The sequence below is a fragment of the Macaca fascicularis genome, chromosome 16 (genome assembly GCF_037993035.2).
Source record: "Macaca fascicularis isolate 582-1 chromosome 16, T2T-MFA8v1.1".
In the NCBI taxonomy this organism is placed as follows: Eukaryota; Metazoa; Chordata; class Mammalia; order Primates; family Cercopithecidae; genus Macaca; species Macaca fascicularis.
Window position 1 is genome coordinate 58,990,264 of NC_088390.1, and position 121,896 is coordinate 59,112,159.

The 121,896-nt window shown below is 49.4% G+C and overlaps 3 protein-coding genes and 2 long non-coding RNA genes across 13 annotated transcripts; 2 read left to right on the forward strand and 3 right to left on the reverse strand.

The window, feature by feature from the left end:
- Positions 1-2,246: 2,246 nt before the first annotated feature.
- On the reverse strand, positions 2,247-16,472 carry TBX21 (T-box transcription factor 21). The gene is made up of 6 exons (XM_005583510.5): positions 15,746-16,472; positions 5,635-5,789; positions 5,207-5,328; positions 4,001-4,159; positions 3,811-3,872; positions 2,247-3,607 (listed from the first exon to the last, which is right to left on the reverse strand). Exons 1-6 carry the CDS (start codon positions 16,234-16,236, stop codon positions 2,989-2,991), a joined length of 1,608 nt encoding a protein of 535 aa, XP_005583567.2. The 5' UTR covers positions 16,237-16,472; the 3' UTR covers positions 2,247-2,988.
- Positions 16,473-37,759: 21,287 nt separating this feature from the next.
- TBKBP1 (TBK1 binding protein 1) lies at positions 37,760-55,859 on the reverse strand. 8 transcript variants are annotated; one of them, XM_074019421.1, is made up of 10 exons: positions 55,728-55,859; positions 53,590-53,848; positions 53,091-53,213; positions 52,730-52,828; positions 51,183-51,363; positions 50,452-50,624; positions 50,250-50,311; positions 41,610-41,728; positions 40,671-41,398; positions 37,760-39,305 (listed from the first exon to the last, which is right to left on the reverse strand). In XM_074019421.1, exons 2-10 carry the CDS (start codon positions 53,812-53,814, stop codon positions 39,177-39,179), a joined length of 1,839 nt encoding a protein of 612 aa, XP_073875522.1. In that variant the 5' UTR covers positions 53,815-53,848; positions 55,728-55,859; the 3' UTR covers positions 37,760-39,176. The 8 variants fall into 8 exon arrangements, with proteins under 8 accessions (XP_073875522.1, XP_065387506.1, XP_065387505.1 ...); XM_065531434.2 differs by having other exon boundaries at positions 50,452-50,627; XM_065531433.2 differs by having other exon boundaries at positions 52,730-52,834.
- LOC135967687 (uncharacterized) lies at positions 49,099-49,591 on the forward strand. Its single transcript, XR_010581857.2, has 2 exons — positions 49,099-49,171; positions 49,483-49,591. It is a non-coding gene; the product is annotated as an uncharacterized lncRNA (long non-coding RNA).
- A 7,718-nt stretch (positions 55,860-63,577) lies between the features above and the next one.
- On the reverse strand, positions 63,578-101,471 carry KPNB1 (karyopherin subunit beta 1). Its single transcript, XM_065531432.2, has 22 exons — positions 101,092-101,471; positions 100,932-100,990; positions 98,508-98,690; positions 93,260-93,460; positions 92,047-92,199; positions 89,422-89,481; positions 86,723-86,812; positions 85,298-85,408; positions 84,401-84,502; positions 81,348-81,572; positions 79,921-80,112; positions 79,026-79,156; positions 76,391-76,538; positions 75,678-75,749; positions 74,465-74,609; positions 72,770-72,852; positions 72,154-72,261; positions 71,049-71,192; positions 70,825-70,930; positions 69,096-69,210; positions 68,561-68,722; positions 63,578-66,673 (listed from the first exon to the last, which is right to left on the reverse strand). Coding segments are annotated over exons 1-22 (2,631 nt in total). The 5' UTR covers positions 101,132-101,471; the 3' UTR covers positions 63,578-66,672.
- Positions 101,472-101,946: 475 nt separating this feature from the next.
- LOC135967686 (uncharacterized) lies at positions 101,947-115,306 on the forward strand. Of its 2 annotated transcripts, none has more exons than XR_012425763.1 (2): positions 101,947-102,906; positions 114,971-115,306. It is a non-coding gene; the product is annotated as an uncharacterized lncRNA (long non-coding RNA). The 2 variants fall into 2 exon arrangements; XR_012425764.1 differs by having other exon boundaries at positions 101,947-101,979.
- Positions 115,307-121,896: the final 6,590 nt, after the last annotated feature.

The window sequence follows — 121,896 nt, forward strand, 5'->3', positions numbered from 1 at the left end:
TTTGGGAGGCCGAGACGGGCGGATCACAAGGTCAGCAGATCGAGACCATCCTGGTTAACACGGTGAAACCCCGTCTCTACTAAAAAATACAAAAAACTAGCCGGGCGAGGTGGCAGGCGCCTGTAGTCCCAGCTACTCGGGAGGCTGAGCCAGGAGAATGGCGTAAACCCGGGAGGCGGAGCTTGCAGTGAGCTGAGATCTGGCCACTGCACTCCAGCCTGGGCGACAGAGCTAGACTCCGACTCAAAAAAAAAAAAAAAAAAATCTCAGTCAGGGGCCGGGTGTGGTGGCTTACACCTGTAATCCCAGCACTTTAGGAGGCTGAGGTGGATCACAAGGTCAGGAGTTCGAGACCAGCCTGACCAACATGGTGAAACCCCATCTCTATTAAAAACACAAAAATTAGTCAGGCATAGTGGTGCGTGCCTGTAGTCCCTGCTATTCGGGAGTCTGAGGCAGGAGAATCGCTTGAGCCCGGGAGGCGGAGGTTGCAGTAAGCTGAGATCACGCTACTGCACTCCAGCCTGGATGACACAGCAAGACTCTATCTCAAAAAAAAAAAAAAAAAAAAAAAAAAAAAAAAAAAAAAAAAAATTCAGTCATGTTGTTATGAAAATTTCCAAGTTATTATATATTGCATATAGAAGGGCAAAGAGCTAGGCATAGTCAAGGCACATCAGAAGAAGAAATTTTAAAAAGAGGGCTTTGCTCTACCAGAAGTAGTATGTGAGACTACTACCATGGGCAAAAGAAAGACTATTCAACAAAAACAAACAGGAAAAATTGGAAAACAAAAACAAAAATGAATCCTTCCCTCACACAATACACTAAAAGGAATTAAATGTCAAATGCAAAACTTCAAATTCTATGGAAAAAAAAATACAGATGAATATCTTTCTAACCTACAAGCAGAAAAAGTTTTCTCAAACGAGACAAGGAAACGCACTAACTATAAAATGTTGGCCAGGTGTGGTGGCTCATGACTGTAACATCAACACTTTGGGAGGTCAAAGCGAGAGGGTTACTTGAGGTCAGGAGTTCAAGATCAGCTTGGGTGATATAGCGAGATCTCATCTCTACAAAAAAAATTTTAAATTAGCCAGGCATGGTGGCACATGCCTGTAGTCCTAACTACTGGGGAGGCTGAGTGGAAGGATCACTTGAGGTCAGGAGTTTGCGGCTGCAGTGAGCTATAATGATACCACTGCACTCTAGCCTGGATGACAGAACAAGACCCTCCCTGTCTCTTAAAACAAACAAACAAAAAAGTGAAATTGTTAAATTTAACTTCATTAAAACTACAAATTTTTGTTCATCAGAAAACCACTTTAAAGAAAATGAAAAGAGGAACAATAATCTAGAGGAAGATAATTGCAATATAAATAACCAAATAATGGTTGATATCAAATCGAGAATGTATAAAGAACCAGAACCAATGAGAAAAAGACAAATACCCTAATAGCAATATGAGCGAAAGACATGAACAAATCATTTTACAAATCTGTGATTAGAAAACATAGGAAGAAAGGCTCAACCTTACTACTGCTGAAACAAAGAAAGAAACTCAACATGTTCTCTTGTACATTATTGGTGAGAGTGTAAATTAGTAATTTGGCATTCTCCTGTTAAATTGTACATTCACATACCATTTGCAGATACAGACTTGACTCGAGAAATTTTAGTACTTGTGTGCCTGAAGACACATTAAAAAATATTTTAAAAACTGTTAATAACAAAAATGTGTAAATTGCCAACAGGAAAATAGATAAGTAAATTATAGCAAACATACACATAATGGAATATCATACAAAAATGGTAATTTCACATGGCTATTTATTTATTTATTTTTTTAATCCTTGAATAACCCTAGAGATAAAGGTGGAGGGCTGCTAGAAATGCAAAGAGAAATTAAGTGCCACCCCCTCACAGCGTCCTGCACCTCCGCTCCCAGTCCAGCCCTTGGCCTTGCCCTCACACCCCTCCTTCCGAGGTCAGGGTGCACACAGGGCAAGGGATGCTTCTCTGTCTGTCCCGAGATGCCTTAAGAGGTAGCATCAACCATCCCCCTGAGTGCTGAAGGTAGGACATGTGGCCTTGCTGTAACTCAGCTGGAGTCATTTCAGGGTTTTAGCAGGTTCCCCATAAATGAAAGCCAACAGAACACCTTGGGTACACCAGCTTGGGTACAACCCCCAATTGAGTCCCCATCCATGTCCCCCCATGCTGGTACTGAGGCAGGCACATTCAACAGTTTTATGTTTATTTTCAGAAAGTGATGAAGACAAAAGAAATATATCCAGACACCACTCTCTGTACAATAAATAGCCTCCCCCATTCAAAAAAAGAAAAAGAAAAAACACACACCCACACACAACCACCACAAACAATATCTTGCTTCTTGAGATATGCGCCATTTCCCCCTTTCCAGTCCCTTTCTCTGATCCCCGCTGTGTTTGAGCAGGGGAAGCCCAGGCCAGCCGCCCAAAGTCAGGTGAGTCCTTTCCCTGACCCTGGCTCGCTGATGGTGATAAAATAAGTGTATTTGTTCTTTTTGGATCAGGGATTAACATACACGCCAACAAAAAGGTTGATAGTTACTGTACAAAGGAAGAAAGTGGAGTCTCCTGCTCCCATGTCCCACACCTGACCCCTCCCACCCCTCTAGATGCAAAAAACTCCTTCATGTCCAAGACGTTCTCGTCGTCTTTTCTCCACCTGGAAACCAAGAGCAAGACACAGCACCAGGTAAACAACTGTAGTTAGGGCAGAGGACGGGGCAAGGGGACACCCCTCTCAGGTTTCATCGTGGACCAGGAAGCATCTGGTGAACCCCAAAATCCTTCTTGAGCCCCACTTCCCCAACCAACTACTAAACAGAGAAGGGCCAGAGGGAGCGGGGGCCTTCTCAGTCCTTCATCTGTTTCCCAAATTAGTTGGCGTCCTCCAGCCTAATAACACTGTTTCTGTTCCTTTCATCGTGTCATCTTCTCAGTTGGGAAAATAGTTATAAAACTGGCCTTCAGCTTCCTTATCAAAGGGAGAAGGGGCCCCAGCAGGGGAGGAGCTGTCACCACTGGAAGGATAGGGGGACACGCGCCTCCTCTTAGAGTCTCCTTCGCCCAGTCCTGAATCACTGGATTCCGGCCGGATGGGGGCGATCTCAGTCCACACCAAGGGGGGACCCTGGTCCTCTGGTCCCCGTCCCTCTGAGCCTCCAGGGCTGGGTTCCATGGGCAGAGTCCGCATGGGGCGGAACCAGCTGGCCGGGCCCATCTTGGGAGGGTACTGGGGGGCCACAGGCCAGCCAGCTCCGGGTGCCAGGACCTCCTGGCCTCGGTAGTAGGACATGGTGGGCCCAGGGGCAGAGGGCAGGAATGCAGGCTTCATGCTGACTGCTCGAAACTCAGCCTCATAGCTGTGGTCCCGGGGGGCCCCCAGCCAGTAAGGCTGGGGAACCACATCCTTCGCCTGGCCAGGAAGGTCAGGGTAGAAGCGGCTGGGAACAGGATACTGGTTGGGTAGGAGAGGAGAGTAGTGATCTCCCCCAAGGAATTGACAGTTGGGTCCAGGTGGGGAGGGGATGCTGTTGTCAACAGATGCGTACATGCTAGAAGAAAATAGAAGGCAAGAAAACGGGTCACAAGCAGAACCAGTCACCTGTGAGCTTACCTGTTTCACACATTCCTTCCCTGCCCCTCCTTCCCTGGCCTGCCCACCTCTAGCACCTGCCCCCACTCTCCTGTTCTCAGGGGCAGGGAGAGGATGTGTCTCAGGAGGGACCAAAGCTGAGTTGAACCCAGTAGCACTTACGACTCAAAGTTCTCCCGGAATCCTTTGGCAAAGGGGTTATTATCAATTTTCAGCTGAGTAATCTAGAGAGAAGGGAAATGGAGTCACCTGAGTCCTGAGTCTGGGGTTCGGGAACTTTCCAAATCCCTCCCAAGGAAGACAGTGGGCCCCACTCTGCCCTCCTTCCCACCGGGGCACAGGCAGCCCTCACCTCGGCATTCTGGTAGGCAGTCACGGCAATGAACTGGGTTTCTTGGAAAGTAAAGATATGCGTGTTGGAAGCATTGCAGGCTGCCTCTGGTTCTCCGTCATTCACCTCAACGATATGCAGCCGGGGCTGGTACTTATGGAGGGACTGGAGCACAATCATCTGTAGACAGAGTGAGACGGTTGTAGGGGTGGGAAGGAGGGACTTCGAGGATCCCATCACCCCCACCAACAGCTGGCCCCACATGAGGCTAGCAAACACCCTGAGGTCATCCTGTCCATTCCCCTGCCCTACCACCATGTAACTTCCCCCAAGCTTTCTGTCCATTCCCCTGCCCTACCACCATGTAACTTCCCCCAAGCTTTCCAACTCCAGTGTCCGGACTCTTTGGGGCACCAATTCTAGTCTCTTGCCCCCTCTTCTACCTCCAGATGTCAATTGAGACCAAGGTGTCAGCACAAACAGGGCTTTTAGGGCAAGGGCACTTTTTTTTCTTTTTTCTTTTTCTTTTTCTTTTTTTTTTGACATGGAGCCTCTTTGTCACCTAGGCTGGAGTGCAGTGGCATGATCTCAGCTCAATGCAACCTCTGCCTCCCAGGTTCAAGCAATTCTCCTGCCTCAGCTTCCTGAGTAGCTGGGATTATAGGCGCCCACCACCACACTTGGCTAAATTTTGTATTTTTAGTAGAGACGGGGTTTTATCATCTTGGCCAGGCTGGTCTTGAACTCCTGACCTCGTGATCCACCCACCTCAGCCTCCCAAAGTGCTGGGATTATGGGCGTGAGCCACCGCACCCAGCCAGCAAGGGCACTTTTAACAGGATTGTTCAACCTAGAGAAACTCGGCATCTATTCCCTGGGACCACAGGGCCAAACTCTGTGCCTTTCATGGTGCCGGAGCAAAATGGCAACCCATGATTTGGTGAAGAAACCCTGAGGCTGGGTTGGCCTGTGTGGTCCGAATATGACCCCTGTCCAAGATTCAGCTTCATCCCATCTCATCTTCCTCCCAAGGTGGGTGAGAAACAGCCAGAGTTTAGGAAGGAAGAAAAATGACCCTTCCTTTAGGACAGAAGAAAACGAACCTTCCTTCCATTAGGAAGGAAGAAAAAATGAACCAAACTGGCCCCACAGGACCCTTGTGGCCTTGGAGGTCTCAGATCCAGGTGGGGAGCAGCACGAGGCTACCTTTTGAAGAGCAAGTCCTACCTGGGTCACATTGTTGGACGCCCCCTTGTTGTTTGTGAGCTTTAGTTTCCCAAATGAAACTTCCTGGCGCATCCAGTGTGCTCCCGTGTTGGGGGAATCTGGGTGGACGTACAGGCGGTTTCCTGTGGACAGTTCACCTCTTTGACATGCAGCCCCCAGAACAGAACCCTGGTGATGTGGGGCTTTGCCTGTCCCGAGAGGGATGTAAGGAAGGACGCAGCAGGAGGACCAGGCAGGGAAGGGTAGAGGACTCAACAGAGGACAGGCTAGAGCAAAGCAGGAAGCCAGAAAGAGGTGGGATGCAGTGGCTTGGGATGGAGTGGGAGGGGGATTAAAGGTCTAGGAATTAGGGGTAGGGGCTTGAGGGGCCCACCAGGGGGCGCCCAGTCCCAGTGAAACAGAGCCCTCCACTCCCAGGGGTCGCGCACCTGGCATGCTGCCCTCGGCCTTTCCACACTGCACCCACTTGCCGCTCTGGTACCGCCAGTGGTGCTGGTCCACCAAGACCACGTCCACAAACATCCTGTAGTGGCTAGTGGGCTCCAGCCCAGCCACCGTAAATGACAGGAATGGGAACATCCGCCTGGAGAGAAGAGAGAAACCCCCCAGCACCCATCAGCTCCAGCTCAACAGCCAGTCCCCCCTGCAACAGTGCCCAGGCATCAGTGGTGTGCTGTAGCCGGCTTCCTCCCACTTACAAGAACCAGCTGGAAGGTGTTTAGGGAGTTTGCCAGCCAGTGGTTAAACACAGCCATAATTAAAAATTAAATTATATAAACTTGCAATGCAAGACATTATATTAACAGTCAAAGTAGGCCAGGTGCAGTGGCTCATGCCTGTAATCCCAGCACTTTGGGAGGCCGAGGTGGGCGGATCACCTGAGGTCAAGAGTTCAAGACCAGCCTGGCCAACATGGCAAAAGCCTGTCTCTACTAAAAAGTACCAAAAAAAAAAAAAAATTAGCTGGGTGTGGCAGCAGGTGCCTGTAATCCTAGCTACTCAGGAGGCTGAGGCAGGAGAATGGCTTGAACCCAGGAGGCAGAGGTTACAGTGAGCTGAGATCGTGCCACTGCACTCCAGCTGGACGACAAGAGCAAGACTCCATCTCAAAAAAAAAAAAAAAATCAAAGTAATAAAAACTCAAAAATCATCCCTGCCCAGTTATTTTACGACGTTTTACTATTGTCTGCGCTGTCAAGGTTACTTCCATCTATCACAGCTGCATGGAGGAGGTACTAAATCACCGTGCACTGTGCGTCTCTTCCCAGCTCTGCGTTCAATGACTCACATGAGTCGCTTGAAATCATCCATAGCAGGAGTATTTACACCACAGGGATCAGCAAATACTACAAATTAGAGGTTTTTAAAATGTTCTTTGGACAGTCAGTTGCTCGACATCTACCTGCACACCCTTGTCTCTAACCTTAGCTGCTTCCTAGGAGGGGGCACCAGCCAGCTCTCCACAGGCAGTTCCTGGAAGGTCCTCATGCCTCAGTTCCCCACCCACCCTCTCTGCTGTGGCTCTCACAGTGCTAACACACTCTCAGCCCCATGACACCCACTCACAGGCCGTCCCTCTCCCATGCTGCTGGGTCTGCCACCTGCGGTATGGCCTACCCTCAGCCTTCAGAGAAGTTGCACACATCCTAGTTGAATAGGGAGCTTCCCATCCACCTGAAAGAAGGCTCTATTGAACACAGGGCTCAAGCTCAAAGTCCTTGTTTCCAGGAAAAGTAGAGGAAGTTAGGGGGTGGGATGCTGTATGATTCTGCAATCGTGCCAGAGTAACAGATTCAGAAAAGAAGCACTCTTCTACCGTCACCATCTCCACCACTAACACCTTCACTACCCCCATCACCACCACCGCTACAACCAGCACCATCACCACCAGCAGCACTGTAACCACCCATCACCACTATCACAGCCACCATCACTATAACCGCCCCTCCACCATCACAACTACCATCATGATAACCACGGTCTCCACCAGCACCAGCACGCGCACCGCCACTACAGCCACCACCTTCACCATCACAGCCACCAGCACCAGCACGGGCACCACCACTACAGCCACCACCTTCACCGTCACAGCCACCAGCAGCAGCACGGGCACCACCACTACAGCCACCACCTTCACCGTCACAGCCACCAGCAGCAGCACGGGCACCACCACTACAGCCACCACCTTCACCGTCACAGCCACCAGCAGCAGCACCATAACTACAGCCACCACTACAGCCACCACCTTCACCGTCACAGCCACCAGCACCAGCACGGGCACCACCACTACAGCCACCACCTTCACCGTCACAGCCACCAGCAGCAGCACGGGCACCACCACTACAGCCACCACCTTCACCGTCACAGCCACCAGCAGCAGCACGGGCACCACCACTACAGCCACCACCTTCACCGTCACAGCCACCAGCAGCAGCACCATAACTACAGCCACCACTACAGCCACCACCTTCACCGTCACAGCCACCAGCAGCAGCACCATAACTACAGCCACCACCTTCACCATCACAGCCACCAGCACCAGCACAGGCACCACCTTCACCATCACAGCCACCAGCAGCAGCACGGGCACCACCACTACAGCCACCATCTCCACCATCACAGCCACCAGCAGCAGCACCGTAACTGTAACCACCTCCACCAGTACCAGTTCCATCACCAGCTCCAGTGACTTAGTCTTTCTCTTCGAACACAAGCAGGAAGAGCAGTTTTCAGAATGGCAGAAGCTAATCCTCATCAGAATTACTTTTCATTTCCACATACTTCCCCCTCCTCTCATGAGAAGCCCTGAAGGATGGGGAAAAAGGGGCCTATCAGTGAGTCAGGAAACCTGGAGGAGGGGGGGTTCCAGGGGCCTAGGAACTCTTTTTGAGGGATTTCTAATCCCCAGAGGTCCCCAGGACAACTTCCCTAGCAACCTTGGGAAGGTGTCCTAGAAGCGTGCTGTCACACGGCTGTCTTCCCCTGGCTTTCCTGAGTTGAGAAAAAAAGATTACTACCCTATGGCCCTGGAGAAGTTAATTCTCAAACCAAATCTCAGTTTCTTTTTGAAATGGAGTTTCACCGTGTCACCCAGCCTGCAGTGCAGTGGCGCGATCTCAGCTCACTCCAACCTCCACCTTCCAGGTTCAAGTGATTCTCCTGCCTCAGCCTCCCAAGAGCTGGGACTACAGGCATGTGACACCACGCCTGGCTAATTTTTGTGTTTTTGTAGAGATGGAGTTTCACATTGGCCAGGCTGGTCTCAAACTCCTGACCTCAAGTGATCCACCCACCTCAGCTTTCCAAAGTGCTGGGATTATAGACGTGGGCCACTGCTCCTGGCCCAAATCTCAGTTTCTTCACATGTAAATGAGGAGTCTAACTCCTGTCCATCTTTTCTCGGAAAGCTGTTAAAAAATTTGATGCAGTGAGCCAAGATCGTGCCACTGCACTCCAGCCTGGGTGACAGCAAGACTCTGTCTCAAAAAATAAAAGTTTGAAAGATGGCCCGGCACTGTGGCTCACACGTGTAATCCCAGCACTTTGGGAGGCTGAGGAGGGCGGATGGCCTGAGCTCAGGAGTTCGAGACCAGCCTGGCCAACATACTGAAACCCCGTCTCTACTAAAAATACAAAAAAATTAGCCGGGCGTGGTGGCGTGCACCTGCAGTCCCAGCTACTTTGGAGGCTGAGGCAAGGAGAATCGCTTGAACCTGGGAGGGGAAGGTTGCAGTGAGCCGAGATGGCACCACTGCACTCCAGCCTGGGCAACATTGTGAGACTCCGTCTCAAAAACAAAAACAAACAAACAAACAAAAAAACAAAAAATGTTATTTCAAATTTTATATTTGAAGAAACTGACGCGCCGAGAGGTTTGGTGACAGTCCTTGGTGGAAGAGCAGAGGTGAGGTCTTCTGACTGCAGAGTGCATGCTGTGGTCTGTGGTCCCCATTTCTTCATATTAATTTTTTTCTTTATTTTTAAAATTTTTTTTTAGACAGAGTCTTGCTCTGTCCCCCCGGCTGGAGTGCAGTGGTGTGATCTCGGCTCACTGCAACCTCTGCCTTGCAGGTTCAAGCGATTTTCCTTTATTACAGGCACCAACACTGTGCTTGGCTAATTTTTTTTTTTTTTTTTTTTTTGAGACGGAGTCTTGCTCTGTCGCCCAGGCTGGAGTGCAGTGGCGCAATCTCGGCTCACTGCAAGCTCTACCTCCTGGGTTCACGCCATTCTCCTGCCTCAGCCTCCTGAGTAGCTGGGACTACAGGCACTCGCCACCGCGCCCAGCTAATTTTTTGTATTTTTAGTAGAGACAGGGTTTCACCGTGGTCTCGATCTCCTGACCTTGTGATCCACCCGCCTCGGCCTCCCAAAGTGCTGGGATTACAGGCGTGAGCCACCGCGCCCAGCTTTTTTTTTTTTTTTTTTTTTTGTGACAGTCTTGCTCTGTTGCCCAGGCTGGAGTGCAGTAGCGCGATCTTGGCTCACTGTAAGCTCCGTCTCCAAGGTTCACGCCATTCTCCTGCCTCAGCCTCCTGAGTAGCTGGGACTACAGGCGCCTGCCACCACGCTAAGTTTTGTAGTTTTAGTAGAGACGGGGTTTCACCATGTTGACCAAGCTGGTCTCGAACTCTGGATCTCAGGTGATCCACCCGTCTCGACCTCCCAAAGTGCTGGGATTACAGGGGTGAGCCACTACGCCCAGCCCATACTGATTTTTTTTTAAGAGATAGAGTCTTGCTATGCTGCCCAGACTCTACTCAAATGCCTGGGCACAGGTAATCATCCTGCCTTGGCCTCCTGAGTCACCCGAGTGGGGTTATAGGTGCTCAGCTCATCCTGTTTTTATCACTAGTAGAGGGAAATGGAGGAGACACAGGAAGAGGCTGGGGAAAAGGGAGAGGAGAAAGGAGATCTTGGTTTCTCCCTAAAAGTCTAGAATCACCACCAGCTGGAATCCTAAAATAGCCCCTGATTTACATGACACTTTGCTGGGAAGGAACCGAGAGTGGTGATGGGTCTGGTGCCAAGTTCAGCCTTCCTAAAAAACCACTTACCATCCCACCCTGATAAGACAAGGTCCAAGACCCCAAATTCCCCTGCTGGCCCTAAGAACTAAGTAGCCTTGGGATGGTTCACAGGGTCGTCATACCTGTCCCAGATTCAGAGCTCCTGGCACAGGTTCTGCTTCACTGTAACTAAGTGCAAATTTAAAAAGCAAGGAGATAGATAGTTCTTCTCAGTCATATTGGTGAATGTTTAAAAATTGATAATATTGGCTGGGATTGGTGGCTTATGCCTGTAATCCCAGCACTTTGGGAGGTCGAGGCGGGTGGATCACCTGAGGTCAGGAGACCGGCCTGGGCAACATGGTGAAACCTCATCTCTATTAAAAATACAAAAATTAGCCAGGCGTGGTGTTGCACGCCTGTAATCCCAGCTACTCGGGAGGCTGAGGCAGGAGAATCGCTTGAATCCGGGAAGCGGTGGTTGCAGTGAGCAGGGATCGTGCCACTGCACTTCAGCCTGAGCGACAGAATTAGACTCTGTGTCAAAAAAAAAGTGATAATATCTACTGCTGATGAGGCTGTGGGAAAGTGGGTCCTCTCACAGACTATTGGTGGGGGTGTCAATTGGTAGCACCTTTTCTGAGGGTATTCTGGCAATGTGTTGTACCTACTAAAGTGCAAAATGTGCTCGGGCATCAAGGGACCTCCTCGTCTACCAACCTAGATCCACTTAATAGACTCAGATGGCCACTGGCAAACAGCCAGACAAAAAGCAAAGCTGCAGCCTAGGCAACATAGTGAGACCTCATCTCTACAAAAAATAGAAACAATTAGCTGGACATGGTGGTATGCGCCTATAGTCCCAGCTTCTCAGGAGGCTGGGTTGGGAGGATTGCTTGAGCCCAGGAGGTCGAGGCTGCAGTGAGCCATAATCGCACCACTGCACTCCAGCGTGGGTGACAGAGCAAGACCTTGTCTCATTAAAAAATAAATTAATTGGCCGGGCGCGGTGGCTCAAGCCTGTAATCCCAGCACTTTGGGAGGCCGAGACGGGTGGATCACGAGGTCAGGAGATCGAGACCATCCTGGGTAACACGGTGAAACCCCGTCTCTACTAAAAAATACAAAAAACTAGCCGGGCGTGGTGGCGGGCGCCTGTAGTCCCAGCTACTTGTGAGGCTGAGGCAGGAGAATGGCGTGAACCCGGAAGGCGGAGCTTGCAGTGAGCTGAGATCCGGCCACTGCACTCCAGCTTGGGCGACAGAGCAAGACTCCGTCTCAAAAAAAAAAAAAAAAAAAAATTAATTAATTAATTAAAGTTGTTTTCACTTGCCCCAAGAGAAATGAAACCGGTTAAGCATGCTTAAGCCTAAAACAATTTCTTTTTAGCTGGGCACAATGGCTCACACCTGTAATCCCAGCACTTTGGGGGGCTGAGGCAGGAGGATTGCTTGAGATCACGGATTCGAAACCAGCCTGGGCAACATAGTAAGATTCTGTCTCCATAAAAAATAAATTTAAAAAAAAAATTTAAGATCTGAAAAGTTAGGCCGGGTGCGATGGCTCACACCTGTAATCCCAGCACTTTAAGAGGCTATGGCGGGGGATCACTTGAAGTCAGGAGTTTGGGACCAGCCTGGCCAACATGGCGAAACCCCGTCTCTACTAAAAATACAAAAATTAGCTGGTCATGGTGGCTCGTGCCTGTAATCCCAGCTACTTGGGAGCCTGAGGCAGGAGAATCGCTTGAACCTGGGAGGCACAGGTTGCAGTGAGCTGAGATCGTGCCACTGCACTCCAGCCTGGGGGACAGAGTGAGAATCCATCTCAAAAAAAAAAAAAAAAAAATACAAAAAGTTATCAACTAAAGTTATCTATGTGGGAGGTCCAGGTCCACTTCCTGGCCCATGAAAAATATCACAAATAAAAAAAATTAAAGTTCTTGGAGTTGGGAATGTGGAGACAAGAAAAAAATTGTAATGACTGTGAGGGTAGCAAGGATAATGTAGGACTGAAATTGTTGTTTTACCAACCTCTATCTTCACATGCACAGATCCAAATGCAAATTGAGCTTAACACAACACAGCTACCCAAAGTTATCTTAATTATTATAATCAACCCATCACACCCAGAAAAGTGGGGATTGCCAGCAATTAATACACACCCACACACCCACAGAGACACGGGCCTCTCTCTTCCTCTACTGAGAATGTCTACCATCAACTCTTATATACTCGCCAACACATTCGCTACAGACACACTGCCACACAGAAACCCTCGCACAAGCCTGTATGGGGCATTATCAGGCTGCCCCAAATCTCCAGACACAAACGTAGACACCAAAGTCTCCCATTGGGCCAATCCATTGCTTTGTTCTCAATTCCCGTCTCTCTGTCCCATCTGAGCTGCCTTGATCAATCTCCGGCCCCAGGAATCACCACCTGTGCCCCGCCCCATTTCTGCCCATTGGGAAGAGTGTGCCACTGGTGCTGATCAATACTGAGGGATAGATCCAGGGTGGGTGGGAGAGGAAGAATCCGGGACGGCGTGAGTCAGCTCAAGGCAAAAAGCCGCGGGGCTGTAGGTGGGCCTGGGGTGGGAGAACTTTTCAAAAAGGAAGAAAGTAATGGGTGATGTGGTATGACTGGTGGGTCACTGGAACCCACGGAGGGATAGGCCAGCCCACAAAAGCAGGAGGACGGAAAGGAAGCTGTGCTATGAGCCCAAAAGCCTGTTTTGAGAGGAAATGGCCACTGACTTCCCAGATCTCAGGAGCCCAAGCTGAGAAGGTACAGAGGTAATCTGGGGCTGGTGGGACTGAATTGGGTTGGTGTGTCCTCTGTCCCCTCCATGGCAGCGTGGGGCCTCTGAAGCCTGATCCAAGAAAAAGCACCAAAAGAAACAGTGAGGAGCCACTGCCTCCTTCAACAGGGACTCTACGTTGCCCAAAGTGGCCCCTCAGAATGGAGCAAAAAGTGTGAGGATTGTAAAATACACACACACATTTGTGAAGCAATCAGAGAAGCTTGGTGATATTTAGGAAATTCTTTTCAGGTTTGCTAATGGTATTGCATTCATTTAAAAAAGTCATTTTTAGAGGTGCAGAGATAAAATAATATCTAGAGTGTACTTAGTAATTACTATATTACTAATATAGTTGCAGACAGAAAAAGCAAAGTGAGGATGCAGAAACAAGATTGGACCCATACTGACAGCTGTGGAAGCTGGGTGATGGAAGTCTGTTACATTTTTCTGTCCATGTTTGTATGTAGTGGAACTTTTCATTATAAAAAAAAGTAAGTGTGTGTATCTAAAAGGGGGACAAAAAAACTTGTCAAGTGAGAATTACTCAGCAGGAACACCAAGGAAAGGAGGCCATGGGAGTAGAGATGGCGATACACACTTCGAGAATCATCCCCTCAAGTGCCTCCCTGAAGTGCTCTACAGCCTCCCTGAAGCTGGCTCTACAGGCAGAGAGGCAGCCCCCTAACACTGGCCAACTCCCTAATGTGCTGGCTGATGCTCCATCCATCCCAACCCTCAAGACTGGCAGGGGGAGGCAGAGGCCTGGCAGAGGCTGTGGGGAGACCCCAGCAAGGGCCCAGGGTGGGAAGGCCTCCTGACCACACAACGGAGTGGAAGGTTAAGAGGCCCCACTTCTGGTCTGCTGTGTGATGGAGTGCAAGCCACTAGCTGTCCCTGCAACTCAGTGACCTCAACTGTAAAATGGGGAGACTGCTTGGCCTACCTAACGCACAGTGAAATAATGGAAGTGAAAGCACTCTGAATGCATTGGGGCCTTCGGAGAGCGTGGGTGGCTGTTTTTACTGGTGGCCATAGGGGGCCAGAGAAAGAAACCCAGGCAAATACCATCTGGGCTCTAGTGCCAGCTCTGCCTGCAATGAGTGTGTTGTGTGACCTTGGAAGAGTCTCTTGCTGTCTCTGGGCCTGTTTCCCTGTCTGTGCAGTGAGAGGGACAGGATCTTCTGGGTCCCTTCCAATTCAGACACATTGGGACCAAAAGCTTGGGCTGTGTCTGGGTACACCCAAAGGGTGACTAGGGTTGGGGGGAGCAGAGAGGAATTATCAGAAGGCTTAGGAAATGAAGGCTGAGCTATCAAAGAACATGCCAGCTTTCCTGGGTTCATCCCAGGGAAAGTGGAACAGCTCAGTAACTTGAAGCCAGTTGTGGCTGGCAACAGGTTCCTCAGTCCCAGGCTACCCCACAAAAATCATCTGGAGGGAAGAAGGTTCCAGCAATGCCCAGATCGAATACCAACCCCTGGGGCCCAACATGGCCTTCTCCCTCTCCCCTCCACCCCAAGCCCCACATTTGGTATCCGCACCTCCTGGACCTCAGACCCAGTGTCCCAGGTCCACCAATGACAACAGCCCCTCCACACTGGTCCTCACCGGTCCCCTGCTCACATGGGCCCCACTGGGAAGGGTGGGTGCACACAGCCCATACCAGACACAGCCCACTCCGGGGGTTGCTTACTAAACAAATACCACACAAGTTGCAGGTTTCTGTTTCTTTCCTTGTGCAGGAGGCTCTATCCGGAAGCAGCACCCTCAGCCCCAAACTCTCCCCATCACGCACAGGGCTCAGGGACCCCGAGCCACGGAGCCATAGGACTCCCCTTCCCCACTTCCCCAGGCTGAACCAGTGAATATCTGGACAGGAGTGTGGGGAAGGTTTTCACTGGACCAGCCTCAAAGGGTGCAGTGTGGGGTTGGCCACCAGGCTGGACCCCTGGGTGAGCTTCATCTGCCCAGGCCCGTGGGCATTTGTGCCTGGAAGGGATCTGTGCCCCCTACAAGCTTTACTGCCACTCCCCCCCATCCCCATACACACACACACACACACACACACACACACACACACACACACCCCAGACATATGATCTCAAAGTAAGACCGGAAAGGAAACTTGGCGACTGCTTCTCCAAGTCACCAAATCCCAGTCTCACCCCCTACACACACACACACACACACACACACACACACACACACTACCACCACCACCACACCACCACCACCACTACTAAAGCTGACCTGAGCACACGAGCAGCAAAGGAGCCGGGGAGGTGGACGCAGTGAGCCCGGGAGATAAGGGGTTCCCTTCCCCTCCAGTTGCCCACACAGGAGGCCCAGGCGTCCCGTCCGCGCAGAACACAGGCTTTCACTGCCCGCTGCGGCTCCTCTCCAGTAGAGAGTGGGGCAGGGGCGCACACCAATTCTGGGTGAAGTCACAGTCACCCTTTCCCTAAATCAAGGTGACTTCTCACTGCTCCGTACTCACCCGTCTCCCTTGTGAGTCCTCTGGCTGTTGGTGCAACAGCCTGGGCACAGACGCCCCTCGGGAGCTTTCCCTGTCCTTTCTACAACCCCACTCCCCTGTCTCCTTACGCTGAAGTCAAAGCCGTGAGGGACACGGAGTCAGAAGCACTGCCGAGCCAGAAAAACAGAGTAGACGTTCTTGTTCCGGGCGGGGGCACAGAGGCCCCGCGGGCCGGCGCGCCGCACTCACCGTCCCTGCTTGGTGATGATCATCTCTGTCTGGTGCTGATTAAACTTGGACCACAACAGGTGGTTGTTGAGCGCGACTCTCAGTTTCCCCGACACCTCCAGCCCCGCGGGTAGCGCGTAGTCCTCACGCGGCCCCGGGTAAAGCCCGGCGCGCGGGTCCGGGGCGGCGTAGCCCTCGCCCGGCTGGTAGCCCTCGGCGCCCGCGGGCGGCGGGAAGGACTCGCCCGCGCCGGGGAAGCCGGCCGCCTGGGGCCGCGGCGGGTAGGTGTAGGCGCCAAGGAAGCGGCTCGGCGGGGCGGGCACCAAGGCGCCCCCCGGATAGGGCGACCCCAGGCTGCCGCCCCCGCGACGCTCGGCCGCGTCCTGAGCACCCGGCTCCGGGTAGAAGTAGCGGTGCTGCGGGTCGGCGCTAGGCTCCCGGCCCTCGTCGCTCGCCGGCATCGGCTCGGTGCCCGTCAGCATGTCTCCACAGCCCAGCTCCACGATGCCCATCCGGGGCGGGCTGGCACCTTCCCGCAGCCGTCGAGGACCCGCCCCTCCGCGCGCGGAAGCAGGCGAGAGGGTCGCGTGGGCTGGGATGGGCAGGGGGCAGGGGGCAGGGGGCGGGGGCCCCGAGGGCCGGGTGGGGGACCCCACCTGAGCCCGGGCTCTGACGCCTGGCTTCTGCGCCCGCGTGCGGCAGGCGCGCGGCAGCTCTCAGGCTTCCTCTCCAGCGGGCCGCTGTCACTAGAGTCGCGGCGCTTTGCTGTGGCTTTATGAAGCTCTCCGGCTCCCCCCACTCAGCCACCTCGGCCCTGCTCCGCCTCGCCCCACCCCGCCCTCTCGTGGCTAATACTAGGCAAATTCTACGCTCTTAGCGAGGACTGCAGAGCCCCCCACGGTGGAGACAAGCGAGAGCCCGTGCGCGCTCACCCTGTAGTTCGAAGACCTTGCTTTCTGGGAGCGTCAGCTCGGCTGCCTGACACACCAGCCCGTGGCTCTCTTCTGGACCCTCGGGGAAATTCAGCCCAGCTTTGAAGGCTCAGTTCAAAAGCCCTCTCCTACAGGAAGCCTTCCGAGATGGCCCAAGTGGGATTCTCTGGGCCTTCTCTTAGCACTCAGAGGCTCGGGGCACCGGCACACTAGAAGCAACTTTGACCATGAACATTCAACTGATCTTTATTGATACCTACCGTGTGCCCAGACTCTATGCTAAGTGACCTTTCGGGTTGCCCTCTTTCTCCTCACCAGAGGTCCACACGTGCTGAGTTGGCTGCATCTTGTAGCTCTAGCCCTGGGGGCATACCTGGAACCTGATGGACACCAGGAAGAGTTCCTTAAAGCGCACTGCATCAGCAGCAGCCAGGGGTTTGCAGGGCCCTGAGCTGAGCCTGGCCGGGCCCACAAAAGCTCCCCCACCCCGCATGGCAGTCATGGGCACTGGAAGTAGCATTGGGCTGCCAGTGCTGAGAGTCCCAGGTCTGGCTCTGCCTAGCAGGTATATGTGACCCAGGCAAGTCATTTTCCTTGCCTGAAAGTCAACCTCACGTGCCTCATCCATAGATTGGGGGAAATAAACAGATCTACTTTTCAGGGGGGCTGCGAGCCTTACATGAGAGGGTGTACGTGTGCAGCACTTTCCAATCTATTATTATACCTGGATGGAAAAGCTGCTTTGAACAGATTCAGAGCCGGCTGACAGGAAGGAAACCCACCACATGCTCTAAAGGGCTGCCTCGGAGATAGGACGACGGAGACTTTTCTTTCTCCATCTTCCTTTTATGTTAACTAATGTATTAGACTCCTTTTATGATGAAAACTATCCGTTCCCCCCCCCCAATTGAAAATAGCATCTTTGGGAGTTTTCCTGTGTATAAAGATGAAACATACTTATATAGGAAATTTAAGTAGCACAGAAAAGTAAAAACAAGACTGTATAAATCACCCCAAATTCCACCCCCTAAAGGCAAACAGGATTAACATTTCAGTGAACACCCTCCGAGACGGCACTCCTTATACACTCTCTGTCTCTGTCCTTTGCACACATGCACAAATATATAATTTATATAAACACTACACATGCTGCTTTGTAATGTGTACTTTTATTCACTCCACAAGGTGTCATAGAATATTTTGCATATCGATATATAAAGATTTACATTTTTAAGAGTACTTTGAAAAATACCTTAATATTTTTGTCATGTTAAAGTTTAACTTCTCCTCTTCCTACCCTCACCCCAGCCCTCCCCAGTTCTCCCCTGGGAACTGGCCCCAGCTCTACACGTCTGTCCCAGCCTGACAGGGCTTCACCCTTAGGGGCCCATGGGGACTCTCTGCTCCCAAATAGAGCTGAACCAAGAGGCAGGTTGGCAGGCAAAGGCAAAGCTGGGGACTCCAGGAGGTGGGCATGACCCAGGGAGGGTTGGGAGAGAGAGAATCAGCACATCTTTTGAGGTTGGAGACCGGATACATGACAGTACCAGAAACACAGGACTGGCCTCCTCCCCAACACCTTACCCGCCATTTCTCCATACCTTAAGGAAGACGGAAGTTTCTACCTGATGTTCAAAGTGGGACAGCGTTGCTTGGAAGAGAGGGTGACCTTGTGATCCTTCAGTACTTTTAGGGAAACATGAGAGCTTTCAGTAAGACCCTCCTGAATGATTAATTCCCCAGGAGATGTGAAACTGTTGAATGCTGACACCTCTTTGCGGGACATTTTTGCTCAGTGCTTGGCTGTTGAAGATCAAATGGAGTCTTGCTCCTTCCTCTCTCTCCCCCTCCTCTTTTCCACACTAATCCTCAGGTCAAGTGATCTATCCCTTTGCCTCTGAACAGGATGACATGAGCTCCCACCCAGCTTTCTGGGGCAGGTGGAATTATGAATCTCAAAATCAGGTGGTCCTGGGGCCATGCCTCTGGAGGAAGAGGAAGGCTGGGGTGGTCTCTTTAGAACCTGACAGGTTGTTATAGGGTCTTACAGCCTGGTTCCTCAATCCCAGATTTCTCACCCCCTCTTTCCAATTTCTTCCACCCAAAAAAGAAAGTGCTTGTGAAAAGCGGGGGCTGAGTGGCCCTGGTGTCACTGCTGCCAGTCCCGCCCCTCTGCCAGCTTGGGTGAGAATAAGGGCCCTGGCAGTGACACCTTCTCCCCCAGCTGCCACCTCACTCTTCTCCAAGGCCCTGGGGCTGGAAAGATGAGAAAAGAAGAGCGAGGAGATGAGGCCCCCTGGGATCCCCTCACTTACCCATGACTGCCCCTCCAAGCCCGTAGCTATCCCATCAATACAGGGAGCATTTATGAGGCTGGCCCTGGTGAGACAGGAGTGAAGAAACACAAGGTAACTGTTCAGGAATGAGAGAGACATGACCTCCAACCAGCATCACATTTTATGAGACAGGGTGGATGGTAAATATTCGAAATGGAATAAGACACCAAACGCACACACTGCATTTGTGGCAGAGCTGAAGCTAGAACCCAGGTCTCTTGACTCTCAGGCCAGTGCTCTTCCCACAAGAGTGAGGGAGAATCATACTAACACTAGAAAAGGTTTAGAAAACATAAAGGTTTTAGAAAACAGAAAAGGTTTAGAAAACAGGCTGAGCGTGGTGGCTCACACCTGTAATCCCAGCACTTTGGGAGGCTGAAGTCGATGAATCACTTGAAGTCAGGAGTTCGAGACCAGCCTGGCCAACATGGTGAAACCCCATTTCTACTAAAAACACAAAAATAAACTGGGCATGGTGGGTGCCTGTAATCCCAGCTACTCGGGAGGCTGAGGCAGGAAAATCGCTTGAAACCAGGAGGCAGAGGTTGCAGTGAGCTGAGATCGTGCCACGGTGCTCCAGCCTAGAGACAGAGCAAGACTCCATCTCAAAACAAAAACAAAAACAAAAATTAGCCAAGTGCGGTGGCTGGCCCCTGTAATCCCATCTACTCAGGAGGCTGAGGCAGGAGAATCACTTGACCCCAGGAGGAGGAGGTTGCAGTGAGCCGAGATTGTGCCACTGCACTCCATGCTGAGTGACAGAGGGAGACTCGGTCTCAAAAAACAAAAAGAAAAAAAGAAAAAGAAAGAAAGAAAGAAAAGGTTTAGAAAACAGAAAAGAAAATCATCCCTAATCCCACAGCCTAGACGCTGGTTCTCTCCATGCTGTTGTCCTCTGCAAACATTCAGGGCTTCCTTTCAAACTGTTTCCCATGAAGACTCAAAATGAGAGAAGCTCCCCGGAGGTCACACAGCACTTGCTTCACCTGCGGGCTGCAGACTGTGCCAGGAAGCTGTGACAATGTGGATTTCTGGGACTTGCTTCTAGATATTCTGAGGCCCAGGCCTGTGGCAGGTCTCTAGAATCTGTATGTTTAAGGACTCCAGGTGATGCGTCGGACTTCAGGGAGTCCATGCACCCCACTCCCAGGCTCCCTCCCGTTTTGCTGTCCCACCTCCAAGTCCCATCCTGTGAGTCAGTGTGCCCTGAGCTTGCTGGGTATGCACACTGAGGGCGGTGGTGGAGGTTTTATGCCTGAGAAGGGTGGCTGCAGGCATTGAGATTTCCTTATTAATGCTCTAGGACCAGATGATTCCTCACCCCAGAGTCTACCAGCCACCTGGGTTCTCTCCTGAAAATGTATGGAGTGCCGAGCTCCCTAGGCATCTGGAAGCCTCTTGGATGGGCTTAGTGGGGCAGCTGGGGAGGAACGGCTATTACTGGAAACTGTTTTTTTGTTTTGTTTTGTTTTTTGAGACAGGGTCTTGCTCTGTCTCCCAGGCTGGAGTGCAGTGGTGCGATCTGGGCTCACTGCAACCTCTGCCTCCTGGGTTCAAGCAATTCTCCTGCCTTGGCCTCCCATGGTAGGCGGGACTACAGGCACATGCCACCATGCCTGGCTAATTTTTTGTATTTTTAGTGGAGATGGGGTTTCACCATGTTGGCCAGGCTGGTCTCGATCTCCTGACCTCGTGATCCGCCCGCCTCAGCCTACCAAAGTGTTGGGATTACAAGTGTGAGCCACCGAGCCCAGCCTACTAGAAACTGTTAGTGGAGCATGGCATGGCACCAGGACCCAGGATTTCCGCCCTCCACCCTGCTGGGCAGAGCCTTAGAGGCTGTGAAAGGGTAGACAGTAAAAGAGAGGGGGCAGCAAGTTGGGGAGGCGGCATGAAAAGAAAGAGAGAGCAAAGTGAGAGGCTTAGGGTACATTTCTGAAAGAATGATTTAGAGCCAGAGAGGGACAGGGACCACAAAGTCAGAGACCCAGATCGTGACTCAGTGGGAAAGTCTCAGGCTGGGCCTGCGAGAGGGGCATGAAAGAAAGGAGACAGAGAAAGATGGGCCAATGGGAGGAAAATCTGCAGAGGCAGAGAGGCCTGGGGGTGCTGGAGCTGGGGCAAAGAGAAACGGAGTGGGGAGACTTAGTTGGGTGGCTGTGTTGGAACCTGAATCCCAACACTTACTGGCTGTGTGACCTATTAAAGTATCTTAACCTCTCTGGTTTCCTTGTCAGTAAATGGAGCTATCAGACCTCTGCCAGGACTAACTGGGTCTGTCGTGTGAAGATTGAGGGGTGCTGTCCTAAGGCTGAAACAAAACAGAGGCACAGATTGTGCTAACCCCTCTTTCCTCTACTCCCAGCCACCTACAACTGCCCTTTCCTCCCTCTGGCTTAGTGGCTCATCCACAAAGTGTCCTTCAGGTCCATTCTCAGCCTCCACTCAGGGCCTGGGGCCAAAAGAGAGCCCCCGTGTTCATAAGACTCCCATCTTAGAAAGGGACAGGCTTCCCCTCCTGATACCCATATACCATTCCCTGGGTACCTGAGGGCTGGATAAGCCAGGCCCTTGGAGATCTGGGATCACAAAGATAAATTAGTCCCTGCCCCCAAAGAGCTCCTAGCAAGGTGACCCCAGGGGCCAGAAATCTCAAGCCCCTCAGCCCTCTTGCCCCTGGGGTGTAGACTCACAACACACCACGTGCACACACGCCATCATCCACGCATGTGCACATGCACCCCATGCAGAGCTATGCTAGGGAAATCTCTGCGATCCAGTCCCCGCAGCCCCACCACCTGCTCTTGCCCCACATCCAGCATCCCAGAGCTCCTTCAGCATCTGACTCTGCCCACCCCGTGCGCCCTGAATCCCCTCCCCCTCTGGGCCCAGACTGCCAGTCCTTCAGAGGGCATGGCCGGAACCATCGGATTAACAGCCAGAGAGGGGGAAAGGGGAGGGACAAGCACCTGTAGAATCCCCCCTCCCTGTGACAGCTGCGGGAGTTCCGAGTCCCGAGCACCCAGCACCAGGCGGTCAGTGTGAACACAGAACAGAGGGCTCTTCCCAAGGTCAAGGGCTCCAGGCTCTCATCTGCAGGCTGGGTCACCCTTCCCCACGCACATACCCTTAAGCTTGAGCAGCCCTTACCCCTGGGCTCCAGGCCAGGCCTGGGTGCCTTTCAGTCCTCCTTCTCCATGGCATCTTATTTTCAATCATCTATCCTTTCTCTATCTCTAGCTGCTCTCACCCCCGCCCAGCGTTTCACACAAGACCCACATCCCCCACCCACACCCACGCATGCAGGAGGCCGCCCCTGCTGCACTCCCAGGCTAGGGTTCCTGCGCCCTCCTGAAGGGATATTCAGACGTCGGGTACTTGGGTAACTCTGTTATCAAGGGGGCATGCCAGGGTATGGATGGGCAAGCCCAAGCTTCAGGAGGCCCCGGGGAGAGGCCGTGCCCCCACCCTTCCTGGGGAATCTCAGCAGACAGGCCCTTAATCTCAGGCAGGAAGAAGGGTCTGGTTACCAGGAGTTGGGGGGAGGGGAGGAAATATCCAGGGCTTTGGGTAAAAGGAGCTGGGACAGGAGGGAAGAAAAAGAAGAGCCAAGGAAAAGGGACCTGGAGGGAGGGCACAGGCTGAGGGGTTGGTTAACCTCCACGCTGCCAAGCTCCTCTCTGCTTCCCATCTTGCCATCTTGGCATGACTTCCTGGCACAGTCAGGCTCTACCAGACCAGGCCTCGCTGTCCTTCAGAGGGCCAGCCACCCCCTGGGGCCTCCTCTCTCCCTAAGGTTCTCTCTGGCTTCCTGGGATCTGTGGGCAGCCCTGTGTGCCCGTGTCTCTCAGGGCTCCTGAGTGTCTGGGTTCCTCTGGTCTGATTTGGCCCCTTTCTGGGTCCCTGTGTTTTTGCCTGAGTCTTGTGTATCCTCTTTATGTCCACTCCTATCCCTGGGACCTGTGAGAGGTCTGCACGCTGGTCCTGAGTGTAGGTTATGTGCCTCTCTCTGTGTCTCTGTATCTGTTACCTGTGGGCCTTGGAACTTTCCTTGTCTCTGTAGCGTGTTTGTGTCTGTCTCTGCATCTTCATGTCACTGTCCATGTCTCCAGGGCTATCCAGCGCTCCATGTATCTCCTGCATGTCTGTCTGTCTATCTGTCTGTCTGTCTGTCTGGGACTAGGCCCCATCTGTGAGTTGGCTCTGGCCTTCCTGTGTCTGGCCTAGAGCTTTTTGCCTTGTGCACCTGGTTAATGTCGCAGGGTGCGAGTGAGACAGAACAGACTTATGGACTTGGCCAGGGATAAATGAGAGAGGAAGAGGGAAAAGGGCATGGGGGGTACTGGGGGGAAGAGTCCCATTCCTAAATGGTGCCCGAAGCAAGCTGCCCAGCCCTGAAATGCCAGGGTGAAGCTCTGTGTGGCCAGGGGGAAAGGGAGAGAGGGCATGGCAGGGAACACACCTGCCTCAGAGTTGGCAGCAGAGTTGCACAGAAACAGAAACAGACCTAGTTGGTACATGGAGGTAGGCCCTCTACATACCAGAAACAGGACCCAGAAACAGGTGGAAAGGCAAACATGGAACTCTAGGTTCTGATCCTGGCTCTGCCACTGGCCTAGATCACCTTCGGCTAGGCCCTTTCCCTCTGTGTGCTGCAGTTTTCTGCTCTGTAAAATGAGACAGTTAGCAAGGACCATCCCCTAGAATTCTGTTAGAGAGCCAGAGTGACAGAAGACATCCCTAAACCCAGGACAGAAGACTAGTTGCCCCTTTCTGTCCTTAAGGAGGTGTCCCAAAGACCCTTCTAGTACCAACAGCCTCTGTGTCTGCGATTCAGCACCACTAGGGGCAGGACAGAGGGAAGAATGGAGGTTAGACAGCAGGAAGGACTTCCCGACAAGCAGTGGGAGGGTGAGGAGACCCCAGCTTCTCCCAGCAGTCCTCCAGGCCCCTCTGTCAGGGATGGGGGTGGAGGGGCAGGAGTGGGGGGCACTCAGCAGCTGGGTAATTAGCCATCACTCTCAGGCCCTGCGGGGAGGGGCTGGCTGGACTGAGAAACCAACGCAAAGTGACAGGGGTGGTTTTGACACGCGGTGGAGCTGACGGGCCCAGCGGGCTGGGGCTTTGGTTTGGGGGGGTTGGAAATCCCATCAAATGATTAAAAAATAGGTCAGAGGGAAGAAGCCACAGCCGGCACTGGGTCCGTGGTGAGAATGCCATGTCGCTTCCCCAGGGCTGTGGGCCAGAATGGGGTGGGGGAGCTGAGGAGTGTTTGCAGTAGGCGGGTGAGCTGGGAGTGGGGGCAAGAGGGCTGCAGGCCAAGCAGCTGGCCGTCTGCTTTCCTCAGCCCTGTCTCACGGGGACATTTTGGGATTCTACCTGCAGCCCACCTCCTGGCCTTCCTGTTGTACCATCTTCCTCCTCAAAGGCAGGATGCTGCAGCTCTTCCTCCGTTCCCCTACCCCACCCACAACATATATACAAACTCCATTCAAGAAACACTGAGACTACTGCCGCATGTGGAAACCCTTCTTACCTTCTAGCCTTAGGATCTCCTGCGTAAAGGCAGCTTGCTGACTTATCCTACATCTCTCGCCCATCTGAACTAATTCACCTGCCGCTGCATCCCCTTTGCCATCTTGCCAACTCTGCAAGGGGTCCACTTTGGCCCTCCAGCTTGTTCTCAGAGTGTCCTTTTCACTCCTTCTCTCCTTTTCTGCCTTCCCAACTTCTGCCACAAATCATAACCACAGTAGCCTGGGAAAGGCAGAGAACAAGGAGGAGTGAGGTAGTAGACTCAGGAGCCTGGGACAGGTTGGTGATCTCTAAGCACTTAGAGATCTGAGTAGGTGGAGGCTGATTGACTGTGTCTGCATTGTACAGGAATTTGAGATTCCTGGTAGTGTTCCCCCTATTTAGGCAGTTTAGAGCCACCTCCCACCTCCTCTACTGAAGACTGGGACATTCCTTCAGCTGTCTTCCCACAACCCCTTAAATTGCAGCTTAATCCCATTTCCTTTTCTGAGGTCACTGAAACTCATGGAGAGATTAGCACCTGAAATCTGGGAGTGGAACAGAGGCTTGGCATCCACATGCCACAACTACCTTCCTTATAAATCCTAGGCACAGGCAGAAATCAGGCAGGCAACCAGCGTCTGAAGCAGAGGGACAAACTCGGCATTAGGCTTCCAGCAGTGCTGTCTCCAGCTGAGCGGGCACCTGGGTCCCAGCCACTGGAATGGAGGACACCCAAGGCCATGTTGGCGTGAAAATGGATTGGCTAGGTCTGACCTTGAGTTTAACCCCACTTACCACCCCAGACACAGATCCGCTCTGACATACAAGTCTGAGATTTCCCCGGGAGCCTGCTGTTTGCTGCTTGCCCCGCTCAGTTTCCCAGGAAGTGTCAGAAGGCGTCCAGCCTATCTCCTCCCACCAGGGCCATGGGCAGCTGGCTGGACTGACCTGGGCACTGAGAAGCACCCTGGACCCACATCTCTGGCCACAGGGGACATAACGCTGGCATGGCTGTCTAGCGTTGCCCCCTCTCCTTGCTCATCTCCGTTTCTTTCCAATCACTGGCATCAGAACCTGACATTCTGTGAGTTGGGAAAGGATGGTTATGGTCAGGCAAGTTCTTAGCAACTGGACCAGTAACTGGGAATTGAGATACTGACCTCATCGCCTTGCATTTCACACACATGCACACACTGAACTGGGGCCACCACCCGGCACCCAGGGTCCTGCAAATGGGCAGTGGGACATGGGGTTCCCAGGCTCCCATGCACAACCCTGGATGTTGCCAAATCTAGCTTGTACTTTGTCTCAATCCTCGACTCCCAGTGAGTTTGGAAACTGTAAAAGCCCCACTTCTTCCTAATTAACCTCCTCCTCCCATCACCACTCTGGGCTGAGGGGTAAAGGACGAGATAAGAGAATATCCCGGCCGGGCATAATGGTTCATGCCTGTAATCCTAGCATTTTGGGAGGCCAAGGTGGCCAGATCACTTGAGGTCAGGAGTTCAAAACCAACCTGGCCAACATGGTGAAACCCCATCTCTACTAAAAATACAAAAAAAAGACTATCTGGTCGTGGTGGCAGGTGCCTGTAATCTCAGCTACTGGGAAGCTGAGGCAGGAGAATTGCTTGAACCCGGGAAGTGGAGGTTGCAGTGAGCTGAGATTGCACCACTGCACTCCAGCCTGGGCAACAGAGAGAGACTCTGACAAAAAAAAAAAAAAAAAAAAAAAAAAAAAAAAAAAAGAACATCCCCAGGCAACTCATACCCCTTTATTTCTTTTCTTTCTTTCTCTCGCTCTCTCTCTTTTTTTTTTTTTTTTTTTTTTTTTTGGTTAAGACTAGTCAATATACCTTTGATTTCATTAGACTTCACAATGGTGTGAAGGCAACTGGGTGGGAACCATTATTCCCATTTTACAGACAAGGAAACTGAGATATAAAAAAGTTAAGTATCAGCCGGACACGGTGGCTCATGCCTGTAATCCCCGCACTTTGGGAGGCCGAGGTGGGAGGATCACAATGTCAGGAAATTGAGACCATCCTGGCCAACATGGTGAAACTGTCTCTACTAAAAATACCAAAATTAGCTGGTGTGGTGGCGTGCACCTGTAGGCCCAGCTACTCAGGAGGCTGAGGCAGGAGAATCGCTTGAACCAGTGAGTTGGAGGTTGCAGTGAGCCAGGATTGCACCACTGCACTCCAGCCTGGTGACAGAGCGAGACTCCATCTCAAAAAAAAAAAAAAAAAAAAAATTAAGTACAGGCTCACACCTGTAATCCCAACACTTTGGGAGGCTGAGGTGGGTGTATCACTGTAGGTCAGGAGTTCAAGATCAGGCTGGCCAATATGGTGAAACCCCGTCTCTACTAAAAACACAAAAATTAGCCAGGCATGGTGGCACATGACTGTAATCCCAGCTGCTAAGAGGCTGAGACAGGAGAATTGCTTGAACCCAGGAGGCAGAGGCTGCACTGAGCCGAGATCGTGCCATTGCACTCCAGCCTGGGCGACAGACAGAAATTCTATCTCAAAAAAAAAAAAAAAAAAAAAAGAAAAGTTAACTATCTTGTCAAGATCACACAGCTGGTGACCTAACGAACACTTAGGCTTATACTGTGCACCTTCCTCAGTGGAGCCTCCCACACCTGTGTGAAGAGGACACTATTGCTCCCATTTTGTAGATGAGAAGCTGGTGCTCAGAGAGGTAACACAATTTTCCCAGGCTCTCAGTTATTTTTATCCCCTGACTCTCTCTCCTTATAAGGTACCCAACCCAACCCTGGCTGAGTCCTTCTCCTCATTCCCTCTGGAGAAAGGCAAGCCGGAAGGGCCCCCTATGTCAACCAGAGAGTGTTCCCCTATGTTTTGGGAAGTCATCCTGGTGTCCTAACTGACATTACCCTTGCCTCAACCCAGGCCTCTTCTCACCTCTTCTGGTGTCCTTTCTGTCTGATGATCCTGCAGAACCGGACCCCATTCCTCAGCAAATCCCATCCCGCAGATGGGGTAGGAGTGTGGGAAGCAGGACTGAGAGACTGAAAGGGGCAGGGACTGGCTTTGTCACACAGCCACTGTGGCAGTGGAGGAAGATGAGTCCAGATGGGAAGGACCCAGGAGTCCTGGTTTCCAGGTGGAGTGAGAGGCAGGAGCCTTCCTCACGTCTCCAAACTCCCTGCCCCAGGCAACGGAGCCCACTGCCAGTCATCCAAGCTGTTAGGTGTTTCTGCCTGAGGAGGGAAGGGGCCTGGGCAGCTCCTAGAATGGGAAGAGGATGCCACTGGGCATGAGCCCTGCCAGGCAGTGCTGCCTCGGTCTTTCTGCCCATGCCCAAGTTCATCACACCTTCGGCTCTGCCCTCCTGCTAATCAAACCTGTACTCTTCTCCCTCTTGCTTCTCACCTTGGGACACGTGAGCCAGTGGCCAAGAGTGAGGCAGCAGAGCCAAGTGGAGCCACCAGCTGCTCCATCCCCTCCATGCCAGCCAGACTGCCTGGGATTCTGGGGACCCCTGTATGCCCCTGCTGCAGCCTCAGCAGTAGCTTTGTCGACAGCTCTTAGGAGCTCCTGTTCCGGGTTGAAAGTGAGGAGGGGGCTTTCCTTGACAACAAACAGGGAGAATGAGGGGCTCCACGCCCTAGCCCCAGGCTCTTCTTACGATCTAACCCCTGGGGCAGGCCCTTCTTCTGGAATAAACCCAGGGAAGACTTCCAAAAAGATCACCTGAGGCAGAGTCCCTTTCTTGCCCCAGGGTATAAGTTCTTCTTCTAGTCTAACCTTGATCCCTTGCAAAGGGGTGGAAGGGGACAGAGATGAATTGCAGTTTCTTATAAACCTGGTGGCTTCTAGTTCCCCGACGACAATACAGCGGAGGAGCCCTGTGGTTCTGGCTCTGAGTCAGGCCCCATCGCCCGGGCGTCCCCAGTGCCATCTCCCTCCGCCCCGCCCCGGACTGGAAAATCAGGCTCATGCCTCTGCCGAGAGTCAGTGCTTCCCCTGCTTCCCCTCACCATCTCGCTTTCCCCTAAAGGGAGGTGTTTCCTCGAAGCAGGGAAAAGTCAAGGGGGCAGAGACCTCACCAGCCACCGGGAGGCGGCACTCGGTAGGCACGGGCATGGGGTAGGGGTGGGGCGACCCTGTCTTCCTGTCCCTTCCCCCTCCACCACTCCAGCCCGGCTCCCCTGTCCTGCTCTTCCAGCCGGCTGCATGTGTGCGTGTGCACACACACTTAACACACGTGTGTGGTGTGTGTGGGGGGGGCCTCTAGCGCCCGAGGGAGAGGGCGGGAGGAGGAGGGGAGGTGTCATGCCTCTGATACGCCTATGAGTGACACAAACTTTTTCCACACATATGTTCTTCACATGTTCTGGGTCTGCACGTGCTCACCATGCCTCCCGAGTCATAAGTCTGATGGCGTCCCCCTCCCCGGCTTGGCATTGATCCCTGGGTATTAAGCAGATTCCCTCCGCCTCCCTGTGAGGAGACCCGCCCACCTCGGGAGGGAAAGGTTGGGGATTCAGGAGTCTCTGAGGATACCGGCACCTCCCTCTCAGAAAACCGGCCCCTCCTCCCAGCAGAGGACCCTCAGTCTGGTGGGGGCAGGTCACAGACGTGCCGTGCAGACCCTCAACCTTCCTACCTGTTTGAGGGCTCAAAGAGATATCAGAACCCCACCCCTAGACCCTGGATGTAGGTGGGAGAGTTTGGGGAGGGTCTCGCCCCTTGGGGAAATGGAACCTGGCAGAAATTGAACCTGGCAGTTAGGAAGGTCTGGGTCAGCAATCAGAAGAACTCACATGCACCTGGCTGTCAGGGGTGGGGGGAGTATGAGGGAGCCTAAACAGAAAGTGAGCAGGACAGAGGGAGAAAGAAAGAGAGAGAAAGAGAGAAACTGAGACCACGGGCAGTCAGAAAGAGAGGGGAGGGCAGCGCGCTGGAGGTGGGCGGGACCTTCTGGACGGCAGGGCAGCGCGGTGAGGGGCCTGCGGGTCTAGGAAGTGGTTGTCTTTTCCCTTTCTTCTCTGGCATCGCAGATACGTGAAAGGTCAGTGCTGAGAGAATCCAAGCCTTTCTTCTCAAGAAGGAGAAATCGAGTCTTCTTTCGAGCAAGACGGCTCAGAGCCACTAAAAGGGAACACAGAACCCTGTAGAGCCCACTCTCCTGCCTCCCAGGTTGTGAATTTTCTAACCCCAGAGGGAATCAGGAGGACCCAGCACCTGGGATGTTCAGCACAGCAGGGGCAGTTCCAGCACTCTCTGCAGCTCAAGCAGCTGGGCTGCCTAGCTGGTGCCAGGCCCTGCCCAAGGGATCCATGGTACCCAGTCCCACCAGCAGCATCAGCAGCTTAGCTATCCCGAGAACTGGGACCAGAAAATGCATGTTGAAAGGAGACTCTTTTGATGACCCAGGCGTCCTCCACCCCAACCCCTCCCCACTCCAAGCTGCTGGGTGTGCAAGCCCAGGGATACTGCTACCTCCACCTTGGTGACCCCCCAACTCCTGAGCCCGCAGACATTGCGAGGCACAGTGCGCACAGGCCCTGCCATTTGAGAACTCAGACCCTAGCAAAAGCCTCCAAAGAAAACAATTTTCTGCCTTGGCCTCTGACTCCCCTGAAAATCTGAGGGGCTAATAGGAGGGACTTTTAACCCCCTTAGTCATCCTAGGAAGCCAAGCTGAATAGCAGTGACTGATAGTCACCCGACCACAAGCCAATTTTGCGGTTTCAGTTGTTTTCAGAAGGAGCAGCAAAGCAGTGCAGGAGGCCCTGGGCAGAGGAGTGGGCTGACTCCTGGACCCCAGCCCCTGCCCAGGGCACTCTGCCCTAGCACAGCTCAGCCAAAGGCCAGCAAGACCCAGAATTGCACCCAATTTACAGATTCTCACAGATGGGGTTTGCAACAACTAGAAGCAGCCCTCTGTATCCCCTCCATGTACCCCTGGCTACTTTACTGGCAAGGCTGGCTGCTCTCTGCATCCACGATGAGCCCTTCTGCTTTGCTTTTCTCTTTTCTTTTCCTTCATTTCCTTTCCTTTCCGTTCTTTCATATCATTTCACTTCCTTTATGTCTCCCTCTTTCATTTTTCTTTCCTTCCTTCTTTTCTTCTTTTCCTTTCTTTCTCTTCCTACCTTATCCCCTCCTCTTTCTCTCCTTCTCTCTCTGCCCCTGCCCCATTACATGTGTGCCTGGCAGGAATAATCTAGGAGCCACAAGGAAGAGAGCAGAGGCCCCTGAGTCCCCCAGGTATACTCCAGAACCACATCTGTCACCTCCCTCATGAGCTCCAGGGAAAGAGATCAAGATTAGCTCTAAGGGAAGCTTCCCGCTGAGTGGAGTTTGGAATAATCTCAGAAATATAGAATGCCAAAATGTCAGAGCCGTGATGGAAATTAAACCACCTACTCCACTGAGGAACAGAAGCGCTGAGAAGCCGCACAACGTCCACAGAGTGTGGCTAGAACCAGAGGTGCCCACTCTCAGAACAGGCTCCAAACGGCTTCCTTCACTACCCTGCAAGCTGAGAATTCTCTCCCCTTCTCACGATTTTCAGTGTAAACCAGACCCCTTGTCCTCATGACCAGACAGAAGAAGAAAGTAAACAGGGATGGGCTTGGCTCAAGGATGTGGATACAGGTCAGTGGCAGCCCAGGCACAGAGAGCTACAGCATTTTGGTAACATATGGCATCGCCGTGTCCTCTTCCTCCAGGAAGCCTGCTAGAATTAGGAATGGGCCTGTCTCCCTCCACACCTGGTGGCCTCAGCCATGGCAGAGAGAGAAAGGATGAACGAGATGTGCCTGAGTACCAGCCACAGCTCGCAGCCCTGAGTGACAGGGAGGGAGGAGGAGGAATGAAAGGGGCAGGAAGTGGGGTCCGGACAGGAGTGGGGGGTGCATGAAGCTAGGGAAGGGGAGGCACTCCCACGGGGAAAAAAGCTGCCCTGATGAGTCACTGCTGCCCAGGTGCAGCCCTCCTGGGGGCTGCCCAGCCGCGTTTAAGGTTTGTCATGTGATTTCTATGAAGGATAATGGAGTGGTGGGCTGGAGCTGGCTCACGCCAGCTCTCAAGAGCCGATTATGAGTATCTCTTCCCAGTGCTCAGTGCTGAGGTAGCTTACATTGGAGAGCCGGTTGTTAAACATTTGCCAGCACACCACTGGATAATGAGGTCAGATTCAGAGCCAGGAGTGTACGTGTCTTCATATGGGTGCGAGATTTCCATGCATGTGTTAGTGTGCACTATTCCTGGGTTCCTGTGGCACCTGGGACACACCTGTGTGGCACTGTGATCCTGGTTGTGTGTGTTGGGAGGAGTGTGTCCCTGCACGTGGGTGCCCTGGAAGTCTGGTAGGTGGGGAAGGGATGTGCATGGAACTGGGTCGGTCTGTGTGCTTTGTGTATCTGGGGTGATATGACAGGGTGAGTCTGGAGGGTGGTGTGGTGACAATGCAACTGCCTGACCGTCTGTGGGGGACTAGGCCAGCACCTGAGACCAGAGACACACCTCTGAGCTCAGAGGACGCAGGGAGTGCTGAGACCCTGTGCGAAGTCTCACCTTTGCACTGCCTCTGTCCTCAGGCACAACCATCTGCCAGTCTGGGAGGAAGTGGAATGTCCAGGTGGGCACAGGGCTCTCTGATCCCTCATGTGAGTTCTCTGTGTGTGCTGGGAAGACCACAGAGGCCAGCACCAGGGGGCACTGTCCTCTCCCTTCCCCCTTACCCATGCAGGGGTGAACTATTTCCTTCACACCATCTCCTGATCCTCCCCCTCACCTCCTATCCACAGTGTGCTTTTGCTGTCTGCGGGGGGAAGGGAGAGTTTGGCTCCTGCAACACCCACAAGGCCAAGGGCCCCAGGAAAGGGGAGGGGCAAGATCATTACTCAATCAGCCTGGCCACCTTCTCAGCTCTGGGCTGGAGGCCTGGCGGGCATCCCTCTAAAGTGACATGGCCCCCTGCCCCTCGCCTCACTGACTGCCTCCAGCTGCTCTATCCCAGGGGACTTGGCTCCACTGCCGCATTGACCTCTGAGGCTCCAAATGAGGTCTCATCTCAGTCTCCCCACCAAGAAGTCGTGTAGGTCTCTTGCTCCAGGGAGGAATGGGTAGCGGGACCAGAGCTGTTTCTTCCCACCCCCTCTCTGCCCTGGCCCATAAGGCCAGAAGAAGAAAAGCATGAAGACAGGACAGGTGAGAGGAGGTGCGGAGCGGCAGTCTTTCCTCCCTGTACTCTTCCGCCTCAGATCCCTTAACCCAGGCTGTGGCCTGGGGACCTGTGTGTTCTCACGCCTGGACCCACCCTCATCCCTCTTGCCTGGAGCCTTCTGCCACCCACTCGCCACTCACAGTGGGTCTCTCTGCTCACCTCTCTGCCTCTGTTCCCAAGGCCAGGCCAAGCTCCCCAGCCCTAGAGGGATCTGCTGTGAACATCCAGGGGACGGGATCCCTCAGTTCTTTGGAAATGTGTCCCCAGGAAGTTCTTCCTAAAGTTTAACCCAAGGTTCCTTTTGTTGCAGCCAGTGCCCAGCACCTCCCAGGCTGGAAGTTGGGTCTTCCTCCCACTCCAGCCAACACTCTCCTTCAGGTGAAGCTGGATCAGGTGGAGAAACAACCCAGCTCCAAAAACGAAAACAAAAGTCTCTGTTCATCCCCTACCCACCCTGCCCACCCCTGCCCCCAGCCACCACATAAACCCACAGGGCATTGGAGCCTTCATCCCAAAATGAGTCAGGGCCCTTCAGAGGGTTGAACTAGGGTGCAAGAATTCCCCTTCATGCCAAGCAAGGGTTCTATCTGATAGCAATCTCCATCTAGCCTCCTTGGGCCAAGGAGCAGGTTGGCCTCCCCAGTGGGAGAGGTCCGACTATTGGTGGGAGCTCGGCTGGCCTGGATGTGCCTTTCGCCCTGGCCTCCTCTAACACCAAATTTCACTCCCCCTGCTTGACACTAAGGGAGGATCTGAGCAGAGCGCCTAAGTGTGGAGTTGGGTGCAAGAAGTGCTCAGGCCTGCTGAACCGGGCTCCGTGCCTGCCTCACAGTCTGCCCTCCACACCCACTTTCCAAGGAAGCAATGAAAATAGAAACTTACCCCTAGGTCTGAGGCCCCAGGGACCCTCACAGGGTACCAAGAAGCCAGCTCCAAATCTCCTGGCTCGTTCTTTCTACCCTCACACTCAAGGGAACAAGAAGACTTTCCCAGAGAGGAAGGAAGGGCTTAGGGGTCCCAGAGCCAAAGAAGATGCCTGGGAGAGTAGAGGCAGCAGTGGCCCAGCTGACCCCCAAGGAGAGCCTGCTCCCCCACCCCTGCCCCCTGCGCTGCATATATTCTCTCCCCCTAAAATAGCATCTGTGGAGGGAGGTATGGGGGAGTTCTCAGTTCACCATTCTCTCCTTCCCGCAGTGCGTTCACAGCTCTCGCGCTGTCTCTCACGACCTGGTTTCCCTGCCAGGCCCTTCTGCTCTGCCTCCACCCTCACCACCTCACCCTGCCAGGTGCCAGGACCTCTTGGCCAGCGAGGTGGCCTGCTCTCCATGGCCCATCATTTCCCACTTCCAAGCTGTGACTGTCACACCATTCCCTCCCCTCTTTGGGACGGAAGTAAATTCAATCCACACAGTTTGAGCATCAAATGTGTCTGTGCGTCTGTGCTGCAGTCACTGGGGCAGGGGACAAAGGTGTCGCACTGCCACGGTCCTGATCCTTTTCCTCCAGGATCCCATTGCCTGACACTCAGAGGCCTCTGACAGAGCTGGGAGTCCCTGGGGTTGCAGGAACGGGGATCTACCTTTGCCGCCCCACACAGCCACAGTCTCACACTGGACCCGGATTTACCTCATGCCATTTTTAGAATCTCATCGCAAGCCCTTCTGCTCTATTGTGTGGCCTGTTTCCCATGTAGAATGGTCCATTGAGCTGGTTCCAGGTTGGCAGGAGAGGTTCGGACCTTGGCCCTGGGAAATGCCCATTCTGATGGGAAAGGCAGGACACAGACTGAGAACACCGGCAGAGACAACTCCCCAATTAGGTAGAGCTGGAGTCATTACAGCTGCCAGAGGGGCGCCAGGGAGAGGGTTCCTAGAGGAATAGAGTGGGGAAGGCTCTGAAGAAGGAAAGGTCAGGGCTCAGGTGTTTGGGGTTGAGGGAAGTGGGAAGCTAGAAAGAGGTGTCTGCCCAACCTGGAGAGGGATGAGCCACAGCGGTGCATTTCCCCTGCCCAGGGCCCTGCTGTGGGGCTGACCTCCTGTCCCCTGCACCATGGGAGTGTTGGAGGCAAGGAAAGGGAAACTCAAAGTCCCCCCCCAAGGGAATCGCCTCCCGCCTTGTTATTTCTGGCTCCATTTTCTTGGTCAAGAAGGGTGTCAGTGGTAATGCAAATTAGGAGGTGTTTGAGGTGCTGGCCGACACCCATCCTGTCCCCTCAGCCCTCCCCCTCCCCCATGCCCACACTCACATAGCCGAATAGAACATCTGTGAGATGCGCCTGGTGACTCTGCCCTTGGCTGAATTGGCATGCAGGATGGGTGAAGCTGTGGGCTAAGACTGGGTTCTCAGGGGCATCTGCCTCTGCTGCAAGGAAGGGCAGGAGCCGAGAGGGCCTCTAGCTGATGCCCAGGTTCCCCCTGCACAGCCCCTTCGTGCCCTCAGCCCTGCCAGACCCCTCCCTGGTCATTACATAGAGCCCCATGGCATCTACATGGCATCTGCATGAACAGCGAATGCACAAACCAGTAAGTGCCTCAAGCCGGAGCCCTCTCTGCCGGGCTGCGGTGTAAAGGGTGGAGGCCCCTGAACAGCATGGCTCACAGCCCTCTGCAGATGTGGGTTGGCTCTCAGAAGGTAACCAGGGGGCACAGCCTTGAGCACTGAGAATGTCTCTGGGGTCAAAACAGAGAAAGTGGAGGAAGTGCAGGAATAGGGGCAGGTGCTGGAGGATTTCACACATTTTCCCCACACTACCTGGCCACTGCCTCAGACACCTTGCTCACCCCTTTCCAGCTAGGGCCCCCTGGCCCTTGCGGTTCATCCTTATGTCTGACCTCTGTTCTTCCTGTGGCTGCCAAAGTTGGTCTGTTCCTGTCCTTGCTGAGGGAGAGATGGGACAGGGGGAACTGTCCTGCTCTCCCTACCCTAAAAAGACATCACTGAGTGAGTCCCCCCCACCACTCCATTCTTCATTAGTCCTAATCAGCTGGGTGAGGCGTTTCTGATTAACACGGCTGACTCACCCACACACCCCTCCCCTTGTTAGGATCCGATGCTCCCGACATACACTCTGCCGCACATTTGTGCACGTACACACACCACCAGCTGCTGAAAGGAGCTGTTGCTGTGCTCAGCTGATCGCCTGACACAGCCTGCATGGGGACCCAGGCCAGGAGCACGGGTCTCCATGGCCTGGTAGCTCTGGCTGGGGAAACCCTGTGGGGAGAAGGGGTATAGCCAGAGAGACCGTGGGACACTGGCCTTTAATACAGCATGTGGTGATGCACCCGAGGGGGGTTTGTTCCCTGTGAAGTCGTCCTCTCCCACCTGTGCATGTCTGGCTTTAGGAGAGTGAGTGGGTCCCCCATGTGTGTCTTTCCAGCCTCGACAGAGGTCTTCCTTCCCTCCCACTTGCTCCTGCCACAGTTTTCCCACACTCTTCCCCTTTCCAGGAGCCTAGAGACCCCTTTGCCTCTGCATTTTCTCAGCCCCAGCGTCCTGCCTCCCTGTCTCCACAGAGTAATGAGTAGCAAGTGTCCTTCCATGATCACAGTCCTTGAGAGAGAAGGGATGAGGACTGGCAGGGCTCCCTAGCCTTTTCCCAGCTCCCCACGCCATGTCCTCTCCTTTTGGTGGCAGGGGCAGGGGGGAGGATTAGAGAATTAAAGACTGGGGCACACTAGCTTTCTCTCCTTCCCAGCATTCCCTCCCAGCCCCCAGCAACTTTCCGCCCTGCACCTGAGCCCTCTCCCAGGTTCCTAGAAATCAAGGAGACAAGCTGCCAGAACCTGCGCCCTGTGTCCCCACACTCCCCCTCACCTTGGTGACAGGAGAATGTCTGGGTTGCAGGACACCTGGGTTCCCTCCCACCTTCAGACATGCGCAAGGACCAGCGGTGGTTACCTGGGTCATCCCCCTGCCTCTGCACTCTCATTCCCAGCTATCCTTTGCGCCTTTTCTCAACAGCAGGATTTATTTTTGCCTCGTGTGTCCCTAAACCACCCTTATTCATTCATGCACGTCTCCTAAGTGCTTCCAAAGATCCAAAAGGCACCCAGGTCCAGAAACTTGGGTGCTGCCTTCCTCCATGGAGATGGAGAAATAGCAGGGGGCACTATACGGGCACCCATATGCCAAAGGTTCCAAAACCTTCTTTCCCAGGGCTATGAACCCGTGTCACATAGGGACGGCTGGTCAAACTTCTCCTGGCACTCAGGACTTGGCTGTGGGTGGAATTGAGCTTGGATGCACTCTGAGAAGGCAGCATAGCTGTTAACTGCAACAGAGAACCCAGAGTGACTGGGAAGTCTTCCCACAGGCGTCTGGTCTTTGGCATTGAATGGGAAGGCACATTTGCCCTGACTCTAGAGCCGAACCTCACACCTTCAATGATTAATTGCCTCTGTCCTTGTTTTGTTTTTAAGTGAACTATTGACCGAAAACGGCCACATGGAAGAGAAAGGCACCCAGTTGATGAACAAGTCACTGAAGCACTTTTTGCAGACATAGGGCACAGCCCCAGCTGGGACAGAAGTCATGGGTTCATGACCCAGCTCTGACCTTCCAGGCTGTGGGACTTCTGAGGCAGCTGCTGAGCCTGGAACCCAGGCCCTCCCCTGTTCTTAGACCCATGAGGACATGGAACATGGATGTTCTTCCTCTTTGAGGCCCCAGCCTGGTTCCTGACAAGCAGAAATCATTTGATGAAGACATAACTGTTACTGATAAACCCCAAGGCTTTAGAACCTCAACTGGCCAGACCTACTGGGTGGGAAATTCAAGAGGCCTGCTCGGGGCTGGGTGGCTGCTTTATATCTATCTGTTCTAATGACTGCCACGCCACAAGTCATCTGCAACCACTTACATGTCTACACCTCCAGAACCGCTCTGAATGTGGGTGCCCCATGCATCCCCTACTTGCCCAGTGTCTACCTCCCATGGTCATAGTCCCTTGAGACACACTTTCCAAGACCTCCTGCTACCAAGAGCTCTACCCGCCCCCCGCCCTGCCCCCAGCCACAGAGGGCACAGACTGAGCACAGATGGAACAGGTAAGTTTTATTTGGACTTTTAACTTGTTCAGAGAGCACAGGGGGCCCCACCTCCCCTCTCCAGGCCCCCTTCCCCATTTCCCCTACCTGGGGATGCTCAGGGTACAAAGACATGTCCTTGGCCCCTTCCCCGCCTGACACACCCCTTCACTCCCCTGCTCTATGGAGGGGAGGGGTGCAGGGAGGTGGGGCCTGGAAGAGTTGGATAAGAGCGGGACATGCGCTGTCGGTAGCGGCCACTGCTCCCCGCCCGGAGCTGAGACCTGGGAGAGGCGCGCAGTGGAGCGGGGTGGATTCATTGTGGGGTGGCAGGCTTTCGCCGTAGAAGGCTCCCCATCTCAGCCCTGGGGACCCCCTGGCCTCCTGCTTACCCGTCCTTCTGAGGGTACAACTCTGAGGTAGATTTCACAGAGGAAATGTAGGTGGGTGGGTGGAGTGTGGGAAGGGGTTAGCTCTTTTGAAGTTGATCTCCACAGCACCCTGGGCCCGTTCTCAGGTTCTGGCCTGGGAGGCAGGGGCTGGTGACACCCACCCAGCTAACAGAGGCTGAGTCACACAAGGGCTCCAGGGCACCTGTAGTGTCAGAGGCTCCAGTGGAGGGTTGAGGGGGCATCTGCCTTCACAATCTGTGCCTCAGTGCAGGGGCGTCAGGAGGGCATGGGTCTGGGAGGCTAGCAGACAGTCTCCTGGCCATAGGGGCATGGTGTAGGGCCTTGGCCCTCAGAGAAGACTCTTTATGCTAGATCTTCCCAGTCCTCCTGGATCCTCCTTCTCCTCTCCACCCCTCCCTATTCCCTAGAGTGGGCAGAACAGGGAAAGGAGGACAGGGCTGGCCTGTAGGGAATGGCAAGAAACAAGATATCTCCCTCCCCCAATGGGAGCCCATGCCATGAGCCCTAGGCTGGCCACAGGATGGAGGAACTGGGGTCAGTGCTCAGAGCAGGCTCTGAGACCCCAAAGACAGCCTGTGGATGCTCCCCAGACAGAGCCCCATCTGAAAAAGATGGACATTTGGGGAGGGGTGCAGGAGCTCCTGGAGTCCTCTAACACCTTCCCCCCACCCCAGGCCCAAGCACTAGACACCTTCTTGGATCCAACCCTGTTTAAGAACAGAAAGGCAGAAGGAGAGGCCTGGGAGAGGTATGCCATCCCCATCCCAGCCCAAGTCCCCACCTCCCAAGCAGAAACCAGGAGCATGGGGGAAGCCTCGACTGACCTCCCAGGAAGAGCCAGAGCTGAGTGGTGCCTGGACCAGGGAAGACGGCACGCACGTTGACTCGGTAGCAAGTGGAGGTATCTGGGGGTCGCAAGGGGCAGGGACCCCCCACGAAATTCATGCAGCATTCAAAGTGAGTGTTTGGGGGTGACAGGAGAGGACAGAGAAACAGCCAGTGGGTGGGGGTGGTGCCCTAGATCTTGCTGTTCTCCAGGTGGGAGTCAATGTGTTTGATGAGGGCATCATCCGGGTACCCGACAGGGAAACCCAGCTGGCAGAGGGGACAGCTGCGGATGTCGGAGCCCACCGTCTCCATCAGCAACTGTGGGGAGAGAAGGAAGTCACTTATGGTCCCCAGCCCCCACTCATGGTACCCACATCCCAGCCTGCCCTGTCCCAGGACCCAGGGCAGGGAGGGCTGTGGCATGCAGGAGGGGTTCAGCCACCCTTTCTTCAGCACCGTCCTCCCCCACACCAGCTCAGTGTCCACGCACTTGCCCAGGGACAGGGTCCCCAGGAGGCAGGTATGAGAGAGTCACTGCTCAGCTTGCCAGGGCATCTGTGGTAAGGAGGGAAACCAAGACCCAGACATGCCCCCAGAGTGACTAAGACACAGCTCCCGGATAACTCAAAGCAATGGACAATCCTAAACAAGGTACAACCCCAAAATAATTTTCTGTCTGGCTTTGGAGTATATTTTGGTCTTTCCAGGTTGCAATGGGTGGCTTTGACATTCAGGGAACTCATTATTTCAGTGAAACGATTGAGCCCTGAGATAGGCTTCTGTCTTTCAGGACTGACAGAAAAGGGCAAGCGCTCTGAGGCCTGAAGGAGGGAGCTGGATAAACAGGCCTGTTCGTGTGTTGGCTGGTGGCCTGCTATGGTCAGTAGCCACCATCACCATAGCCAATATAATAGCAAATGCTTGAGCCAGGCACTGTGCTGACTGCTTTAGGCTCACTGCCTGCTTCTTAAGAACCCTATAAGATAATCAGATACTATAATCATTTTTTTTTTTTTTTTTTTTTTTGAGACGGAGTCTTGCTCTGTCGCCCAGGCTGGAGTGCAGTGGCCGGATCTCAGCTCACTGCAAGCTCCGCCTCCCGGGTTCACGCCATTCTCCTGCCTCAGCCTCCCGAGTAGCTGGGACTACAGGCGCCCGCCACCTCGCCCGGCTAGTTTTTTGTATTTTTTAGTAGAGACGGGGTTTCACCGTGTTAGCCAGGATGGTCTCGATCTTCTGACCTCGTGATCCACCCGTCTCGGCCTCCCAAAGTGCTGGGATTACAGGCTTGAGCCACCGCGCCCGGCCGATACTATAATCATTATCCCCATTTTGCAGATGAGAATATTGAGGATCAGAAAGGATAAGTAACTTGCACAAGGTCCCACAGCTATTAAGTGCTGGGGTTCGGAATCAAAGGCAGAACTGTCACTCACTCCAAAGACCATATCCTCATCCAAGGAAATGAACGAAATCTTAATGGGGCAGGCCCCAATTTCTGGTGACAGATGACCTCGGGAAAAGGAGGTGAAGGGACCTAGACTGTGGCCCGGGGTTCAAGAAGGGTGAATAGTTTGTGCGCTGACACCCGAAAGGGGCAGGGCCCCCAACGGAGCGTGAAGCTCTGGGGTCTCAATCTCAAGGCCCGGTCCAAGGTGGGCGGAACGCGGGCGCCCCACTCACGTTGATGGACGGCCAGGACTGCGCGTGCTCGGCGTGGGCGTAGGCGGTGGCGGCTGGCGACTCGGGGATGGGGAAGCCCGCGCAGAAGGAGGCGCAGCGGATAGTGCCCACCTCCGGGCTGGGCGGGCTGGTGGGCACAGCCCACTCGTCCTCCTCCGACGGCTGCTTCTCGAAGCGCAGCCGGATGCCCTCGAAAGCGCGCCGCGGGCTGAGGGGCCTGCCGGGGCCGTAGAGCTCGCTGCCGTAGGCCCGGGGCTTGGGAAGCGTGGCCGCCTCGGCCTGCAGCCAGGGCGGGGAGGCGCCCATGTAGGCCGCGCCCTCCGCCAGCTCTGAGTAGCTGCGGCGGCCCTGGAAGCCGGCCTTCACGTGGTGGCTGGGCGGCTTGGCGTAGGCGCGCTCGGCCAGCGTCCTCTCGCCCGGCGGGGGCGGCGGCGGCGGCCGGGGCTGCGGGGCCGGGCAGCTGGGGGGCACCGGGGAACGGCGCTGCGGGCTGGGGGACTGGCACGGCGGCGGCACCGGCGAGCGGCGCTGCGGGACGGGCGACGGGCAGGAGGGCGAGGCCGGAGAGCGGCGCTGCTGCGGCGAGGGGCACGGGGGCACGGGAGAGCGGCGCTGGGGGACGGGGGACTGGCACGGGGGGCAAGGGGGAGCCGCTCGGGCAGGCGGGGAGGGGGAGGGGCACTGGGGGGCCGGCGAGTGGCGCTGTGACAGTGGCGAGTGCCTCTGGCCTGGAAAAGAAACCGGGACGGGGTCGGGGGACAAAAGTGCAGAGAGAAGACCTCAGAACTGGAGCGCCAGGGGCTTGCCCGGACCCATGCCCACCAACTCCAGGCCACACGAAAGGAAATAAAGGGTGGTTCCCAGAACCAAGATGGTTGCCATGGCTACCGGCTCCTTCCCGGGTCCCGCCGCAGCCTCCCCTGCCCTGCCCCATCTCACCGCCACTCCGGGCCTGCTCCTGCAACAGAGTCCTCAAGATTTTCCCCTGTAGGGAACTCAACTCCCGAAGCCGGCCCAGCTCCTCTGTCAGCTCCGTGTAGGCCAGCGCCAAATTCACCCTGAAGTCAGAGGGCAGTGGGGAAGACAAGAAGGGCAGTGAGTCTACCGTCCCAGCTGTGGAGGAAGAACTGGCTCTGCCCCAGCATCTCGCCCCACCATGCTCCCTCCCACCCGCAGGGTGCTCCTACCCCAACTGCAGAAATCCTCCCTACCTTTAAGGTCCAGCTCAAAAGCCACCTCTTCCAGGGAGCATGCTGAGACCCATTCCCTGGGCTAGGGCAGTGGTTCCCAGCCTAAGTGCAGGGACAGGGAGCAGAGAGATTCCAAATCCCTGAATCCCTGCGTGCATCAGGCACTGTCCGTGGCCTGAACACAGCTCATACAGGTATGTGTGAATGTTTTTCTAATCTGTGCAAAAGCTGTGATGATGAATTGAAGCATGGATTCATTAAAAAGCTGTACTGAATTTATAGTAGCTTCTGTCACTGTGAATTTTCTCAAGCAGTGCATACTAAAAGTGTTGTAAGTATAATCTGTGTACTGGGAGTGGGATCCATAAAGAGTCCTCACCTTTGAAAAGGTTGGGGACCCTGCTGCATAGAATAGCTCGTTCCATAAGTGAAGATGGTTTCCTGGCTGGTGGAGGTGCTAACTGATAAACTTAACCACAAGCCAACCCAATTCCATGTCCACTGCACCTGGCTCCACCTCAAAGCTGCCTCTGGGCTCTTTTCAGCCTTGCCCCTCCCAGGACCTCCTTGCTGTACAACTCCACCAAGGCCTTAACACTGAGATCTTTGTGAACAGTTGCTGTACACTGCACACTTGCAGGGAGTGCCAGTCACACCGGGCACTTCTCAAAGGCTGCCTTGTTCTAGAACTTTATGGGGAGTTCCTTGATGGTGAGGATTATGTCATTGTATTTATATTCCCAGCACCTTGTCCAGGGCGTGGAAACCAGCAGATGTTCAGTAAGTGGATAAGGCATTTGAGCCTCTCCCTCCATTTTTCTTTCTCCCTCCCTTTCTTCCTCCCTGCTTCCTGTTCAGGCATCTTGGGCACCCACCCTCATGGAGCTGGAACAGACTTGGCAAGGAACCTCACCCACTTCCTTTTCCCCTCCTTTCTAGGTCATTTGCAACCCAGAACCATGGAAGGTCATCACTCCACTGCTCTCTGCCTTCTCCCCCTGTGGCCTGCGCGGTCCCAGGAGCCCTCCCTGACCTTATGGGAGGCTCTGCCATGCCCTTGGGCCCTGCCTTCATCACTGTTCTGAGTGTGGACAGAGCTTTGAATCTCCCTGAAGGCAGAGATTTGGGTTTCTTTGGCTCTCCCCACCTCCAACTCCAGAAGGGACTCAGGAACTTAGTGGAAGCTGGAGCTGGGAGAAAATACCAGGTGTCACTCCACACAGATCTCCTCCCAGGGGAGGTCTTGTCCCAGGACAGAGAGGTCAAGGGGGCCCAAGTTCTAAAGCCTGGAGGGCCCTATCCCCATCCCATAGTGATGGACATGTGGATGGGAGAGTGTGAAGACAGGTGTGAGGCCAGGCTGATGAATGAGGAAAGGGGTGAATGAGCATAGGGGTGTGTGTGTGTGTGTGTGTGTGTGTGTGTGTGTGTGTGTGTGTGTGTGTCTAACCCTAAAGGAGAGGAGGGGAAGTCGTGAGGTTAGGGCTTCAGAGGGCAGGAAAAGAGAAGTGGAGAGGGCAGATGACTAGGCTCCCTGCTCCGCTCACTGGCTCTCTCTTACTAATCCTGGGGCCGAAACTGCCCCTCCCACAAGACTATTTTTAACCCATTTGGGCCAAAGCCAAATTACTGCAAATGGGCCAGGTCTCTGGGAGACAGCCTTCTTCTTAGGGAGGGAGAGTCCTTGCCACCCATCTGATGGTGAGCAGGGCTGGGCAGGCAGAGAGTCCTAGAAGCTGCTGCTGAGACCCTGCAGCCTCCATCCCATCACATCTCAGCCCTTGTTTTTGTTAAATGTGTCCTGTGCCCCCTCACCCTCAGCTCATGGGTCTGTGGGAAGAAACGGTGTCTCCCCGATCAGACTGGGAGGTCCAGGTATGTCCCACATCAAATTGGGGACTCCCTAAGGGAAGGCTCCCCCTCCAGACCGAGGACATCTGTGGGCAGGAGCTCTGTGTCCCCCATCAGACTGGGGGCTTTCGGAGGGCAGGATCATGCTATCTCCTTGACAGCAGGGGCAGGAGAGGGCTCTGGGCAGGGCACAGACAGTGTGTGGTCCTCTATCCACACAGCCAAAGCTTCTCTCCCCATCCACTTTCACTGCTGTATCTCAGGCGACAGATACAGGTCGTTGTCTTCACACCCCTCCTCAGAAATCTCACCTGCCACACTCAGTTCCCAGGCCCCTGTCACTCCCCTGCTTACCTCCCTCCCCTTGTCAGGAGCTACTCCAGTTTCTACCACCCAGCCCCTGGCATCCTTCTCACAGTGAAACAGACAGGGTGGCCAAAAATGGAAGGAAGAAGCCCCTGGCCCAGAATGCCCAGCCCTTCTCCCAGCTCTGCCCCCTGGGGCCTGAGGCAGGGGGGTTCTGTCCACTCAGAACTTCAGGCAACCCTCACAAAGACTGCTAAGTCCCATGCAAGGTGATTGACCTGACCTCCTCCTGATGCCCCATGGCCTTTTGGGACCTCCCCCTTCATTGAGTGTCTCTCTCCATCTCAAGATGCACAGGCCTGGGCCGCTGAAGATGCTAACGACCTGAATGACTCACTGAAAACACTGCCAATTCAGTGGAAAAAAAAATCTCAACTTCACAACACAACCAAGAGTTGCACACGTGCACCGAAATACACATTCCATTTCCTGGCTTCCTGGCCCACACCTGAGCGCTTTTTCACCATCATGACTCTTTGGGAAGAATGGGTCAGGTAAATGGCAGCAGATGGCTGCATTTGGATGCTGCTTTATTGCTTACATCATAGGAAAAAGTTCTGAGTCTTTCAGAACCTAGGAGGCACCCAGAGAGAAAAGAATCAGATGATCTGTATGAGTGCTCACCCCAGGCCAGGCACTCTGCTGAAAACTTTATTCATCTCCACAACAACCCTACGACATTGCGACTGTTACCTTCATTTTAGGGATGAGAAAACTGAGGCTTACAGAGGTTAAGTTACTTGACCAAAATCACAAAGCCTACTAGTAATGGAGTTGCTAGGATGGGAGCTCTGTCCCCTAGACTCCAAAGTCCAGGCTACTGACCATTATGCTATACTGTCCCCCAAAGAATCGGGAAGGAGGGGAGAGGAAAGGCAAGGCAGCAGCAGAAGGGAAAGACAAAGAGGAGGCGGGGGCTGGGGACATTGGCAGTGGCCTGGAAGCCCTGAGAATCACCACCCCTTCCTTGGGGGTGATAGGCACATGTGGAAATGGAAGATCAGAGCAATTAAGAGGCTGGCTCAAGGTCACAGAGTGGCAGTGGCACACAGCAGATTCAAACGCAGGTTCTTGGCACCTCAAGCTGGCAACTTCGGAGGTGCCAGAGAGCAAATGGCAGAGCTGGCATGAAGGAGGGCCCCCTGGGCTGCGAATATTCCATCCTTCACATCCTTTCATTCAGTCTTTCCACGAATAATTCACGGATCTCACACACTTTTCCAGAAACGATAATCATCATTGTACTGTTAAAGCAACTGAGATCAGTAAGGTCTGTGACCTAAGCGACCTCCTCTGTAAAAGGCCTCTTTCTGCCCAAACCAGCTGCAAGACACTTGAGATCTCGCATGCTCCGTGCTGCCCTGGAGCCAGGTGAGGATGCCTCAGGGTCAGAATTCAGGTTAGTGCAGTGTCACGGTGTCACGGCATTAGAGCTGGGGACGGCCTTGAGGACAGGATTAAAGGAGCCAGCGTCAGACTAGGAGTGGGGTTGATGTAGCACGTGGCCAAAATTATGGACAGAGTTGAGGGTCAGGATCAGGAATAGGGTTAGAGTCCGGGATGGGAGCAGTAAAAGGGTTAGGATTAGGGTTAGGTTTAGAGCTGTTCATCTGGTCAGCATCATCGTCTGATACAGAATTGGGAGGAAAACAGAAATCCAACCTTCCTGGGCCCTTCCATCCTTGCTTGAAGCTGCCCCCCGCTGCCCCAGCCCTCACCCCTGTGGGTGAATTTAGGGACCAAACTTTCCACCACCCACAGGCACACCCAGCATCAGTCTTCCCGCCCGACCCTCGGGGAGGGGACCACAGGCACCGGGCCGTGGAGCGGACTTGAGGTTGCGGGCCGGTGGGGAGGAGGAAGTTGCTTTGCAACAACCCAGTGCTCCACCACTTCCTTTCGGGTGCCTTGAGCCCCTTCACTCTCCTCGACCAGCTATGACTGGTGGGGTCCCCAAAGCCTGGCTCTTTGTGGCAGCCCCTGCCACCAATCCACCAGAGCTCCCAGGTCTAGAAAGCCGTCCCAGATGCAGCTGATTGGAGCAGCTCAGGGCTAGGCCTGGAAACCAGAGTTCCCACATAGGCGGGGTGCCCAGAGATCCCAGTTGGCCTAGGACTGTCCCGGTTCACACTAGTTGCCCCAGCATAATTATTAATAGTGCCCCCTTTCAGTTTCAAAAGTGATCCAGTCTGGTCAACAAATCACACAGTCGTCCCTCATATAAGGGCCTTCTACCTGAAGAAGAACCTGAACCAGAAACACGCCACCGAGGCGCCATCACCCCATCTGCTCAGGACCCACTTGGCATCTGCACTGAACTTCTTACTGAACTTCTCAGATTACTTCACTTCTCTGCACCTCAGTTTGCTCATCTGTAAAAGGGGGATGATACCTACATCGCGTTTGTGAGAATGAAATGAGATTTTGTAGGTAAATTGCTCACACAGTGTCTGGCATGGACCAAAAAAGTTCAGGGGAGTGCCTAGGAGACAAGTGGAGAAAGGGGGATACTTGCTTTGAGACTTTTCTTGGAGACACCAGCCTAGTGGCTTCAGTTTAAGGAGGGAAGATGGGCGTTTCCCATCGAGGAAGAGGGCGCGGGCACGAGCTGCCCCCGACCCTGCTGGCAGGCAAAGCACCAAGGACTAGGGCTGAAAGCCCACACATCCCTCAGACTCGCCTAGAGCCCTTCACCAGGCTCTGGGAGCCCCCGAGGCTGCAAGTGCTCAGGGGTTAACTCCGGTGAGTGCAGCGCGGGTGCCCTGGCCGAAGGAGACTTGAAAGAAAGGAAGTAGGGAGGGTGAGAAGCGTGAAGGGGGAGGCCCTGGGCCTGCTGGTTCTGGGGCATGAGGCTACGCTCAGGGTATGCGGGGGTCTCCGACTTCCGTCCTGACCCACCCCACGCTGCCCTTGACCTCCGTGCAGAGTTTCCATCCTCTCTCTCGAGTTCACACTTCTTCCCACCACTAACCGCAGCCCACGCAGAGGCTTGTGGGTGGAGAGAGGGGTGGGGGGGAGGTAGTGCGGAAAAGGGCCCGGGCTGCAGCGCTGAGCCCCCAGCGTTGGGAAGAAAGAAAGGCCTACAGTTTTTTCCTCATCGCCCATACTGAGTCCCCATCTTCTCCTAGATGGACCCTGCACAGATGAGCCCACCCTCACTGGGTCCTCATTCCCCTCACAGACCCCCTGTCCCCTCAGAGCCCTTATCCCCCTCAAGGAGTCCCCTCCTAATTTCCCCTCCCCCTCAGCATGGCCACAGCCTCCAAAAGGCCCCACTCTGGAACCCCAGGCTGGGGAGCTGGGCCCAGAGAGAAAGGGGCTGTGGGTGCTGCACCTCCCACCTGGGCTGCGACCCCCCCCAAGGGGTCTTCACCTCCCTGTGTATCCTCAGGAGCAGGGTGGGCTCTGCTCCCACTGCCTCCCTCATCACTGCCTTTGGCCTCTGCGTGACCCCCAGTGGCTGTTCCTCTGGGGCAATTTGTCTCCCTGGGCTCTGTCCCCAGGAGCTGGGCTAACCAAACCATGGGTTTCCCAGGGGGTCAGACCTGGAGGGGAGTAGTCTGGCTCAGTCTGATATGGGTGTCTCTTTGCGTGGGAACGTTAACGGCCAAAACTTGTGGGCCAGGGGCTGGGAAGAAAGGGACTGGGAAACCCTAGGGCTGGGGCTAGGACCCAGGGAAGGGAATCAATAGAGATGGGGATGGGGGCAGTTAACCTTGAGGACTCCCGCAATAAAACTGGCTGCCCTGGAGGTGTCTAGACCAAGACAGGGGGGCATACATACATACATACAGAATTCACCATACAGAAGACTCCTGCCTAAGAGTGGGCTGAACTCAGGAATTGTGTGTCCCCCTCCTCAGCCTTCACATCCTGGTCCTCCTCACCCCAATCACAGCACCAACCTGGGTCATCCAGCCTCGACACTCACTCCACTCCCGGAAAAGCCTACTTGTAAAATTCCGACCAGCCTGGAAAGTCAGGTGGAAACAGAAGGAAGAGGGGCGCTAGTGGGGGAAGAAATGCTGAAAGCAAGTGACTGAGGCTTCCTTGGGTGGGAGGACAGGGGAGGGAGCACTCGGGAAGCAGCCTATTACCAAAAGGAGCTGAGTTTATAAGAAAATAAAACTACCGGGGGAGTGAGGACTTCCTCTGAGAATTAACGCTTGCCAAACTAGGGCTGTCCAGAGATGCTCGCTCGGCCTGAAAGGAAGCGTGTGGCTGGGCAGCAGGGCCTGGCTGGCTCCAGATGCAGAGATCTGGGAGGCTGGAGGCAGAGCGGAATCAGAGGGAAGGAGGGGAGGAGCCAGGAGGTGGCCTCTGGTAAGCCTGTGGGGCCAGTCCCCAAGCAGAGCCCAGCTCCCTCCAGCCAAAGGGCCTGAGAAGGGCAGGCGCCTTGGGAGAGAGAGGGAAGGGGCTGCTCTTGTTAGAATGGGCAGCGTGGATGGTACGGCCTCCTAGTCCCTTATGGGGTGGGCTTCCTTTCACTCATAAAATACAACCTTGGCCCCTGGGAGCTACTGCCCCTTCTCTGCCTCTACCCACCGCCTCTCCTATCTCCCAGCATTGACTGGCCCCTGAGCCTGTGGAATCCAGAGAGGTAGAGTCCAAGTCAGTAAAGAAAGGTCCCTGGGATTCAAAGCCTGAAAAGCCAGACTCCAGCCCCACCAAAATGTCCTCCCTTGGAGTTCTACCAATTCAGGGAGATTCACTGCTGGTTTGATAAGAGGGGACTGGGTTCAGTGACCCACAAAGGGCCCTACAGCATGACTTCTGGGACAAGCTAGGATTGGAGAATGTGTGTGTGTGTGTGTGTGTGTGTGTGTGTTCCAGGTCTGGGCACATGGGCTACGATGGGCCCCAAGCCCCAGCCACAAGCTAGGGTGGACCCTCTCCACAAAGGCCTAGCCGAGGGGTCCCACCCACCAGTCCCACAAACTGCGTTCTCACCACCTCCCCAGCTATCACAGCTCCACCCAAGCCCTCACCCTAAGGTGGGGAGGTAGGCGAGGGGTATCCCCAGTTGGCCAGAGGCTGGGAGGAAGATGAGGAAGAAGCCTGCTGGGCAGGAGACCTCTGGAGCCCCGGAGCTGGGTATGCTGTGCGTTGGGGGGTTGGTTCCTGCCCCTCTCTGGGCCTCAGTCTTCTCCTCCAATTAGAGTAGGGAGTCTGTGCCACACAGCTCATCTTAGGGGAGAGGACTTAGGCGGAAAGAGGTTTGAGCTCTGTTTCTCAGAAAGTGGGAGAGGGTGAGTTCAGTGCGGATGTGGAAGGCACCAGGTTCCACTCTTGCCGGGTGGCTGCTCACTCCTCCCTTGCTGCCCAGTGCCCCCCTGGAGGCCCCAACACTGGGTCCCCCACCAACACAGCTCCCTTGCCACTCTCTGCTGCCCCCTTCTTGGTAGGATTCCAAGGGAGCACCTCAGCAGAGCAGATTCTAACTCCCCACCCCACGGCTGTGTGAACCCAAGGGAGCCTCTCCTGTCTCTAAGCGTCGGGCTTCTCTCTCCTGAGGTCAGCAGACAAGGCCTAACAAATCCCGAGAAACACCACCTCCCTCCTCCTCACTACGGAGGGCAGGGTGAACCCAACTCACTGGGCCTTGTCACTGCAATAGAAAATAGGGCCCTACGGAGGCCCAAAAGCTCAGCAGGGGACGTTACGCTGGACACAGCGACAAAGCAGCCGAGTGTCACTTAGCCCCAGCATCTCCAGAAGATACAGGCTTGGGCCCCAGAGGAAAGCAAAGGGAATGTCCCAGATCCCACTCAAGAACCACACCTCCCGGGAGTCGAGACCAGCCTGACCAACATGGAGAAACCCCATTTTCTACTAAAAATAAAATGAAAAAAATTAGTTGGGCGTGGTGGTGTATGCCTGTAATCCCAGCTACTCGGGAGGCTGAGGCAGGAGAGTTGCTTGAACCCGGGAAGCAGAGGTTGCGGCAAGCCAAGATCACACCACTGCACTCCAGCTTGGGCAAGAAGAGCGAAACTCTGTCTCCAAAAAAAAAAAAAAAAAAAAGAACCCCACCTCCTTCCTATGAAGGATGCACACAGAGCAACAGCAGCCCAGACACTACATCCCTGAGGGCTGGGTGGGGAGGTCTCCCAAACATTACGGAGGGACAAAAGGCAAACCTAGGCGACCCAGGGTTACCAATGTGACTTACTGATCGTCCCCAACTCTTTTCACCCATGCCATGTCCCGCTCCGACTGGTTGGAGGCCAGATCCTAAGGAAGAAGATGGAGAGGTCAGAGCCCAAGCTCACCCCTGCCAGGGCCCTTCTCTACCGTTCCCTGGGCCAGTCTGCACACAGTGGGAAAGGTCCAGCCCTGGACCTCCAGAAGCTATTCCAGGTCCCTGCATTTACCTGGGCCCGGGTCTCCTGCAGCTGCTTCAGCTCCCCCTGCAGCCGCTCACACTCTGCCTGAAGCTGCTCCTCCCGGAGCTGAGCCCCCCGGGCCTCTCCCTGCGCTGCCTCCAAAGCCTCTTCTAGCCGCCGCCGCTCCAGGTCACTCACACTGGGTGTGGGGCCCGGCCAGCCTGCTGTCGGTGGACAGGACAACGTCAGGTGGGCTCAGCTGCCTCCTCCAGCTCCCAGAGCCACACAGAGTGAAACAGGGGAGGATGCAGCATGGAGGATTCAAGAGAGAAGCCAGGACAGCTAGCCAAGGAGGCATGACCGCGACAAGGGCAGCGAGGAAAGATGGGCTGAGCCGCATTTCTAATCTTCCTGGAGGCCAGGAAAAAAACAAGATGGGCTCTTGAAGGCTTTACTGGCCAGACTCAAGTCTAGAGCTTCTGCAGGGGCCTCTCCTAGTCACAGCCAGAGAAGGGGCAGGGGGACTCTGGGTGGGGGCGCCCTCTGCTGGCAGGCGCAGGAATTGCAACGAGGTGGTCAGGAATGCCCGAGTTAGAAGGGGAGAGATTAGGGTAACAGTGCTGTGAGGTGAGGGGACAGCAGGTAAGGGAGGATGGGGTGATTATGGAGAAATAGATTATATTACAAATGGGATGGTAAGTAAGCGGGAGGTGTCTAGGAATGCTGAAATGGGGGTTGGGGACTAGGAGGTGAGTAAGTTGGGGTCACGGAGATCTCACCATGACTCAAGCCAGATCCCCCTCTCAGTGCCAGGTAGTGCAGGTCCAAATCAGCGCAGGGCGGCGCGGGGGCTGGCGGCGGGCTCAGGTTAGAGAAGGCTGCATCCCGGAGGCCTTGCTGTTGCCGCAGCTGCTGCTCCAAACCACAGATCTGGCGCAGGTGCGTCTCCACCAGGGCCCTCTGGAGAGAGAGACAGAGGTGAGGGTCTGTACAGGCCCAGGACTTCCCCATGTCTGGAGAGTCATCACCCCAAACTACAGCAGAGGCCCCAAATCACATGTCCCAAGCCCACTCTCCAAGTGGCCGTGAGTGTGAAGTCTCGTCTCAGCCACCTCAATGCAGCTGTTGAGGGCTGTTGCCCCTGGCTAGGTCAAGTTAATGCCCCTGCTCTGTCATTAACACACAGGGACACTTAAAAGAACACTCAGCCCCCCTGTTTGGAGGCCAATCCCCCTCAGGAGCATCAGAACTTCCATTTGCATACGTGACAAGAGCTTCCGGGCTTCACACACCTGTTCCATAAAATGCGGATAACAGTCCCATATTCATCTCTTAGGGTTGTTTTGAGATTTAAAATGAGCTAGTGTATGCCAGGTGAAAAGAACAGTGCCTGGCACACCCTGAGTGCCACATAAATATCTGTGATTATGAAGGCAAAGCATCTATATATGAATGCCCCATCACCCTCACTACAGCCTGGTGAGGGTGTTAATATTTGCCCCACTTTTCAGAGGAGGGATAGAGGCTAAGTGACTTAACTGAGGTCATGGCTTGGGGTTGGCTGAGACCATGTCTCCTGATTTTTTTTTTTTTTTTTTTTTGGAGACAGGGTCTGGCTCTGTCACCCCAGCTGGAGTGCAGTGGCTCGATCTTGGCTCACCAAAGCTTCCACCTCCTGGGCTAAAGTGATTCTCCCACCTCAGCTCCCTGAGCAGCTGGGACCACAAGCGTGCACCACCACGCCTGGCTAACTTCTTTTTTGTATTTTTTTGTAGAGATAGGGTTTTGCTATGTTGCCCAGGCTGATCTCAAACTCCCTGACCTCTCAAAGTGCTGGGATTAGAGCCATGAGCCACCATGCCTGGCCTGTCTCTTGATTTTGACCTGCTCATCAGCACAGCCACACCCTGACTCAGAAGCACACCCAAGCACAGGCCCATTCTAGCAGTCACACACTCCTGGTCACCTCTGCTCTCACCCTCACAGCCTCCCGGGGCAGTGCTCATGGGCACAGGGTCACTCCAGCGTGATAGCCAGGCATACACACAGAAACAGAGATTCTCACAGGGCCACTGCATGGCCAGGATGCACACAGTCACTGCAACATGGATAGCACACGCAGTCTCCCTCACAAGGGCAAACGGGCGGGCACTCACAGATATACATGAACACAAGCAGGGCACATACAAGTGGTGTGTGACACATGGGATTGCACACTGTCACAGGCTGGAATCCTCACACACAGAACTAAATGCACACATGCACACACACAACCAGCACAATCCAACGCGACATCCTCAAGCACCCCTGGCTCCCCAGGCCTCACCATCTCCCCAAGCTCCGTCTCCAAGTCGCTCTTCTCCACGCAGAGTTTCTCATAGGCCTGGATCATCTCTCCAAGCTGTTCTTCCTGCTCCTTGTTCTTCTGTAACTGGATGAGGCCCAGAGGGCCCCACCACAGGGTCAGTCCCACACTGGACTTGGGGCTGGGAAGCTCACTGCACCTCCCCACCCCCACTCCCAGCACCCTACGGAGGTGTAGGAGCAGCTGCAGCTGGTCTTAGGGAGGACCTGGACATCTCTAATCAAAGGGGCAGAGGCCAGATCCTGGGGGGTGTGGAGGGAAGGGTATCAGAAACAGACTGGAGCAAGATGCTCAGGGGGTGCGCCCAGCCTGGGAGGCTCACCTCGTGCTGGAACTGGTTGAGCCGTTGCTGCAGGCTGACCTTCTCCACCTCCAGCAGGGAGCCATCCTTGATTTCATACAGAGAAAAGCCATGCTCCTCTCCAAAGTCACTGATCAGTGGGTACTGCGGGTGGGGTAGGGCTTCAGGAGAGTGGGTTCCCGGGTGCCCAGCCCAGGCCTCAGCCTGGCTGTGCCCCCAACCCCACAACCTGCCTCAGACCCTTGACCCTCCTTCTCCTTGGCTAGTGGGATCCCAATTCCCATGGGCCTGCAGCCATCTCCCACCCACCAGATCTGTTTTAGATCCCAGATCCAGCCCTTCCGAAGCCGACAGGAGACAGTCGGCATCCAGAAGAGCCACGTCTCTCATGGGAGACCCTCAAGTTCCCAAGAGTCTGCACAGTGACCCCTCTTTTGAATCCCTGGTATCTGCCAGATTCCCAGTACCCCTCCCCACCCCACACACACTGTCAGGCGCGCCCTCCTCTCCAAGGTCTGACCTTGATCTCGTAGACTTTGAGGCGGCGTCGGAGGGTGGCGTTCTCCCTCTCCAGGCCCCCCAGCCTTTCCTTGATGTCTCCGTAAGCCGTGATGAGGGCAAAGTGGGAGGCAGAGCACATGTCGTCCCCAAGCGAGGGGTCTCCGGGACCGTCTAGCCACACTTCACTGGGCCCCAGGGCCTCCTGCGTCAGTATGCTGATGTCGTCCTCGAACATGGACTCCATGGCGAGGGCCGGGCCACGGCCCACACAGGGCCTCCTGGGAGAGCAGGAGCAACCGTGGACAGGGCCGTCTGTCTAGGGTTTGTCCCTGGTACCCCTCTCCCTGGCTCTGCACGCCCTGGGGCCGGCTGAAATGCAATTCAAAAGCTTCCTGCCCCAAGCTCAGCGGGGACTCCCATGGCCCCTTCCCAGACTCCTCAGCCCCATCCTCTCTGCCGCCTTGGGGAAAACGGACTGGAACCAGGTGAGGACCCCGCTGCCAGGGTGTTGACAAGTAGGGACAAGTAAACCAGGCCGGCAGCAGGGACAGGCTCCTGCCAGAACCCAGGGAGACCTGTGGATGGGAGAGGGCTGCCTTTCCAGCCGGGCCGGGCCCAGTCCTTAGCGCTTCTCCACCCCAGGCCTTACTTCCCCAAATACCTCGCCGCAAAGCTCCTTAGCCTGGGCCTCTGGCACCCCAGCTCCTCCCCAAAGAAGGCCCAGAGCTGCGCGAGGGTCGGCCCCTCCACAGTCGGCACGCCCTCGGCTGCACCCCCGCCCAACTTCCCCACTTCCTCCCGCAGGATCCCAGAGTTCAGGAAAAGGAAGCGCCTCCCCCGGGCGCACCGGGGTTGTGGCAGCCGTCCAGGACCCCTTGGCCCCTGACCTGGGACCCACAGGAAGTCCTTGGCTGAGTGTCACGGGGCGCAAACTGGGGAAGGGGGCCCAGGTGGAGGGGGACGCGAACGAATTCCCAAGGCCGTCTCAGGGTGCCTGCGCGCCGGGAAATGGGGAACCCTACGAGGGGGCAGGAATGACTCAGGCTCCCGAAAGCAGGAGTAGGCAGTGAGGGGGTGCGTGTGTACTTCTCGCGGGCCTGGTTATGAATGTGTGTCTGGGGTTGGCGTGTGGGGAGAGTGTGCGTCTGTGAATGAGTGTAGGTGTGTCAGTCAATGAGTGCCTTCAGGGTCTCAGGGGCGTCGGGACGGAGTGGGGCAGCGGTCGGGAGGCTGGTGTGTGTGCACGCGTGCGTGAGCGCGTGGGCAGGGTGGCACGTTGGGGCCGCGTGTCACGTGAGACGCGAGGGGACTGTCCGAGGTGTGTGCGCGCGCTGAAGCGTGTGTGCGCCCCGGAGAGGGGGCTCGGCGGGGAGCTGTGAGTTCAGACAGCGGGGCCCCCAGATCTGGCTGCAGGAGCTTGGGATGCAAAGGGCTCCGGCGCAAGCTCCAATTCAATCCCCCGCCATCCCCCGCCACCCACAGGCCCATCTAAGTGCCAGGGAAACGCGAGTGACTGGGTCTGAGTAAGGAGTGTGTGCGCGCGTTTGTAAGGCCGGCCCCACCTTTAACCCTCTCCTTCCCACGCCATCCCCTCCCCCCAGCTCCGCGCGCCAGCGCTCACACCCCCAGACCCCTGCCCGCCCCGCTGCGCCCACACCCCTAGCGGGGCTCTGTCCCCGAGGCCGCCCCACAAATGCCTCTTTCCTCCGCATTCCTCTCTGGGCCCAGCGCCCGGATGAGCGCAATGGAAGGGGGCTGGGGAAGGGGTGCGTGCCTCGGTCGGCCCGGGCCCCTCCTGCGGCTCCTTTAAGAGCCGCCCTTTAAACCCCTTTCGCTCGGCCGACAGAAATTGTCGCCCCTCCCCTCTCGGGGACCGAGACCACTCAGCCCCCTTCCCCACAGCCGGCCGGGCCCGGGGCCCCCGGACACCCTCTCGGGGCCGGGGAAGGGGCTCCGGGGGTGGAGCGGCCTGAGAAGCGGCGGCGGAGGGGGACGCGAGGGGATGCGGCCGGCCGACGCCGGACCCTTTCCCTCCCAGCCATCCCGTGCGGCTGCCAGCAGCTCTCCCGCCGCCTCCTCCTGCCCACCCCGCGACCCCCGAGGCCCGACCCGGGCGCCGCTCCCCTCCCCCCGCCCTCGCCCCAGCCGGGGACTCACAGCTGCTGCCGGTTCCTGCTTGTAATCGCAGCTTACCCCCTCCGCCTGCTCCCTCCCCAAACGGGCACCAGTGCCCCCACCCCCCTGGCACCGCGCTCTGCTCCTCGCCCTGTCGCCGCCGCCGGGTCTCTCCCCACCCCCCACCCCTCCCCCCAACCCCCTCCCTCCCGCCCGCCCCGCTCCTCCTCCGCTGCCGCCGCCGCCGCCTCCGCCTCCTCCCCGGCTGCTCCGGGTTTCTCCAGCTGGGAAGGCGCCCTGGACCCCGCCGCTGCCACCACCACGTGGTGACGGGCGGCGGCCCCCACGGTGCGGCCCCTCCTGGCAGCGCGCCCGGAGCCCACCGGCTCCCTGTGGCGCCCGCAGCCCGCGCTGGCGCCCCCTCCCCGACGCCTCCCGGCGCAGTGTGGCGTGGTGGCGTGTGTTGGGGGCGTCTGCGGTCAGTGCAGGGGCCGGGCTGGTGCTTTGGTTGTTTTGGTTGTTTAGTTATGGGCTGTATATTTGGGGAGGAAACGGGGCTGTTTATTTGGATTTTTTTTAATTTTTATTTTTTTATCTTTGCGCTTTTGAGAAGGAAATCATTAGACCTACTCTTCGTTGTTCCTGGAAAAAGGGGCATTGCTGCGATAAATACATTGAACATAGGGTACAGAGAGATTAGAGTCAAAGCTGTCACTTCTTTGGAAGTGAGAGTGAACTAAGGAGGTCAAAGGTTCATTCATGAAGAAGGACAGCCATCCCCCTTCCCACACACCACTCCCCGGCCACCCTCAAGTACCCACAGGTCAGGGAAATGAAGAAACAACAGATTTCACCCTGTCCACAAAGATTATTTGAGCACCTGCCAAACTCCCGGGCAAGAGAAACAAGTTTTTTGCTACTTTCCTGCTGTGTGACCTTGGGCAAGTTACCTTAACCTTTCTAAGCTGGAGATCATGCCCCACCTAAGCACTCTCATGGAGGAAGAATGGAAATCAGAACTAAATACAGCAGCCTGCGAATGCTCAGGAAGTGTTAACGAGTCATTTTGAGTATTGTCTGGTGGATTAAACAATGTGGACAGAGGCATGGTCAGCCTAGCTGCAGGTAGGGAATGATCAGGGGAATGTGGAGGACTCTGGCTAAAGAGCATCCTCTGTGGACAGGGAGGCAAAGCCCGGAAGCAGGGGATAAGCTGGGCGGGGGCTTTTGGCAGATTCAGGCTTTAACTGTGAAGACTGCTGGGAACCTGAGCCTACCTTTTTGGATCCTGAGGTGGTGTGGGGGGTGGGAATCTCCCAGGGGAAGGATGGAAGGAAAAGGCTTCTTGCTCTCTCTGAGCTTTGAAAAGCAGCAGTTGCCATCTTTCCTCACTGCTGGGAGAAAATTGGACTGAGAGGTGAGCTTCTACCAGGAGAGCCAGCCAGAGCTCTAGACTTGTTCTCTTCATAGAAGGGGGGATTCTCAGTGGCTTCGTTCCTCCTCCTCCTGCTGGGTTCCCTTTCAGTCTTTCCTGCCAGCACCAGCTCCCTTTTGTAGTCCAGAACAGGAAGGCAGGTCAGCCACTTGTTCTCTGAGGCACTAGCTTTCTCTGAGCCATGTGGGATGACCCCTCTACCCTTTAGATATGAAGGCAAACCAGTGGGGACATCTGTCACCCCACTAATCCCAAGGGCGAGGCAGATATTCCTTTCCCTAACACTCCCCAAGATCTCTTCTGAAGCAAGGGACCAGGCAAAAGATTGGTGGCTAGGCTAGGGGGTGTAGGGTTTTCTCTGGGACCCTCAGTGATCTTGGACTTGGCCACAAACAGGACCCATGAGACCAACTGGCAAGCTCTCCCTCACTGGAAAAGGTAATGGGTCCCAGGACCCTCTAAGCACACACTCTCTGGGATGAGTCGTCAGCCCCTGCTGCTGCTTGGATGCTCAGGGCCTAATTGAGTCACCTGGCGGGGTGCAGCCAAATGGTTCTATCCTTGGTTCTAGGTGATTGGTAGCAAAAGTTCAATAGAGATTAGGCCTGGTTTAGGTGCCCTAAAATCCTCCCCCTCCTCCGGTCTGGACCTGATCTCACTGCATTCTCCATTTCTAGTTCTGCTGCTCATACCAGGCAGTTCTGAGAGCAGGGATTACCATTTTTGTATTCTAACGTGCCCTGAGGGTTGGTACCTGCTCATTGTATATTTATTCCGCAAAGATTTCTTGAACATGTATTATGTGCTGCTGGGTACTGAGAATACAGTGCTGAATATGTCTCTGACAGGTATACGTGTCTCTTGCTCTCGTGGAACTTGCAGTATGGTAGAGAAGTCAGAAAAATAAAAAGACGAATAAGTAAAACCACTAGAAATTGTGACAAAGGGCCAGGCACAGTGGCTCATGCCTGTAATCCCAGAACTTTGGGGGGCCGAGGCAGGCGGATCACCTGAGGTCAGGGCTTTGAGACCAGCCTGACCAACATGGTGAAACCCGTCTCTACTAAAAATGCAAAAGTTACCCAGGCATGATAGTGGGTCCCTGTAGTCCCAGCTACTTGGGAGGCTGAAGCAGAAGAATTGCTTGAACCCAGGAGGTGGAGGTTGCAGTGAGCTGAGATGACCCCATTGCACTCCAGCCCGGGCAACAAGAGTGAAACTCCGTCTCAAAAAAAAAAAGAAAGAAAGAGATTGTGATAAAAGATAAAAAAGAAACACCAAGGGGCAGCGCTAGAGAAGAATGGGAGGGTGGGATCTGCTTCACAGTATTCAGAGAAGGTCTCTTTGATGAGCTCTTATGGTTTTTTTGTTGTTTGTTTTTTTTTTTTTTTAAAGACAGGGTCTTGCTCTGGCCCCCAGGCTGGAGTGCAGTGGTGCGATTTTGGCTCACTGCAGCTTCACCCTCCTGGGCTCAGGTGATCCTCCCACCTCAGTCTCCAGGCGTGGTGGCTTGCACCTCAGCTGGGACTACAGGCGCATGCCACACGCCCGGCTAATTTTTGTATTTTTTGTAGAGACAAGGTTTCACCATGTTGCCCAGGCTGTTCTTGAACTCCTGGGTTCAAACCATCCACCTGCCTCGGCCTCCCAAAGTGCTGTGATTACAGGCATGAGCCACCGCACCTGGCTAAGCTAAATCTTAAAAGAGTAAGAAAGTATATTCTTTGTTGAATGAGTAAATAAATGAGGCAGTGTGACTTAGGACTAACTACTTCACTTTTCTAGGCCTGTTTCCTCATCTGAGAAAGCTAAACATTGCTCTGAATCCCTTTTAAGAGCCCCTGATATTGGCAGGGCTCATCATGGTGGAGACAATAATAGGGGGTATAGTGAAGGGGATTGGAGCCACGGTGGGAGGAGAGTGGGGAAAGTGGTGGACGGTGATCAGGCGTGAGTTGTAAAACATTTCTAAATGGTCTTCACAGGCGTGGTAACAGAAGACCCACCTCCAATCGTTAAGGTAGGAGAGACAGTGCAAAGGCAGGTCCCCAGAGCTGGCCCTGCCAGTGTTTCCTCCTTGGAAACCACCAGGGAGAGACTCTCCCACTCCCATGACTCTTGCTCTGGAGAAAGACTTTGTCTTTCCTGTCCCATTATTGCCTGAAAAGAGTAGGAGGAGGTGACATTAGCAGCCAGTTAAAGAGGCTGAATCAAAATAAAACCCAGATGACTCAAATGGAACCCTGGCGGGCAGGAAAATTGATTAACCCCATGTGACAATGCAGGATCTGGGTGCCACCTTCGCCCTCCAGTTCCAGACCCTAGAAAATGGGCCATTGACCATGCAAGCATCCTAGAACTCCAACTGTAGCTGCAGGTGTTCCATCAGATTGGAGGGTAGGGCAGTGGTAGAAAGACATTCCTTCACCATGTCCCCAAATTCCTGTGGAGGTAATGCAGAGCCTCTAATTGAATTAGTAGGGTTTGGGAGGGAATAGAGTGTTTTGTTTTTGTTTTCTTTTTATTTGAGACGGAGTTTCGCTCTTGTTGCCCAGGCATAACCTCTGCCTCCTGGGTCCAAGTGACTCTCCTGCCTCAGCCTCCCGAGTTGCTGGGATTACAGGCCTGTGCCACCACGCCTGGCTAATTTTGTATTTTTTGTAGAGACGGGGTTTCTCCATGTTGGTAAGGCTGGTCTCGAACTCCCAACCTCAGGTGATCTGCCCGCCTCGGGCTCCCAAAGTGCTGGGATTACAGGCATGAGCCACCACGCCCAGATTTTTTTTTTTTTTAATAATTCCGTATGTACTTCATTTTTATCCACAGCCATGTTCTTTTCTGCTGTCTCCCAAACAATTTTTTAAAAAGTTACATTGAATTATTGAATATTGACTATTTCTTATCCATCAGAATGTGAGCTCCACAGGAAGATTTTGTTTGCTTAGTTCACTGCTATATCCCCATTGTCTCCTGGCACGTAAACAGTTGTTTGGTAAGTGCAGTAGCGCAATCACATCTCACTGCAGACTTGATCGCCTGGGCCCAAGTGATCCTCCTGCCTCATCCTCCCACCACACCTGGGTAATGTGTTTTTTTGTTTTCACTTTTGTTTTGAGACGGAGTTTCGCTCTTGTCGCCCAGGCTGGAGTACAATGGCGCGATCTCAGCTCACCACAACCTCCACCTCCCAGGTTCAAGTGATTCTCTTGCCTTGGCCTCCTGAGTAGCTGGGATTATAGGCATGCGCCATCACGCCCGGCTAATTTTGTATTTTTAGTAGAGACGGGGTTTCACCATGTTGGTCAGGCCTGTCTCAAACTCCTGACCTCAGGTGATCCACCTGCCTTGGCCTCCCAAAGTGCTGGGATTACAGGCGTGAGTCACTGCACCGGGCCTTTTTTTTTTTTTTTGAGACAGAATCTCGCTTTGTTGCTCAGGCTAGAGTGCAGTGGCGCGATCCTGACTCACTGCAACCTCCGCCTCCTGGGTTCAAGTGATTTTTCTGCCTCAGCCTCCTGAGTAGCTGGGACTACAGGCATACACCACCATGTCCAGCTAATTTTTGTATTATTAGTAGAGGCAGGATTTCACCATGTTGACCAGGCTGGTCTCAAACTCCTGATCTCAGATGATCCGCCCGCCTCGGCCTCCCAAAGTGCTGGGATTACAGGTGTGAGCTACCACACCCAGCCTAATGTTTTTTATTATTTGTAGAGACAAGGTCTCCCTATGTTGTCCAGGTTGATCTCCAACTCCTAGGCACAACCGATCCTCCCACCTCGGCCTCCCAAAGTGCTGGGATTACAAGCATACACAGTGCCTGGCCAGTAGTAGTTGACTGGTTAATCAATGTGAGTTCAAGGTCCTGTGCTAAAAACTTTGTATGTATTATCTTTCATCAGGATCCCTGTTTTACAGGAGGAAATCGAAAATCAGAAGAGGTGGAGAATTTGCCCAAGGTCATACTCAAGACTGAAATATTTTGAAGGGCAATGCCCAGAACATAGCAGGCATTGCTCATTGCTATGAAGAGCTTATTCACACAGAGCCATTTGTGAACTCTTTCCTTTGGAAATGGTGACAGGCTGCCCCTCTGCATCCAGAGCTAATGCTATATGCCAAAGCTGAGATGTACTTTCCTTTCAGACAAAAAGGTACATTTCACACTGAGGACAGCTCAGCTTAGTAACCTGTGGCCAAGGAGCACCTGGGAGAGGGAACAGCTCAGGCTTTGAAGGCCTCCTGCCTGTGCTGTGCATGGGATCAGCTGACGGAGCTGGGGTAATTCAGATGTGGAGCTTACTCAGCAGCCTAGTGGCCTTTTTGGCCACAGAGCACCAACAACCACCCCTCCCCCAGCCCTGGTTCCCAAAAGCTTCCAGCTTAAAGAAAACGGAGCAGAAGTGCAGGGAGATGGTTTGGTTCAAACTCCAATCAGGAGGGAAGCTGATCACACACATATTCAAACTCCAATTAGGAGAGAAGCTGATCTCACACACATATACACTCAATTAAGTCTGGTAGTTGCCAAAGGTTAATAATGGAACTTATTATAGACTTAAGACAAAATGGCTTTGCTATTGAATTCCAAAATCTCTTCAACCAGGGTTCTCTCTGATTAATAACTGTAAGCTCATTTACAACACTGGCACACAACGTAGGCTAGACGTATAAACCTGGAAGGTCAGCATTGCTTGCTAGCCTGTATGACTTTGGGCAAGGTTCTTAGCCTGTTCCCATTTCCTCCTGTAAAATGGGACTAAAATGGTGCCTTCCTTACAGTGTTGATAAAGTTTATTACTCTATGAAAGATACTTATAGGCCTAGCATCTTGTAAGTACCTAAAAAGAACATCATGTAAATAATGACTAACTATTCACTAATCCTGTTCCCATTCCATCAGTTAATCCAAGGTTGAGAAGTCAGCCTGAAGTCATCCAGCAGATAAGACCTAGAAGTCTTCTGTGGCCCTGCCCTTCAGAGGTTTCTGGATGCTCTGCCCTTCAAAGGCTAAGTGATGCCATCACAGGAACTCTGTGAACTCTATGTCATTAGTTCAACAAATATTTGTCAAAAGTCTACTGTATGTCAGGCACTCTCTCAGCTGAGCATACTAAAAGACAGCCAAGGTCACTGCATTAGGGAACTTATGTTATAGTGGGAGAAACTGGCAACAAATAACGAAATTGAAATATATTTTTTGGTAGTGCTGGGAAGGGAATAGATGGCATATCTTAAGTATGTGCAACATGGACCTTTGTTTTTTATCACTAAGAGGCTCACAGCATCTGTCCAGGGCAAATGTGTAAAGCCTTGATTTGACAGACCTGGCTCTGAATTCTGGCTCTAAGTGACCTTGGTCTGATGAGTCAATCTTTCTGCCCTTCCTTCCTCATCAGTAAAACAGGAATACTAAGGTTGTTGTACAAATTAAAACATAAAACCTGTGTTTACCATTTTTCACTTTAGGTGGGCCAAGCTGGGACCTTGGAGGCCAGGTGGAACTGCAGGCTTGCACTGTATGTTTCTGAATGTTTGTTTTGGGACCAGGTATATGGTAATGGGGTTTCTTGTGGGAGCAGTTGCTCCTTCTCTGCCATTTGATGAACTAATTGCATTCTTTGCTCAAATCTCACCTTCAGTGGAGAAATGTTCTCAGTGAATCATTGCTGTTCAGGACTTAATGCAGTCTGGTAAGAATTTAAGTTACTCTCTCTAACTCAGTAACCTCCAAATTGGATTTAGAAATACTAGAACTTCTATTTATCATATAATTGCTTTTTACTTTCTATTTTTGTGTCTTATGATTAGACAATACGTGATTATAGTAGTCCAAGTATATAATTTATAAACACATGGGATATGCATGATCAAAAGTTTACTAACAGGTATACAATCAGAAAAGGGGAAAGGCCACATGGAGTCTACAGCCCTCATTTTGCTTAACTAAGAAAGGGTTATTTCCATGAACTACCCTGCAGGCATCACTATGCTAATAAGCAGCAGGGTTAAGGAAAGGGCCTAGTCTCCTAAATCTCAACTAGTGTTCTTTCCAAGTTTCTTGGTGGGGGGCGGGGGGAAGGCAATGCAAGTACAAATGAAATACGTGATGAAAACTAAGTGAAAGGCCAACTTTTGGATGATCCGTTAGACGACACATCATTAGCTTGAGAACAGGCACAAAACAGAGGACAATCTCTGCTCCTGCTTCAAACTCTCCAAACACAAAACCTCCTCCATGCATACTTTTTCCTTACCTCATTTGTAGGACACTGTTTCATCTACATCACATTACACTATGTAGAGTCCATTTCAAGATGTGTGTCCCTCCTTTCCCCCACACACATACACAAACACCTCTCACCACACATTCCGACTTCTTTCAAACCATTTCACCTCCATGGAGGTGACACCATTTGGGACAAAAAAAAAAAAAAAAAAAAAAAGCAGCAAGATGTTGAAAATAAAAATAAAGCGGACTTTATTTAGAAGATAAAGGTGGTGGTTATCGGTTTTGGTTAATCTAGTTGGGCTCAAGTGTTTTACAGGTCTTAAATGCCATCACAAACTGGCATGCCAAGGGCATTCTGAATGCCAATTACAGATTGAAGTTGTTTCAAAAACAAAGATGCTATCAAAAGCTGATGGGAGTTTGGAAATTTCTTAAAGTCGGACTAATACACTTCTTAAAGAGTAAATAGATTGCTTGGTTCTGAAAGTTAAAACGCTACGCTGAGCAATTCCCCTTTCTTCACAAGTCCCTAAGGCAATATTACAGTTGCCTCTGACAGCAAGAAGTCCAACATTTCAACAGAGGGGGGCTGAGAAGAACTGAGAAAAATGAAAAGCAAAATTAATAAATGTAATTGATATAGGCAGCTGCCACTTGTGGTAAACCAAAGCCTAGTCTGATGCCCATTTTCTTCACATTTGCACTGACATCTTCCCAAGCAGACGGTAACTACATTCTTGAAGGAATATGCCACGACTAGGGTGGGGAAGGCCCAGACAGTGAGTGGACAGAATGCATTTTGCATCCAGTTGCCTTAGGTGGTATAACTGATTTAAGGACAAATACCCAGACTATGGAAAATCCACTAGCAAAAGGTTAACTAGAAAAGAGGATTACATGCATAACCAGTGCAGAGTAACTGCAAGGCACCAAGACCACATCCAACCAGCCCATTTTCCTCCTCTCCACCACTGAATGGATCTGGGAGAAAGCATTAGTAACAGCACTCATCAACTGCTTCCCTGGAACAAAACATGACAAAACACACAGAAGGTTTTTTCATTATGGTTCTCGGTGTACTTTATTCTCCTGCTGTCTAGCTAAGCAGCCCACACAGGACAGAAATGGGTAGCACTGAGGAATGATCAGATTTTTTTTCTATCCCCAATATTTCTGCCCCCTCCCTAAGCCCTGACCCAAGCCTATCTAATAATCAGGAATGGTTAGTACATCATTCTGTTTCTCAAAGAACAACTGAAATGGAAACAAGGCATTAGAGGACCAGGCCTCTTCTTAATAGGGCTTAGGAGCTGGTATGAGCTCTTTATTCACAATGGAGCGTCTCTCCTTCAAATACCTGGATTTTTTTTTTTTTTTTTTGTACACTGGTTCATAGATCGGCACTTGACTTTGAACCTGGCACCAAAAGGCACAATATCTGATACCCTGTACAAGAGCTATTAGAGATGCTGCCATATGGATGGGCAAAACTGAGCCAATCCCACTTATGAATGGAAGGCTTGGACATGGAAGGGAGGATATAAATGAGGAGTTGGAGAAAAACACAAGACCATACTTTTTGCTAGAGTGGAAATGAAAGTGGGAATGAGGGTCTTGTTTTTAGTCCTCTAAGGACCAGGAAGCAATTTTAAAACTTCCTTGGTTTTTCTGAAAGCAGCATATTCAAACTGCCAGCAAAAACTCCTAACAACTGCAAAACCAAAAGAGGATCAAAGCTCACCAACATCCCTTCTTATTGCTGAAAGACTCTAAAATTCAGGATGCCCTGTTCCCCTGTAAAAGGGAAAATAATTAAGTCTGATTTATGGTAATCATACATCACACTTCTAAAAAAATATTAAAGTGTGTGACCAGGGGACGTTTGACACCATTTTATTAACCTTCAACTTCAGTGGAAAAATATAACCTTTTTCAAGTGCCATTTTCATCACAAGAGTTCTAGTTAGTGTGTTTGTGTATTCACACACACACACTTTTTTTGTTTTGTTGGTTTTGAAGTGCAGCAAGAGACCAATACCGCATTGTAGTCAATCAAATAAAAGAACAGAAGGCCAAGCAGTTTCCAAATGGTTATTTTATCAGATTGTTTGAACATTTAATTTATCCTGTTTGCAATCCAAAATAGTTACCTGAAGTTTGCTGTTCTGTGTGTATGTGTGTGTTTACTTTTATTGTATATTTATTTTTCTAAACTCTTTGGCACAATTTTCTGGGGGCGTTCAGACTGCCACAATACAAGTCAGGAGAGGGCGTTTTCTTTGTGCTGCCAATTCTGATCATTTAAATTTTGGTTTGTTTGGGTTGTGACTTTTTTTGTTTTTGAAATCTGCGTTATTTGTAACAATTGTACTTATATTTTTCTATATCCTCTAACGCCAGAGTTTTCTTTTTCTCCCCCCCTCCCCCCCACTTCTACATTCACAGTTGAACCATATTATTAGGAAAGGCGCCTTGATGAAAAGATCAGGATAGGAGCTCTGACCATTCGTCAGTGTTTTCCCTAGAATAAAAAAAAAAAAAACAAAAAAACGAAAAAACAAAACAAAACCTAAAGAGCGTCTTTCCTGTTTTTTTTTGTTTTTTTTTTTTGTTTTGTTTTTGTTTTTTTTTTTTACATCTCTTGTGCTGCATCAGTAGACAGAACTTCGGTTAGTTTTATGAAATGCAACATCTAACCCCTTGTTTTCTGGGAAAAAGAAACTGCAATGACTTGAAGTTGAGAATGTGGATACCGCCTCACTCACACACACTCATTCTCAGACTGTAAAAAATCCCTCACCCTCCTTCTAGCCGGCAAGCATAGAGTACCATGTGGCAAAGGTACAGCGAAGGTGGGCTTGAGACCCAGACTCCATCTTTCTCCTCAGTAGCAAAGGCCAGGCTGCCTTTTACAACAAAGCACCACAGCTGAACCCAGTCCCTCCTCCTCCCCCAAACCAGGCATTCCACTCGGCACCGGCCAAAAGACAGAAAAGCTACTTCTAGCCTCTCCTGGGAAGAGACAGCTTTCTTTCTTTCTTTTTTAATAAGTAACTCCATTGTTTTTCTCTTTTCCAAGATGGCCGATGTTACGGTTTTCTACGAAGTCAGTGCTTACTTAGCTCACTAACAGCGCTGCTGTTGGCGGCTGCGGCTGCTGCTGTGGCAGGATTTTCAATGTGGTGTGTTTTCAAGCCTCACTCACTCATCCTCTCATTCCCAAACATTCAGCATCCGTGCACACTCCTCACTTCCAGGTTTTTCAAAAGATTGGAGATTTCCAGTGGGGGTCCTCAGGTTATCATCCCAATGGTAACAGATCTGAAAACAGATGGAAAAAAAGGTCAATCTTTGAGATCGCATATACCCAACAGGGCCAATAATGCTGACTCCTACAATTACATGCTCCTAGGCCTGAATGGAATTTGTCAACTTTTCAAGGAATGACACTCTTCTTGTCCTATGTGCCATCCACCTGCTCTTATTAACACCTACATCAGAGGATTGGAGGGAAACTCAAAGAGCCAATTTTACTGAGATCTGTGGGGTAAGATAACTAATTAAGAGGTAAAGAAATTAAAACTATATTTCAGTCTGGGTGCAGTGGCTCAAGCCTATAATCTCAGCACTTTGGGAGGCCAAGGAGGCAGAACTGCTTGAGGCCAGGAGTTCAAAACCAGCCTGGGCAACTGGAGACCTTGTCTCTAAAAATTAAAAAAAAAACTAGCCAGTCATGGAGGCTCTTGCCTGCAGTCCCAACCACTTGGGAGGCTGAGACAGGAGGTCCAATTAAGCCCAGGAGCTGGAGGCTTCTATGAGGTATGATTGTACCACTGCACTCCAGCCTGGGTCACAGAGGAGACTCTGTCTCCAAACAAAATTGCATTTCAAAGTAGGAGCCAAGGCCTGGAGTGGTGGTGCACACCTGGGAGGCCGAGAAAAGTGGATCACCTGAGGTCAGGACGAGCCTGGCCAACATGGTGAAAAAACCTGTCTCTACTAAAAATACAAAAAAAAAAAAAGCCTATAACTCCAGCAATTTGGGAGGCTGAGGGGTGGATCACCTAAAGTCAGGAGTTCAAGACCAGCCTGGCCAACGTGATGAAACCCCACATTTACTAAAAATACAAAAACTGGGCCAGGCTTGGTGGCTCACGCCTGTAATCCCAGCACTTTGAGAGGCCAAGGCAGGTGGATCACGAGGTCAGAAGGTCAAGAACATCCTGGCCAAGATGGTGAAATCCCATTTCTACTAAAAATACAAAAAACTTAGCCGGGCGTGGTGGTGGTGGGGCACCTGTAATCCCAGCTACTCAGGAGGCTAAGGCAGAGAACTGCTTGAACCCAGGAGGCAGAGATTGCAATAAGCTGAGATCGCGTCACTGTACTCCAGCCTGGGCAACAGAGCGAGACTCTGTCTCAGAAGAAAAAAAAAAAAAAAAAATTAGCTGGGTGTGGTGGCTTGCACTTGTAGTCCCATCTACTTGGGAGACTGAGGGAAGAGAATCACTTGAACCCAGGAGGGCAGAGGTTGTAGTGAGCTGAGACCACGCCCCTGCACTCCAGCCTGGGCGATAGAGTGAGACTGTCTCAAAAAAAAAAAAAAAAAAGAAAAGAAAAGAAAAAGAAAAAGAAAAAAGAAAAATAGTCAGGAGTGGTGGCATGTGACTGTAATCCCAACTATTCAGGAGGCTGAGACAGGAGAATTGCTCAAACCCAGGAGGCGGTGGATACAGTGAACCAAGATTGTGCCACTGCACTCCAGCCTGGACAACAGTGAGACTCTGTCTCAAAAAGAAAAAACACACACACACAAAAACAAAGTAGGAGCCAGACAACTTTGACTTTGGAAATCTTCTCTAGAGCTAGAAAACGTCTAAAAGCACTGCTGTAAAGAAAGAAAAGAATGGAAAGGAATAGAAAACAGAAGAGAATTAGGGGGAAATGACATTACTGATGATTTTATTAGGACCCAAAATACTCTGGTAATTTCAGTGAATTCCAGTTATAAAAGTTCTGCTCTCCATCACTATGAGGAGTCAAACATTTGGCTCAAGGAAAAACTGAGGTTGCCTGACTCAGAAGCACCTACACGGGAAACAGTACAAACAAAAAAATGCCAGAAGGCAGTGCTTGCCAGAATGGCCTGAAGAAAATATACCTCCCTCCTCCAAGAAGTAGAAGAGGACAGTGGAGGCAAGATCTTACCAAGCTTGGTTCTTCAGTTTCCTCAGTTCTTTTGTTGCCCATGTAGCAAGGGTTTTTGCTTTGTTAGTCTTCGATCTCCGCCCTTCAGTTAACAATTCATGGATCATTGGCCTAGCTTCTACTAATTTCAGTACATCCTTCCCAAATGCTGTACATAAGTCCCTGTGCAAAACAAACACAGCTGAGAATGAGCTCCTGGCCCCATACCAATATCATGTTTTGAGCCTTCCAAACCAGTGCTATGGGTTTCTTAGCATAATTCAAAGATAAATAAAACCCTCAGTAGAGTTCACTAAACAGAGGCAATTTGTTGACCAACATCAGAGTTTATTGGGGTGTAATACAGAGACCTTGAGGGTCTGGAATAAACTATCATGTGAACACTCAAAACGGGACATGAAGGGTTCTACAAAGAAATCTCTATGCCAAAGAAGTGAATTGTTGCCATCTGCGATACTCTCAAAACTCCTTACTCCATGTTTCTCATTTTCCATGAGAAGTTCTATTCAGCTCTTAGAAGCAGGGTATAACTTACCCTATTAGTCCGGCAGCACAAGCTACTACTCCATCTGTATGATCCTCATCTCCAGCAATGTGGTCAATGAAAGACAGAATAAATTCTACTCTGGGTTGTACCAGCATCACATCCGCTATAAAAGAAAGAGAAGGTATTGGTCAGGCGCGGTGGCTCACACCTGTAATCCCAGCACTCTGGGAGGCTGAGGCGTGTGGATCACGAGGTCAGGAGATCGAGACTATCCTGGCTAACATGGTGAAACCATGACTCCACTAAAAATACAAAAAAATTAGCTGGGCGTGGTGGCGGATGCCTGTAGTCCCAGCTACTCGGGAGGCTGAGGCAGGAGAATGGCGTGAACCCGGAAGGCGAAGCTTGCAGTGAGCCGAGATTGCGCCACTACATGCCAGCCTGGGCGACAGAGCGAGACTCCATCTCAAAAAAAGAAAAAAAAAAAAAAAGAGACGGTCTGATGCACCTGTCCCTCACATGGCAGGACTACATCCTTTTTCAAAATTTCCAACTATTATACCCCTATCATACAAGGTCCAAGCTGGATAACTAAATGCATATAGTTATATCAAATTATTCTTCCTTTGACTAATGTGTCATTCCTCAAGTCGACAGAAGAGACAAATATTCCTCTTCCTATAGGCAAATATAGAAGAAACAAATGTAACTTTTTCCTGAGCTACTGATACCAGAGGGGCGAAGTAAAAAAATTTCCCCAATCAGCAACACGAACAAGTGACAGGAATTCTGACTCCCCAATCCTCCAATTTAGCTTGTGAGGATGGGAAGCGGGTAGGGGACCTGCCACTCATGGTTGATACAGAAAGCACTTATGTTGGGTTTCTTCCCCCCAACACTTTTGCAGAATCCCATCCCTTGCAAAACTCAAGAAATATGAGAAAAAGAAGCAGAGGGCTGGGTGCAGTGGCTCACGCCTGTAATCCCATCACTTTGGGAGCCCAAGGTAGGAGACTACCTGAGTTCAGGGGTTCGAGAGCAACCTGCACAACATGGTGAAATCCCATCTGTACTAAAATACAAAAGAAAAAAAAAAATTAGCTGGGCATGGTGGTGCGTGCCTATAGTCCCACCTACTCAGGAGGCTGAGGCATAAGAATCGCTTGAACTCGGGAGGTGAAGATTGCAGTGAGCTGTGATCACGCCACTGCACTCCAGCTTGGGTGATAGAGTAAGACCGTCTCCAAAAAAATAAAAAGAATAAATAAAAAAAATTAAAAAGGCTAGGCACAGTGGCTCAGGCCTGTAATCCCAGCCCTTTGGGAGACCGAGGCAGACAGATCACTTGAGGTCAGGAGTTCAAGACCAGCCTGACCAACAAGGTGAAAGCCTGCCTCTACTAAAAATGTAAAAATTAGCCGGGCATAGTAGCAGATGCCTATAGTTCTAGCTACTCAGGAGGTTGAAGCAGGAGAATTGCTAGAACCTGGGAGGTGGAGGCTGCAGTGAGCTGAGATTGCACCACTGTACTCCAGCCTGGGCAACAGAATGAGACTCCATCTCAAAACAAAAAAGGAAAAAAAAGCAGAAGCACAGCAAAAACAATACTGTACAGTCTTCCCTAAGCCACTCTCTTCATTAGGGCACTGCTCTCCCTTCTTCCTGCCTTTAAGCAACAGGCACTAATTCACAAGCAAGCTACAGAATGACAGACATAGTCCATTTGGCTAAGTGCACACTGGCCAGTGGACGAAGGCAACTGGATTGTATACTCAACGGTGTACGTTCTCCTGATCCCCCTTCAATCCCTGGACGATTCCGGTATAGGCTTCCAAGCAGCTTTCCCTTAGCTCATTCAGATAATCCACCATGTCATAGTCTGACTGTAAGACACAAAGAACAGAACCTACATCATACTGAACACCTTTAGCTGCATGTTTGTCAACAGTCCCTCCAATTAGAGATAGACTTAAAGAACAGCCAAGATAGCTTTAAGCTTACCTTGTCCACCTGGGCTTGGGAGGCCTGCTGAAGAGTATTCAATACAACCTCTAAGTATTTCTTAAACTCTCCACCAATAGCAAGGGCAATATCACCAAACACTGACAGAATCTGCGGCTTCACAGACCTGTGGACGTTCTCATTCTGACAAGGAACAAAAGGAAAAATCAATTAAGTCAAAACTTGTTTGGTCCAAAGATCCACAAAAATTTCATTTCTAACAAGCAACTACTGATTTTAAATGTTTGGATGGTCCTTTATAGCTTACAAAACCTTTCCCAATTGCACCTCACATCAACTCTAAGAAGCTAGCCAGGTATTGGCATTCCCACTTTACACATGAGGCAACTGACTTAAGAGTCAAGTGACTTGTCCGAGAACACAGAAGCAAAGTAGCAAAGTTGGATATAGAACTTAAAGACACGTATAATAATTAACAATGGCTACCTCTGGAGAGAGGTATGATATACAAATGGTCCCCTGCTCATGATGGTTTGATGATTTTTCTACTTTACAATGTGTTTATTGGGACCTAACTCCATCATAAGTCAAAGAACAACTGTATTTACTTTTCCTTTGCATTTTACTGTTTTGTTTTAAAAACCTCTAATAGAGCACACATTCCTTTAATTAACTTTACACTTTCTTTAGAATCATCCGTGAAATGAACAACTCCCCTGTTTATAAGCCCAAAGCCAATGTTCTAGAAACTCACAGCTCCCTGTCACTGATTTTTTTTTTTTTTTGAGATGGAGTTTGGCTCTTCTTGCCCAGGCTGGAGTGCAATGGCGCGATCTTGACTCACTGCAACCTCCACCTCCCAGGTACAAGCGATTCTCCTGCCTCAGCCTCCCGGGAAGCTGGGATTACAAGCCCCTGCCACCACGCCCGGCTAATTTTTTTTGTATTTATAATAGAGATGGGGTTTCACCATGTTGTCCAGGCTGGTCTCGAACTCCTGACCTCAGGTGACCCCACCTACCTCGGCCTCCCAAAGTGCTGGGATTACAGGCCACTGTGCCTGGCCTGTCGATATTTAACTATCTTTCCAACTATTGATTTCTTCAAAGAAGACTGGTTAATTAGATTGTGTGTAGATACTCACCCCCAAATTTTCCAGAAGCAGCTGCATCACCTCATCACAGAAAGGTATGATGTTGGATTGCAGGGCACGGCATAAGTCTCCCACTAAGCCCACAGCTGCCAAACAAACCTGCCAAGAATCAAGGAAATAATCTTCTAACAGAAAAGGCTGCCTGCTGGGGCAAGACATTATTTTTAACTAGCTGCTAGGCTTTTATCACTTGAACCTAGAGTCAAAGGAGAAAACATCTTCCCTCTGCCGAGATTAATTTTTCAGCAACCAACACGGCAGGAAGGGAACAAAGACTATCTGAGAGAGATCACTGATAAAGGTTTAAAAAAACAAAAAAAAAAGCCTTGCTCTCCAGGGTGCTGATAGCTCAACTTTACAGCTGCTCCCACATTAGTACTGTCTAGGCAAATAAACAGTCATCTTATCCACCTTTATCTGGTGCATCTAATATCCTGTTTTTCATGGACTACTTCCAGTTCAAATATTCAGGCAATGAATAAAGCAGCTTGCCTTTTAGGAAAATGTATAAGGAAAACTACTTAAGCTATAAGAACCTGGTTTTGTCTGCACTACAGTGACTATCAGGTATAAATGGGAATATACTATTTTGAAAAGCATATCCTACCTGGTACTCAGCATAATTTTTTAATCCAATGCCCAGGAATGGTTTAAAGGCCTCCATGTACTTGAGGAATTCACCACCCAACACTGTAATGAAATAAACTATTAGCCAATGACAGCACCACGGGTTAACACAGAGGCAGGTAAAAATAACCTATAACCTACCTCTCCCAAAATGTACTCACTCCACTCAACAGGTTGGGTGGAATGTATGTTAGTTACCGATTCCATCATGAAGACATTAAAGGCTTGCATAAGCCAAATTTATTACTGCTGGAAGGGCCCTAATTCTTACACCACAGAGACAATGCCCACTCTCCACAGAATAGGGCTTTACTCTGGCTAATACAACAAAGTGGTATGGCCCTCAAGGAATGTTGGGGTTAATTTTAAATGGTCTGAACCAGCAGTACTGACTCTTGTCCGCCCCCTCATCTGATAACAGCATGTCCTTTCTGCAGGCCAGCTGCAAAACAGGGTCCTTAGGCAGTCCCATCAAGGGCTAAACAAGCCACAGTCAGGAAAAGCAGCACTGGGCTTCAGATCCAAATCAGCCACTCCAGGAGCCAAAATTAACTTCTCTGCCCTTTCAGAGGAGTGGTCACATGTTGACAGACCAGTTGGACATAGGCTGTTTATGCCAAAAACAGGTCTGGTCCTCAGGAGAGTGGTCCTCAGGTAAACGGCCTTAGTAATGTACTTACAGGCCACACATGAAGAGGCATTCCAGATTCCTAAAGTGCTTTGTAATGGCCCTTCAAAGAGTCTTAAGTCAGATATGGCTTCCCCAAACCAATTTTGCAGACATGTAAAAATCAGAAAATCAATTCCTAGAACTTGCTCAATGTTTCATTTCATCCCATACCAGGCACCATGTGTCAACCTTAGTCCAAAAGCATTACGAACCAAATCAGGTGATGGCAAGTACCAGGAAAGAAAATAGAAACTTTTGGCAGGGCACAGTGGCTAACGCCTATAATCCCAGCTACTCAGAAGGCTGAGACAGAAGAATTGCTTGAACCTGGGAGGTGGAGGCTGTGGTGAGCCAAGATTGTGCCACTGCAATCCAGCCTGGGCAACAGAACGAGTCTCAAAAAAAAAAAAAAAAGAAAAAAAGAAACCACCTCTACCAATCTTAGCTGCAAACTGGCTCTCCATTTAAATTGACTGACAAGGCAGTTATACAAATTTAAGTGGTGTGCACTTAAGTTCAATCTAACTTTGAAGTGACTTATGCCCCAGTAAAAGGACTATGCTTTCTGTAGTCAAAAATTCTTTAATGTCCTGGCAAGGAGGATTGCCTGGGCCCACAAGTTTGAGGCCAGCCTGAGCAATATAGTGAGACCCTATCTTCACACACACACAAAATTAAGCTGGGCCCAGTGGCTCACATCTATAATCCTACCACTTTGGGAGGCTGAGGCAGGAGGATCACTTGAGTTGAAGACCAGTCTGGGCAACATGGCGAAACCCCGCCTCTACCAAAAATATAAAAATTAGCCGGGCATGGTGGTGTGCACCTGTAGTCCCAGCTACTCGGGGAGCACTGAGGTGGAAGGATCACTTAAGCCCAGGATTTCAAGGCTGCAGTGTGCCAAGATTGTGCCACTGCTCTCCAGCCTGGGTGACAATTATTTACGGCCACTGAAATGCCTACATTCCAAAGACATTCCCTGACCAGACAGTATTTCTCACTGACCTTCCACCAGTGTGCTAACTGCCATCAGGGCATCCTCTTGTACTCCCCCAGATCCAGCTGTGCTTTGGAACATCCTTAACAGGGAGGCCATAACCACATCAGAGATCTGCAAAGCATCTTGATGTTGCACTTTCCGAAGAACATTCTGTGAAATAAGAGTTCAAGATCAGTTGATTCCAAATCTTCCATTCAGAACACTATACCTTTTCTTTTTAAAATCAATTAAGTCCCTTGATATTTTTAAATTTTGGGAATGCCAAATGTACTTTTTATACTCAAAAACATTGACAGTACCAGTCATCAGCAATGCATTTTAACATTTCTCCTGTTTCTCATTTCAGAACAAACGTGAGCTGATCCTCCATTGTGCAGAAGGTCATTTCCTCTGAATTGCGTTTGTCTTACTGTCTGACAAATCCCTGCTGGTAGCCTCCATAGTCCAGTCTTACTAGAATGATAGTTAAATTACTTCAGCTTTAGAGAAGGCCCTATCACCTTACTCTTACTCATAAAACAAACAAAAAGCAACCCTTCCTATATCCTACCCATTTACAGATGATCTAGAAATATTCTTGATACAATCAAACCAACCTGACTTCTTCCATCAAACATTCCTTCCTCGCTCTTGTTTGTTTCAACTAATATCACTGACATTAGGTCAAACAGCAAATGTTTCAAAAGATGAAGGTACAAATTCAAGGCTTTATTTTTAGCCAAGTGAACTACAGCTAGGAACCAAATCTGACTGAGCAAGGCTTGAATAACCTAACAAAAAACCAAGAGTTTTTTGGTTTTCAAAATCGAAATACCAAAACCATTCAAGCTGCCAACACAAATGAACTATACAGCTGAGAGGAACCATCACACATCAAGTAGTTTCCTTCTCTACACAGTGATGTTAGTTGAAACAAACAAGAGTGAGGACGGGAGGTTTGATGAGTGTATATTGAATTAGGAGAAGTTAAGTTGGTTTGATTTTATCAAGATTACATCTAGACCATCTGTAAGTAAGTAGGATTTGAATCTTTCTAGACAGACAGGAAAGGCAGGTGGGAAATTCCTCTCCCAATCAATCACAGATCAAAGCCTTCTGAGAACAGCTTCTGATCTGCATCATCTATACCATTTTTGAGTTCTGTGTGTACACGAACTTGTCATACTGAGATATTAATTATCTTCTCTGGAGTTAAGAAGTGATAAGGCACCATCATACCTGAAGAGTTGCACAGAGTAAAGACTGAAGGTCATTGAACTGGATTCTATCGGATGTGCTCTGGATATGTGACTACAAAGAAAATAAGAAAACATACTTTACATAAAAACCTTCCACTTTTGCTGGGACCACTTAATAATCTTCCCTAATACTAACATAGGCAAGTAAACAACAACAACAACAACAAAACCCATAATACATATAGTGGAACACATATATGAGTAAACCGTGACAAGCAATGCTAATGTTAAAGTGCAATGTTTTTTTGTATAAGCTTTATATCTTTCTGAGAAAATGTATACTTAGGCCGGGCGCGGTGGCTCAAGCCTGTAATCCCAGCACTTTGGGAGGCCGAGACGGGTGGATCACGAGGTCAGGAGATCGAGACCATCCTGGATAACACGGTGAAACCCCGTCTCTACTAAGAAATACAAAAAACTAGCCGGGCGCCTGTAGTCCCAGCTATTCGGGAGGCTGAGGCCGGAGAATGGCGTTAACCTGGGAGGCGGAGCTTGCAGTGAGCTGAGATCCGGCCACTGCACTCCAGCCTGGGCTACAGAGCGAGACTCCGTCTCAAAAAAAAAAAAAAAAAAAAAAAAAAAAGAAAATATATACTTAAACACTAAAAAGACAGAACAGTCCGGAAAATAGACCTAGGCGTCAAAAGTACTGCCCCATTCCCACCCATAGTCAGGGGTGCTCTTAGATCTCACCTCCATCTGAAGCACCTGTTGTAGTCGTTCCATGATGACCAAAGTCGTTTTCTGGACAGCAGGATAACAATCCTTGGCACTGTTTTTTACAATTTCCATCAGAGATTCATATGCAGAACTCCGCAGGTTGTTCTGGTGCCCATCAGGTCTGTAAAGAACACAGCAAAAATCTTAAAGTCTCAACTGAAAAGGACAGGGAAGGACATAGACAATGTCTTGCCAAAAATAAGAACTCAGGAACTGGTATGACTGCGGACCTGGTTTGAGTCTGGAAACACAATATCCAAGAACCAAATCTTCAAGTCCTTTGAGCCAATGGCTATGTTCATTATGGTCTCCAGACAGTTAAAATTTAGAATGGCCCTTTTACGAAATGGGCTAAAATTATAGAGGAAAAAATGGTTTGAAATGGTAAAGAATCATGTGAACAATTTAACAGGTTGTCTGAAGAGCTATGAAGAAAATACCCCAATTTTCTCGCCTAGATATGGTGGCTCATGCCTGTAATCTCAGCAATTTAGGAGGCTGAGGCAGGCGGATCACTTGAGGTCAGTTTGAAACCAGCCTGGTCAACATGGTAAAACCCCATCTCTACTGAAAATATAAAAATTAGCCAGGCGTAGGGGCGCATGCCTGTAATCCCAGCTACTCAGGAAGCTGAGGCACAAGAATTCCTTGAACCTGGGAGGTGGAGGTTGCAGTGAGCCGAGACTGCACTCCAGGGCAACAAGAGCGAAACTCTGTCTCAAAAACAAAAACAAAAACAAAAACAAACAAACAAAAAAAAGAAAATACCCCAATTTTCTTCATTCCTTTAAAAAAGATGTCTTCATTTACAATCTCAAAGAGGCATGGAGATGATGGGCACAGTGGCTCAGGCCTCTAATCCCAGCACTTTGGGAGGCCAAGGTGGGCAGACCACCTGAGGTGTCAGGAATTTGTGACTAGCCTGGCCAACATGCAAAACCCCATCTCTACTATAAATACAAAAATTAGCCAGGCATGTTGGTGGGCACCTTTAGTCCCAGCTACTCTGGAGGCCGAAGCACGAGAAACACTTGAACCCGGGAGGCTGCAGTGAGCCAAGACTGCACAATTGCACTTCAGCCTGGGTGACAAGAGCGAAACTCTGTCTCAAAAAAAGGGGAGATTTTTGTGCTCAGCTCAGGTTTACTTTGCTCATGACTTTAGGTATAGCTCACACAAAACATGAACTGTTAAAGGTTGTCTCCAACTTAAAACACCTTTAAACAACATTTCAAAAGCTTTTTTCTAAGTCAACTGCATTTACCCCAAGTTCTTCATCCCACATAAAAATATGGTAGTTGGCCGGGCACGGTAGCTCATGCCTGTAATCCCGGCACTTTGGGGGGCCAAGGCAGGTGGATCACGAGGTCAGGAGATCGAGACCATCCTGGCCAACACAATGAAACCCCATCTCTACTAAAAATACTAAAATTAGCTGGGCATGGTGGCTTGTGCCTGTAGTCCCAGCTACTCAGGAGACTAAGGCAGAAGAATCGCTTGAGGAGGTTGCAGTGAGCCGAGACTGCACCACTGCACTCCAGCCTGGGCAACAGAGCAACACTCCGTCTCAAATAATAATAATAATAAAAAATAAAAATAAAATAAATGGTAGTTATTGATTTGGTGTGGCAATCAAATTCATAATGAATACTATCATTTCTCTTGTAACCGAACACTCCTGTTAACTGTCAATGCTGCAAAATGAAGGAACCTCTCTAGATCAATAACTGTCTACAAAGAAACTAGAGAAATTACACTATATTCAGATTTAAGCTATAAACTGAACAATTTTAAGGTAGGTGGAATTTGCATCTCTTTCTCTATCTTTAAACAAACCAGTCAACCAATCATGGGATTCTTTTTTTTTTTTTTTTTTTTTGAGATGGAGTTTCACTCTTGTTGCCCAGGCTGGAGTGCAGTGGCGCAATCTCAGCTCACTGCAACCTCTGCCTCCCAAGTTCAAGCAATTCTCCTGCCTCAGCCTCCTGAGTAGCTGGGACTACAGGCATGCGCCGCCACACCCGGCTAATTTTTTTGTATTTTTAGTAGAGACGGGGTTTCACCATGTTGGCCAGACTGCTTTCGAACTCCTGACCTCAGGTGATCCAGTTGCCTCAGCCTCCCAAAGTATTGGGATTATAGGCGTGAGCCACCGCGCCCAGTGGGATTCTTTTTTTTTTTTTGAGACTGAGTCTCGCTGTTGCCCAGGATGGGAGTGCAGTGGCGCAATCTTGGCTCACTGCAAGCTCCGCCTCCCGGGTTCACGCCATTCTCCTGCCTCAGCCTCCTGAGTAGCTGGGACTATAGGCGCCCGCCACCACGCCTGGCTAATTTTTTGTATTTTTAGTAGAGACAGGGTTTTACCTTGTTAGCCAGGATGGTCTTGATCTCCTGACCTCGTGATCTGCCGGCCTCGGCCTCCCAAAGTGCTGGGATTACAGGCTTGAGCCACCGCGCCCAGCACTGGCGGGACTCTTAATTCCACTAGAGAAGGTAGAGTCTTGTCCTGTCTCACTATGCTTCTATGATTAAGCTAGATATCCTCCACATAGAAGGCAACAGAACTTGGATGCAAAGACGTTACTCATTTCTGTGAAATATCAGTTACCTGTCTGTAGTCTCCAGGAGCTTCTGAACTATGAGTTCAAATGAAGAAGACAAGCAATAAGTAGCTGGTTCTTCCTGATCATCAGCAACATCTGCAGCTTCATAAGCAGCTTCAGCCAGACTGGAGAAAGCCTGAAATGCAGATAGGTTCAGTGTTAATCCTGAAAGAACCCCACACCTTAGGACCATCTCATTTTTCATTAAGATACTTTGGGCTGTGTCAGTGAACTTCCAACTTTTTCTGCCAAGGTAATCTCTTAAGATGGCATTTTACGGGTGTCTTTTAAATTAACTATTTATTTATTTGATTTGTACTTTCTGTTCATCCTGTCTGATAATCTGACAACTCTCTAAGCAGCAGAGTACTTTCACCAACACCTGCCATTTCTTCTGTTTCTGATCACAGAAATCCTGTCCATTTCATTTCTCCTGTTTCCTTTCACAGACTTTTAGCCCCATTCCTTATATTCCTTATTTGAACTTCCTCCCCTTAACCAAATACATTAGCGTATACTGACTCAGCATTTAGGCTGCCTACCTTCCTTTCCTCTTGCCCTCTTCTCAGCAATGATACTTCTTGTAGCCAACAACTCTCTACCTTAATCAAAACTTCTTGTCCCCAAGCAATTCAAGAAAGCAACCCAAGTCCAGATAGTTTCCCCACTGGGTTACCATGACTGTTCTAAGTGGTTCAGGAACCAGTAACCGTGAGTCAACTGTTCCCACTGGCTCTTGCAGTTGGAATCTCCCCCACATTTTAATTGAATAAATTAGGAAGAAAATGTTATTCAGAAAAAGGCTTCCAGTGAGGCAGATCCATTTCTCTCCCACACCTTCTACTTTCTTGCCAATGGCAAAGGCAAGCTCCTTTTCTCACCCGGAAGAAAACCCCTTACCCAGCACACATTTGAAGCCACTCTGGGTTCAGCACTGAGGCCCTCAATCAGACACTGCAGCAGGGGAGCCAAGTAGACATCATTGATGGCAGCTTCAGGAAGCAGCTCACAAATTCTGCCTACAGTCCATGCAGCTGTATCTCGAACAACTACACTGGGGTCTTTCATTAATTCTATTAAGGTGGGCATAGCCTGAAAATATAACAGTTATTAGCAAAGCAAAACAAAGATTAAAATTCATGTTAACTACTACTTCAGAAAAAGAAATACTAATGGATGGCTTAACTCAAAAAAGTCACCACGATACTTTTGTAATTTTACAGGACATGGTATGAAACATCTTTCAAAATATTTGAAAATATCTTTCAAAACTCCAGTTTAGAGTTTTATATTAAAAATTTGGTATAAATGCTTTCAGTAGTCTGCAATAAATTACTCAGATAGAGGCCGGGCATGATGGCTCATGCCTATAATCCCAGCACTCTGGGAGGCTGAGGCAGGCAGATCACTTGAGGTCAGGAGTTCAAGACCAGCCTGGTCAACATGATGAAATCCAGTCTCTCTACTAAAAATACAAAAATTAGCTGGGCATGGTGGCACATAGTCCCAACTACTCAGGGGGCTAAGGCACGAGAATTGCTTGAGCTGGGGAGCTGGAGGTTGCAGTGAGCCTAGATTGTACCACTAAGCTTCAGCACTCCAGCACAGGTAACAGAGTAAGACTCCAGCCCCCCGCCTCCCCACCTCAAAAAAAAAAAAATTACTCAGATACTCAGAATTCCCAGGATGCAGCTACGATGGCATCTGGCTATATCCACAAAGACTGAATTCTTTAAGCACTAAACTCAAGTATAACAAACTCCTTTTCTTTTTTTTGAGATGGAGTTTCACTCTTGTTGCCCAGGCTGGAGTGCAATGGCACGATTTTTAATAAAAAAACAAGCACAACATTTCCACAAGAACATTTTCATTATATAAAGGCCATTTTGTCCAAAGAATAGAATAATAATGCCATTATTTAAAATTATGGGGAATCAGTGCTAGGTGCAAAAAAAAATTATCGGGAAATGTTTACAACATAGTATTAAATGAAGAAACAAGTTATAAAACAATCTGCACAGAAAGCGCCTGTTGCACACACATTTACACAGGAAAAAGCTTCAAGGATAAATACAGAGTTAAGAGCGGTTATTTCTGGGCAATGAAATTAAAGGTGACTTCTCTTTTGGCTTTTTTCAAAAGTCTCTGGATCATGCTGACTAATTAGAAACCTAAGAAATATATTTTACTCTCATTAAAAGTAAATAGGTATCTATAAATAATCTTTGTAGATGACAATTTACAGTTTTGTTTTGAAAAATAAAGATATGCTTTAAGTTTAAACAATAAATATTCTACTTTCTACTCCAAAAATCCCTCAGCTTCACCTGTATAACTAGTGGTTTGAGCTGACTGGGCTCTGGTCCTTCCAAGATACAACCAAAAGCCATCACTGCTGCATCCCGGTACCGCCAATCTGGGTTCTTGATGTGTTCTTTAATGAACGGGAGGACATGTGGGACAATGTCATCTTCACAGCAGGTGGCCAGAAGCATGAGGCACACCCCTGCTGCTTTACAGGGGTTCCAGTCATCGTCATCATCATTTTCGTCCTGGTGAAAGAATATGGCACTAGTTAAGATTTTGTCCAAAGAATCATTTTAACTCTAAAGGTCCTCTGACTACTTGAATGTCTTTAGAACTTAAACTTCAGGGAAATAAAATATAAGACCTTTATATTTTATCTCTTCCACAAACATTCCTCACAGCATAGTCTTTGTTAAACAAGATTCAGAAGCAAGAAGATTCCATTTAGTACTAAACAACAAGAATGAAAAAATTTCAACTACATCCAAAAAGAATGAATCCCAAACATTTAGAACAAAATGCAGAACTAGAGTGTATGCTGTATGATTCCAGTTATATAAAGTACAAAATTGGCCAGGCACGGTGGCTCACGCCTGTAATCTCAGTACTTTGGGAAGCTAAGACAGGTGGATCACCTGAGGTCAGGAGTTTGAGACCAGCCTGGTCAAGGTGGTGAAACCCCGTCTCTACTAAAAATACCAAACTTAGCCAGGTGTGGTGGCACGTTCCTGTAGTCCCAGCTACTCAGGAAGCCAAGGCAGGAAAATTGCTTAAACCTGGAAGGCGGAGGTTGCAGTGAGCCGAGATTACACCACTGTACTCCAGCCTGTGTAACAGAGTGAGACTGTCTTAGAAAAAATAAATAAATAAAAAGAATAAATAACGTCCAAAATCAACAAAAATTAACTTATGGAATAACAGACCAGGAAAGTGAGGGAGTTTCATGACTGGAAAGAAGACATGATTCAATCAAAAGTTCAAAAAAGAGGCAAGGCGCAGTGGCTCATGCCTGTAATCCCAGCACTTTAGGAGGCCAAGGCAGGCAGATCACTTGAGGTCAGGACTTCGAGACCAGCCTGGTCAACATGGTGAAACCTGGCCTCTACTAAAAATACAAAGATTAGCTGGGTATAGTGGCACATGCCTGTTAATCCCAGCTACTCGAGAGGCTGAGGCAAGATAATCACATGAACCTGGGAGATGAAGGTTGTAGTGAGCCAAGACTGCCCCACCACACTCCAGCCTGGATGACAGAGTGAGACTCTGTACCCCCCATCCCCCCAAAAAGACAAAAAACAAAAACACAAAAGTTCAAAAAAGAAAAGATTCCACTAATATCTCCTCTTAAGTTAAAATCCAAGGTATAGCTTCCTAATTGTGGCCATTCACACCACATAGTAACTTAAGGCAGGTTGCCTACGCAGTTTCAGAAAATCACACAAAGAATAATTTGTTCTCAAAGAGGAAAAGCACAGTAAAAATATAAGAAAGTAGGCCGGGTGTGGTGGCTCACACCTGTAATCCCAGCACTTTGGGAGGCCAAGGTGGGCGGATCACAAGGTCAAGAGATCGAGATCATCCTGGTCAACATGGTGAAACCCCATCTCTACTAAAAATACAAAAATTAGCTGGGCGTAGTGGTGCATGCCTGTAGTCCCAGCTACTCAGGAGGCTGAGGCAGGAGAATCGCTTGAACCCAGGAAGCAGAGGTTGCAGTGAGCCGAGGTCGCACCACTGCACTCCAGCCTGGCGACAGAGTGAGACTCCGTCTAAGAAATAAACAAACAAATAAATATAAAATATATATACACACACACACACACACACACACAAAAGACAAGACACAAAGTCAAAAGATAAAAATAGCAACAATAGGCGAGGCGCAGTGGCTCATGCCTGTAATCCCAGCACTTTGGGAGGCTGAGGCGGGCGGATCACCTGAGGTCAGGAGTTCGAGACCAGCCTGGCCAACATGGCAAAACCCCACTTCTACTGAAAATACAAAAATTAGCTGGTTGTGATGGTGCGCACCTGTATTTCCAGCTACTTGGGAGGCTGAGGTGGAACACTGCTTGAACCCGGGAGGCAGAGGGTGCAGTGAGCCGAGATCATGCCATTGCACTCCAGCCTGGGCGACAGAGTATGACTCCGTCTCAAAACAAAAGAAAAAAAAACAAAAACAAAAAACCTGAAAGGAGAGGTTAAAATGTAAGGGAACATCCAGTTCATTTTAATCCAAACACATCCCTACTTAGCTTTTGAAACTACTATATTGAGAATCATACACATCCCTAAAAACAATTACATTCCTGTGTACAAAGAAATGATGCAGTGCTCAGTTACCAGCATTGTTTCCTCAGAGTACTAGCAGCTCTTTGGTAATAACTTCACATGCACCAAAAGAACCTTCCCAAACACCGTATCAAGAAACACTGTGTTGCATAAAGTCGGGAGAACAAAAGCAACCAGGACACGGTCCTCATAAAAGAACTTCTATATTTACTCATTAGACCCCAATCTTTATGAAGTCTTGTCACTTCACTTTCAGTCTGAATCTTAATAATTCAAGTTAATCATCTTAAAGGATTAGTAGAAGGGTTTCTTTCTTGGGTTGGGGTCCTTCATTAGGATCTGAATAACTCATATCCAACTTCTTTAGCATTTTAAAAGCATATACCCTGTGAACTCACAAAAGTATCCTAGACATTAGAACAGATAGGCAAGTGGCCTAAAACCAGCATATCTTTGCTCCCAACCTTGCTTCACTGAAGCGTTGATAGAGCACCTCTCTTCTAAGAGTTTGGACAATGGAGCACTCAGGAAATCAGAGCAGCATGTGGCTCACTCCTGAGCAAGATGCATCTGAGATGTTAAGACCTAGTTCTCCTTCACAAAGAAGTCAGAGCCTAGGGGATCTTCTAGATCCAGCTTAGCTGTTCCTGAGCCATCAACAACAGAACATCAAATAGTTGATGGGTTGCCAAGTTCCTTCCATGGAAACTGTTCCACAGCAAACAGTTTACTCTTAGTAAGGTTTCACAGCTTACCTACCTATATTTGGAAGGTAACTCACCTGTTTCGTTAGTGTCTGTGTGAGGATTGGAACCAGATACTGTAGTGCTCCCTTGGCATAAAACTTGCTGGTGTGCTCAGGGGGCCGTCCTTGTTCTGCTGCCTGAGGAGAAACAAAGCAAATTCTAGACAAAAGCAATCAAGCTCTGTATACTAAACGCATACAATGAGAGCTGACCAGGGATCTCTTAGCAGAAACAGAAACATACAGGGACAAATGGTAACATACAATGTGATCTTGGAAAGTGCTCATTTTTTGGTCTACTTCAGTGAGAATCTTTTAGGCCCTTTTAGGCCATATATTACAGGTCCAAGGCAACATTGAGTATAACTTTTTTTCATAAGTTCAATTCGTATTGACAACCTGATATTTAAGTGTTCCTTGGATCAACACACACACCCAGTTTGCCTAAAGATGCCAAAAAAAAAAATTTTATTTTTGTCCTGAAATAAGACAAGACAAAGCTGGAAACAAAACTCTGAATTCAAAGATTCCAAATACAGAACTCCCCCTTCTCCCCCATATCTGACTGTTTCACCAGAGTTAGTAAAGTATCAATTATACATCCCAGGCTTGCATTAGGACTTCCAAAAGGAAGTAATTCAGCATCAGGTATCACCTTGGTAAACTGCAACAGCCTGCTGCCCCCTTGTGTTCACAGTGATAATACCACTATTTATGCTCAATCATGCCTGACTGCTTGGCAAAAACTGAGAGCCCTCATAAATTATCTGCCTTCTTCATGAAGGGCTCTGGCTAGCAGAAAAGTCAAAATCTCTGCCAATGGAGATACCCTCTAAACCCAGACAGAATAAAGTTCTCCTAGAAGGGGAATGTCATCCACAAATGAGATATGTCCCAAAGTCTATTCAGAATAATAAGTTCTCCCCAGCTCACCTCTGAAGCCTCAATGGCCAAATCCATTTCCTCATCACAGACATTGGACCAGAATTCTATCCCTTGTAGGGCCACCTCATCAATGTCACTTTTCATTGCTTCAATTGTGATCTTAAGAAGAAAAACACCCCAGGCCCCAAATAAGTATGGATTCAAGTGAGTCCCTGCCCCAACCCGGCTTTAACCACAGACATGCAAATTTCAGAAATGTAACTTATAAAAAGCAAGCTAGGCTTGAAAGAAAAGATAGAAAAAGGGGCCGGGCGCGGTGGCTCACGCCTGTAATCCCAGCACTTTGGGAGGCCGAGACGGGCGGATCACGAGGTCAGGAGATCGAGACCATCCTGGCTAACATGGTGAAACTCCTGGCTAACATGGTGAAACCCCGTCTCTACTAAAAAATACAAAAAACTAGCCGGGCGAGGTGGCGGGTGCCTGTAGTCCCAGCTACTCGGGAGGCTGAGGCAGGAGAATGGCGTGAACCCGGGAGGCGGAGCTTGCAGTGAGCTGAGATCCGGCCACCGCAACTCCAGCCTGGGTGACAGAGCGAGACTCCGTCTCAAAAAAAAAAAAAAAAAAAAAAAAAAGAAAAGATAGAAAAAGGAAGATTTTTCTTTCTTTTGGAGATGGGGTCTCACTCTGTCACCCGGGCTGGAGTACAGTAGCACAGTCTCAGCTCACTGCAACCTCCACCTCCCACACTCAAGCAAACCTCCCACCCCAGCCTCCTGAGTAGGTGGGACCACAGGTGCATGCCACCTCACCCGGCTTATTTTTATATTTTTTGTAGAGGCAGGGTTTCACCATGTTGCCCAGGCTGGTCTCAAACTCCTGGACTCAAGTGATCCCTCAGTCTCAGCCTCCCAAAGTACTGGGATTACAGGCGTGAGTCACCAACCCAGCCTCAGATTTTCAAAATGCAGGTTTTTTCTTTTTTGTTTTTGAGACAGTCTCACTTTGTGGCCCAAGTTGGAGTGCAATGGCACAATCTTGGCTCACTGCAACCTCTGCCTCCTGGGTTGAAGCGATTCTCCAGCCTCAGCCTCCCAACTAGCTGGGATTACAGGCGCATGCCACCACGTTCAGCTAATTTTTGTATTTTCAGTAGAGACAGGGTTTCACCATGTTGGCCAGGCTGGTCTCGAACTCCTGACCTCAGGTGATATGCCCGCCTCAGTGTCCCAAAGTGCTGGGATTACAGGCGTTAGTCACCGGGCCTGGCCTCAAAATGAAGGTCTTTTACCCACACAAAGTAGCACCAGTTTTCTTGGCACACCACTGATAAGCTTAAACCTAACAGTCTCAAGGAATTTCCTTGATTCCATAATATTAAGTAAAATATTACAGAATTGGCAAAATAGCAACTAAGGATGATGGGCTCTGTAATTAGCTACAAGCTCAAATCATATAAATAGAAATACTTACTGCAAAAAGAGCAGGACCCATATATGTCTCCATGTACTGATAATATAAGGACATTATCTTCACCAGATTCTGTAAAGCAGCCACTCGTACCTTTTATGAAGAGCAGATCAGACAGTTTACTAAAATAACAATGCAATCTGACAAAGTTAGAGTCACTCAAATGGGCCAATAATCCTAAGGATTAATTGAGGTAAATATGGGATATGCTATCATTTCCCTAAAATTCGTTCTCTCCCTTCAATTCCCTCATTATCCGTTCCTATTTATTTTCCCTCAGTCCCCTCCACCATTTTTTTTTTTTTTTTTTTTTGCATTAAAGGTGCATGTGGAACCCACGGTAGGGCTAAATTCACTAATACTATATTCTTTCTTTTTGGGGGAGGGGACAGTTTCACTCTTGTTGCCCAGGTTGGAGTGCAGTGGCGTGATCTTGGCTCACTGCAAACTCTGCCTCCCAGATTCAAGCAATTCTCATGCCTCAGCCTCCCAAGTAGCTGGGACTACAGGTGCCCGCCACCATGCCTGGCTAATTTTTTGTATTTTTAGTAGAGACAGGGTTTTACTATGTTGACCAGACTCATCTTGAACTCCTGGAGCTCAGGTAATCCACTCACCTCAGTCACCTAAAGTGCTAGGATTAAAGGTGTGAGCCACTGCGCCCGGCCATTTCTCTCTTTTTTTTTTGAGACAGTCTTCTTGCTCTGTCACCCTGGTGCAAGTATAGTAGCCATGATCATGGCTCACTGCAGCCTCAACCACCAGGCTCAAGCAATCCTCCCACTTCAGCCTCCCACGTAGCTTGGACTACAGGCTCACCCCATCACGCACAGCTAATTTTTGTCGACATGGAGTTTCGCCATGTTGCCCAGACTGGTCTCCAACTCCTGGGCTCAAGCGATCCTCTGGCCTCAGCCTCCCAAAGTGCTGGGATTACAGGCAGGAGCCACAATACCCAGTCACCCAGTCTTTTTTTTTTCGAGATGGACTCTCCCAGGCTGGAGTGCAGTGATGGGATCTCAGCTCGCTGCAACCTCCACCTACCAGGTTCAAGCGATTCTCCTGCCTCAGCCTCCTGAGTAGCTGAGATTACAGACATGCGCCTGTGAAGTGTTGAGATTACAGGCGTAAACCACTGCGCCTGGCCTCAGTCCTCTTTTTTTTTTTGTATTAAAGGTGCGTGTGGAACCCATGGTAGGGCTAAATTCACTAATACTATTCAGACTGAAGATGTTACTTCTACCTTCTTGAAGGGTCAGGTTTCGGGTATAGCAATAGCAAAGCTGTTTTTTTTTTTTTTTTTGAGACGGGGTCTTGCTCTGTCACCTAGGCTGGAGTGCAGTGGCCGGATCTCAGCTCACTGCAAGCTCCGCCTCCCGGGTTCACGCCATTCTCCTCCCTCAGCCTCCCGAGTAGCTGGGACTACAGGCGCCCGCCACCTCGCCTGGCTAGTTTTTTGTATTTTTTAGTAGAGACGGGGTTTCACCGGGTTCGCCAGGATGGTCTCGATCTCCTGACCTTGTGATCCGCCCGTCTCGGCCTCCTGTTTTAATGGCTGGAGTGGAAAACAATCACTTGAATAAGTGATTGTTGGCAATAAAGTAGCAAATCACTAGGCAATAAAGTAGCAAAGCCAATCAAAAACTTTTTCTCCCTTAACTGTTTGTGTATACATATATTTTTAGTAGAAACGGCTTGAATAACCTACGGCAATGAAGTAGCAAAGCTGATCAAAAATGTCTTCTCCCTTAACTGTTTATTTGTGTATATTTTTTAGTAGAGATGGTGTCACTATGTTGCCCAGGTTGTTCTCCAACTTCTGACCTCAGTGATCCTCCTGCTTTGGCCTCCCAAATTGCTGGGATTATAGTGTGAGCCACCACACTGGCCCCTTAAACCTTTTTTAAGAGGATGGCAACCTCCATTACAATTCTTCCCTCTTCTCCAATGTTTTTATTAATATTAATTATCATGATTACTTTTTGAGATGGAGTCTCACTCTGTTTGCAGTGGTATGATCTCAGCTCACTGCAACCTCCGCCTCCCAGGTTCAAGCAATTCTTTTTTTTTTTTTTTGAGACGGAGTCTTGCTCTGTCGCCCAGGCTGGGGTGCAGTGGCCGGATCTCAGCTCACTGCAAGCTCCACCTCCCGGGTTTACGCCATTCTCCTGCCTCAGCCTCCTGAGTAGCTGGGACTACAGGCGCCCGCCACCTCGCCCGGCTAGTTTTTTGTATTTTTTAGTAGAGATGGGGTTTCACCGTGCTAGCCAGGATGGTCTCGATCTCCTGACCTCGTGATCCACCCGTCTCGGCCTCCCAAAGTGCTGGGATTACAGGCTTGAGCCACCGCGCCCGGCCTCAAGCAATTCTTGTACCTCAGCCTCCCCAGCAGCTGGGACTACAGGCACGTGCCACCACACCCAGCTAATTTTTTTGTATTTTTAGTAGAGACAGGGTTTCACCATGTTGGCCAGACTGGTATGAAACTCCTAACCTCAGATAATCTGCTTGCCATGGCCTCCCAAAGTGCTGGGATTACAAGTGTGAGCAACCATGCCCAGCCAGAATATTAATTACTAGTAACAATCAAACCTTATTGCTGAAGTCAACTGATTCCCAATATATCAAACTTATATTAGATTTGACATTTCCTAGGAAAGATGTGAGACAGATTTTTCACATAACCTTACCCTTATACTTACCCTCGTATCTGGACACTGTGTGGCTTCACAGACCACCTGCATAATAAAGTGCCTTTCAGACTGTAGGAAGAATAAAAATAAAGAGAATTAGGAGAGCATAACCTGTACATAGGAAGATTTCCAGACTCCCTCTACAAGGAAAACCGCTCGCTCCCTCAGGGCCCCACACAGCCCTGCCTGGTACAATCAAGCCACTCTCCCTTGAGATGGTACCGCACTATAAAGGCTATAAAGAGTTTACCTTCGGTGTCTGCTATGTGACTTGCCCTCCAATGAGGTCCCTAATCTTTTAATCTCCAAGATGACCTTCACTAACAAAGACTTCAGGGAGGAAACAGAAAAATGTAGGTCACGAGGTTTAAATAAAAATGGTTGGTTAAAAGATAAAAATCCACATGTAGGAAAATCAATTTCCTTATAGTTAAAATATAAGAGAATTCAAAACATCTGCTTTATTTCAGAGACCAAATTTGTTTTCTGAGAGGTAGCAAATTCACATCAAATGTGGCGAGAAAAGGGAGAATAGAGTAATGAACTTTATGTGCTACCCTCCTAAATCTTCCAAAATCTATTAAGGAAAAATCCAGTTTTTTAATCAATTAGAATTGCCATTTGCTCTGGGGTTTCAGACCTTTCCAAAGTCAAGAAATGGTAAAAAGCCAGCTAAAGTGTCAACAAACATATATACAGAAATACTTTCAGACCATGACCCTGGCAATTTTACTTGTAGGTATTTACCCAAAAGGACTGAAAGCAGAGTCTCAAAGACACACATGCATACCCATGTTCATAGCAGCATTACCCACAATAGCCAAAAGGTGGAAGCAAGCCAAATGGCCATGGATGGACGACTAGATAAACAAAATGTGGCATATACATACAATGGAATATTAATCACCCTTGAAAAGCAAATTTTGACAAATGCTACCCCTTAGATGAATCTCGAGGACATCATATTAAAACAAACCAGTTGCAAAAAGACAAATATTATATTATTCCACTTACGTAAGGTATTTTGTTAGAGTAGTAAAATACATAGAAACTGAAAGTAAAATGATGGTTACCAGTGGCTGAGAAAAGGGGAAATGAGGAGTTGTTGTTCAGTATGTACAGTTTCAGTTTTGCAAGATGAAAAAGTTGTGGAGACTGTTTCCACAGCAATGTGAATCTACTTAACTGTACGTTTAAAAATGATTTAAGATGGTAAGTTTTATGTTATTCATTGCATTTTCAGCCAAAAGTTTATATACATATTATATATACACACAAAACGTTTACATATATATTATACACATACATATACATGTGTATATATACATATATCTACACACACACACACACACACACACACACACACATATATGTATTTTTTTTTGGAGACAGAGTCTTGCTCTGTTGCCCAGGCTGAAGTACAGTGGTGCAATCTTGAGCCTTGAACTCCCAGGCTCAAGTGATTCTCCCACCTCAGCTTCCCAAGTAGCTGGGATTATAGGCATGTGCCAGAACACCTGGCTATATCCTGTTTCTTAAAAACACCTTCCTAAGGTGGTATAAAACAGACCAATTGCCATAATTTTTATTTATTTCATTTTTCATTCTTTTTCTTTCCATTATAAGCCCTGTAAACACAAGAGCTCACAAAGCTGGTTAAAAACTCAGTTGTTCCTCTCCACAGAAATCTTTATTTTTTTAGAGATAGGGTCTTGTTGCATCACCCAGGCTAGTCTCAAACTCCTCGCTTCAAGTGATCCTCTTGCCTTGATGGCCCAAAGTGTTGGGATTACCAGATGTGAGCCCCAGCACCTAGCCTCCCCAAAATCTTTAGTACAAGGCAAAAGATTTAAAAGATTTACACAACCTTAAAAGAAACCAAAGTAAACCAAAGTATATAATACATACCATAATTTATTTCTTTCTTTTTTTTTTTTTTTTTTTGAGACAGTCTTGCTCTGTTGCTCAGGCTGGAATACAGCGGTGCAATCTCAGCTCACTGCAACCTCTGCCTCCCAGGTTCAAGTGATTCTCCTGCCTCGGCCTCCTGAGTAGCTGGGATTACAGGCGTACGCCACCACGCCCAGCTAATTTTTTTGTATTTTTAGTAGAGATGGGGTTTCACCATGTTGGTCAGGCTGGTCTCGAACTCCTGACCTGATGATCCACCCTCCCCCCGCAACCGGCCTCCCGGAGTGCTGGGATTACAGGCTTGAGCCACCGTGCCCAGCCTATTTCTTTCTTTTAAGAGACTGTATCTGACTTTGTTGCTCAGGCTGGCCTTGAACAACTGGCCTCAAGCAATCCTCCCCCCTCAACCTCTGAAGTAGCTGGAGTACAAGTATGCACCACCATGCCCTATAATTTTAAAAAACCCAACAACATTCCACGCTTTGGACTGCAAAAGGAAAAACTTAAGCTTAGAAACACTTTATTTCCAAAAGCATGATGAGAAATGGCAAACACTCCATGGGCATATCTCACACAATACAAACTGGACTAAACTGGAAACAAATACTTCTAAGTAGGTGGTACTTTCTAAATCATAAACTTAAGAAAACAAAACAAAAAACTTACATTTAACTCCTTCATCCTTTACTGTCTGAATCTATACCTTATTGTGAAAAAACTTACCTCTTTATCAAAGTTTGCTTTGGTGAACTCCAACGAGTTCAGGAGTGCATTAGTAGCAGCTAGCTTCACATTATTACTAGGCTCTTCTTTCCTCATCCCCTGGATTATGGCAGTCAGAATCTCATTGGATTTATCTTGTAGCTGCTCTGGGTCCTGTAACAAGCAAAGAAGTGCAATGAATATACAGTCGGCCCTCTGCAGCCATGGGTTACACATCTGTGGACTCAAGCAACTATGGATTGAAAATATTTAGAGGAAAAAAAATGGATGGTTGCATTTGTACTGCACCAAAAGGTGCGTGTACACCTTTTTTTCTTGTCATCATTCCCTTAATACAGTATACCAACTATTAATATAGCATTTACATTGAATTAGGTATTGTAAGTATTCTAGAGATGATTTAAAGTATAAAGTATATGGGAGGATGTGCATAGGTTATATGCAAATACTATACCATTTTATATAACAGACTTGAACATCTAAGGATTTTGGTACCTGAGGAAGGTGTTAGAATCAATCCACCCCAGAAGACTGCCATAAGGAGCTAAAATATTAGCTTTTTTCCCCCTTCTGTGCAAATGGAGATGGCAGTCTGTTGGTGTTTTCCAGGCCATCTGTACTCTATGGTAAAGCTTCAGGACATTTAAGGGCCAAGGCCAAGGATCAACACCTGGGCATATCTAGGGAGTCTAAGTCCAGGTCAAGTGCTGTGGGCTCCTGTGTTTCATAAAGTCTATATATTAAAATAGACACCAAGAGTGGTAACCTCATCAGGAACAACAGTGCTGGGAGGGCTGCATCTAAAATACCTTGTCTCCAGTGGCTAAACCAACTACATCAAGTGTTGGCAAAACTTTCCGTAATGTAGTAAATTAAAATGCACCACAACAATCATGGTACATTCAGGATCTTAAGAAAAAGGATTGGTCAGGGATGCTCCAAATGAGAATATCCTCATTTTGTAAGTCTAGAATCTAAGACTCTTCAAACATGGACTTCTGTTTTCAGTTTGTGATCAAGTTTCTTAACTTTAGGGCATGATTAGTAATGTGAAGACAGAGGCCTAGGGGAAATAAATCAGTCTTACTTTCAAAACACTGTGCAATTTAGCTTGGCTTTCTTCGTGATTCAATAAGGTAGTACCCATATCATTCATGTCACAGCTAGAGGCAATCAGAGGTATATAAACCAGATACATTAGGCAAGCACTTACTATATCTTGGCAAATATAACCGATAGCTTCCAATGTCGACTCCTTCATGTGCTCTGTGCTGTTGGGGTTTGTGACATTGGCCACCAGCTGAGGAATGAGTTCTGGCCACTGGTTTACTGGGATCTCTGCACAAGCAATACCAGCCACACACTGTGAGGCAGAACTAGGCCGGTAAGTTTCTGTGCCCAATGTCTGCAAAACCTGCACCAAAAAAGACAAAAGATACAAACTTCTAACACTATTTGACCACATTTTGCCCACCACCACACTTCTTATATTAGTGTCTCTGAATTCTTCTTTTTTTTTTTCTTTTTTAAGACAGGGTCTCACTCTATTGCCCGGATTGGAGTGCAGTGGCACCGTCACAGCTCACCGTAGCCTCACCTCTATGGTGCAATCTATCCTCCCGCCTCAGCCTCCTGAGTACCTGAACTACAGGGGTGGATATGCAGACATACCCAGCTATTTTTTGTAGAGACAAGGCATCACCATATTGTCCAGGCTCTTAAAAAAAAAAAAAAAAAAAAAAAGGAAATACAAGGCCTTACTCTGTTGTCCATGGTGGAGTGCAGTAGCATAACCATAGTGCAGTGGCACAACGATACTGCAGCCTCGACCTCCCAGGCCCCCCCAAGTAGCTTAGACTTGCAGGCACGTGCCATCCCACCTAGCTAACTTTTTTGGATTTTTAGTAGAGATGGGGGTCTCCCTATGGTGCCGAGGCTGGTCTCAAATTCCTGGCTTCCCAAAGTGCTAGGATTACAGGTGTGAGCCACTGCGCCCAGGCAGCTGTCTCAGAATTCTTTTTTTTTTTTTTTTGGAGACAAAGTCTCGCTCTTGTCCCCCAGGCTAGAGCGTGATGGCACAATCTCGGCTCACTGCAACCTCCGCCTCCCGGGTTCAAGAGATTCTCCTGCCTTAGCACCTCCCGCCAAGTAGCTGGGATTACAGGCGCCTGCCACCATGCCCAGCTAGTTTTTGTATTTTTAGTAGACGGGGTTTCACCATGTTGGCCAGGCTGGTCTCGAACTCCTGACCTCAGGTGATCCACCCACCTCGGCCTACCAAAGTGCTGGGATTACAGGCATGAGCCACCGTGCCTGGCCTCAGAATTCTTATCTATAATATGGAGAAGCAGAAAAGGCTGTCAGAAAAATCCAGCACAGTAGCAACATCAGCATAATCAACACTGCCCCAGAACCTAGAAATAAAACCAGTCATCCCCTGCTTCCAAAAGGAATTCTCCAAAATAACACACCTCACTTCAACCTTCAACACAAGATGGGAAACCAGAAGTTACAAGGGGAGGTAGCAGTAAATGGCAAAGGAGAGAGATGGGGACAAAACTCATCTTCCAGGCTCATTGTTGCTTTTATAACAATAACAACCTCATTTTGTGGACAGACATGGACACTAGAATGAAGCTAGTTCTGGGGCATTCAGGTGGGTCTGATTCACAGTAGATCACTATCTAACCTGATCCAAGGAGATCTCACTCATGAGACGTGGGCTGAAACAAAACGTTTTCCTTCTAATCACTGACAACCCAGCACTCTGGGTGACTTACATAGAAAGGCCTTGGTCAAGTAACAACATCACTAAATACAAAAACAAAGTTGCTGATGTTAATAACACCCATGAACTTATCTTTATATAACTTCCAATTTGAAAGGATTTGTTCTGTTTGCCCAAGAATCAAAGAACTGTTCTCTCTACCACTGACAGAATCTAGCCAGATGTCAAAACAAGATCCACTTGTCATTAAACGTGTCTCGCTTGACATGGTAACCACACCACCATTTATGTAAAGGGTAATGGCACAGGTATGATAAAAGATGAAGTCACAATTGACCTAGAGTTAATCATTACCATGATCAGCTAATTCAGTCAATGAACCCACTAAGAATCACCAGTCCACTCAAAGGCAAACAGTTAACTGTTCTGGCATGAATACGGGACAAAGAATAGCTGCCAGATATTTAGACCAGCTCTGCTGACTGGGTTGGATCACTTAGTATCCTGCTTTGCAGCAGCTAGTACCAATAATGAACTCCCCCTTTCCTTCTTATATGGTATATCATCATCCCTGGCCCCCACCCCCATCAGCTCTACCCAACACTAAACAGTTCTGATTGACGTTGAATGAAAGGCTTTGCTCTGGAGGACCAGCAGAGCTAGAATGGACAAAAACTGTATGTCAAAGACATGAGGGAACAAGGGGGAAAAACAAGGTGAATTGTCCAAAATGCCAGAGGCTGAATGGATATTATTAACCCAAGTCCAGGGTGCCTTCACATCGCACTACATCATATCCTAGTACATATGTGGAGTGCACTGAATCCCATTCTACTTTTACCTTTTTCCTTTAGATTGCTTTCTGAAGACTCCATATTACTTGAGGTGATTAAGAAACTACAAATGTCCAACTCCTGGGTACTAAAAGTTTTCTGTTTAAACTAGAGGTAACCTTAATAGTAATATTCAATTACCAAAAAAGAGAAACTGGCTCAATTGTGCCCCAGTATCCAGATTTCAAAAAAGATCACTGACAGTGAAACTTAGTATTATCAGTTGTGCTATGAAAGAGAAAAAGGCCAAGGTAACTGTTAGCCTTTTTTTCCCCCATGCCCAAGGGCTTAACCATGCCTATACAAATTATTATCTAATATTTATTTATTTTTTTTTAAGAAACGGAGTCTCACTCTGTCACTCAGCCTGGAATGCAATGGCACAAACTTAGCTCACTGCAATCTCTGTCTCCCAGGGTCAAGCAATTCTCCTGTCTAAGCCTCCTGAGTAACTGGGACTACAGGTACCTGCTACCACAGCCAGCTAATTTTTGTATTTTCAGTAGAGACAGGGTTTTGCCATGCTGGCCAGGCTGGTCTCGAACTCCTGACCTCAGGTGATCCACTCGCCTCAGCCTCTCAAAGTGCTGGGATAACAGGCATGAGCCACTGCGCCCACTTGTTTTTTTTAAAGGTTGGTGTTAAGAGTGATGTGCCAAAAAATAAGCCAATTTCAATTCCAATTACATCTTATCCCATTTACTAGTGTGTAATTTAAGAAGATGAGAAACTGAATGGGCACTATCAGTATCGAGATTTCCAGTGATAGAATATACTTCCATTTATGTCACTTAGCTGAGAGAGAAGGAATTAAAATGTTATTATTACACAAGCAGACCCAACATGAATAGAAACAGCTCTACATATTCCAAAAAGATTTGAAACCAAGTTGGATTTAATAAGCTGGCTCCCTATCATGGGTATGCAAAATTGGTGACAGAAGGAGGTACACAACTAGATAGAGAAGTTGTTGCCTTACAGGGCACTACTTTACCTAACGCTGATATCTAGAACCAGGAATTAGCAAGTATGATGTGCATAACCGTGACTTGCACAAGTACATATGTAGGAATTCCCTACTAGTTTCCACTCAGATACCAAGGACAAAATGATGACTGCACAGGTATTTAACTCACTCCTCTTTGTGCCTTACCCATGTCAGACAGATCACTAAAGAACTTAATTTAAAAACAGTCAGGCGAAGTGGCTCACGCCTGTAATCCCAGTACTTTGGGAAGACAGGCAGGCAGATCATCAGAGGTCAGGAGTTCAAGACCAGCCTGGCCAACACGGTGAAACCCCCATCTCTACTAAAAATACAAAAATTAATTAGCCAGCCTAGTGGCGTACGCCTGTAATCCCAGCTACTCAGGAGGCTGGGGCAGGAGAATCACTTGAACCCAGGAGGTGGAGGTTGCAGTGAGCTGAGATTGCGCCATTGCACTCCAGCCTGGGCAACAGAGCAAGACTCCCTCTCAAAAAATACAAACAAGCAAGCAAAAAAACAAAACAAAACACCAGTCCATATATTCTGAGTCCTTTGCTTCATTTAGAACTATGAATTTCTAATTCAACAAGACAGTAACAAGAATGTCATGATTCAAAATTCATCACCTTTTCTCCCCAAAATTCATCCCACTCTAAATGCCCTGGGAAAAAAGTCAAGTGCTTCTGAAGAAAGATTTTTTATAATTGGCTAAGTAGATAAAACACCATTAATGTCACACTCCTATTTCACAAACTCTTTGGGCCTCCAAGGCCCAAGAGATCATGTAACTTTCCTTCTGACTCCACATAGTGCCATGCTAAACCAGCAAAGATTGAGATTTTTTTTTTTTTTTTTTTTGAGACGGAGTCTCACGCTGTTGCCCAGGCTGGAGTGCAGTGGCGCGATGTCGGCTCACTGCAAGCTCCGCCTCCCGGGTTCCCGCCATTCTCCTGCCTCAGCCTCCTGAGTAGCTGGGACTACAGGCGCCCGCCACCACGCCCGGCTAATTTTTTGTATTTTTAGTAGAGACGGGGTTTCACTGTGGTCTCAATCTCCTGACCTTGTGATCCGCCCGCCTCGGCCTCCCAAAGTGCTGGGATTACAGGCTTGAGCCACCGCGCCCGGCCAAAGATTGAGATTTAAACAGCAGAAGTTCAACAAGAGCCAGGTGCTGGTTGACTGGATAATCACTTGGGGAGACAGTTTAAAAAACATCCCTTGGCCAGGCGCAGTGGCTCACGCCTGTAATCCCAGCACTTTGGGAGGCCGAGGTAGATGGATCATGAGGTCAGGAGTTCAAGACCACTCTAGCCAAGATGGTGAACCCCCGTCTCTACTAAAAATACAAAAATTAGCTGGGCGTGGTGACGGGTGCCTGTAATCCCAGCTACTTGGGAGGCTGAGGCAGATAACATCTTGAACCCGGGAGGCAGAGGTTGCAGTGAGCCAAGATCATGCCATTGCACTCCAGCCTGGGCAACAGAGCAAGACTCCGTCTCCAAAAAAAACCAAAAAAGTGCCTGAGCTGTACTCCAGAAGTACCAAATCGGAGTTTCTGGAGAGCTGGGAAATACGTATTAACAAATTCCCTAAGTGATGTGGGTATACAGCACCAATTTATACACTACTCCCATTTGTCAAACAGATTTTTACAAATTATGACACACAATTAAAGTTTCCCAAGCTGCTGCAGCCTACCTCAATCATCTAAAAAGAATTCCAATCCATCAATGGGAATGGACAAGCTGTGTTGAGAAAGATTTAAGACAAAGACAATTTTTATCTTTAGGTGAAGTTCAAGTCCCAGAAACCTATCACACTGTCAGCTCTATCCCATGCAAATAGCAAAAGATCTGAGAAAGCAATTTCTTGTTCTCTAGGTAATATAACCAAACAGATGAGTGTTACTCACATAGTTCTTGACTTCTCGTCGAGCATTAGCATCAATAGCAAGCCACCTCTGCTGATATTGTGCCTTGATATCTGGATCTTTAGATGTCAAAGAGTTCTTGATTTGTAGACCAGCTGCAACTCTGGCAACCTGACTATTTCCTGGATTTGCCAGCACTCTGGACAGTTCCACAAGGAAAGTGGGCTGTTAAGGGAAGATAAATTTGTAAATAAAATTATCTTAGGAATTTCCACAACTGAGAATAATTTATGGAGCACTGAACCACCGGAGGAGGGGTGAGGTGGGGGGGGAACTAATGTCTAATTTTTTTTTGGTATATCATAAGCATCTCAGGAAACCACAAAATACCTACTACAAGACTTCTACAAAAATGTTACTTAGTATATAACAGGAAGTCTTCCACTTTTCTCATGGAGCCTAGCACTTAATGAGGAATTGCAGATTTTCCTATCAAAATCATTCCTAGTACCCAAATTGTCACGTTATACCCCCTGAATTGCAAGGTTTTAGAGTATGGTAGTAGTTAGTCTTCTGTGTATACTGAGGTGTCCCAAGAATTCTTAATAATGTCTGGTACTTGAATGAATGGCTGTTACGATGCGGGTAGAAAATAAAACTGTTTATCTAAATTTCAAAAACCTTGGTCCCAAAAGAATGATCCAAGTTTCCATCTCATGGCAGCAGCAGGGTAGCTTTTCATCCCATGGAAGGAGGTGATCTTTTATGAGAGAGGGAAATATAGATAAGCCTAAACAAACTTAGGAGCCTCATCCTCCGTTTTATTTGTGGGCACTCAGCAAAAAGGGAACAACGAAAAAAGCGGATTTACAAGGAAAATTGGTAAGATATTTAGAAATAGGGAAAAAGTGAAAGAAAAAAATGTTCAGGCAAGCTGTTCAAGAAAAATAACTTTGTATCTAATAATCAACAATTACTTGCTCCTATACATTTGGACTTTAGTTGAGGAATACAGTGGATCCCTGAAAAGCATGTTCTTTTGTAACCTTTTGTAATCCACAGGCCTCAAAAACTACTCCCTTTGTTTAAAAATTTAACACACACACCTCTCTCTCCAGCAAAAAAACCGTGCCCAAACAGCAAAGTTAGCAGGAAAAGCCAAAAGCAGATACATTTTTCTTACTGCTAACAAGTTCTGCAATCACAGCAGAAGATAATTCTTAAAAGTTTTATTAATTATGTACCACTAAAGAATGTTAAGAATGTTAGGAATAAGATAAAAAGCTTCTTGCAAAATTAGCAAAAGCAGAAACAGGAATAATACCCTAAATGGAATTATCAGCCTATACTAGTGGAAAAATCTATTCTAGGAAAGGATAAACAGGTTAGTTGTAAAAATTGGCACATATGAAGAACAAAAAAAAAATCATTCAAAGGCAGCCTGTATAAAATAAGCCTTGTCACTTTGTTGATGTTGACATTTTGCCTATATAACACAAAGAAACACATATGGTTACAATGTTATTCAGACTTATTTCCTATTACCTTTCTCAAAGATGTCAAGCATCATCCAATCCTTCCCTCTGACCCCATCTCCCAATAGGAGATGGACACCAAAGAGAAACTTAACTGGCATCTAGGCTGTTTCAACCAATCCATCCTACATTTTTATACAAAGGACCAGTCTCTAGCGGACTTAGCTTCATTTTCTCCGGACCCCTTAAATTTTAAAATATGAAAAACGAGTAACTTTCCTCTGTGATTTCATCAGGAAACAGGCCCGATCTCAAAGATGAGCCTCACACTGTTGTCTGGGTGCAGATCCCTAGTGATTAGGTTTCTATTCATCCAGGTCAGAAGGAAAGGGAAAAAAAAAAAAAGGAAGAAAAAGAAAATACCCCGAGAGGAATAACCGGGCAGAAGAGGGAAAAATATTAGTGGAAATGGGTTAAGAGGCAGTCGGGTGCCAGGCCTGGCCATGAGCACACACCAAGGTAGCGAGGAAAGGGCAGAGCTCTAGGAAATAGGTGGGGAGAGCCACAGGGGCCACGGGACAGGAAGGATAAGCCGGCCGGGGTCAAACAGGGAGGGCAACCGGGCCCAGAGCTTCCACATGGCCCCTAGGCCTGACTCCCCCACCCCCACCTCTGCTGAACACGCAGCGCCGCGCAACCTAACTTCCCTTCCCTCCCTCTTTCTCCCTCCCGCTGCACCGCCGCCCTCAGGCCGCGCAATGATTGGGCGACAGGCAGCCCGGCGCGCCCCGCCATTGGCCAGTCGCAGGGCCCGGGGCGGGACACACCCACCGGCTTCCCGATGGCGGGGTTAGGTTGGACCGGGTTGGGGGGGAGGGGGACGGGATGGGGCGGGGTAGGTTCCCGAGGCCTGGGCCTCCCGGAGGGCGGGAAGGCCCCGCACGCAGGGGATGGGGACGCGGCGGGATGGGCGCGGCGGGGTAGCACGCACCAGGTTCTCCACGGCCGCACGCTCCAGGAACTTCTGCGCCGCTTCCAGCTCCAGCCGATCTGGGGGGAGGAAAGTGGGAGACGGAGCGGGGTCAGAGGGGCCGGGCCTCCCCTCCCCCACCCCAATCACCTCAGCCCGACCCCCGGCTCCTGCGTCCTACCGGGAGACACGGTCTTCTCGAGGATGGTGATCAGCTCCATGGCGGAGGTGGCGGCGGCGGCGACTCCTCCTAAGACGACGGCCCGGCCTTTCGGGCGGCGGCTCGAACTGGGGATGGGGGTTGGGGGTCGGGTGGGAAGGGAGGGTGGGGTGGGGGGCGGGGGTCACCACAAGCCCATTCACCGGCTCTTTCTGGGTAGTCGCTCCAGCTCCCCTTAGTCTCTTCTTCTCTTACTTCCTCCCTCCGAATGGGCTGCTGGCAGCGGGGGAGGGACCCCGGGGGCAGCTCAGAGCGCGCTGGTGCTCGGAAGGCGGAGGGAGAAAGAAGGAAGAGAAGCTGTGAGTGAGAGGCGGCACGCAGGGAGGGAGCGAGGGCGGGAGGAAGGCGGAGGGATATTCGGGCCGGACCTCGCCGCGGCGGCGCCGCGCTCCACGGCGATTGGCCGCTGTTCTGGCCACGCGGAATCCCCAATTGGCCAGGCGCTCAGCGTCGAAAGGCCGCCTTTCGCCCATTCGCCTGCTGGTTTCAAGGCCCGGGGTGGCTGGGCGGGCAGGGGAATGGAGCGCCCTAATTGGCCGAGGGGAGGGAGATTGGGATGGGGCCGGAGAGAGCCCGCCGCTGATTGGGTTGGGCTTGGTAAAGGCCTTGAGCTCAGACCGGCTGAGCGCCGAGGAGGGTGGACCGAAGGCACGACTCGGAGCCTGCGCGATTGGCTGGGATAGTGGGCGTTGATAGGATAGGGTGCCTGGGAGAACTGGGGAGAGGAGTTCGGGGTCGGGGCGCGGGAAGGCGGGAGGCGCCCGGCTGCCCTCGGAGCCCGGCGCGGGGCACGATGGGACGCCCCCGGGAAGAGGCGGAGCTGGGTTCGACCGCTGGGGCTGCGGTTGGGTAAGCGCCGTCGCTCCGAGGGGCGTGTTGAGCGAGGCTTTCGCGGGCGTGAGCGGGGGAGGGGGGACCGTTGAAGTCCTGCGCCGCGCCCGCAGGAAGCTGCTTTAATGGCTAAGTCGGCTTGGTACCCTGCTCTTGGCTGGGACGGATCCGTAAGGCCATGTGGCTCCACTTGAAATGTGTAGATGTGGAAACTGAAGCCCAGAGAGGGTATGGAACTTGCCCAAAGTCACACAGCCGGTTAGCGGCTTGGTAAGGAATGGGTTCAGGAGCCTAGAGGGTATGGAACTTGTCCAAGGTCGTACAGCTGGTTAGTGGCTTGATAAGCTCAAGCTCTGCTGACTGCCGTTGTCCCTACAAGCAGCTTTCTCTCCAAGGAGTCCCCTAGGCCTGCTTATATAGGGCTTGAGACCTGTACTAAGTCTGACTTGCTTAGGGGTGAGCTAAGGGAATCCTACACTTAGACACCCCATCCTTGACAGAATGGAAATGCTTCACCCTGTAAAGGCTCAACCTCGAACCAGAAAGAATGTGTGTACAGGCATAAAGGATCGTGGTTCTTGACCTGTTTTAGTTCTGAACTCCTGAAGAAACTCATGAATGCCTTTTCTTAGCAAAATGCATATAAAGAAAATGTGGGCCGGATGCGGTGGCTGATGCCTGTAATCCCAGCACTTTGGGAGGCCGAGCGGGGCGGATCACGAGTCGGAGACCATCCTGGCCAACATGGTGAAACCCTGTCTCTACTAAAATACAAAAAAATAGCCCGGCGTGGTGGCGCATGCCTATAGTCCCAGCTACTCCTGAGGCCGAGGCAGGACGATCTCTTGAACCCTGGAGGCAGAGGTTGCAGTGAGCCGATATCGCGCTCCGTCTCAAAGAAAAGAAAAAAATGTGCATACAGTATCTTGACTTTCTTTGACATTGGTAAGTGGGCTGTAGGTTAAGAATTTCCTAGGCTGGGAGCAGTGGCACAGACCTGTAATCCCAGGACTTTGGGAGGATCGCTTGAGCCCAGGAGTTCAAGACTAAGCTGGACAACGTAACGAGATCCTGTAAAGATTTTTAAAATGATAAAGGAAAAGTGTAATAATGGGGCCGGGTGCAGTTGCTCATGCCTGTAATCCCAGCACTTTGGGAGGCCGAGGCGGGCGGACTTGAGGTCAGGAGTTCGAGACCAGTCTGGCCAACATGGTGAAACCCTGTCTCTACTACAAAATACAAAAAAAAAAAAAAAAAAAAGCTAGCCGAGCATGGTGGCACACGCCTGTAATCCCAGCTCTTTGGGAGGCTGAGATGGGAGAATCTCTGGAACCTGGGAGGTGGAGGTTGCAGTGAGCCGAGGCTTCACTACTGCACTCCAGCCTGGGCGACAGTAAGACTCTCAAAAAAAAATAAATAAATAAATGGGAACAAAGAATTTCTTGAATTGTTTCGTTTTCACAGTACTGGTGTAGGGGTAATTGAATGTAGCAGTTCATAGAGCTCTTTAACATATGACTTGAGCTTGTGAGGTAATTGCCCTGCACTAGCCACACTGGGAAAACCTAGGAGGAAGTCTGACTTTGCTGAAGGGTTTCACAAAGAATTGGGAAAGCTTGGCGAACTCTTTGTTAAAAGAGGAAGAAATGGTCTTTCTCTGCTAGAGATATCTTTGCAGTTTTGAAGCTAAAAATGTAGGGACACCGTTCCTCATACCATACTGTGACTAGTGGATTTCCCATGGCTTAGCAGTTCCCTAACCCCAGCCTTTTGCTTCATCTATTAACTGTGGAAGAACTGCCCTGTGTAACTTTGTTATAAATCAGTGAAGATTGGGCGGGGCGTGGTGGGTCACGCCTGTAATCCCAGCACTTTGGGAGGCTGAGGTGGGCAGATCACCTGAGGTCAGGAGTTAGAGACCAGCTTGGCCAACGCGGTGAAACCCTGTCTCTACTAAAATACAAAATTAGCCGGGCGTGGTGGTGGGCACCTGTAATCAATCCCAGCTACTCAGTAGGCTGAGGCAGGAGAATTGCTTGAACCCGTGAGGCAGAGGTTGTAGTGAGCCAAGATTGCATCACTGCACTCCAGCCTGGGTGACAGAGCAAGACTCCATCTCAAAAAAAAAACCAAAACAAAACACTGCATTCCCGCCTGGATGCCAGGGCAAGACTCTATCTCAAAAAAAAAAAAAAAATCAATGAAGATTTGCCGTGCATGGTGGCTCACACCTGTAATCATAGTACTTTGGGAGGCTGAGGCTGGAGGATCACTTGAGCCCAGGAGTTTGAGGCCAGCCTGGCCAACATGGTGAAACCCTATCTGTACTAAAAATACAAAAATTAGCCGGGTGTGGTGGCGGGAGCCTGTAATCCTAGCTACTCGGGAGGCTGAGGCAGGAGAATCACTTGAACCCAGAAGTCAGAGGTTGCAGTGAGCCAAGATTGTGCCAGTGCACTCCAGCCTGGGCGACAGTGAGACCGCCCCCCCTCCCCCCTGCAAAAAAGTCAATGAAGATTAAGTAAGATGACATCTGTGAAAATCCTGGAATTGTCCTTACGTGAGTTACCTACACTACAAATTATCCATAATTTGTTTCACTCAGGCTAACTTTCCCCTGCTCTCCAGCAGTTTGCTGGGCTACCTCTGTCTCAGCATCAGTCATGATGATACCAGTGAGGGCAAATGGATTTTTGAGACAGAGTCTTGCTCTGTCACACGGGCTGGAGTGCAGTGGCGCCATCTCGGCTCACTGCAACCTCCGCCTCCTGGGTTCAGGCAATTCTCCTTTGCCCTTAGAATATAGACAAAACCACTTGCATGTCAGGTAAAGTCTTGTATGGTCTTGCCTCCACTCAACACCAGCTTGACTCAATCCCTTGTTCCCCCAAGTAGCTGGGATTACAGGTGCCCACCACCACATCCAGCTAATTTTTTTTTTTGTATTTCAGATGGGGTTTCACCACGTTGGCCAGGCTGACTTCAAACTCCTAACTTCAAGTGATCCACCCGCCTCGGCCTCCCAAAGTGCTGGGATTACAGGTGTGAGTCACCGCGCCTAACCTATACAATTTTGAAAAAGGCAGGCATGGTGGCATGTACTTCAGGAGGGTGAGGCAGGAGGGTTACTTGAGGTCAGGAGTTCAAGGCTTCAGTGACCTATGATCCTGCACTCCAGCCTGGGTGACAGCTGGACCCTGTGGCTGAAGTAAAATGCTGAGAAAATGAAAGTTTTGCAGCAAAGTTCCAATCGAACATAAAATCCTTACCAAAATCAAAATGAACTGACTTTAGTTGAACTAAAGTTACTGATGATGCTGTTTAGTTCCCATCAAAAGTACATTCAATAAATGCTGGTGAGGTACTGGAGCTTGAGTGATGAGCACAGACTCCAGAAATTGAGTGCCTGAGTTCCTATCCCAGCTCTACCACTTCTTAGTTTGTGAGTTAACTTTCCTCAATGTAAAATGGGACTATTAATTGTCCTTACTATGTAGGGACAAATGGGGAGGTCCTAAGTGAGTTAAGACCTGGTGAATGGGCTGAGTGCAGTGGCTCATGCCTATAATCACAGTGCTTTGGGAGGCTGAGGCTGGAGGATCACTTGAGCCCAGGAGTTTGAGGCCAGCCTGGCCAACATGGTGAAACCTCATCTGTACTTAATACAAAAATTAGCTGGGCCTGGTGGCAAGAGCCTATAATCCCAGCTACTTGGGAGGCTAAGGCAGGAGAATCACTTGAACCCAGGAGGTGGAGATTGCAGCAAGCTGAGATCACACCACTGCACTCCAGACTGGGTAACGCAGCTCAAAAAAAAAAAAGAAAAAAGAAAAATATGGCAGCTTTAATTTTAATTTTTTAAAAAGAAAAAATAAAAGACTTGGTGAATGCCAGTCTAGCATGGCTATTATCTACTTACCATGTATTTTATGCTAAGTGAGTGGTCCTTGGTCTGTTAGGGAAGATAGACTTTAATCATTTTATCTCTCAAACATGTGAAGTTGTAAAAGTGACATATGGCAAGGAAAGTTCCAGTCAGGGAGTTCAGGGAAAGCTTAGTTGAGGAAGGGAAGAGAGTCACTCAGGTGAAGAAGAGAGGAATAGTGTGTATGGAGGCTCTGTGGTGGGAAGGAGCTTGGGGATTACAACTGCAAGAATGCCAGTGTCCCCAAAACAGAGAACAAGGGATTGAGTTGAGCTAGTGTTGAGTGGAAGCAAGACCACAAGACCTTCCCTGCCATGCAAGTGGTTTTGTCTATATCCTAAGAGCAAAGGGGAGCTATTGAAAGGTTTTAAGAAGGATGGTCATTACAATGTAGAGATTGGATGGGAAGGGGAAAGAGTAGATGCAGGGAGACCAGTTAGGAGGCCATTGCAGTAATCACATAGGACATGATACTTGTGAAAAGGAGAAGGGTGGAAGTCGTGGTGGAAACACAGAGATAGCAAAATTAATTGAGCTTGGTGATTTTTGTTTGTTTGTTTGTTTGGACACAGGATCTCGCTTTGTCAGCCAGGCTAGAGTGCAGTGGCATGAAGAACTTTGTGATTGATTGAAAGAGGAGGGAAGTGTCCACTGGTCCCTACTAGGTTTCTGGCTTGCACTGTGAAATAGGTGGTGGTGCCACTTTGCAGTGTTTCCCAAGTGGGAGGAGTTGGTGGCCACATGGTTTAGTAGGGTGGGGAGGATTACACCGAGACTTGAAGTTGCATTTCCTTGAACTATCTATGGATTACATCAGGTTTTTTTTTTTTAGACAGGGTCTCACACTGTCACCCAAGCCGGAATACAGTAGTGCAATCTCAGCTCACTACAGCCTCCACCACCTCTATTCAAGCTGGGACTACAGGCATGTGCCACCACACCCAGCTAATTTTTGTATTTTTTGTAGAGACATGGTCTTACCACATTGCCCAGGCTGTCTCGAACTCCTGAGCTCAAGCAGTTCACCTGACTCAGCCTCCTAAAGTGCTGAGATTACAGGCGTGAGTTACTGCGCCCAGATGCTTTCTTCTTTCTCAGCTTATCAAAGTAATGTATGTTCCTCACTGTAGAAATTTTGAAAAGGAATTCAGCAGAAACCACCTGCAACCTCAAATTATATCCACCATTAAAATATTGGCATATTTTCCCCAAAATAGTTCTATTTTAAATGGAAACCAAAATATTCCTATGTATCATTTCTTGTTAACTCCAAAAAATGTCCTTTTAATAATTTTATTTGTTTGTTTGTTTGTTTATTTATTTTATTTATTGAGACAGGATCTTGCTCTGTTGCCCAGGCTGAAATGCAATGGCATGATCTTGGCTCACTGCAGCCTCAACCTCCCGGGCTCAAACAATCCTCCTGCCTTAGCCTCCCAAAAAGCTGGTACTACAGGTGTGAGCCACTGCACCTGGCTAATTTTGTTCATTTTTTTGTAGAGACAGGGTCTCCCTGTGTTGCCCAGACAGGTCTTAAACTCCTGGGCTCAAGTGATCCTCCTGTCCCCGCCTCCCAAGATGCTGGGATTATAGACATAAGCCACCTTGCTCCGCTGTTTTAAGAATTTTTAATTGACTCAACTCTTTATCAAGTTGCATTGAAAAGATGATATGAATTAAATATATGTGAACTGGCCCCAGTACATTTTCACACTGGTAGTGCAATGCAGAAGTGAAGCCTTTTGACTTAACCTTTAAAAAAAGTACCTACTGGCCGGCTGGGCGCGGTGGCTCAAGCCTGTAATCCCAGCACTTTGGGAGGCCAAGACGGGCGGATCACGAGGTCAGGAGATCGAGACCATCCTGGCTAACACGGTGAAACCCCGTCTCTACTAAAAAATACAAAAAACTAGCCAGGCGAGGTGGCGGGCGCCTGTAGTCCCAGTTACTTGGGAGGCTGAGGCAGGAGAATGGCGTGAACCCGGGAGGCGGAGCTTGCAGTGAGCTGAGATCCGGCGGCTGCACTCCAGCCTGGGCGGCGGAGCGAGACTGCGTCTCAAAAAAAAAAAAAAAAAAAAAAGGTACCTTCTGGTAGAATAAGCTAAAAGTTGCAAATCATTGAAGTATGTCCACTGGGTCCCAAAACTGGAAGTTCACTGAGGCCTGTCTTCCTGGCCAGGTGTCACAGGGAATCCTGTACTCTGGCCCAGGGCTCTTCTTCTTTTCTGTTTTTATCTTTTTATATGTATAATTGCATAATGCTCTATTTTGATTATCTGCTTTGTACAATTTGTATGTATGCATGTATCTTTTGTCCTGAGTTAGACTATGACTCAGGGTTTCTCAACCTTGATTATTTTGGACAACATAATTATTTTTTTTGCAGGGGCGGGGATGGTGGTGGCAGGAAACAGAGTCTCACTCTTGTTCAGACTGGAGTGGTGTGGCGTGATCTTGGCTCGCTGTGACCTCTGCCTCCCAGTAGCTGGGTAACCTCCTGAGTAGCTGGGATTACGGGCATGCACCACCACACCTGGCTAATTCTTTATTTTTTGTAGAGATGGGGTTTTGCTGTGTTGCCCAGGCTTGTCTCAAACTCCTGGCCTCAAGTGATCCACCCGCCTCGGTTTCCCAAAGTGCTGGGATTACAGGCGTGAGCCACTGTGCCTGCCCTCACATTATTATTTGCGGGGAAGTTGCCCTGTGCATTTCAGAATGTTTAGCAGCATTTCTGGCCCCTGCCCACTAAGTTCCACTAGCTCCTCTCCCACCAAATCATGGTGGGACAATCAAAAAAGTCTCCAGATGTTACAGAATATATCTCCTAGGAAGGAAGTAAATCCCTCACAAACCCTCCCCACAATTGAGAACCACATTTATAGCTCCTCGAGGTTAGAAGCCATGTCATATAAATTCCTGTGTTCCCTACCTAGCACATAGTAAGCATTTTTATTGTCCAAACAATATCATTGCTTCATGAAAATAATAGCTTTTTTTTTTTTGAGACCGAGTTTCACTCTTATTGCCCAGGCTGGAGTGCAATGACGTGATCTTGGCTCACCGCAGCCTCCACCTGCTGGGTTCAAGCGATTCTTCTGCCTCAGGCTCCCCAGTAGCTGAGATTACAGGCATGCGCCACCATGCCCGGCTAATTTTTTTGTATTTTTAGTAGAGACGTGGTTTCTCCGTGTTGGTCAGACTGGTCTCAAACTCCCGAAGTCAGGTGATCCTCCCGCCTCAGCCTCCCGAAGTGCTGGGATTACAGGCGTGAGCCACTGCACCCAGACCCCCTTTTTTTTTCTTTTTGAGACAGTGTCTTGCTCTGTCACCCAGGCTGGAGTGTAGTGACGTGATCCTACTGTAACCTTGAACTTCCTGCTCAAGTGATCCTCCCAACTTAGCCTCCTCAGTAGCTGGGACTACAGGTGTGTGCCACCACACCTGGCTAATTTTTGTGTGTGTGTGTTGGGGGATATTTTTTGTAGAAATGGGGTTTTGTCATGTTGCCCGGGCTGGTCTCAAACTCCTAGGCTTAAGTGAACCTCCCACCTCCCAGAGTGCTAGTATTATAGGCATGAGCCACTGCAGGCAGCCTAATGTCTTTAAAACACATACTCTTTGTATTGTTCAAGGCTCTTTACATATAGTGACTCATTTAATCCTCCCAGCAACCCTCTGAGATAGGTCCTCCTATTGTACCTTTTTTACAGTCAGGAAACTAAGACTTGGCTGGGTGTGGTGGCTCATGCCTGTAATCCTAGCACTTTGGGAGGCCGAGGCGGGTGGATCATGAGGTCAGGAGTTCAAGACCAGTCTGGCCAAGATGATGAAACCCTGTCTCTACTAAAAAATATAAAAAAATTAGCCGGGTGTGGTGGCAGGTGCCTGTAGTGCCAGCTACTCGGGAGGCTGAGGCAGGAGAATTGCTTGAACCCAGGAGGTGGAGGTTGCAGTGAGCCGAGATCGTGCCACTGCACTCCATCCTGGGCGACAGAGCAAGACTCCGTCCCAAAAATAGACAAAAAAAAAAAAAAAGAAAGAAACTAAGGCTCAAAGAGTTTAGGTTAGTTGCTTAAGGTCACCCAGCTGAGAGAGGTAACACGTGGGATCTGAACACTAGCCCAGGTAGTCTGGCTACAGATTCTGGGCTGTCAACCATTTAGCTATATACTGCTTCTAAATACAAAGAAAAGAATTAACTCATGACAGTGCTTTCAAAAAGCCTCATGTTATCCATCTGCCCACAAAATTTGCATAGACAAACATATGGTAAAAATAAAATTTCCTGGCCAGGCGCAGTGGCTCACGCCTATAATCCTAACACTTTGGGAGGCTGAGGCGGGCGGATCACCTGAGGTCGGGAATTCAAGACCATCCTGACCAACATGGAGAAACTCTGACTCTACTAAAAATACAAAATTAGCTGGGTGTGGTGGCGCATGTCCTGTAATCCCAGCTACTTGGGAGGCTGAGGCAGGAAAATCACTTGAACCTGGGAGGCGAAGGTTGCCGTGAGCCAAGATTGCACCAGTGCACTCTAGCCTGGGCAACAAGAGTGAAACTCCATCTCAAAAAAAAGAAAAAGAAAAATAAATAAATAAATAAAATTTCCTATTCTGCCACAAAACACAATACAGTATAGCAAAGCATGTTGCAGTGTTGCTGAAATCTTCTAAGTTGTTTGAATGGCTGCATCCTAGTCTATCAAGAGGATAGACAATAACGTAACCAGTCCCTTGTTATTGGGCATATGGGTTGTTGCCGATATTTTATTCGAAACATAACTGTTTTTGAAATATAATTTATATTCGGTAAAGTGCACCAATTTTAAGAGTACAGTTCAATAAACTTTGACAAATGTATAAACCTGTGCTACCACTACCACAGTCAAGATGTTGACCATCTGATCACGTTTGTTCCTTTCTGTGGTAATGTGCTGGAGCTGGCTAGTACCAGCTCAGGAGAGCCAAATATGTACATCTCTTCCCAAATCTACATTAGTAACATCATGTTAGTAGCTCAAAGTTGGTCATGGTGGGAGTATTTACACCACAGAAAGCAGTAAGTACCACAAATCCAGGCTTTTTCTTTCTGTTTTTGGGAACCAATTTACCAGCACCATGACTTACCCTCCTTTGCAATCAACCCCCTATATCCTACAGCCACAGTCTACTTGTGGACATTATTTTATTTTGTGTTCTCTAGAATTTTATATAAGTAAAATCATGCCATATGTACTCTTTGGTGCTTCTTTTGCTCAGTGTGTTTTTGAAATTAATCACGTTGTTGCGCATAGCAGTAGTTCATCCCTTTTCATCGTTTTCCATTGCATGGATGTACCACACATTTATTCATTCATCTGGTGATGGACATTTGGGTTGTTTCCATTTGGGACTACTATAAATAAACTTGTCATAAACATGTATGTGCCAGTCATTGGGTGGACAAGTTTGAATTATTCTTGGAAAAATAACTAGGAGTAGAGTTGCTGGGTCATATGTTAAGCTTATATTTTTATATAAGGAGCTGCTAACCTGTTTTCCAAAGCGGTTTGAGACAGGATTTTGCTATGTTGCCCAGCCTGAAGTGCAGTGGCCTACAGCCTCAACCTCCCCAGCCAATCTTCTCACCTCAACACCCCAAGTAACCAGGACCACTGGTGCATGCCACCACGCCTGGCTAATTTTATTTTTTGTAGAGACAGGGTCTCACTGTGTGGCTCAGGCTAATCTCGAACTCCTGGGCTCAAGTGATCCTCTCACCTTGGCCTCCCAAAGTGCTGGAAATACAGGTATGAGTCAATGTACCCAGCCAGTCTTGTCTTTTTAGTTTTAGACATTCTGGTGGGTGGATGTATAGTGTTATCTCATTGTGTTTATTTTTAAATTGCCTTTATTGTGGTATAACATATTTTTTTAAATGTAGGTTTTAAGTTTCTATGCTAATCTGATCACCATCACAATCAAGATAGTGAACATTTCTGTCACCCCCAAAAGTTCTTGTGTCATTTCCAAACAACTCTCCTCCTCCACCTCCATCTCTAGGCAACCACCAATCTGTCCTCTGTCAGTATAGATTGGATTTGTCTTTTTTTTTTTTTTTCTTTTTTTAGGCAGGGTCTCACTCTGTCACCCAGGCTGGAGTGCAGTGATGCAATCTCGACACACTGCAACCTCCACTTCCTGGGTCAAGCAGTCCTCCCACCTCAGCCTCCTGAGTAGCTGAAACTATAGGAACGTGCCACCATACCCAGCTAATTTTTGTATTTTTTGTAGAGACAGGGTTTTGCTGTATTGCCCAGGCTGATCTCAAATGCTGGACTGAAGTGATCCTTCTGCCTTAGCCTCCCCAAAGTGCCGGAATTACAGACATGAGCCACCACACCTGGCCAGATTTGTCTTTTTTAGACTTTTGTACAAATAGAATCATATAACATGTAGTATTTTTGTGTCTGTTGTCATTTACTTAGTGTGAGATTCATCCAGTTGTTCCATGTATCAATAGTTTGTTCCTTTTTCTTGCTGAGTAATATTCTGTTGTAGGAATTTGCCAGAATTGGCTTAGTCATTCTCCTGTTTATGGACATTTGGATTGTGTCTGGGGCTACTGTGAATTAATGCTGTTTTGAATGTTTTTGTGTAAGTCTTTGTGTGGACATGTGCTTTATTTTTTTTGAGACGAAATCTCACTGTGTCATCCAGGCTGGAGTGCAGTAGTGTGGTCTCGGCTCACTGCAACCTCCGCCTTCCAGGTTCAAACAATTCTTCTGCCTCAGCCTCCCAAGTAGTTGGATTACAGGCATGTGCCACCATGCCTAGCTAATTTTTTTTGTATTTTTTTTTTGCAGAGACGGGGTTTCACCATGTTGGCCCAGCTGGTCTTGAACTCCTGACCTCAAGTGATCCACCCACCTCAGCCTCCCAAAGTGCTGGGATTACAGGCATGAGCCACCGTGCCCTGCTTGGACTTACGCTTTTATCTTATTTCCACCTAGGAGTGGAAATGCTAGGTCATATGGTATGCATATATTTATAAGAAACTGCCAAACTCTTTTCCAAAGTTGCTATATTACTGTACATTTCTACCACAGATGTTTGAGAGTTTTAGTTGCTCCACATTCTCATAAATACTTGATATTGTCAGTCTTTTTAATTTTAGCCATTCTAATTGTGGTATTTCATTATAGTTTAAATTTGCATTTCTATGATGACCTAATGAGGTCGATTTTTTTTTCTTTTTTTTTTTTTTTAGGTGGAGTCTTGCTCTGTCACCCAGGCTGGAGTGCAGTGGTGCGATCTTGGCTCATTGCAAGCTCTGCCTCCTGGGTTCTTGCCATTCTCCTGCCTCAGCCTCCCTAGTAGCTGGGACTACAGGCACACGCCACCACGCCTGGCTAATTTTTTGTATTTTTAGTAGAGACCGTGTTTCACTGTGTTAGCCAGAATGATCTTGATCTCCTGACCTCATGGTCCGTCTGCCTTGGCCTCCCAAAGTGCTGGGATTACAGACGTAAGCCACCACGCCCAGCCAATGATGTTGAACATTTTTTACCAGTCTATTGGCTATTCATATATCTTATGTTGTGAAATATCTGTTTAAATATTTTGCCCATTAAAAAAACTGATCTAGGCTGGGTGCAGTGACTCACATCTGTAATTCCAGCACTTTGGAAGTCCAAGGGGATTGGATCACCTGAGGTAAGGAGTTTGAGACCAGCCTGGCCAACAGGGTGAAACACCGTATCTGTTGAAAATACAAAAATTAGCTGGGGGTGGTGGTACGTGCCTGTAATCCCGGCTACAGTGCCTGAACAGGAAAAAACAAAATCATTTAGACGACTTTAAACAGAGGATACATATTCTCAGAGATATAACAATGTTGTATCAATGAAATAAGAACAGGTTGTTTTTTAAAAAGAACATTGGAGAATAAAACATCTAAAAAATATGATAACCATTAACTTTAATCAATGAGTTAGAAGATAAAATTGAGAAAATAGCTTTTTAAAAAACCCTAAAAGCTGGAAAATTTTTTTAAGAACTAAAGGTGGCCCAGTAAGACTAATATTCAATTAAGAAGCACTACAGAGGGCCGGGTGTGGTGGCTCACGCCTGTAATCCCAGCACTTTGGGAGGCCGAGGTGGGCACATCACAAGGTCAGGAGTTCAATACCAGCCTCACCAACATGGTGAATCCCCATCTCTACTAAAAATACAAGAATTAGCCGGGCATGTTGGTGTGCACCTGTAATCCCAGCTACTTGGGAAGCTGAGGCAGGAGAATTGCTTGAACCTGTGAGGCGGAGGTCACAGTGAGCCAAGACTGCGCCAATGCACTCAGCCTGGGCGACAGAGTGAGACTCCGTCTCAAAAAAAAAGAAGCATTACAGTGATACGGAACAACATAGAGAAATGGAGAGAAAACAATCATCAAAGGAAAAATTCAAGAAGTCATCTCAGATCTGAATGGCCTAGATTTCCAAAATGAAAGGCCCAGTGAGTACACAATGTAATGGATGAAAACGTTCATTCAAAGACATATTATCATGCCGTTTCAGATCAATGAGTTAATAGAGGATCCTAAAACAGAAAAAGCAGGTCACATTCAAAGGAACAACGATGAGAATGGCATCATGCTGCTTATTAGCCATGCTGAAGGATAATGTAGGAATGCTTTCCAATGATTTATGATATATAATTTTATAAATTATTTAAATTGTGAATTCAGTAGAGTAAGCATATTTTCAAGGCCAGGTATAGTGGCTCATGCCTGTAATACCAAGCCTTTGGTAAGCCAAAGCTGATGGATCACTTGAGCCTCAGGAGTTCAAGAGCAGCTTGGGCAACATGGTGTAACCCTATCTCTACAGAAAAAAAAAAAAAAATGGTGTGCGCTTGGACTCCCAGCTACTTGGGAGGCTGCACGTGGAGGTTCACCTGAGCCCAGGGAGATAGAGGCTGCCGTGAGCCATGATCATGCCACTGCACTCCAGCATGGGCGACAGAGTGAGACCCTGTCTCAAAAAAATAAAGCATATTTTCAGATATGTGAAATCTTATTTACTATCCGTGTACCCTTTCTCAGGAAACTACTGGAGGATGTGGTGCACCGGAATAAGAGAATAAACCAAGAAACAGGAAGACGTGATCCAGGCAACAGGATATTCCAGTATAGGTGAGAAATAAAGTCTCCAGGATGATAATGAAGGGAAATCCTAGGGTGATAGCTGGCCTGGCAGCAGGCCTAGGGAGCAATCAGTAAGGCTAGAGCCAGAGGACAGAAGCCTCCAGGAGGGAGGTACCCAAGAAATAAGATGAAATGAATACAGGAAAAATCTATAGTTTTAGTGAATGATGGAGAATAAATTCATGATTGGTACATAGAAACTAAGCAAATAAATCCCAATTTTGTTTTTATGTATAATTGACTCCATGAAATTTTTTTAACAAAGAAACAAAACATAATCATAGTAGGCTAAATTGCCCAGTGGTGAATAATATTTACAGAGGCATAAACGAGTATGTCAATTTCCACCAAGCCCAGCATAACACGGGCTTTCCTCTTTATGGTCCAAGATGGCTACTTCCTTTCCAACCACCCTGCCTGCACTCCAGCCAGCATGAATCCTCTTTGTTCCAGCTATCCTGGGTTTCTTTTGGTTAACTGGGAATTGAATTAATGAAATTCAAGCTATCCTGGGTTTCTTTTGGTTAACTGGGAATTGAATTAATGAAATTCAATTAGTAAATTAAAGCATTAAGTTAATACATGTTTGAATTAAAATATTAGTCTGGGCATGGTGACTCATGCCTCTAGTCCCAGATACTTCAGAGGCTGAGGTGGGAGGATCAGTTAAGCCCGAGAGGTAGAGGCTGCCGTGAGCGACTATTGTGCTACTGCACTCCAGCCTGCATGACAGTGGGCGACCCTGTCTCAAAAAAAAAAAAAGCCAGGCACAGTGGTTCACGCCTGTAATCCCGACATTTTGGGAGGCCGAAGTGGGCAGATCCTTTGAGGTCAGGAGTTTGAGACCAGCCTGGCCAACATGATGAAACCCTGTCTCTACTAAAAATAGAAAAATTAGCTGGGCATGGTGGTACACACCTGTAGTCCCAGCCACTCAGGAGGCTGAAGCAGGAGAATCTCTTGAACCTGGGAGGTGGAGGCTGCAGTGAGCTGAGATCTTACCACTACATTCCAGCCTGGGTGACACAGCTAGGCTCCGTCTCAAAAAAAAAAAGAGACCCTGTTTCGGGCAGAGTTCAAGAACAGCCTGGCCAACATGGTGAAACCCCGTCTCTACTAAAAATACGAAAATGAGCCGGATGTGGTGGTGGGTACTTGTAATCCCAGCTACTCAGGAGGCTGAGGCAGGAGAATTGCTTGAACCTGGGAGGCGGAGGTTGCAGTGAGCCGAGATCGTCCCATTGCACTCCAGCCTGGGTGACAACAACAAGACTCTGTCTCAAAAAAATAAAATAAAATAATATAAATGCATCACTGAGTGTCCAGAACAGCAGGGTTTTGACAGAGGTTCCAGTGATGACTTGTGTGACCTTGGGTAAAGCACCCTCTGGGACTCAGGTCCTTTTATGAAAAATGGGAGGGTGGAAGAGATAATAAAAGCATCAACCACAGTGCAGATTCTTGTGCAGATTGATTTTTGTGCCTCAGTCTCTAGAGGAGCTGGAATTACAGACGTGCACCACCACGCCTGGGTAATTTTTTTGTATTTTTGGTAGAGACGGGGTTTTACCATTTTGGCCAGGCTAGTCTCAAGACTCCTAGTCTCAAAACTCACAAGGATGTGGCAGTGCTGTGTAAGTGACTGAATGCTATGTAACCAGCTCAGCCTCCTGAGTAGCTGGTACCACAGACACGCACCACCATGCCCGCCTAATTTTTTTTTGAAAGAGAGTCTCACTTTGTCACCCAGGCTGGAGTACAGTGGCATGATCTCGGCTCACTCCAACCTCCACCTCCTGGGTTCAAGCAGTTCTCCTGCCTCTGCCTCCCAAGTAGCTGAGACTACAGATGCGTGCTACCACTTCTGGCTAATTTTTTGTATTTTTAGTAGAGACGGGGTTTCACCATGTTGGCCAGGATGGCCTTAAACTCCTGACCTCAGATGATCCACCCACCTCCACCTCCCCATTGCTGGGATTACAGGCTGAGCCACCACGCCCGGCCAACCCTGTGGCTTATTTTTAAATTATCTGCAGAGATGAGGTTGTGCTCTGTTGCCCAGGTTGTTCTTGAACTCCTGGGCTCAAGCAAGGAATCATCCCGCCTTGGCCTCCCAAAGTGCTGGGATTGCAGGCATGAGCTGCTGTGCTTGGTGGTGATTTTTCAAGAAAAGCTGGTAATCTGGATTTTTATTTAAAATCCCTCGATTTTTAAAAGCTGGAATGGAAATTTTCAAGCAGATTGAGGATTTTTGGCCTTCCCACATACTGGCCACATGAGAAAATAAATAAATAAATAAAATTTCAAAAAGACTTTGAAAGCATTGTGTAGGTCAAGAAAAAAAATGCAAGTTTGCAACCTCTGGGGTGCAGTACTATAGAATATTTAGAGTAGTCAGTGTCCTCCCTGGGGAAGAACTGTGTCTTGTTTTTTCTACTCAGAGCTAGCAAGAGGGTTGTGGTAATGGTAAATCACATGCCTATCTGGGCAGAAGCTCTGCCCTCCTATCCTTGGGCAATGTTTCATATTTTGCAGGCAGAGAGGAAATGGCCTAAAATGAACCATTATGTTTCTCCATGATGGCATGTCAGGGCTGATCAGATTGGAGAGGTAAACTCCAGGTTTCTCATCCATTCTATGAAATTTGACTACTGGTTGTGCCTACTACTCGAAACCATTGTAAGAATAAAATATCACATATTTGGAAATAGGTAGAATTTTCCCTAAAGTGTAATAAAGCAGGTACCAATTGGGATAATGATTTTGCCATGAACAGCTCAGAGGAGTGTAACATTTCTGGAATGATGGCAGCTTCTATAAAGCTGAGCTAGGACCACCCTGGCTAACTTGGTGAAACTCCATTTCTACTAAAAATACAAAAATTAGCTGGATGTGGTGGCACATGCCTGTAGTCCCAGTTACTCAGGAGACTGAGGCAGAAGAATTGCTTGAACCCAGGAGGTGGAGGTTGCAGTGAGCGGAGATCGCACCACTGCACTCCAGCCTGGGCAATAGAGTTAGACTCTGTCAAAAAAAAAAAAAAGCTGGACTTAAACTTTGGCTATAAGAAATCAACAGGTGGCCAGGCGCAGTGGCTCACACCTGTAATCCTGACACTTGGGGAGGCCGAGGCAGGTGGATCACAAGGTCAGGAGATAGAGACCATCCTGACTAACACAGTGAAATCCCATCTCTACTAAAAATACAAAATAGCTGGGCGTGGTGGCGTACCCATGTAGTCACAGCTACTCGGGAGGCTGAGGCAGAAGAAATTGCTTGAACCCGGGAGGCAGAGGTTGCAGTGAGCTGTGATCACACCACTGCACTCCAGCCTGTGCGACAGAGTGAGACTCTGTCTTAAAAAAAGAAAAAAGAAAGAAATCAAGAGGCAAGAATGCTTTGGTGATTCTGCTCTGGTGGGTTTGAGAAGGAGGCAGGATGATCTTTTCTGGAAGCGGTGTCGGGGAGTTGGTGTAGAGCTGAGAAATCTACATTGCCATAAATGGTGTGATCCTGCTCCAAACAGCTGCGTTCACCCCCAGGCTTCATAAGCCTCATACTGGAAGTTCCAACTGAAATAAACTTATGACCTTTCCATCAGTTCCCTGGAGTAGGTCAGGGTTTTAGAGGGTATTTCATATTCCCATTATAAGGAGATTTGAACTCTTGGGTTCTATTAAGAAAGCAGCACAACTTATTATTACCAATAATATAATCTTAGTAGTATTCCTATAATGCTTTATAACTTAAAAAGACCTTTTATTTGTATTATTCTCATTTTGCTCCCCGGTAACTATGAGATAACTGTTATTATTCCCACTTTACAGGTAAGGAATCTGATGCTCTTCCTTTGTTCCTTAGTTAGAGTTCTGAATATTTTTACTTTTTTCAGAGAATGGAGGCACACTATGTTTCCTAGGCTGGTCCTGAACTCCTGGGCTCAGGTGATCCTTCCACCTTTGCCTCTCTTAAGTGCTGGGAGTACAGATGTGAGCCACCATGCCTGGCCGAGTTCTGAATCTTTAACAAGGCCCAAGTTCTTGCCAGCCTGGCTCTAGTCTGTCTCTCCAGACCCCTCTTGTACCACTTTCCCAAGAGCTTTCTGTTCTCCTTTCTTTTTTTTTCTGTTTTTTTTTTTTTTTTTTTTTTTGAGACAGTCTCGCTCTTGTCGCCCAGGTTGAAGTGCAATGGCACTATCTAGGCTCACTGCAATCTCTGCCTCCCAGATTCAAGTGATTCTTGTGCCTCAGTCTCTAGAGGAGCTGGAATTACAGACGTGCACCACCACGCCTGGCTAATTTTTTTGTATTTTTGGTAGAGACGGGGTTTTACCATTTTGGCCAGGCTAGTCTCAAAACTCCTGACCTTGGGTGATCTGTCTGCCTTGGCCTCCTAAAGTGCTGAGATTACAGGCGTGAGCCACTGCGCCTGGCTGAGTATCCTTTTTTATTTATTTATTTTTTTGAGATGGAATCTCACTCTGTCGCCAGACTGGAGTGCAGTGGTGCGATCTCAGCTCACTGCAACCTCTGCCTGCTGGGTTCAAGCGATTCTCCTGTCTCAGCCTCCCGAGTAGCTGGGACTGCAGACATGCACCACCATGCCCAGCTAATTTTTGTATTTTTGGTAGAGACAGGGTTTCACCATGTTGGCTGGGATGGTCTCGATCTCTTAACCTCATGATCCACTCGCCTCAGCCCCTCAAAGTGCTGGGATTACAGGTGTGAGCCACCGCACTCGGCCAAGAATCCTCTTTTTGAGACAGGGTCTTGCTCAGTCACCCAGGCTAGAGTGCAGTGACTGGACCACATCTCACATACCTCAACTTCCTGGGCTCATGCGATCCTTCCACCTCAGCCTCCCAAGTAGTTGGGACTATGGGCACATGCCACCATGCCTAGCTAATTTTTTTTTTTTTTTTAAGTAGATACTGGGTCTCACTATGTTACCGAGGTTGGTCTTGAACTCCTGGGCCTAAGCGATCCTCCCATCTCAGCCTGACAAAGTGCTGGGATCACAGGTGTGAGCTACTGCACCCGGCCCATCTTGGATTTCTTTTGCTTTTTTTTTTTTTTTTTTTTTGAGATGGAGTTTCGCTCTTGTTGCCCAGGCTGGAGTGCAATGGCACCATCTCGGTTCACTGCAACCTCCACCTCCCAGGTACAAGCGATTCTCCTGCCTTAGCCTCCTGAGTAGCTGGGATTACAGCCACCTGCCACCATGCCTGTCTAATTTTTTGTATTTTTAGTAAAGACGGGTTTTACCATGTTGGCTGGTCTCGAACTCCTGACCTCGGGTGATGTGCCCACCTCGGCCTCCCAAAGTGCTGGGATTACAGGCATGAGCCACCGTGCCCAGCCCTCTTTTGCTTTCTTAAATAGGTCTGCTTCCTTATTTTTTTTTTTTTTTTTTTTTTGAGACGAAGTCTCGCTCAGTCGCACAGGCTGGAGTGCAGTGGTGCGATCTCGGCTCACTGCAAGCTCCGCCTCCTGGGTTCACGCCATTCTCCTGCCTCAGCCTCCCAAGTAGCTGGCACTACAGGCGCCTGCCGCCACACCTGGCTAATTTTTTGCATTTTTTTTTAAGCAGAGACGGGATCTCACCGTGTTAGCCAGGATGGTCTCGATCTCCTGACCTCGTGATCCACCCGCCTCGGCCTCCCAAAGTGCTGGGATTACAGGTGTGAGCCACCGCGCCCGGCCACGTCTGCTTCCTTCTAACTACAGGCCCGTTGCACATGCTGTTTCTTCAGCTAATAATACTTTTTCTCTCCTCTTTGCCTGGCAACTACTCATCTTTCAGGTTTCAGTTTAACGTTTTTCCAGGGAGACTTTCCTGAACCTTCAGGCTACTTTGGACTGTCTGGTATAGCACACTGAACTTCCCACTCCAGAGTTGACACGCTTAAAATTACTCATTTGATATCCCTTGTCCCTGCTAGATCATAAGCTCCATTAGGGCAGAGACCAAGTCTATCTTATTTGATACTGTAGCCTCAATATCTAATATAATAGGCATTTCCTTCTGCAGTAAAAGCTTTTGCAACTACTGTCTGCTATCTGAATCCCATAGCCATTGAACAAAACCATCAGAACCTTGCCTTGAATACTGCACTCAGGTTTAATGCTGTGGGGTTTTTCTGACAAGGTTGTTGTGATAACCAAGGTCTTCTGATCAGTGGCCAAAATGCATACCTGTCACATCAAATAGCAGCCTGTGAGGCTGGAGCACAGTGCCCCTGTATTATTTGATAATGACTAGAAAAGGCCAGTCCCCTTCTTACCAGCCTTCTGTGATGCTTACATACCAATGAGAACCTTTGCCCAGCATCTTACTGGGGATGGCTAAGGTTGGATCCTAAAGAACAGGAACATTTAAAGCTACCTAGATTTTTCCTATCTCACGTCTTTCCTGGGTTTAGTGCACACTTGGGTCATTTCTGGATGGGTGGCACATTTGTTTTATTTGTTGGAAGCAGTGAAGTGTAGTCACCAAGTTAATGGGGGCAACCAAGCCTAGGAGTCAGGGCAACACAGTTGCTTAGGCTGGCGTGACAAGCATCAGCAGGTAAGCAAGCCCCAGTGGGAGGAATGCGTGGCCTCATTTCAACAGTGTCAGCAAGCTGAGGTCCCTGCACATTGGGAACCTATGAGAAGAGCACCCTCACCCCGCTTTTTTTCAAACCAGCCACATCTCTCTTTACCAAAATCTTTCTGAAATTCATCATCATATAACTTTCTGAATCTAGTTAATGGTGATATTAACCAAAATTTGTAGCTCAACACCCAGGCAATAGTGTATAGGATTGCAAGTGTTAGTTCCAA

Coding starts and splice junctions, on each gene's coding strand:
- TBX21 (XM_005583510.5), bottom strand. CDS start 16,236: ATGGGCATCGTGGAGCTGGGCTGTGGAGACATGCTGACGGGCACCGAG. Junction 5,790..15,745: donor ATCATCACCAAGCAGGGACG/GTGAGTGCGGCG, acceptor TCTTCTCTCCAG/GCGGATGTTCCCATTCCTGT. Junction 3,608..3,810: donor TTCCGGGAGAACTTTGAGTC/GTAAGTGCTACT, acceptor ATTTTCTTCTAG/CATGTACGCATCTGTTGACA.
- TBKBP1 (XM_045374909.3), bottom strand. CDS start 53,814: ATGGAGTCCATGTTCGAGGACGACATCAGCATACTGACGCAGGAGGCC. Junction 50,312..50,451: donor TGCAGGAGACCCGGGCCCAG/GTAAATGCAGGG, acceptor CTTCTTCCTTAG/GATCTGGCCTCCAACCAGTC. Junction 39,306..40,670: donor AGTCCTGGCCGTCCATCAAC/GTGAGTGGGGCG, acceptor CTCTCCCCACAG/TTGCTGATGGAGACGGTGGG.
- KPNB1 (XM_065531432.2), bottom strand. CDS start 101,131: ATGGAGCTGATCACCATCCTCGAGAAGACCGTGTCTCCCG. Junction 85,409..86,722: donor TGGGTCCTGCTCTTTTTGCA/GTAAGTATTTCT, acceptor TTTCTTCTTAAG/ATCACAATTGAAGCAATGAA. Junction 74,610..75,677: donor TACTCTGTGCAACTCTTCAG/GTATGATGGTGC, acceptor CTTATTTCACAG/AATGTTCTTCGGAAAGTGCA.